The sequence below is a fragment of the Anabas testudineus genome, chromosome 17, assembly GCF_900324465.2.
Source record: "Anabas testudineus chromosome 17, fAnaTes1.2, whole genome shotgun sequence".
Taxonomy (NCBI): domain Eukaryota; kingdom Metazoa; phylum Chordata; class Actinopteri; order Anabantiformes; family Anabantidae; genus Anabas; species Anabas testudineus.
The window spans coordinates 18,265,337-18,409,515 of NC_046626.1; the positions used below are offsets into that span (position 1 = coordinate 18,265,337).

Sequence of the window (144,179 nt, forward strand, 5' to 3'; positions counted from 1 at the left end):
AACCTGCTGCTGTCTTCATCATCTGACTGGCAGCCCGCAGGCATTTCACACCATCTGTCAGGTAAGGATTAAACAAGGCACTATCCTCACACAGAAAAGAAAAAGACTACTGCTAAAAATGTCTTCATAAATAGTTCTGAATTTGTCCAAAGTTACGGCACTTTACTTCACAGGTGGACTTTGGGTAAGGGTACTAACTGTGTTAGTTGGCCTCTGGGTGTCTCCTGTATTGAAACAATAACTGTCATTTGGTGTGCAGGTTGAAGGGGCAGTGCTTCTGCACTGTAAAGTCCCTTTATGGGAGGTTTAAATGGGTTTTTAGTTGTCATTACAATCTGTGTAGATATGAATGACCATCAGGAGCGCCTTTAGCCAGACCCCAAACATTTGCCTGACAGTGCACCTCTGTCTAAGCCAGTATAAGCAGTACTGTACTGTACTTCTACTGCATATTATTGTAATATTTCTGTTATGTTACTTTTATTCCATGTACAATTCACGCTATTATTTTTTTGTTTTGAAGATGTACGTTCTTAACATCAGTCAATAAGTTATGGTGTATGTAACTGTCCGGCAGTAGTGATTCAAATCTTCACATTTACAAGCTGCTGCTTCTCCATCGTCACAGATATTTGTCAATCAATTAATATAAATTATCTTGGTTTTTCTTGTTGAGTGCTTGTCAAACTATTGCGTTGCACAGTACATTTTCACATTCATTTTATTAGCACCATCAACCTCAACACTGACCACAATACAGTGCATCTGCTTCTACTTGTAGTGAAGTTTTTTTTAATCAACCACTGCACTTTTACTTGAGAACTGAGCTTCTGTACCTCTACTACATCTGAGCAGAAGTTTGAACAGCCCTCGCTCTTGGAGTGAACAATGTTTACATTTCTTCTTGTATAAGTAATTGGAAACAGCAAAAGGAAGAAACGGGGTCCGTCCCACACTGACCCCGTCCACCAGGATGCAGAAGCACATGAGTTTCTACACAAGTTGTTTGTTAAAATAGTTTTTCTCACTCCAATCATGCGTAGTCTACTGCTCTTACCTAAAAAGCAGCAGAGTGTTTGTTCAATCATATCAAGACACTGAAGCTAATCATACGTTGTGAAGGGCTATGAAGTGCTTCAAATCACAGACTGTCCTCAAGCACTGAGCTGCGTTTTGAGTGTTAATCAAGCCTGGCATATGTTGCCTTTCACACTGGGTGGCTTTTAAATATACGACCAGCAAGAAATGTTCTCCTCATGCTCTCAGAACCTGCTTCATTAAACCGTGGTGGCACTTGTCCCATCTGTGAAAAAATGAGTTTGGAAGGTGAAGTTTAAAACTGTGAACATGCTAAATTTGATCTTTCTGGAGTACGACTGCAATCATGTCCAACAGGTACTTACTAGGCCTTCCATCTGAACCCGAACCTCTGCAAAGAAGTACTCTGAAGAATACTATCCTGAGCTTAGCTACACTAAATGACCTCATACACAAGATACATTTGGCAAAAAATGTGATTTTATGAAGTTTGTTGGCAGACAGCAATGCGACTTTGGGAAACTGAAGCCCAGTGGGGAAGTTCCTGTACTGTTCTGAGAAAATAAAAACTCTTTGAATAATGAATGAGATAATTAACTCTAATAAAACTGGAAGAAGAGGTTCTGAAGATTCACAAACACTCTATAAACAGCATAGTTTATACATGCACAATGTTTACATGTTTATAGACATTTATCTTAATTATATAATAAGAAAGATGTGTAACAGTCGCAAGAAAAAGTAAGGTAACTACAGTATTTTCAATTTACTGATCTTAAACATAATTGTGATTGTGTTTTAACAGCTTACAAGGATCAGGACAAATTATGACCAATCTATGCACCAAATTGAAAATGAATATTCGCAGTTGTTCCTATTTTGTGAAGTACAGGAATACTCTAAGTACTGCTCATTTCAGCAAAAGCAATTTTAAAGTCTGACAAAGATGCCAGAAAAACTAAAATATCCACATACAAGTAAAAATACACACAGTGTATAAAGACACAGCAAAATGGACAGCTATACTTGTGGACTTAAGGCTTAAGGTCATGGTAGTTGTTTTAAGGAAAAACAAGAGAGAGAGAAAACAAAGCAAAAATGCTTGTTTCTTGTTAATATATTCATCCAATGACTCCTACCAGCTTACACCATCCACAACAGTCTGAACCTAAAAGACTAATTAAAAACTTACCTCTAAAACTTATGTTACTTATAACTTTTAAATTATTAACAAATAAACGTTAGATTGCATAATGGTGACTATGGAACATAACATCCCATAACATTATGAAGACACTGTACAGTAGCAAACGACACACAGCACCACTGTACACCTCTACTGCATGTGTTATTGATGAAGCAGCAAGTCAGTATTTTGACCTTCAGTTCATTGAAATGCAAAAGTCTACTTGTATGACTTGTGTGTAGGATGCTCTTGAACTTGAACTTATCTGTCGTGGCTAAAATCACAGTTAAGTACCTGATAACCACCTGACACTTGCTTTGGCCTAAGAATTACATTTAAACATATGTCCTTATCTGGTTTTCTTTAACTGTTCCTTAAGAAACCAGTTATGAAGTGCACTCGTTTCAAACTCCCCTCACTCTGTTAATATTTTAGCATGGAACAGATACAGCTTGAGGGTATCAAGGTGTTTTCATCATCGCTGTGTGATACAACAAAGAAACTTCAAGTAATCTCGTCCAAAGGATTCGATACAAGCTCAGATCGACTTGCAACACAGTTAGTCTCATAATGCTTAAGAAAAAAAAGATCAAAGTTGATGTAACACAACCGGACACATAGTCTTTAACACCGTGCCTTCTTCTTTATAGTTAAAATCTGCTCCCAGGTTACAGTCCATGCAACTTTACAGCCAACAGGCGACTCGGATGTTTTGCCAGCAGCATCTAATGGAGCTTAAAACTGCTATGAGCCTAACATGAGGACCTTTCATAAATCCATTAGTACTTCTCAAGGCCTCACATCAGGGGTTGGTTTGACATTCTGTTCCCAGTAGCAGCTGCATTTGGCAAAACTTGTTCAAGTCAAAGTTTTTTTATTATCTGAATTTTGCATTTGGTCCAAGTTGAATTACAATGTTTTATATTGTGCTGATTCATGTGCGCAGGGAGTCAACAGGATCAGCATCAGCAACTCATTATGCTCAGTGACTGAGGATGGTGTGTTGCTAATACATCATTGTGTGCTACACTTCTAAAATCAAAATTTTCTTTGATACTAGTTAATTTCACTATTTCTAACATTAAAGACTGTTAGTAGTATGGCTTTTTCTGGTCCACTAGCGTCTTGTAGCTTCACAGTTATGAACTGCAGATGGATGAATCTCTGGCTTTTGGGACACCTCGGGATCTTATGGCCCATGTGTAGTGACCCAGTTTCCTGTTCTTGCTTCTAGTTCAGGCCAATCCCTGTACTTAACCTTTATTAAAAGCTGCACACCTATAAGCACAGTCAGGGCAGAAAGAGTTAAGGAGGCCAGTGGAACAGCGGGTGTCTTGAAAAGCATGTCAGCTCTCTGACGGTCTAGAAAGAGTCAGTGCCTGCCGGGCTTCACTAAAGGAACAAAACACCCTCAGTATAACAAGCAACCTTTCTTCAAACCTCACCATTTGGGCAAACGTCTGTACTGTACAATAGCCCTAGTTCCTTCACGTGGCCCAGTCTTATTCCACTTAACATACAGTGGAGATAGGGGCAACCCTCACGATCTAAAATGCACCAGTGTACTGTACACAGAAGACTTGACTCCTCTCTGAAACTCATTGATTTCTCTTGTCTTTTCTGGCTCCCAGCAGCTTGAACTCTGCTCTGCTCTCAAACAAACTCTGAGTGTCTTTTCTGTTTCAGCCAACTGACCAGCTGGTCGGGCAGCAGGCCTCCAACAGTCTGCAGCTGCTGCTGTGAATATAAATCAGAGTCAGAGTGCACTGGTCACCAGCTCTCTCCATCTGGCATTCAACATAAATAAGAGTGTGGACAAAAAGACGCAGCAGCAGCAGCAGCAGCAGCAGCAGCAGCAGCAGCAGCAGCAGCAGCAGCTCAAGAACAACTCTTATCATTCACTAGCAAACTGAGACTCTGTAAACTTGTGCTTCTGAGATCTAAATGTGGATGATACTTCTTTCAGGGAAAGAAAGTGCTCTTAGTGTTGCTTAATCTAAACTACATTGGAAAGTACTCTGTAAACTAGTTGTTTTACAGTTTAATAGTTCATACAACCACCATGATAACATCTAAGTCGGTGAGTTCAGAAAGGCAGAATGACTCAGACAGGTTTCTTTTCAATATACAACACAAACAATTCACATCAATCTGTCTCTGTACCTAATGCACTTATCATTCAAATCCTGTTGAAGTGTTTGTCATTAATTAACTAGAATATTGATTTAAGTTGTTTTCATCTAACAGAACTGCAGCGTTTTTAATAAAAGGGAGAAATAAACAGAAATAAAGAGAAGTGAATCTTTTATATTTTAGACATTAGCTCAATGTGAAATAGTCTCTACACTGAAACGTAGCATAGGAAAAGCTGTGTGTTAAATGTATGATCCTACAAAAGCCTGGACCACGTTCAGTGGGGACATTTTTACTCACAGTGGGGATGGAGACAGTCACGCTGACTGAAATACTTCACTGTTGGATTGATTTGCTACGAATGCCGGTGCAGATATTCACAGTCCTCTGAGGATGAATACTGTGATGAACTCCTGACCTTTCATCAAGTGCCATCATTTTAAAATCATCCAAAAAATGGGATTGAATTTGTAATAATTTATGTTAGTTATTCATTATTTCATCACTGCTAATTTCTGCCCAACAGTAAATACAGCCCAGTTTAGTCTGATCTATTGTTTGTTCTCCAAGTAAGTCTGGATGTTGTGCAGCACTGTTTGCTGTAATAGTTGCTATTTTGTCTGGACAATCGTTGATTAGTGACACACAAGAGCAGAAAGCTAGAAAAGAAAAGCAGGAACGTGGCCCACAAAGACCAGGATTTGATGCCCCTGCACTAAAATGAAAGAAATCGTTTCCAAAAATTTTAAATAAAGTTCAATTTAAAATTAATGTAACACAGTGTTTACATTGAGCTGAAAACACGTTTTCATTAAATTTCAGACATTGTCAACAATTAACCAATTATTAAATGTTCATGTTGTTAATGGAAGCTGTTTAAAATTCTCTACTTCCCAGAGTTTGACTGCTTGAAGCGTTTGGTGCTCCAAGACATTTCCTTTGGTAAGAAGTTAAAGACGTTTCCTTTGAAATGAAACAAATTGCTTTTCCCCCATGTTCCCATTGTGCTGCCGTTTTACTCGGGATTGCCGTAGTGATTTTTATCAAACCTCTGAGATGCAGCAACAATCAATCTTCCTGTAACAAAACAGCAACATTCTACTTTTTCACACAGGGAAAATCTGGAAATAGTGAAATAATTATTTCCCCAACAATGAAGGCACAAAAGGTGACTTTGTGTCCTCACACCACTTTCATTATGTGGAGGATTTTCTTACAGAAAGGTTTTACAGGACTTGCAGAGACCAGTGTGTTAAAATCAACCACCTGTTGGATTTTTACATTAATCAGCTCCTGAGTTTCTATGTGACCTTCTCCACAGGCCAACAAGTTGTGACACACTCATGTTGGGTGCATGTGTATGTGTCCGTGTATGGTTTGGTCCTTTGTTTCTCACAGACTGTGGCTTCAGTGTTATCTGATTCCCCTGCTCTATTTGCTTTCAACAGGTTTTTTTTATTATCAGACTCCCCTGCTCACCCTGCACTCCTTCTGTTTCAGGGCCTTTTCTCTTAACAGACAAACCAGGCTGAATGGTACCAAGCTCCTCTCCCATGTGGGTTCACAGTTACCCATCTTGTCCACTGAAAGGGGGGGGGGGGGGGGGGGGGGGGGGGGGGGTTGTATGTGAGCTATTTTATTCAATGTGTTCATGACTGGCTATGTGAACTGCATGAAAAATGAGGTATATTTTACATTCAGGTTTTCCTTCAGGTTAACTGCTGACTCTAAATTGTGCATAATTCTGAATGTGAGTGTGAATGTTTGCCTGTGTCTGTCTGTCAGCCTTGTGATAGACCGGCAACCTGTCGCCAGTGACAGCTGGGATTGGCTCCAGCACCCCTGCAACCCTTACAAGGAAAAGTGGTTAGGATAATGGATGGACGGATAATCATAATAACACGTTGGATGACTGTCTCAACATTGTGGCCATAATTTGTGCAGCCATTACAGATGTTGTAGGGTTTGTTAGTGCGGAAAGGGTTAATTGTTACCTGCCAGGGAACTGCAAATCAGACTTACAATGGTGCAGCACATAAAACTATAACATTTATGGCTGATAGTCTACACTGTCCCTTACAAATGAAATAAAGGAAATAAAAATTAAAGAAACAACCCATTCAGGATCAACACTCAGTTATGTTTTCAACCATTTAAGAAAACGTTTTAACACTTACAGTACCAAAAAAATCTGTGCAATGGTTTGGCAGAATTAGAAGAACAGGAAAAATGAATCATGTTGTTCCAAGTTGGTAGTTTGCACCATTTATTCCAAACTTATGTCATAAAAAGCAGCTTGAACGTGTGATCTGAAGGGTAACGTGGCGAATGCTGCTGCAACATTTGCAAATGATCAATGATAAGTTATTATTAGTAAAGATTGGTTTATTCTGGTCAAGTTTGGTGAAAACAGATCAGTAAAGTGGTTGTTAGTCTTCATCCTTAAAGTCTTTTTTCTAATATTTCTCCACTATTTTGGCACTTAACGTCTCTATACCTCAATTACACATCACCTAATTCCTAATCCTAATTCACAGCATTCACTGGTGCAGACTACACAGGTAATCAGTCACCTTCTTCACTACCTGCTTTAGGCTCCGCCCTTTTCTACCCACCTCAGTTAACAGAGAAAAGATGGCCTACAAATAAAACTCCTACATAGTCAGTGAGTTGGCAGGTTTAGAATCGTACAATTTACATCACAAGGTGTCTGTGTGTGAAGTGAACGTTGTATAATTTGTATAATAATATTATAATAATCAGGTTATGTTCTACATCATATCCTGAATATGGTTCAAACCTGATTATACATAACAGGTACTAGTGTGATATACTAACAATATGGCTGGAATGACAGGAAACAGGAGCTTAATGACACATTTGAAATGATAAAGTATTATAAAATTATTACAGGTGTCAATATCAGAAACGACCACACAGTCAGGACTTATATTAAATATCTAAATGTAAAAGTCTGCGTGCCTTTGATTACCTCACACTGACTTGAGCCACAGAGAGATGCTGAATGACCGATACCCGGCTGCACAGCAGACTTCAGTGACCCCCCCTCCTCCCTACACGTCCCTCTCTCTCCCTTTTCTCTTCCTTCAGTCGTTTTGGAGGAGATCTCCCTTGGAGCTGGAGAGGAGAGGTTAACCGTTTCCCTCCTCCAGCAACACCCGGGTTCCTCCACAGCCTCCCGTCGCTTTATCATGGATCTGGGGACTAACAGAGTCGCTTGGATTTTCGCTCAGGTCGCCCTGCTTCTCTCCAGCTCGAGTGGGATAACCGGAGAAGGTGAGCGAGCTGCGCGCTTTTTCACTTTCCCGGAGGAGACGGAGCGAATCCGGGCAGCGCAGAGTTGCAGAGGAAGCTTTGGAACGGGTTTAAAAACACATGGTTCCTGTTTAGTGGAGGCAGTAGTAAAGAGCCGTTTGTCTCTTTACTACTGCACTGTGCAGGGATTCTTTTCTTGTAAAGGATGCAGGATGCACTGTGGCGCGTATCTGCTGCGCATTGGTGCTCATTTGTGCAAACGACAAATAAATAGTTGTTTTAGTTTGTTTCATTTGTTTAAGCGAAAGTAAGTAGCCTATGTTAAAAAATTAAAAGTTTTAATTAGCTGGTTACTGACTCACTGGCTTAAAATGGACATTCCTCCGCGGTTGAAGGATGCTGTCCTTCGTGGAGACCCCTTCTTCTCAAGGGTGGTACTTAAAAGCGTTTGGGTACGTTTCCCAAACGTATCCAAACGTGTGCGTAAAACTAGGCTGCGGCTTTATTTTGTGTTCACTTTGTTTTGACTGTGATTGTGCAGGAATGTCTGTTCAGAAAGGAAAGTTATCCATCCCTCTGGTGTTGCTCCTTTCTTCCACAAATCGCCGAACCTCGTTATGTTTTTTTCTTTCCTCTACTGCCTTTAATATCTTTTGCGCTTTTATATGCGTCCCTGCCTTCATCAGCACCTCCCTTGCTGGCTTTCTCTGACTTTTTGGTCTGCTTCATGTCCACTCCTTTAGTCCCGTCTGGGACAGTCTGTGTCTCACACACGTTATTATAAAGGTGCCATGCTATTGAACATGTTCAGTAAATATTGGGGTCTGGTGGTTGTGCTGCAGTTTAATTGAGAGGCAGTCAGCTATAAGACAGTTGAAGGATGAGAGAGACCTTGAGTCTTCTAGAGCTGGAGAGATGTGCACAGATAGAATAGATGTGTAGTTTTCTGTCTTCCTTCCTTTGTTCTTATTTCCTGATAAAACATCTAAAGGTTCTATAGCACTTCATAATCCATGATTGTTTCTCCACTGAGGTGTTCCCTTTTATGTTTCTCTTTCTCCTGCTTCTCCTCTTTCCTGCTGTTTCTGTCTCAGACCTGCTGCTCACTCTTCATCCTCTCCTCCCCAACTTGTCTTCTTGCTCACTATCTCTTCCTCCTGGTCTTCTCTTTCTCTTTCTGTTTCCTTTCAGTTTCTGCCCTCTTTTTTTCTTCCACCAGGATGTCTGCCCTCCTGCTGTACTGTACCCGAATCAGGAAGCTGCTGCTGTGTCGTTGGCTCTTTCTTCACAATTCTCCCTCTTTAGCTTCCCCCTCCTGCATATTTTCCCTGCTTTTCCGTGACTGCAGTACCCAATTTCACTCTCCCTCTTGCTGCTCTTTCACATTATTTTCTGATGGTCCTGTTACCTGATATTTGGTTCCATTTCAATTGGGTTCTGCTATTACTGATGCTTAGTTTGCCCCAGCTGCATGTCTGTCAAGTTATAAACGATGCAGAAACAGGATTTAGACCATCATTAGATGTCTCCACTGAAACTGAAAATGATAAAATTCAGAAATTGCTACTGGCACCATGCACCATAATCAACAATAGATGAAAGTCTATGATAAAAAGCTTTTTGAACAATGTAGAAAAGGTGTAAAATAAGGAATGAAATTGACAGTTATCTGCAGGTTTTGCCTTGTGCTTAACCTTCCCACACACACCCCACTCACCATCGCTGTCCATTACAGAGATGGTGCTAAATGATAACAAAATAGAAATACATATTTTAACAGCCACAGATGGCATGTGAAGGGCTTGTTAGTCAGAAGAGTGAAGTGATTGAGTTTATATGATGAGATTCAAAGAATACACACTGTAAAGTCAGTGTGTGTTTGATCGATTTTTAATATTAACAAAATAATACAGTGTCTGTGTGTTTTGAAACAGATTTTTACACAGAGGTAGAGGAATAAGACAGATCCACCCAGCGACTGGAGACCATAATGTTAGCATGCTAGCAAACAGTTGCTTTTGAATCAAGATGTGGAGTCGTGTTTTTAGCCAGCTCATCTTCATGTTGACTTTGTGTGCATCATATCTCCACTGTGGTGACCGGCTAGTTGCTAACTTTGGTTACTGTTGGTTGGCAGGTAGAATACACTGGATGCAAACATGCAAACATCCTGCAGATACTTTCATTTGGAGTTATATTTCTGTCCAACTTGAAAACATGATGAAAAGTCTTTTTTTTTTTTTTTTACATCTGCTTTGTTCTTCCCTGATTTAAATATTTTCAACTGCAAAGTTGAAGATAATTTCTTTTAGGATTGTCACTATAAGTGGCTTCTTTCACATTTCACATAACCTTTTAAAGTATAAAAATGTCCATTAGTGCAGCTTTAAAGGTGTCTTGGGAATATATTATAATATAATATTATAATATATTGTATTTTTTGTAGTTTAGTAGTTTTTGCTGTTTTTGCTGTTGTTGTAGTTTTAAAGGTAAGTGACTAAAAGCAGCAGAGAGCAGGTCCAGAAACTTCAATGAGATCAGGAAAACCCTCAGGCACTTTAAAAGATCAAGGCTAACAACACTGTACATCAAGAGCTGCTGTCAATAGTAACAATTTTGCATTTAAGTTCAAAAATGATATGGTGAGAAATCCATTGTAAAGGCAAAAGATGCAATTTTTTCCAGTCAATGCTGCAGAAAACAGGCCACAGTCCACTGCAGCCTCAGGGCATGTTGTGCTCTGAATAAAGCATGTGGCTGTCATTACAGATACAGTGCACACACAAGTCAGCCAGCTTAAACTTCTCTGTATGCTCATCCATATATTTGAAAACAACATTATCACTCAGTGTCTGGCTGCTGTGTAAAGAAATTCTGAAAACTGTGGCAGTAAACGCAGCAGTGGTGGGAAGTGGGAACTGTAGCTGTATAAAGTGAATTACTACAACTTTTTAAACATCACAGACTGATGAGGCCTAACAGTGTCAGAGTATCTCATGATTGATTTTTTTCCTTTTCTGTTTGGCTCCTGTGAACTGAAGCTTTAACCTCCGTTTGCAGGGAGATGCAGGTTGTTTTGACTTATTTATTCAGCGCCAAATCACAACAACAGGCATCTCAAGGCACTTTATAATGTAAGCTTCATTAATACAACTATAAATTATAGAACAAACCCAGAAGTACCACTTAAGCAAGCATTAGGCGACACTGGATAAAAAAAAAACACCCCCAACACCCGACACTGCCTTGGGTCTTTTACTCAAATGTAGGGATGAACTCGCCTCACCCCATGGACCCAACATACAGCTCTGTCTGCCTCTTGAACGTGAACTGGGAGCTGGTTTCACTGGAGAGGGGCTTCATAGCTGAAAGCTGATTAAATTCTGAATCGACCATGTCTGGCTGTAAAGTAAATTTGTGGCATTGATGCAAGTTCTTGCTGAAAACAAGGTTTTTGCAGACTTTTGCTGAATAATATTAACATTAAAAACAATATAAACTCTGCTCTATTAGTCTTCACTCTACACAGAGACGCTGGTAAACAGTGTAAAGTTTCTTCTTTTACCGAAACATTTGTAGTCTGCAGCGTCTCTAATTGTGCCCTCAGAAGGGTTTGATCTCTTGTGATTTATTTAGTTCTGCTTTATGTTTTGGTTTCTTCAAACATAATATGAGTGCAACATTGCCAAGAATGTGTTTCTACATTAATGAGTGTTTTATTTAATTAGTTTTGCTATATTTTTGGTTTTGCTCTGGTGCATTTAAAAATCCTCCACACGTCTAGACGAGTTCTACTTCTGGATAATTTGGCTGCAATTCGAATGAGCGAAGACAGGTGAGAATCCAGCCTGATCTGGACTCTGTTATCCACGGCCATCTCCTAGCGACTTGCTTTCTCTTCAGAAATAAAATAGTTTCTAGTTATGTGGAGTCTAAAGCAAGTTTTTGTCAAGGATTTCTATGTATTTGGCTGCAATAGTCCTTTGTTCAACTCTGACCAGTCTCTCTGTCCCTGCTGCTGAGAAGCACACACACAATATCAGACATTAAGCTGCCACCACCATGCTTCACCATTGGTATGTGGTATGTTGGTACATCTTACTGCTCTTTACAGTCACAAATCTTATTATGACTAATATGTGCAAATATTGGAATTTAAAGGAAGTCAAATTAATTTAGTACAGATTAATTGAGCTATACAGAGATGGAAAGCTGGCAAAATCTACTAATGTGGAAGCATTAGGCCATTTTAGTACTAATTGATTCCTTAAACTGTGTGTTAATTATTTGTCTACAAAATATAATGCTTGTACGCCCCATTAATCATTCAGGAATGAAAAAGAATAGTAAAGCATGAATGATGAATACACGTCAGCTACCACAAGGCATGCTATATCATTTAGAAAGCAAATCACTGTTGAGGGATGAGAACAAAAAACAGCTTGGACAGAAAATATGATAGAGACCATCACTCTGCATCAGTATTAACACAACAAACAAATTGTTGTTGGAGACCCCAGAGCGATATCTGGCATTTAAAAAAGGTGGGAAAAAGAATCTGCAGCTCACTCACACCAGTAAGTTGTCCTTCAAGCATTTATTCCCCAGAGAGCTGACCTATTGTTCATCATTCACTTATTAATGGTCTGACGTCGCTCTACATGTCATTTGTTTCAGTGCTCTGCCAGAGCCAGGGGCAAGGTCTGGCTAAACTGTTTATCAGAGTGAACGAGAGAGGCAAAATAGGTCCTGACAGGTTTGATATCTGGGCTTTTTCACTAACTGTAACTCTGTGCAGCTCTTGCTTTAGTGCTTAATGACTAATACAATGAGCAAGGAGATTTATCCCACAATCGCTAAGAGAAGCATGTTCTTAAAACCAGTAACCTACTTAGTTTTTGAGTGAAAACTGCAAGTATAAACTGCCTTGCATCGGTTTTAGCCATTTCTACTCTAGAAACAACACAGTTTCTTTAATTTGACTGTCATGATGTGCAAGGTGAGGTTATGACAGGGTACTATACTGTAAGAATACCTACTCCTAATACTACTGCCTCCTCAAACCTTCAGGGTATTTCATATACTGAACTGATACTTTAATGTAAATGTGGAGATTCAAGTGAGAAATCAGAAAGTTGGAGGATTACAAACCACAAAAAAAGGATTAAGATTCTGTAAAATCTCATTGTTGTTAACTCATTAGTACAAAATCTAGTCCAGATGTTGTTATAAGTGAATTTCATCATACATTAGCTTTTTGTTCAAGTCAGTCAACTTGGAGCCAAAATATGTCTGTGCCTCAGGTTTCCAGCAGAATAGTAAGTAGCACTTTGGTGAACACTGCATCAAAACTAAGTGTCAGAGGCAAAGAGAGGTTTTCTCAGCGTCAAATCATGGTTAAACTGAAGCTTTTAAAGAGGAACAGGAAGGGCAGGACACTCTACAGGCTCGGGGTGTCACACGCTTCAAGCTATGTTGTTGTTGAGAGATAGAAAAGTAACTTTATCACCACAGATCACAACAAAGAATCTGACAAATAAAGAATGCAAGACTTCCATTAGCAAAAGAAAGAAAGAAAGTTTTAGCTTAAACGTCAGATTTTTCTATGAATGTTTATTCTCTCAGTAACTTAAATATCATGTCGTTCTAATTGAAAACACACTAGGGTGCAGCTTGCAGAGCATGGAGCGACAGAAGAGACTTTCCTGTTCATCTTGGAAATACGTTAATTACTCAATTTGGGTAATGTTGACAACAAGATGCGATCAACTTATGATCAGTGCATACTCTGTAGTGTCTGTTAATTCAGGAACCATCATGCACATATGGAGGATACGTGGCTGCAACTCAACTTCACTTCTGTCTGTCTCGTTCTTTCCCTTCTCTCTCTCTCTCCTAGCCTCATCAGTCTTCCTTGAGGTTTTTTTTTATTTCCTCTCTGAGCTGATTTAGAGCCACTGGAGTGTGTGCTATAATCATAGCCTAATGACAGATAATCTCAAGAACACTAAATGACTTTAATCCTAGCCTAATGACAGATAATACCACTGCACTCCTACTGTGTGTATGTGGTGTTGATTTGCATTTTCGTTCTCATTCCTGTGTTTAAATCGCCCTATTCTGAGTTGGGCCTTGAGAAGAGAAGTTTTAGACCTGAAGGTGTTATTGGCAGTCACTTTACTGCAGACAGAAAGTGCTCTCTGTCCTGCCTCAAAGTTATTGGATTTAAAAAGCTGTTTAAGAGTCAGATGTTTTGTCAGGTCAACAAATTAATAAATATTCAGGCAGGTTATACAGTTTTACTATCTGTCCTCCAGATAGTTGTTCTGTGATACATCACATAGAAGTAGACGTGCAGATGATGAATTCTTGTTCTTGGCATTGGTATTTCTGGCATTTACATCAAAATAAAAACTGCATTGTTTGGTTATTCACACAGTTGATGCTGAGAAAGAGTTATTGAGATGTAGGAGTATTGCTTAAATGTATTCATTTATATGAGTTATTTCAGCTGTGCAGGCTACAGTGGAATATTAGGAGTGCTCGAGTAAATGTCTGAGCTCCTGAAGGATCATCTCCACCAGGATTAATCTGGTGAAGAAAACGCCAAGGATGGTGTAAATTGAACAGCCTGTTTCAGTTGTGGCAAAAGCCCCGTCTCATTGGAATTTATTACTTTTCAGTGAGCTGGTTGTTTGCAGGGAGAACATAAACCTTTTGGGTGTGAATGTGTGGTGAAATTTCCTGCCAGCCCTCCAACCCTTTATGATTCATGAGAGGCCACCATCAGCGTTAGCTAGGATGAAGAGAGAAGAAAGTAGCTGAGGATAAATCCCCTTCATATTTCTCCTTTAGTGTCATTTATGGAAATGTGCGCAGGCAAAGCGGCGCCATGAATGGGATGTGATGAAGTCAAGGTTACAGAATGAATGTGAGCCACCAGTCATGAATCTGAATTTATTAACCTAAGAACAGGTAGTTAAATGAGGAGCCGAGAGACGACTGCAGTCCATCCTTTTGATATTAGGACCTACTGGACTGCTGTATTTGTTCAAGGCCATCACCAGAAGAGGTCTAACTCCCCCAAAATGGAGCTATTAATCATGTGGAGTTGTCATCATCTCAAATGAAGCCTGTCGCTTTGAATTCTGGATCGACTTTCATCTGCAGAGGTCATGATACTCTGTCACTCTGATTTTGAGAGATGATGCTGAGGGGAACACTTTACACAGCACTTTTCTCTGTGGTTACATTAACAGTTTCAGGTGTGGGTTTATACAGACTTGAGGTTTTTATTTACGGGTAAATCTGAATAGATTTTGTCTAGAGCTGAGTTGAGGCTGTACTCAGGTGCCTCCCATTTCTCTTGATGTTTCTGCACCTTGATTGGAATCCAGCTGTGTTAAATTTAATTGATTGGACAGGATTTGGAAAGCCACACACCTTTTCACATGTGACCACACATACTGTTTTAGAAACCAAAGGCACTGGTCTCCAGGCTCAGAGACAGGATTTTTGCAAGACATGAATCTGGGAAGGTTACAAAAATTCTGCTGCACTGAAGCTTCCCAAGAGCACAATGGCCTCCATAATTATGAATTGGAAGACGTTTGGCACAACTAGGACTCTTCCAAGAGTTGGTCTCATGGCCAAACTGAGAAATCGGTGGAGAAGAGTCTTAAGAAGGGAGTTGACCAAGAACCTGACTGAGCTCCAGAGATCCCGTGTGGAGATGGGGTTCAGAAGGACAACCGTCACTGCCGCCCCCCACAGATATGGGCTTTATGGCAGAGTGGCAGTATGGAAGCTTCTCCTCAGTGCAAAACAGACCACAACGCACTCGGAGTTTACAAAAAAGCACCTGAAGTACTCTCAGACGGTAAGGAAGGAGCTTGTCTGGTCTGATTTCTTCCCAGTGGACATTCAGTGGCTACATTTTTAATTTAAGTGACAATTAACAGTAAGGTGAAACAGTCCATGTCAACTGTGTAGGTCCCAAAAAAGTAGTACCAGAGGTAAAAGTAGAAGCTAAAGCCAATTTGGATTGGATTAAAATTACAGGGAGATGTGAGAAGAAGGTTTTTACTGTGGTCCTGAGAAAATTGGTCTGGATATTTTAACAACTGCAGCATTATAGGACACTGTCTATAATAGATACAGACTTTCAGCAGTCTGTCAAAAGGGGATACTTTACATCACACCTGATGAGCTCTTGTTCCTCTGATGATGTTGTCATATTGATTCCCGAACAAGCCTCCAGCATGTTGTTGGTGTTATCATTTTTCTGTCATCTCACTCCCACTGAGAGGAGCACGGCTTCCTCTCACCCCTGCTGACTAACTCCAATATCAAATAAAGATCTAATTTCACAGATAGATAGTTATTTAAAAAAAGTACAAGGACAAGCAGGTGATGGTAAAATTATCCCACTGACTCCAGAGAAACAAATTCAGTTCAAATGGGGCTTTAAGTTGTACATAAATATCAGTAGATGGAGCATCCTGGTAGCTGAATGGCTGCAACACATATTATAAGTAAAAGATTAAGGTAAATAAAGTAGAAAAGGACGTAATTCCCAGTTTCTCTCTGTATCCAATTCCACATTAGGTGATATTGCTGCTGGTCATGAGCTTTGTTTAACTTCCAAAACTTTCAAGCTTCTCTAACATTATGGAAAAACATTGTTGTTAGGACATTTTATATGTTATAAGCCTCTACCCTCATTTGAACCTACTAAAAATGATGAAATACCAACTCTACATCAGGCAGGAGAGAGACAGGTGGTGTGTGAGCTCTGGAGACCGACTGCTGTGGGAATTTTAATGTCACACTTTCCAACGTCCTCCCCACATTAGAATAAAACGTTTCACCTTGAAAATCTGGGAAGTGGCCTCTTAATGTCGTTGCTATGATCTGTGCATTATTATACATTCTTTCAAGGCTAATAGACTAATATTTGTCTTCAGCAAACGTCTTAGACGAGATCCTGATCACAGCTTAATTCTGCCACTGCTGTGTATTTTTTATGAAGTCAGTACTGTGTGACCACAGCTCTGCAGCCTGCTGCTCTGTAGCGACTGCTAATGAGAAGAAGCAGAGCCAGTCAGTTTGTATTAGAGTGGAGGACAGCGCCGAGTCAGTGGCCATTAAAGATGGAAGGGTAAGGCTAAATTTCAACGTGACAAGACAGAGCTAAACCACAGCTAAGCACTTTGGTGCAAAACAAAGGAGGAGGATGCACAAATGAGGGTGAGGAAGGGTGAGTGTGGATAAGAGAAGTAACAGGAGGAGAAAAAGCAGCATAAACTACACTATGACATTTCCTTTTGCCTTTTCCATTTTATCGTTCACTGACTCAACATCTGCTTTCTGAATGCATCACCTCACATCTTTTGAGATGACTTCTGCAAACGAAGCAGGAGTTAGAGGAGGAAGATGACAGGAAGGACAGCTGGCATGAAGGAGGAAAGAGACGAGGAAGCAGGACAGGAAAAAGAGACAGGAGTAGGAGAAAGCTGGAGGAGGATAAATGTAGGGTTAGGAGAGAAAGTAAAATGATCAATAATGGTAAAGAGAGGGACACTGGGTGTAAAAAAGAAGAAACTGGAGTTCCCTCAGAGGATTTAGCACTCTCCTCCTGTCTGTTTCCATGTAGTGACATTCTCGACCACCTCTACAGTTTCAACCCCCGCTGGCTGTTGGGTGGGTGTAATGTACTGTATGTGTGTGTTTCCATATTCGACTCCATTGTGAATAAACACACTGAGTCTGAAGTCAATGTGAACTTGTGAAAGCTGTGTCTCCTTGCTGTCACCAAATGAAACCCCATTCCTTCAGTATCCTTTAGTTGTTTCTGCATGTGTGGTTCCACTAGGACAGTTACACTGGTACTTCAGTTGCAGTGGAGAACAAAGCTGAGCTGACACCGACGGCTGAAACTGTTCAACAGCAACCACCTTCAAGTGTATTGAGAGGTTTATGCATACAAAACTGAATAGAAACGAGAGCTTTTATAAGTAACTTCAGTGTTATGAATTTAATAATCTAAATATGATTTTATCCAAAGCAGACGCTTTGGATAAAAGCGTCTGCTAAATGACTAAATTATCTACATGACCACTGAAATTCAAATGGATAATTCTGGAATAACATAATACAGCTAATTTTCTAAATGCATTCAGAAATGACCTGAAGTTTAACAGCAACTCAAAGTATTGTAATGATGATGATGATGTACAGTAGATGTGCACACTTTGACACTGTAAACACATTTGTGATCACACAGTGGTTCAACAGAAACCAGTGAAATATGCTTTTAAAGGTATGTAGGGTACATTACCAGGTACAGTATGCTATACAGTTAAAGATACTATCTGAGTTTCAAGGCTATACCAATTTGTATTGTCTACTGTAAGATTAAAGACTATTCGCGGTCATATATCTCCTTCATTATCCCTGTGGTTTAAGATAAATTACTTTCAGATAACACTATAGCGTTTATACACCAACTCTACTCTGAACCTAACCATAAAACCATCTTTATCAAAGGTAAGAGAAAAGATAGTGTTACTGCAGAGATTTATATTGTATCAGTTATCATCATAAACACACTGGAAAACATTTATTTGAGCTTATATGTTACTGGAGCCTCAGCAGCGTGTTGGAAGCAGAGAATAGCTGCTGAAGTTTTGAGGTCTTGACCGGTCATATCGCAACAGTGTGATAAGTTCTATCCCAGCATACCAAGCAACAGAAAATGTAATTTCTGTGAAGGGCGTTATCAAGACTGAGATAAAAGACTCTCCAGCCCCAGGAAGAGATTAAACGTAAGGCAAGTAGAGAACAAATGTGTGCGATATTGGTCCTGAGCAATGCTATACCACACATACTGTCCTCTGCTGCCAAACCAGCGTCATCAGAAGAGGAAGTGTGGAGTCACTTTGATCTGCACAGTGTCTGTTATTATATGTAAAAGTTGAGTGTGTTTTTTTTTTTAAATTTCTCTGAGCAGAAATTACCTCTTGTTTAGTCAAGTCAGGATTTTCAATTTAAAAAGGTTTTACTGTTTATGCAACAGGCAGTTTGGCGTATTATAGGCGTATGTTTGGATTCCCCCCCGTCACCTCAAATTACAGTTCCTTTGAAGGTTTAATAGTTTAGGCTGAGAGTTGTCTCTGCAACTTTTGGAAGTTCAGGAAATGTGACGTGTGAGTCTATGAGAGGCAGAGGAAGAAGAAAAACAATAAATTACCTACAGATGTTTTTTAAACAGAAGATCGTCGTTAATAAAAAGAGGTTCTATTAGAGAAAAGAGGCTGTACACACACACACACACACACACTTCACAGCTTCACTGTGAGGATGGAGAACTAGACTGCTGTGTCAGTAAACAGGTCTAACGGCACTAAGAAAGCTGTTGATGGTCTCTAAATGGTAGATTGGCTCCTCATTAAACTCTATTGTCTCGTTTTCTCTGTCTACATGTGATATTTCTGGGGCCTCAAATGACTTCACGGCTCCACTAGTTGTTGAAAAATGGTCACACTTCAGACTTTCTCAGTGTACTGACACTTAATCATTTATCTTTTGTTGATGAAACGATGTTCAATGTGATAGCAGCACCTTCAAATGTTAAGCCATCGAGGTCGAGGGGCGGAAAAACACCGTATGTGTCCTGCTTACCAGCAGCTGATGTTGGTATTACTCAGACACGGTTAAGATTTAAATATACTTTTTCTTCTACAGTACACAGTGTCTAAAAATATAGTGTGTTACCAGTGTGGCATAAACATCTGCTTAACTGATTTGATTAGTCTCTAGTGTCCCATTCATTTTACACGTGAAATAAATAATTTTTGCTAAGCTGCTTTGATGATGTTAATATCTATTTGCTTTTTGTCTGAATAACAGAAACAAATGACCTTTTGTTCTATGCAGACATGTTGATGTTTTCAATTAAGAGGCAAATGTATTCAAATCATTTACTTAGTGCAGCTGGTGGATTAGCAGATATGATACATATCTCCCCCTGGATCCATTAGTATGAGTTCTGCAGCCTGCAGCATTCCCTCTAAATCTGCATAAATCTGGCATTCAAACTTTAAATGACACAGAATACTTTCAATGACACTCCACGGACGGGAGCAGGCCTGTGGTGGCATCGGTGGTGCAAGTGCAACTAGAATTTCTTGCTTATGTCATTCAGACTCCCAGGGAGCAGCAGTGTTTGACGTGAACCCTGGTGAAAGTGGCTTTTTTTTTTTTTTTTTGTCTGCAGCTTGTTTGAGTTAAACCTTTCAGTTTAAAGATGAAAAGACTTGAAATGCTGCTGTAATGTGGTTCATCGCTGTTTTGATCACTTCATTTGGTTGATGTCTGTCTCCCACACAGCCACCCACATCGCTGCTCTGTGTGACGAGCCTCAGCGAGGATCGTGATTGTTCTCGGCTTTCAAAGGCAGCGCTGCATTAGTGTTATGCAGAGTGGTGTATACATTAGGATGCTGTTTGCGTGGACAGCTCGCAGTGCATTAAGCATTAATATGCGTTTTTCAACCATCTGACGCCGACAGATTTTGACACTAAAGGAGAAAAGCTATTATTAGACTTTGTGTGTCAAAAATAATTAATCTTAACAACTGGTTACATCCTCATTGGACGGTGTTTAGAAGTGGAGATACATGTTATGATTGTTACAGAGATGTATTACAGCTGAGTGATGTCTAGCAGCTGTAGTAAATATGACATGGTCTTCATAGGGTTTCATAGGGAGGACAATTGGGTCCAACCAAGCACAGGACTTTAATGCAGGACCTAGAGTGTTATAACATAAAACAAATAGTTATTTAAAGCTTTTATTAATAAACCTAATCATGTTTATTTTGTGCTAAATCAAACCAAACCACCGTGCAGCTGTATCACACTGACAGAAAATCTTATGTTTGGGTAAATTTCAATGTTCCTCTGGGTCAGTATGAGAGAGGAGCTACAAACAGCATATGTGGCTGTTTAGGTCGGATGATCTGTTGGTTTTTGAGCTTCACAGAATTTGGACCTTATGACTCCCTTTCAGTCTGGGTCAGCTGGAGTTGAGATGTTTCACTGTGTGGTGATTAAAGAGAACTTTTCTTGCAGGATTTGTTTGAGTGGGTCGTTCAGATTCAGCAAACGTCTTCACTATGACATTAGGCTCTTTAACACAGAAACACCGCCGTATTGGTGAGAAGGTGTCCCCCTCTTTAAGGTGTCCTTTACTTATGTAGAATGCACTTTTAAAGGTAGCTATAAACCAGCACCCCAGCTTAAGCAGTGTGACGTTTAATGTGACGCAAAACACGCATGTTGGAAATACATCACCTTCAAAACAGTCCTGGTGAATGAACTGTCATGTGCCTTTGATCGTTTCGCACACTTCAGACATGATTTAGACTTAAACACGGTTGATGTGCATTAAGTATAACATGATTCGAAACACAGATTTAGGTTAGGTTGTTTGGTAACCTATTAGAATAGGTTTTGTTACCATTGGACAGAGCAGGGTTTTATTGGAAGTTGTATTGAAAACATGTAGAGATAAAAATCTGCTCCACTGCATTAAACTTAAACAACAAAAATATGAGGAAGAGATTATGGAAGATATTTGACTACAACAATGAGCAAACTCACTTTATCCAGCAGGGTTTTGTCAGTGATTCTCGCCACAATAGAAAAAGCCCAAACTGTGGATACAGAAGGAGTCAGACAATTGAATGATACGTCTGAGATGATGTGAGCTGACCAAAAATATATTGTTGAATACTATACTGTACTATTTTTATATCGTTCCCTAAAGAGGTATTGTTTTTAGTAGGTATTGATTTTAAGTCCTAGTGTCTTCAGGTGTCAGCAGGTGTGAATGATTACTGAATGGTGCAGTTTTATATAATAATAAGATGCATAATATATTATTATAATATGAATAACAATCTATATGCAGCTACAGCGTGGCTGGACTCTACTGTTCTGGTAGATGCCATATGTTGGTCTGAAGCTTGATCAGATTGTCTCATTCTGTGCTATTAATTATATGTCAAAGCCATGCTAATTAAACCAGGAGAGGAGAGCTCCTGTCATGTCTTTACCTTCAGGGTATTAGTTAGTACAGTACACCACTCTGCATTTCAATTAATCAATTAACAAGTCGGGGCATAAGCGCCTTTAGATGCTGACTCCTGTTGAATAATTCAGCAGCTTTAATCTGTTTGTTCCATCTTCCTTATGAAGTCTATGTATGTCTAAGTATACTGTTTAAACATTAAACATTACTGGTTTGCTGCTTATCAGGTCATTATGGGAGAACATTTTCTCTTCTCGAGCGAGTCTACCAACAAAAGGGATGATTTAGTTACCTTAGTTGTCTGTTGTGGAACGTAGGAACAAAACAAAACACTTAAACTCAGTCACACCAGTAATTATTTCAGTGTGATCAGTGGATTTGCACTGTGTCGATATTTCTATGCAAAGTACTAAAGTTTGCAACTGAATTTAAAACATACAGTATGTACTCACTTGTTTCGTAAACCTTGTTTGTTGAACTTGTTTTTTTTCCCGAGACATCAGTCTTTGCTTTGAAAGTAGTGAGACAACTGAAGACATCACTGTGATTTTTGGAAAAAATTTGAAAAAGTCACTTTTTTTGAATACTTCATTGATGATTAAAATAAAAAAAATATATCGTTAGTTGTAGTCCTCCTTTGTTAAAAAAACATCAGTTCTTGTTTTTTGCTTAAATATTTTAAATATACAATCTCCTGTTCGACTGAAATTAGAGATTTCGTGTTCCCAGTGTTAAAAGCCAAAAACTTGGAAAACACTGGAACATCTTCATCCCACAAGGAGTGACACTGCACAGTTTGCATGTGGACAACAAGATAGAAGGAAAAAACAAACAAACAAAATATGTTTTCAAAAATACTTTTTTTTACTCCACATCCTATTTCTTGCATTTGTTACAGTTGAAACAGTTCAATCCTACAGTAGTGGGTCAAATAGACCAATGGTGGTGTTTCTAAAGTGACTATGATTTAATGCAGTTAAGACGATTTTACCTACATTAGGTATTTTGCCTTTTGCAGCTTGAACTTAACAATTCTAAACATATTGCAGCATTCAGCACTTTTTTCCCCTTTTCATCCAGACTGGATGTCTCTGGGTCAAACTGGAGGTAGAAATTGTGCAGATTAGTAAAATGAACATTGACGTTTTCTGCTTGAGGATGACTGTTAGTGCTGTGGAGCGAAAACAACCAACCCGGAGCCTCATTATCCTGCTTACTACTGTGTGCTCTGAATATCTAAACAAATCACCTCAGCTCACACTGAGAACCACTGAACTTGGAGTTTGTGCGGCGTATAGAGCTCTGAAGTGCAAGACCTTGTGTTCACTGCTGTTTGTGGAGGTGATGGATGGAGCTCATCAGTATTCAGGGTCTCCAGTGCGGCCACTTTTTTATTCAGATGAACAGTAAAGAAGTGGACAATGCAGGTGAATGAGCCATGGTCTCACTCCCTGTGCCTCCTGTGCCAAGTATTAGTCTGCCCATCATGTCAGTGGTGATTCATTGTGTTTGACAGTGCCAGGACATTGGCACTAGAGATTCTTTGTTAATCTTTTGAGACTTTTTTACTGCTGTCAGATTCACAGTTTATTCACCTCAAATGATAACATGACACAGTGGACGGCTGGGCTGCAGGAAAGAGGTCTGAGTGTTTTACTCCCTCTGTTCCTCCTCACGTGCTGGAAATGATTAAACGTTAATTTAATAGGAGGATGTTTTACTGAGATGAGGAGCCATATACCATCACTCAGATGTCATCATAATTGTTTTTTGCTAATGTCAGTGGGGTTTTGCATTTCGTTTGGCCTCTTCACCTAAAAGAGAAACAGCAGAGGTGTTTGGGGCCCGTATTAGATCAGTTAATACTGCTTTTCTCAACCACAGGAGATCCGAGACAACAGAACCTCGCCCCATATCCCATTATATCATCCTGCCCTGAATCACCTTTTCTCCCATATGGTGTCCTTGTCCTGAAGCCATAATTTCCCAAGCTTTGTTCTCTATAACACACTCTAATGTCAGGTGACTGTTTTCCTATCTGTGTTACTTGCTCCAGAATGTCTTTTCTTTTATTTATTTGTTAGTAAAGCTACTCCATTCAGAAATGTCTACTTTTTCTTTTGGTGACCTGGATGCACAAAATGTAAATGTCACGAGAAAACAGTTTCTCTCTGCCTTTTTTTTTGTTTACCCTCTATTAAACATTGAGGCTGACAAAAAGAGAAGGGAAGCACATTTGTTTTCCAGCGCCGGGGAGGAATGTGCAGTATTTTAATATTCAGGAGCCTCTCTGTCCAGCACAGTCACGGTCAATGTCGAGGTTCAATGGCTGCAGAGTCTAGCAGGTATTCAACACTTAGCTCCATTTTCCTCTTAGCTGTCTGTGTTTGTGCTCCTCTGGTCACACTGTCAGGGACAACCGCTCTTAAATGCCAAAGCTGTGATGAGAAATAACCAACCTGGTGTTTTAAAACTCCTCTCCTCTGCTGAGGGTTACTTCAGCGATGCTGTACTATCACCACACATTACCTCCTCCTCCTCGCCAGGGATTACAGCACTCAGCACTGGAGAGCCATCCTTCTCGTTTCACCTCTTCAGACGACTGTAATTCACCTGCTTTTCATACTGAGAGCTCCTCCACCACCCACAGTAACAAGTGTCTGTCAGGTCAAGGCCTGCAGGGATAAAGACTTATCAGGGGGAACGTCAGAGGACCAAAGAGCTGGAGGCCTTGTGATGATTGTCAAGTAGCTTGGCTGTGTTTAAAACAGTGGTATTAAATATGCATGAAGCTCAAACCCACTCTGTTACTAACAATATACTTATTAAAGGCGGACTATAAAGTGTAATATGACAGAGGCAAGAAAAAGTATGTGAACCTTTTGGAGTTTTGTAATTTTTCTGCATTAATTAGTCATAAAACGTGATGTGATCTTCATCTAAGTCAAGAATATTAACAAATATAATGTAAAATATAATAATGACACTAAATAAATTCTGATCTGTCATGCATTTATTGAGAACAACCATTAAAAACCTCTGACAAGTCTGAGACCAAGCTGGAGGCTTTCCAATCTGGACTAAGTATTGAATATTAAGTCATTACCCCCATTATTTGAGTAGGAATTTTAATTTTAATATAATGGATGTTAAATTACAGTTATGTAAAAGACTACAAAAAGATGTAATGAAGTGGAAAAACCTACGACAAACTGACCTTTTATCACTGGTGCTGACGTCAGTTTTGTCATTATCCGGAATAGCAGATGGCTTCAGGTGTTGTTGGGTTTTTTCTTTAAGATGCAGGCAGATCCTTAGTAATTTGGCAAAATGTCATGTTTGTGCAGTTGGTTGGGGACAACCAGCAGACAGAGGAGATTAAACAACAAGTTTAATAAAGTGTTATTGCACTTTTTGCTTCTGTGTGTTTTAAATGATTGTAATAAACTCTGTGGGATGAACTCTTAGTTTCCAGTAAACTCCACTTGTATGTCATCAAGTACAAATGTGTCACAGTTAATCACATTTTCACCTCATCCTTAAAGATATCATAAAATATAACAGGTGTCATTTAACAAGTGAAATCATCAGGTTGTGGTAGATCCTGAAGGGCAGGTGAAGTTGTTGAGATGAAGCACTCTAATGTTGACGGAGAAATCGAAACTAAACCCCTTGTTGTCAGAGTTGTGGGCTGGGATCGGGCTGCAGCGTGAATCATAGTAATTGGCTCTCGTCGCCGCGGTGGAGAACAACATCCATTAACAGAGAGGCTTTCAGATGGAGGCGGTGTTAGTTTGGCTTTAGCTTACAATGTGAAGCTTGAGAGGAAAACTATGAATATTTATGGAGCATGTTCATGGATCTTTCTGTGTGAGCATCTCATAAACCAGCATTTATTCCTACCATGTTCAAGGTTTTGTTTATTTTCAGGCAGCAAGAGAAAAAAAGTAATAAATGTCTTATGTGTTCATGAATTCCTGAGACAATGTACTAGAGAAGCGTCACTTACTGTTAATTATTGCAGTATTGGTAATTTATAATTCAGTCAGTCATACATAAATAAAGTGTGTGAAACGTGAAGGTTTCCTCTGACAATGTGGATGTGTCTATATCAGCATCCAGCCTGTAATAAGCCAATCAGAAGGCCATTCATTTCCAAAACACGACGTGATTACAACATTCATTTATCCTTCTGGACATTATTACACTGTTCATTCGTCTAATATGATGCCATTAGAGCTGAAAGACCTGTTTCCACCTGGGAAACATTAAACCTGCTTCTCAATGATTGGACTCCACTCTGCCAGTCGGGCTGTAACATTCAGAGACTCAGTAGGAATGATGATGAAGCTGATGATGAAGCTTGTCATAATGTGATTTTGGTGCTTTGATTACAATTTAAAGGATTTTAATTCTATATCTATGCGTAATATTTACCGCAGGTACTAAACAAAATCCCTTCAGAACTTGATAGAAACATGAAGTAGTAGTCAAGTTAAAGTAATGATGTGATTCATTTGTCCTGAAAAGCTTGGATAGTTTTATGTTGGAATGAAAATAAAACCCTAAACCCTTTTTTCTCTGAATATCTGCTGTCTGAAGCACCCAGCTGTGTTTTTCACTCTGCAGAGGGGTTTGGACATTTGCACACAAATGTTTATCCTGTCATTATGAATTGCTTAGCATTTTCCAAAAAGCTGGAGTTTAATGTTAAAGGCCTGTTTTTTCTTATCTGACATTAAACTTGCATTTACGTGCTACCCCTTTTTTCTTGCGATCCTCCTTTTTGATTATTTTGTGTGGAGTAATAAGTGAGTAGTCAGCTTAAAGCTCCTGTCACTCTTTTATAATTGGTGGGCGACTGCTATATTGCTGGTTTGCCGATTTCTTTGTCAGTCCCACAATTTTGTATCTCCAAATAATTCAGGTATTAAATATATATGTATAAAATTAACGCTGTTTATATGTTCTGCTTCATATCTATTCACAGAGGTGTGTGACAGCCCACTAGTGTCCAATCTGCCTCCATCATCTTTCAAGAGCTCCTCCCAGCTGTCGAGCAGTCATGCACCAGGCTTCGCTAAACTCAACAGGAGAGATGGTGAGTTTCTGCCTCTGGCACTGACATAAAGATGCTGTGTTTGACGAGTGGGACCCTAGAGTTGGATTTGATGAGCCTGTATGAGTCAACATATACCACATCGTGTGACTCAGATGTGTTGCTGAGTGTGACCTGTGCCTACAGTGGAAATATGACTATTTAATTTAAAAGTCTTGCTTTTTAGATTGTTTTAAGATATTTGAAAGATTCCTCCAAGACAACAATCCTGGGAATAAGTCAAGTTTAGTTGCAAGAACAGGATCAGAATAATTTCCAAGAGAAATGACAATATGACAATAGGCTTCATATTCTGTCTCTATTTTCTATTGGTGCTGTTTCTGTTGGAGATTTTGGCCCAGCAGAGAGTCTTATGCTGGAAGCTGATGTGAGGATTCGACAATATGAAGATCGTCTTTTGTTGCGGCGCTTTCCGCTTTATCCCGACATCAAAGTCGAGAATCAGCCTTCGGTTTGATCTGGATCTGAATGATTTTCACCACCTGGGAACTAAAGGAAGCGAAGCTTGCAGAATAGAGCTCAGTTAGCTAAGGCCTGACACCTGAAACAAATTTAAATAACTGTTCTATAAAAAGCTGCTCTTCATGTTTCATGATGACATAGCATCACACATTATTTTCCATTGCAGTTACTGTAATTATTCTAATGACATCGCTGACTTTTAAGTTTCAATTTCAGTTTTCGATTCATGTCATTAACACCATCACAGCTTTACCCTTAAATATACAGATATTGGCAAACAGAATGTACATTTCTTAGACAGCTTGAGCTCAGATTCACCAGATTCCTGTAAGAAAAATAATGTCAAGATGAGGAAGTGGGAGTGTAATACAAAGCCAGCCTCCTGCCGACGGCATCATAATTTGGGTTCACTTGTCATTTGACTACAGCATTTTTCAAATCTGGCTCCACTCATCGGTAGATTACGAGAGCTGTTTGTGTCACATTTCTTTTCCAGCTATGTTAATGCTGCAAAGCCCACACGATCCCAGCTGTTTGCAGAGGAAATTGTTGAATAAATGAACATCTCTATCTGATTTCCATCTCCTGCTGCTGCTAACACTCTGCCTCCTCCAGTTGTTCTCCGAGGAGCAGATTTGCTTTCAGTTCATTTACTCACTAAATGAACAGAGATGATGTGGAGCTCTTGAATACCACCTACAAGATAAATACCAGTATTTCAAATGTAGGCTTCCACTTTCTATCTATTTCTTAAATATAAACACATTTACAACAAGCTGAAACGTGGCCTCATCACAGCACGTTTCCACTTTCTTACAGTCCAATCTGCCATATCAGGCCCACAGAACTGATGTATTGTTTACCTCCTTGTGTAATAGAGTTTCAGGTTGGATTTCAGGATGCAGCAGCAGACTGTGATAATGGTTTTCCAAAGCACTGTTGAGCCCGTGTGGCTAAAGTCATCTCAGTTGCTCGTGCAATGCTGCCTGAAGGCTCAAAGGTCACACACATTCAAAAAGTGGTTTCTGCCCTTGGCATTTACATTTTCCCTGAAGGCCCTGAACCTTTTCACAATGTAATGGTTGTGGTGAGCTGAGTCTTGGTGGATGCTCCTTTCAAACCCCAAAATTGAAATCATCCAGATTCATCCAAAGGCACTTGTTTGATTGCTGGCCTGCCAATGACCTCTTGATACAGTAATTAAAATTCCAATACAACTAAAGGGTAGTAACGTATTGTATTTTCTATCCTCAAAGTTAAGGTGTGCTTAACAGATTCTGACTTGCCGAACAGATAAAAGCCGTCGCTGTATCCAGAAATTCTCTCTTCGAGGTTGTTTTGGCCACATTGTTTTATCACACGCTGCTCCGCTCAGCTCAGCAGTGATAAATGTGTTTATGTCTGGTGTAAAGCATGCATGGAGATACAGTACATATTGTTTTTTTTTTCATACACTTCAGTTTCTATTGAAATGTAGCATATACTATTTTGTGCATTCACATCATTTTTACATCTTGGGCCCAGATTTGGCTGAAAAGTGCTGGCAGGCATCTGATTGATGATGAATGTCTCTTTCACCAAGAACCTGCAGGATGAATGACTCACTGTTTTAGGCTCCCCGCCACTGTTTTGATCCTCAGTCTGTCTTATACTTCATTTTGATTTCCTATTCTCACTTTTTATCTTTCACTTCTTCCCGAGCCTGTTTTTACCCTCCTGAAATGTATTTTTCCTTTCCCTCGTCTCCCTCGGTTCAATAGCCTTCTGTTCCTCTGTACATACTGTTTTCTGTCTGTAATCATTAGTTTCACTCTGTCCACAGTCACATTTTAATCAGTAAGAACTAATTGAGTCAGCTCCGTCTTCTTGGCAAATGTTAATAGCAGCCCTCATATTTAAATGTTTTCTTTTCTAAGGCACCGCTGACAGTTATCTGTGATTCTGCTGCAATTATGGTTAAATAGACTTTCTAAAAATTATTGCACTAGGCTAATCACTTTCAAAATGAATTACATTTAAAAGTTCAAATTAGACGTTCACTGGCTGTCTACAGTATATGGACTTGCTATTTATGATTAACCGTTTAAATTAACTATGTCTTCATTCTGGGTGCTTTCTTTTTTTGCTTTTCATAATGTTCCAGTGTTGTTGAGGGGAACTATGTTATACGTTGCCTGCAGGAGGGAAGTGAGGCCTCCTAATCTGCTGCTGCATGGGGCACATTAGGCTCTCTGTCCATCTGACATGTTATCAGGCTGCTGAAATTACCATCTAGGCTTGCTATTCTTATGCAAATCATGAGTGCTCACTCTAGCCTTATACACTGTAGTAGTCTTACTATGGTCTTTTCCTTTCAGCTACCTGTCGGTCTATAACAATGCCTGTTCACTTTTCTACTTGTCTCTCTCTATAACAGCTCGCGTCTTTGCCTGCGCCGTCTGGCTTTTGTTGCTTTCTGCTGTACTCTTCATCCTCCTCATGTCTCTCTCTTTGTACGTTCCTTTCTGCCTTCTGTATCCGTCAGGTGGAATATCGGTGCATTATTAATGATCCTTTCTTTACTTATCCATCCATCCATCTGCGTCTTATAGTGAAGCTGCAGTCCAGAGCGGCCTTCATGCCAGGCTTGGTCTCCCTTCAGCAGTAAAGTAGAAGGAGAGCTAGCTGTAAAGCCTGACCGCTTCTCCTCTTCCGCTACCTGTGCCGCTCTAATAACAACAGAGAGACAAATTGAGCTGGTTTCAAGTGTCAGTCCTACAAGTGAGGTGGATTGGTGAGAAGTAAAACTCACCTCAAGTTTATAGATAAGACAAATTGAAACAATACTGCACCTCATACTTCAGTGGATTCAGCACAGAACATTTACACACTTTCACTTTTTGCAAGTAAATAAGACTTTGTGATTGAATGGATAGATTAGGGCAAGGGAGTAAAGCTATTTTTATATTACTAGGGGCACTATGATCTTAGTGACTGCCAATGTGAAGATGTTTACAACCAACATAACCACTGCCAGAGTTTGCCTTCTGTGATTAACAAACTGAGTAACCGATCAAGAAAGGCTTCATCAGAGAGCTTCAGACGTTTTCTGGCGAGAAGGGAGAGTCTGGAAAGATAGTGTACTTGTCTATTAATCAGGTCTTTATGGTTCAGTGTATAAATGAAAGCCACTTTGAGTAAAGGGCACATGACAAGCTGGTTGGAGTTTGGCAAACAGCAATCAATGGACTCTGAGAGCAGGATTCTCCTCTTTGATGAGATCTGAACCCCAAACACAGAGAGACTCAGAGTCCACGCCATCTGGGACGGTGGCAATGGTTCAACTTTCAGCACAACAGCGTGTATAGACAGCCAAAGCCCTTAGACTTAAACCTGAGATGGGACCTGAATATGACAGAGGCATCACATCCAGTCTGACAGAGCGAGTGGGTCTGAATACCTTATGAAGCCTCTGTATATATTATCATACTAATGTCATTTAATAATAACACTTTGAAGGAAAAACAGGCAAAATGAATGGATAATGCTTTTATTTGACTGGTCCATAATTTACCAATGATTTTGAAATACTCTACAGGAAGCTTATTGAAAAGAATATAGGGAGGGTAGTGTGCAATTAGTAGTCTACAGTTAAAGGGTTTTAATGGACAGTTTGTCAACTAAACAAGATAACGTGAAATACATCTACAGTATAAGAAACATTATGTTGAGACATCGAACTAATCAAAATCATCACAACACCTGCGCCCACTGATTTCTGTGTAAACCAGCAGACTGTGCCAGGCTTCTGCTTGTGTAGATACTCCACTGTCCTACTTCACAGTGTCACTATGTGCCAGCTTTACAGAACAGCAGTGTTTGGACTAATGACAGTTTTCATTGTTACCTCTATGTGTGTTGGATTCAAGGTGTTTTACTTTAAGATGCCTGCAGCATAGGAACTGATTTGTACATATATAAACCAGAGTTTTCCAGGGGAATCCCACCTGGGGAAACCAGGTTTTTCTAATCTCCTGTCCTGGATGGTTGTGGTGATGAGGTGACTGGCAATCGGGAGGTAGACAGGTAGAAAATGATGTTCAACATGGTTAAAAATATTTACTGTATAGGACATACCTGTTAGCCTCCCTTCTTCACTCTTTGTCTCCTTTGAGATTGGAACGTGATGGTTAACCTCGATCAGTTTCTGGGTCATGTAGTAGTGAGGATGGGAGGATCCATAAATTAGTAAGGGAGCCACTATGAATGGAGAAGAAAAGGAAAGGGAGCAGGTTTCATTGTAAAGTAGCTACAGTGACTACATTAATAGGCTGTACTTGCATACCTCCCATAATGCATTATGGGAGGTATGTATAACTTTAGTACAGATAACTAAGTGGTCAGAAAACACTGATATGCACAGTAGACCAATCAAACCAATAAATGAAAAATAAAATAAAAAATGTTTGTAATTTCCAATCAAGCTTTAGCTTTAATTGGTGAAATCAAATGGAAAATGTTTGTTTACATAACTGCAGCTACTGTAGCTAAAGTAACAAAAGAAAACCAATCAAAATGCTGGTTTGTTTCATTTCCAAGAAATGCTGGATAATGAGCTATACTTTGCCACTGGCAACCATCTCCCTGCGCCCTGATTGGTACAGCCAGAAGGAGAATTCGACCTCCTAATTGGCTGGCTCAGCAGTGATGTCAAAGTGCTGACTGTCGTTAACTTTAACAACGTCTTTCAGCGGGTGGTTAGAGTTGGTTCCTCGACAGAAACGCTGACAGAGAAACTAGTGAGATCAGTTTTATTTAAAGTGACAACCGTGACGGGCAGCCATCAGTTTACCTGCGTTTCAATTGTACCTGATGGGGTGGACATAGTAAGTCATTGTTCACTTGGTCTTTAAGATGTTTCCTGCTCATCTTTTCCCTCCTTTTCGCCACTCTCTAATCTTTCTAAGTAAAGGTCAGAGTGTTTACTTTTTTCCTATTCTGCTGTCACTGGACACATCTGTTTGTCAAACGTTTATGAGCTTTGGCCTTTTGCTTCTTTAAAAATGAGGCTGGAGCAGCCTCCAGATCGACAGATTCATTTTTACACCTGAGCTTTTCCCCTCAGACTGCCGTCGCACATTATACAGACTCCTTTATCGTGGTTTATGAAACAAAGGAAGAACTGAAACTTTACATTTTCTAGTTGCACTTCTGACAGTCAGTGTAGGAAGAACCTAATGTAATGTTGACTCATAAATCAAAAACAGTTTAAATTGATATCACCTCTATTAGATATCTTACAAATGTACTTGTGAAGGAAGCATTGGGAATAAGAAGTAACTGGCATGGGCTTGAGCTGGTGGCATTGCTGTTCTGTAATATTTTTCTCGTGGGAACTTCTTAAAGCAGTAGAGTCTGTGAAGCTCCTGTCATTGCATTACCACTGTTCAGCATGTACACTGCAAATTGTTACCAAATTACCCGATAATCATCAAAATAACCTGCTGATTTATGTATATTTAATGGGCTAGAGGCAAAATAAGACAGTTGTGGATTATTCTAAAATCATCAGTTTAATAAGTAACACGTAAGAGTATCTTGATTGGTGATATAAGAAGCATCCACCAAAGGCTTGTGGGTTGACTTTGTGCCAAACTTCATTTCAGCCGTTGAAAAAGATTTAAAATATTGTGAAATGGTTTCAGGGACCTAAAGAAAAAACTATTAGCAGTTGGGTGTTACTGCATGAGAAACCGCCCTACTACCATTATGAATATAACCACATGGGGTTGGGAGTACTGTACAGTACTTTGAAAAACCATCCACCACCATATGGTGACTATTAGGAGCTGGGTGGAACAAGGTAAATACCTGGTAGATTTAATGAGGCCACAGTGAAATAAAAAAAGAATTGGTGGTGATGTAAATAGTGATGAATTCTGCCTGTCCTTTTTTTTCATGGACAAAATCTCAAAGCAAAGGAGTGGAAAGTCACCTGTTACCTCAGAACTGCATTCCAGCTTGTTTTCACTGAATGTGAGTCAGCTGGGTTAAGTAGTAAGTCGGTGTACTGTGTCGGAAAACCTTGGGTTTAGAGTTAGAGTTGAGTGTAAGATTAACAGATTGATGTTACTAGTACGGAGCAAACAAATAACATAAAATATCTTAGAGCCTTGTTTCTAATCTTTGCTGACCTGTGGGACTTCAGCCTCATATAATTGAACTGAACTAAAGTCTGTTTGCAGCTTTATTTCAAAGTGTGAGCGAGGAAACAGGAGGACAAGTGATATTTACACTGTTTGTGTGTTTACTTGTCCTCTTAATGTTTTCCAAGAGCTTGTTGGTGCCTGTTTGTGTGTGTGTCTCTTTTTCTGTATGGCTGTTTGTGTGTGTTTGATGTTTGTACTATCTGTGAGAGTGTGTGTGCTCCGTGGGACATCGGTCAGGAGCATCCTTCTTCAGAATCCTCCATCTGGTGTTTGAGCTGCGAGGCGTTGCTTTCGTCCACGCTTTCCTACACACACATAAACACAAGCACACGCTCTCTCTTTCTCCTTGTTGTGTCTATCTGTACACGACTTTAACGACAATACACCTGTATATGGCATTTTGGGATAAGACACATTCATACCAGCACAACGTCAGGCGATAGGAAACACCACAAACCTACTGGAAAGTTACACTTTTATTTAAACTAATCAACATTATATATATTTTTTGTCTACTTACTGACCCAGAATGCAACCAGTCAATATGTTACAACACTGTGTATTGATGATATGTTATGAGAAAGGAACCTGCAGGGGTACTGTAAAATGAATCAATGTTTGGCACCACAACCTTCAATTGATGATATCATTTATAGCAAAGGGTGCAGACTTGCAGGCAAATTGTACAACAAATCAATAGATCACGCCACAGTCTCTTAGCAATGCTATATTTGGGAAAGGATGAAAATGGTCTGGCATTATATGCAACTAATCAATACATGGCACCACAACCCTTTTATTGAAGGTTTTCTGTTTTGGAAATATAATAAAGGGCTCCAGAATAAAATATGATGCATCTTTTTCTGACATGAACTAAATCCGGCAAAACATTTCATCACTGATGTCAGAAAAGAAGTTTAGGATCTTGCCATATCATCATCATCAAAAACTCCACTACTTCCTCCAGAGGAGCCATGGAAAGAAACAACCCATTGTGGGTGTTGAAGAGCAGTCTGGGAAGCATGGAAAGTTTTTATTTTTAGACATGGTTGTGTTGTAGCTCAGCAAAAGAGGCTGGCATATCACTTGGATACAGCTTAACAGCAACATCAACAACTATCTGATGGACTGCAACATTGTTTGATACAAGCAATTATTTGCTGAATCAGTCTTACTCGTTTTTCTTCTACTTCCACCAGCGTCACTTATCGAACTTGGTGGATTAGCACAAAATCTTCAGATATTCCTGGTTTTTCCTCTAACGCCACCATGAGGCTGATATTTGTGTTTTGGAGAGAAACTTGTCAACGACTATTGGAGAGATTGCAATGAAATTTGGTACAAAACATGTTAAATAACTTTAATTATGTTTGACGTTTGTATGTTTGACGTTTGGGCATAGGTACTGAAAGGAAGACATTTGCATAAACACACAAAACCTATGCTTTTACAATGTATACATGATATCTGACGGTTGGCACTGTCATTGTGAGTATCTTAGCTTGCTGCGGTTTGCATTAGGGCTGACATATAAAGACAGAAAACCACATCTACTGTATAGACAACCCATTAACTTACTCTAACTACATGTCTATGCGCTGTGGCAGGAAACCGGAGTCCCCTCCAGAGTGCTGCTGCAGTTGTGCAGCAATAGGTTAACACAGCACCATCCTCTTATTTAGTCTGTGGTTAGCAGAGCAGCAACAGCTCCAGTGCTTTGTTTGCAAAAGAAATATTCATAAAGTTGGATTATTTATCATAGCCTGTGACTATGATTGCATACATAAACAGGAATGCATGGAAATATAGAGACAGTGACTGAAATACCTCCTGCGTTAACCAGAGGCGCTAGTCGCTCTTCATGAACATTAAATGAAGGAATTGCTAGGTATTAGGTTGGGCTGTATTTCGTTTTGCAGGTTAGAAGTCACATATTGGTCACGTATGGTGCGTTTAAGTGCTGAGGTAGTGAGAGAGCATGCAAAATTCTGTCATCTAGAACTTCTAAGAAAAAACAGTCCAAAGATAAATGACAAACAAGTATGGAAAGCTGTGGAGGTTGCAGGTTTGTAAAACAGAAAATTGGTCTGAATTGGCATTCTGTTGAATGTCTTCTTTTGATTTATGAAGATAAATGGGCATCCACTCTGTGCTGTGCTGTGTACTTTGCATCCACTGTGGCTATTAGGAAATATTCTGTATTACGCACAACAGCAAAATGAGGGCCTCGAATTTTTTAAATTTAATTTTCCACATTAAAAACTCATGCAGTGTTTTGGAATGAAACCAATCATCTGTTCTAGCACGGGCAAACTACACAACACACTATTCAATTATTGAACTGAAATGGGGTTTGAACTGTTGTGTGCAATTCACAAAAATGTCCTTTATTCTGAATCTGTGTTACAACAAAAAGTGATTTCCGTGAGACTTAAATGTCAAGCAATTAATTCTCCCCACACAAACACACAGAACGGCGACTCAAACGTTTATTACATTTTATACCTTGTAGATTGAAATGTAATATATCAATCTTCTATTTTCTCTCTCTGTAGGAGCAGGAGGTTGGTCTCCTCTCACCTCAAACAAGTACCAATGGTTGGAAGTCGACCTGGGCGAGCGGACCAAGATCACTGCTGTGGCCACGCAGGGTCGCTACGGCAGCTCTGATTGGCTGGCATCCTACCTGCTGATGTTCAGTGACACAGGACACAACTGGAAACAGTACAGACAGGAAGACAGTATAGGGGTGAGTCCGTACTGGAGAACACTATTACATTTTACTGTAATGAGACATTACAGCAGTAACAACACAAAGAACAGTGATCAATCTGTGATGAAATTAATCCAAAGGTGTAATTATTACTTTGAAAAAGTTCAACATCTTCCCAAATAAATGTGCTTTTTAATAAAATGTAATGTAGGGATTCTTCAATCCTCGTACAACAGACAGTTACAAAACAGAACAATAATGTCAAATCAAGTTAGGTTTTTCTATAAAGGAAGAAATCAATGTAAATGTATTTAACGAGTTTAAAACAACATCAACTGAAGAGGAAACAAAACCTTCTCTGGGGAATACATTAATACCTACCTGAGCGACAGTCACTTACAGTTTTTATCTGAGACACAATTTATCTTATCCTCACTGAAAACTGTTTCTAGCAATCAGTATGAACTATTGCTAAATAAAATGTTAAAAACAACTGCATCAAATATAGTATAAAATACCATTTATATCAATATCCATTTACCTTAACATCAGCATTATAATGCACAATCCATCTACTATACTGATTTTAATATCTTGTAGTGGCAGATACAGCTATATGAACAGTACCACATTAAGTAGCCTACTGTTAAATATTAGTACTGTACAGTAGGTATCAGGTGATAAGTGTAAAAAAAGAGCACGTCTCTGGTTCATAACAGTTCATATTCCTGGACTACCACAGTCATGTTTACATGGGATATGGTGTTTAGCAGCGGTGGTCTGCAGGGATCAGACCATCCTAGAGAGATAATGAAAGCCATCAGGAGCCTTTGACTCTTCATTAATAATGGATGAACCAGTGTATAGAGCTCTGTCGACTGTGCAGACCTGTTGCCAGAACACTTAAGCTGTTGTTGATGGATACAGAGTGGGATGGAGAGGCAGCCAAGCGGCACTTTCCTGGCTGAGACCATGTGCTGCAGTCGGGAGTGCAGCCAGATGCTAAAATCAATTAGGAAAAAGGCCACATACACAGTATGTGTAAAAAAAAAAAAAAAAACACTGTGGTGCTTCTTTCTACATGTTCACCTCTAATTTCCTCTGTCTTTATTTATCATTAACCTTTATAACATTATGAAATACATATTCTCGAAGCACTCTTGTTTCTTCGATGCCTCCTCCTCGCCTGAGTAACAGCAGCCATATCTGTTCAAGAAGATGTGCAGTGACAGTCAGAAAGTCAAAGAGTTTATTATTATATATTTATTCAACAGTGTGCACTATTATGTTCATTTAAAAAGACACAGTCCTCATTGTGCAGCCGTAGTTGACCTGTTTTTGCCGACTTTTGCAGGTGATGTCAAGTTTACATATTTTTGTACATGCAAATCCTAGTAAATCAGGTCCGGTGTGTTTCCACTGCAGCACGTGTTAGGACCCAAGCACTGGAAGCTGAAAGCAGCATCACTACTTCCACTTTTACCACCAGTATTTTGCAACGTGTTTCATTTCTAAAACCTTCTCTGACCCTCAAACTGGATTCTGTACTACTGTCGGGATAGCACACAGCTGTGTAGTCGTTCTGAAAGACCAGGTCATTTTGACACAGTGTTAAGAATTCATATACAGTACACGGAAAAATGCATGGTTTATTGTATTAACACTCTTTAGGCAAGGACGTCTATCCAGGATAAAACCGCGTTAGTTGCAGAAGTTCAGAGATAAAAAATAGAACTGAAGCAATTTCCCTGTATGGAGAAAAGCCCGCTAATCTCACCACTGAGGGTCTTCTTTGGGAGAGCAGGGAACTGCTTCTCACAGCTTAAAACCATGTTGATCTGACATTCTACATAAACTGTGCAGAATCCCGCTCACATTTCAAAGTGTTTCTGAACTACTGTGTGTTAGTCAGCCGAGCTTTGAGAGGCTGGCAGAGGAGAAGGTTGCTGGCAGAGCTGGTGGATCAACCGCAACATATTTTCTGCTAAGCTTCTGCTTTCAGCTTAAAGGGCTGTGAAGACCAGCGAGGGGAAGTTTTTCTGTTTTTCTTCAGTTTTCTCACACTTTTAAAGAAGAGAAATGACGACTATGGAGATGAATAATATAACTACACTAACTTTTTGCCCTCTCTAAAGCTCACTCTTCAGTGGATTGTATAAAAATGCTGAAGATTTGCTGAAATTTGAAATAAAGGACCCGTTAAGTGGAGCCAGTAACTGCTTTCCTGTTCCTCCTCCTCCTCCTCCTCCTCCCTGCCTTTCAGACAGTTTGGAAGAGGCAGGTCGTGTTTCTAAAAGTAAATGAGACACTCTTCTCAAAGTCATTTGCTGAGCTAAAAGCACATCTGGTTCATCAGCTCTGGGAAACGTGTGTTCAGCTGCCAGGTCCTAAAAAAATGATTCATGATACTAATTGATTGCACCCAGCTGTGCCTTATATTCACATGCACAATACAGTATATACAGTACATAATGCACAGTACAATCACATTGTGTAAACATATAATGCTGCTGCGTGTGTGTGTGTGTTGTTTGTGCATCAGCAGAGAGTTGGATTTATATATTTTTGCTGAAAGATCAACAAGAGTTGGTTAGTATCCAGACTCAAACACACACACACACACACACACACATTTAAGTGAACAAACACACCATCGCTCTCATCATATGAGAGGATTCAGCTTCACTGTCTCATTAATACACAGAAATTAATAAGCTAATTACAAGTCTAAGCTTTTATTCAGTAGTGGGAGAGCCAGTTAACCTGCATGTCATCTTCAAGAGAAGGGGGTAATTAGGATGGATAACCAGATGGGAGAGGTAGAAAGAGCTGAAGCAAGTGATACATCAGGATTTGAGCCAATTCAGAAAGAAACCCATCAATCAGTTTCATGTTTAAATTCCAGATTTTCTAAACAGGCTGTTTACTGTAGAAAAGCACAATATGCTGCACTGTGGTGTTTCTTGCTGGTGTTTTTATAGCCACAAACCTTTTTATATTCATGTTTCCCAAAAGCTGACTCCAAACCATTAGACTGTCACTGAATTTGGCTCATGCTTATAGATTCCCATATGGTGTTTTATTTTTCATGTAAAACACTTGTCTTGCTTGTGCGTTTGCAGTTTTTTCCGGGGAACAGTAACGCAGACAGTGTGGTTCAGCACAAGCTGCAGCAGCCGGTAATTGCTCGGTTCCTCCGTCTCATTCCCCTGGACTGGAATCCCAGTGGGCGGATTGGACTCCGACTGGAGACCTACGGATGTCCTTACAGTAAGTCCTGACTCCTTCACTGCAGCCTGCCTGGACTCTCCATGGCGTCAATCTGTATCACTATGGAAACACAGGCTGCACACCGAAGCTGCACTGGAACCATTTATATTCAGGTGGTTATTAGATGAAATGCACTTCACAGTGAACTCAATATGAAAATGGATTCACAGATAGGAGAAACCATTAGAGGAAGAATTTAATTTACGAAAGTAGATGTGATCAGAAATATTGAACTCAAATTAATTAGTGATACCAGGAAGCGTACAGGTGGGAACAGTAAAAGTAATGTAATAAGGATGATTTTTTTAAGAGGCAACATTTATTAGAGTCTGTCAGGGGCACTTAAAACTCTCAACACTTCACTGACTGTGTTTGAAACTTCTCATTTATCTGTAACAGTCTGCTCAATGAAACTGAAAGCAGTCTTTATTCATCTTTCAAAATTCATACAAGTAGAATTACTCATTGCAGTTTCACTGTATGCCTCCGCTAACCAGTGAAGTTCAGCTCTAGATATATAGATATAGCATTAACAAGACTTTTAATTGTTTACACTAAAGCACTAAATATCATATCACATCAACAGATGTACACACTTTAAAGAATATTTGAAGTATGCACATCTGTTGTGATATCAGTCTGCATACATACATTCATATATGTTTTCATTAAAAGTCAATAGTTTCACATAGGGTGCCGTTTTTTATGTGTTTATTTATATTTCATACACTAAGGAATGCAAAGGCTTACAGCCAACTGTTGTCTGCAGCGCTGCAGTTTAATTCTCACCTTCTCTGTCACACTGACAACCATTATGCTTCACAAATTTCTCCCCTAAGCCAGGAAACATATTGTGTTAACAGTTTAATTGGTTCCGTTTCTATTTTGCATAATTCACAGCAGAACTGCAGAGTTAAATCTGGAATCAACACAGTGAAAATGAACTGATCAGACGGTGTTTGCAGCTACAAGAATATGTCTGTCTCATTCAGCTTCTTTTTTCACAACAAGTGTTTAATAGCGGCGCTTCTCCCACTGGAATAACTACAGTGTATTCACTGTATCCACCCACATTGTGCTTTTAAATTAAAAGCTAACCATCATCTTGTGTTTAAAATGCAACAGCAGAGACAAACTGATTTCATCTAATTGTTGCTTTTACAGTAAAATTAGAGTTTGAATTAAGCATTTATTTACATATCTGACTCTTTACAATGTTGGATGAAGTGTTCACTACAGATTTGATCTAGCATGAACACAGTAAAATTAACATTACACAAAGTTTTCAGGGAGGCACCTTTTACTTTTAAAGTGAAACTCAACACATATACTCACACATCACACCTCCTGTTACTGCGTCTTTCTTTAGACACATGATCTGAGGTTAAACTGCAGAGGGGAGATTAAAAGCAGCCTGTGTCTACAGTGCACCACAGATATATAAAAGCTCAGTAAGCTTCAGATCATGAGCTGTTCCTTCCCTTCTCCGCTTCCTCTCTTCATCATTATAGTGCAGACTGATCTTTGTGTCAATGGTCAATGAGACAACACAAGACCCTTAAGTCCTAATCTCTGTCTCCCTGTTTTGCTTTTCAGTGTCTGATGTGGTGAGTTTGGACGGCATCAGCAGCAGTCTTGTGTACAGGTTGAGTCCTGGGCTGAAGAGGACGTCACGAGAAGTCATCTCTCTGAAATTTAAAACCTTCAGGAATTCTGGGAGTCTCGTGCATGCAGAGGGACAGGAGGGAGTCAGCCTCAGTCTGGAGTTGGAGAGAGGAAAGCTACTCCTGCTGCTCAGAGGTACAGCACACCAGAAAGTGACATCTACTGACAGATCCTGACGTCTATCTATAGATACTGATATACACTAGACTGGAGTATAACACAGAAATCTGTATATACACCAGACTGGCCTGCAGAATGATAATGGATTTGTACACAAAGTCTAGTTAAAGGTAAAACGGCTGAAGAGATTGAATTTTTGAATAATATTTGCTGACTTAGGAGTTTGAGTTCTTCATTTTTGTCAGCAGATATTTCTCCCTTTGGTTAAAGACATTCAGCTGACACTGTTTGATCAGCACAGAAACCTTTAGTTTGTTGACATGTGCTGTACTCTGTAAGTCACTTTGTGGTCATGTTGGTACAGAACATCTGTATGAGGTTAAGAACAACATAAACCCAGTGAAGTGAACTGTCGATTGGTTCAGAGGGGTTGGAGCTGACACTCGTGCTGCCACCTGGTGTAAATCATGGTTCACTTTCTGTTGCTGCATCGCCATGATGGATGACTACCTTCACTGTAGCATGTGTTAGGGCTGGACTCTACACTACTTGATGCATGGCTTACAGCGTGTAAAGGGCGGTAGGTGGGTGCGAGTGTGTGTACGTGTCTTTTTGTAGTTGTGTGGACAAATTCCACTTGAGACAGTGAAATTGTCTTAAGTGGAAGACATTTTGTCTGGTTGTCTTACTTTAAAGGGCAGTTTGAGGGTCAAGAACCTGGTCTATAGGTTGATGTGAAGAGGTTGTTAGGTGCCGACTCCTCACATTATGGCTCAAGTCTCTTCAGAAATCCAATCTGGCTGCTGACATCCATCCATCCATCCTTCTCTCCCTCAAAATATTTCATCAACCACTTCCTCCTCCTTGTTCTTTTCATCATTCCTTCCATCCACCTAATCACCATCTGTTTCATCCACAAACTCTCTCAGTGCTACATCTTCTTTCATTCCTACTTTCATCAATCTTTTCTACCCTTTCTTTATCCGTCGCCAAGTTGTGTCTTACTCTTATGGAATTATACTGAAAACGTTTAAGAAAAGGAAATGGCATTTGAAGAGAGAAAGTCTCCTAGACACATTAAAGACATAGTGAAACATCCTGATGTCTTATATCTTCAACATGAGGGGAGTTGTATGTCATTTAATGTGTCATGGGACAACTATCTATCAACAAAATCAAAGAGTGTGGTGCTTTACTGTGGTACTGTACTACTGCTCTGTATTACACTGCTACTACATCACATCTGCTAAACCCCACACATCCACACACACACACACAAATGTGAGCAATCCAATCTAATTAAAATGAGTGGTTTCTTTTCAGTCCCTCTTGCAACTAAATCTCTGACACATGCAGTATCCTGTTAACTTTCAGAAGTACGTCACTGTTCTCCTGCACCACACCGCACCACCAACACGGCTGCACCGTGCAGTAACCGTGCCACTGTAACGAGACACTGCAGCACAGTGCAGGAAATTAAAGTCATCCATTGAAATTATGGAAGACAAAGCTTTTCTTCTTTCTCGGCCTTCTCTCTGTTTCTGTCCCGGCCCTTAACTCTTTTTGCTCTTCTGTTACAGTTACTGTTGTTTGTCTTTGTCTCTCCAGATCTCCTACTTCCTTTGTTTATTTTAAATCACGAGAGGCCATTTGCCTTTTTCATCTGCACAGTCACCATCTCTCATGATTTCTGTTTGTCTCTTGACACTGCAGTGTATTTTTGGCTCTTGGACATGCTTTTATGTTATCCACCCATTTCTTCGGTCTTTTACTACCCTTCATCTTTTTGTCTCATTATTTCTCTCAAGCTTCTTCTTCCATTTTCTCTTTTCCTCCCACCCTTTTACTGTTTCCCTACACAGGCTTTTTTAGTTACAGATAGTGTTATTTAGGTCATCTACTGTGTGCAAAGACCTTGAGCTTATGCATGGTCCACTGTGTTCTGCTAACACTAATGCATTTAGGTCTGACCCCAAGCGAGTGCAGTTTGCTTTATGAGGCAACTGTGAGTAACAGCCCTGCAGAGAAACAACAATTTTGTTCTTGATGACAGAGGAAACAAACCACTGATAGTTGGAAAACTGACAATAGACTAAATAGTTGTTAGTCAGTACTAAACTATTTAATTTGATCTAATCTGTACAGAAATCAGAAATCGAGTGTAAGTTGAGTTCAGTGTCTGGTCTACAAGACAAAATAGTCCTTAGCATATTGTTGGGTGCGTTTATTTAGTCATTTGTTCACCATATTATTCAAGTAGGATGTTTTTCAAGAGCCACAGAGTCTCACCAAAAATGTGTTTAATGAAAATGAAATCTCAACTGAATCGTTCTTTGTTATCTAAGGAAGCTCACAACAGCCACGATCATTTTCACACCATTTTCTCGTGGTAATGAAATATTTTCCCAAAATCAAAATGTGTCTGGGTTATTTGATCATACTGGACGTGTCATCCTGTGAATGTGTAAAGGAAAATGTGATTTTGCCATGATGCACTCATTCAGTGTATAGTTATGATTTTCTGCATGTTTATGTTTCAGCAGTGGTAAAGTTATTAGACTGAAATCAACAGCGTGTCCCTGCTGCCTCTGTCTCTGTCTCTTGCAGCCGTCCATGCCTCTGTGGAATGTGCTTCCAGTTTTTAGTTCACCTTATCCCCTTATTATCCCCTAATAGCATTTTAATACTTGAGTTGATTGAACTTTACCCGTGCAATATTTCCCATGGACGACACAAGTGTTTAACAAGATTTAGTTTGTAAGGTTTTTGTTGAGTTTTCAAAGTGGCTCCATTATCTCTCTGCTTTGCATTTATTAAAATGTCGGTCTGATATATTGAATAACGCTTGTTTTCTTATATCTCAGCACAGTAATTTCCTGTTACCAATTCCAAGAAAACAAACAATAGCGTTTCTGAGGGTGATGTCAGCTGTTAGCTAAGCAGCTGTTTTGATTAATCAAACATAAGCAACAATTTAAAGTCAAAGGAGTTGGGGAAAACATACCAGAGTTCGATTTGCAGTTGAATCATATTATAATAATAACTAATATACTTTTCTTAGTTACAAACCTCCAAACAGCAGAACAGCAGATGCTAGGACATCCAGAGATGATTCTTTTAGGTTATAATAAGCCAGAAAAATCATCTATCTACACCTCCCTTAAGAGACACACACCTATAAAAAGGAGACACAACTTACATTAAATCTTAATGGACTATCTGTGTGTTGACATTTTTACTTTCCCAAAATGTGTTTACCGTTTGAAAATCGTGTTTGGAGCTTATTCCAGCATCTCCCGATAAAGGCTGTCACTGTCTTTCTATACGTAATCAGATTGAGCTGTAATTACATCGCGGGCAGGATATGATGCAATGTTACTTTGGAGGACAAAAGCAGAAAGTGTTCAGCAGAGGCTGCAAGAATAAAGTAAACACCCACTCCGTCTGACCCTTTGCAGCATTAATATTAAAATTATTGTAGTAATTAGCAGGTTTTTATTTTACAGATCTGTTTAGCATGCTTCACTTCTTCAGCAGAGGTACATCCATGTTAATAACTACGGGAATCACCGGGATTTTGGAGAGCTCCAAATACTCTAACAAGTCGGAAATATGAACATATCTTGAAAGCAAAACCACATTAAAATTTGATGTGTACATGAAGCTTGGATGAAACATTTTTTGAGGCCTCACAGCCTTTCCATCACAGGGATCTTATGTGAGTGTAAGGCTGACTCGTTCATATTTTTGTGCACTGTCACCCTCCCATTAGCAAGTAACCTATTGATTTGCTCTGATCCCATCATCGTCTATATAATTATTGCCTAAGGACTCGTTTACAGTAAGCTTTACACATGGGACATTGTTGCTGTTTCATATTTCACACCACAGTCTTTTCCTAATTTGTTAAAAACATTAAATTACTCAGTGCCTGTGTGTGTGTGATGTACGAAGAAAGGATTGAGAGAGAGAGCTCTTTAGATTAATGTCAATTCATTTTCTATTTGTTTATCATCGTATTGATTCCTGTTTTCTCTTTCCAGTCATTCAGCCAGTAATCAAATCCAACAGGCTATAATAAGGTCGTCTCCCTAACATAAAAACTGTTCCATTAGTCAGTGCCAATAAATATCTTATTTGTTTTTAAGTCTTGCTAATCTTCGTCTTTAATTGATTGCACAGTCTCTTTTCACCCAACCCGATTCTAATCACGTTACTTGTCACAATAAATGTCTTGACAGGACCAGGTCCACATCCTACTTGTCCCTCTCTAGAGGAAGATGTCTGGACTGAACTATCAAAGGCTCATTTGTCCATTATCTCCCAAACTGTGTCCGATGTTTTTTCTGCAGTTTTAGCACACTGGTGTTCATCTCTCTCATCAGATTAAATAATGGAAAACTGTCTTCTTACTGAGATTTTTATGCTCTCTCTTGTCATCGCTTTAACTACTCTACTACTCTACCTCTTTCCTTCAAGGTGGAACGTCTTCCTCTGAACCACAGACTCTCGCTTCCCTTGGCAGCTTGTTGGATGATCAGCACTGGCACCATGTAGTGCTGGAGAGACGGAGCTCTCACCTCAACCTCACCGTGGACAAACACACCAAGAGGATTCAAATCCCTGCAGATTTTAACCACTGGGACATTGAAGAGGTTTGTTGAAACATACAGAAAGAAAAAAGCCAAATGTAATGTACTGTATAAAAAGGAAAATGCATTACACACAGGTTCATACACCTTATATTTTAAGGTCTAACTTACAATTAGAAACTACTGTAGCTACATTACACAGTGGCAAGAGAAAGTATAAGTAACTACCTGATTTGAAAATGTAATTTAATCTTGAAAGTATGGACAATGACCCATTGGACCATAAGGCAGATTCACTTAGTTTAAAGTCATTCAGAAGCAGGTTTAATTACATTTTGATTATGATTCCTGTTAGCTTATGGTGATGCAGTTTTAGGGTTTCCAGCCCACTTCGATGATTTAATTTCTAAGACTAATTCTATATATAAATACAGGTAATTACATTTGTTGCCTTTGTAAACATGAAGATTGGACCTTTTATTGTTTTTGTGTCAATACAGCTGAGTGTGGGAGCAGTCCAGAGCCTCAGTCCTCTGAAATCAGCCATGTCCAAGGGAAACTTTCATGGCTGTCTGGAAAATCTGCTGTACAACGGCCTCAACTTGATAGATCTAGCAAAACACAATGACCGCCAAGTTACTGCAATAGTAAGTACACTTATTGTTAGTTTGAGTTTTTTATTAATGATGTTAAAGGGCAGGGGCTAAGGGCTGCATTATGTCAATCTGTGTCCATACAAAAACTGATATTTGAGTGGCAGTGGTGAAACATTGGCTTTACCACTCAGGCAGCAGATACCGTCGGTTAATCGGGATACTGCTGTCGTTTAATGAGCTGCTCGCTGGTTAATGAACCCGTGGCAAAGAGTGTAGACATGTAGACTCTCACTCTGCCTTCTCACCCAGACAGTTAGGACACTCCGATGTTTCACATGCACGATGTGTGGATGAGTGGCTCGGTAGGGAAAATGGTGTTAAGCATTGTTATAGAGTAATAAATGCTTTCTCATTACAGTAAAGATCCAGACAGCAGCCACAATTAAAACCCAAATTCTCGATAAAGAAGTGCAGACACTCAAATGCATGGCTGAAGAACTAATAGAGCCCATTCAGTGCTGTGACTATTAGGGTACAAGCCACAAAGTTACGGTCCAGTTTAACAAATTAAATTTACTGCAAAGACAATAAAAGTGTGGCTGGAGCAGGATTTGTACATCCCTGCTGGAGTCCAAAGGCTGTTGAGAGTTTTTAAGGTAACTTTTTACTTTGAATTGTGCAGCAGCACAGCCCACTCCAACATGAGTTATTGTACATCACTTTAACTGCACCACAAAGGGCTTTTAGCTGTCATCTGTGTTTCCAGAGCATTATAAAGATAGCAGGCTGATATTCCCAGCAGAGAGCCAAGACTGTAATATATTACTGCTGCAGCTTTAGCAACGGGCCTGGTGTCATTACTACTACTCAAAACAATGGAGCGTAACAGAGATGTTAAGATATTGTGTCTCTTTCTTTTATTTCCGTTCTTATCTCTCTCACCACCAAGTTAGCTGACTTTAGTCATTTTAGTTTGCTTTTCCAATTATATCCTAAGTTAAACTGTTGTCATGCTGGAGTCTGGTTAATAAGATCAACATTAAATAAGACCACAACAGCTTCAACAAATGATTAATATTATTGTTTTATCTTGTCTAATCATCTATCTTGTCTAATCATTCCAGTAATCTTGTTTTCTGCATGATTCTCTGTCTCAGGGCAATCTGACCTTTTCATGTGCTGAGCCAGTTTCTGTCGCTGTGACGTTCCCTGGACCCCAGAGCTTCCTTCAGCTGCCAGGAATGATGGCATCTTCTTCCGGGGGCCTTGTCCGTAGCTTTTCAATTCAGGACGTGGAACAAGGCGGGGCTTCTGCTCACCTTTGATGTCCCTCAGCAAGGAGGTGTGGTCTGGCTGCACTTAAGTGACGCCAGACTTCGGCTACAGATTCATAAAGCTGGCAGGTTGCTGCTGGAGCTCAGTGCAGGTCAGGTTCCAGCCAAACCTTTAATCCAAACCCTTGCACCACTTAGAACCATGACTGTTTAAGTTAGTAGTTAATCTTACATGGATTCTGAGTTATTAGTGTGTCACCCTATGTTGTATGTGAGTAAAGATAAGTTAGCCCCTCATAGTTACTCACAAACTTTTAAAAAGAATAAAACTAGAAAGCATGAAATGACCATTTTTCCAAACACCAAGTGCACTCTAAGAAAACTCCACTGTCCTTAGTTGTTATTACTGTACTTTTTCAAGCTTACTGCTGTTATACATCACTTTTACGGTGTACCAATTAAAATTCGTAGTAATTTTAATTGATACATTGGGTTCTTTATTTTACAAAGAAGAGTAGAAAAGCTGAGTTCTCATTTCTATCCACTGACTGTAGATTTAACTGGTCACTAGATTTTTATCACCTTTCAGTAGATAGCAAATGAAGCTAAAGTTAATGAAGTAAGAGTAAAAAGATGTTAACTATTATAGCTTGCATTAACAGCAGAAAAATACTACGTTTTAAGTGTTGGAAAGGTGATGAAAAATGACACAACAAGCAGGCACAACATCAAAACCAGTGGATACCAAAGTCATTAACAACTTTATGTAATAGTCCAATATTTACCTCATTATGTCCTGTGTTATCATCACTGTCAGGGCTTTAGTCACACATCCCATCCACATCAATCCAGCAGAACACCGATGCATTGTGAGATGTCAGGGGTGCTGTCACTAAGGAGAGGAGAGGGGATAATGAGATATTGATCTAGTCCCTTAACTCCTAAAGTACACTTGTATGTGCTCTTGACTCACCTGCAATCGATTTGTATCAAGTTTACACCAAATCAGACCCCGTTTACTCATTTCCCTAATAATTGTTTAGTTGTGCCGAATAATATTCTTCTGAATAAGACATGATTTAAAGGCTGTTTCCAAATAGTCATTTGGTGCATGTGTGACATATTGTGGTGCGATAGGATATTTAATTTGTTCCAAACTTGCCCTCTGCCTTGGAGCAAAAACCTTGCAGCTTCCCCTGCAGGTCTTAATGGATCAATGTGCAGCCATGAACACTTTCAAAAACGAATCTATCAGTTTTTCAGCAATGTGCGTTAATGGGTATCTGGTTTCCAGGTTCTGCTCTGAATGATGGCCAGTGGCATGTGGCTGAGCTGCACTCCAGACGAGGTCGTCTAACCATGACTGTGGATAAAGAGGAAGGAGGCGCCGCTCACGCCAGCCCTTCATTTCCTGTGACCATAGAAAATCACCTCTTCTTTGGTGGTAAGAGTGGAACAGGTCAACCTCGACTTTCTTAGCAATTAAACCATGTCAAGTGTCAATTGCCATAGAGAAGTTGCTGAACTCTTCAGTCAGTATACAATCTAAAAACAAGTTCAGTGAAATTTAATTTGCACTAAAAAATCATAATAACATCTAAGTTAACCTGTCCTACATGTTTTTCTTTTGATATTTAGAACATCGTTATACTAATTATTCATTTTACTGAATGTGATATTTCTTTATCAATCTCTTTATTTGTAATTACACTTTATAAAGTTTTACTGAATCTGACTGATAACTCATTTATCCTTCGTTTAGGTTGTCCTGCTGGAGACGACAGCCACGAATGCAGAAACCCGTTTAACGAATTCCAGGGCTGCATGCGTCTCCTGACTCTGGACAATCAAAATGTGGACCTGGTCATGGTGCAGCAAAAACAGCTGGGAAACTACAGCAACCTGCACATTGACATGTGTGGAATCATTGACAGGTCAGTTTCCAAGAAAGCATACGTACAAGACACATTTAAACAGTGAAATGTTGGAGACCAGTTAATATAATAACACCAAAGACAGATCACTTCTAGTTTCGATCTAATAAGTCTACTATACTATACTGCAGTATGCTCCCTTTTTGTTTTTATTTAGTATAAATATGCTCCAAATGCATCTTATTACAGTGAGGTGCTGTCCATGCCTCAGCCTCTCACAACAGCCTGGCATTGGTGCAGAGGTTGGTGTAGCACACAGTAAAAGAGCAGAGCAGAGAGATAGGAGCCCACAAGGACTGTTGATTGCTTTTTGAGGGCAACCTATTTGCCACTCGGCCATCCTGCTGAGAGGAGTAAAGGCCAAAAAGCAGCACTGAGGAAATAAAAATCTGCAGCTTTGCAGAAAAAGACAAAATGTTTATGGTACTTGACAAAATCCAATGACTCTGTACATCATAGCAACATCTTTAGAAATGTTAAAGAAGCATTTTAGTGTATAACTATGTGATAGTATTTTCTGAATTTGCAGGAAATGTTTTTTGTCGACCATTTTTAAACCTCTTTTTTGTCCTTTACATATCTGAATATTGCATTTAGTCAGAAAACCTGTGATTTACTTTGTCCTGCAGCCTTCAAGCCGAATTTAATAAGCTGTGTTTTCCAGGCATGAAGCACATAAAAAGGTGATCTGACACAGAGCAACAGTGGCACTGTTTGGGTCCAACAGTAGTGGATTTTGTTGCATCTTAAGCAGAAATCTTTCTCCTCTCCACGATTGTTTGATTTACAGAATCTTTTGAGAAGCACCATTTGTGTTTTGGAGTATTTTTCTTTCATCTTCATTTTTTTGGCAGACTAATATATTGGTGGGATTCCAGGACACACACAAAAATAAAATACACAAACAATGATTATTGATTCAAGGGAGACTAGTGGTGTGCTAATTGTATTCTTGCTGATGTACAGCAGTCTGCTCTTTTTAAGTTAATTCTAGTGCACCAGATGTACAATATACAGCAGAGGCCACGACTTCTTATTTTTACATACAAGAGACTTGAAGACAGTAATTCATAATGTGTTCAACTAATGAATCTATGCTGAACAAGTACTGTACATAATAGTGGATTTGTAGAGAGTGTTCACTTAAAACTGATTCATACCTCAGCAGAAAACAAGACTGATGGGTGTGTGGAGGGTGATCCCAAACAGTGTAGTAAAGAAAAACCAGAATAGTGACGTAGGAGATGCTATAAAGCTCTGTGGAGCTGAGGAGAAATGCAGGGTTGGGTTTTTATTAGACTGTTTTCCTGTAAAATATGAGTCCAAATATTCTCTTGTTTTAAGGCCCTACATGACTTCTTGGTTTATTTCTGAACTTTGCTCCTATTAGACCTATTCGATAAATATCTGTTCCACAGTTATCATCTCTTTTATTTACTTGTGGATAAACATATTTTACTATTTTTTCTTTGCACCTGTTTTTATTTGACTTAATTCTTTTTGCACCTTTGTGCACTTTTCTAATTTGTAGAGAAGTTTTGTCATCTGTGTTTTTTTAAATGTGCTCTATAAATATAGTTGACTAACATGGTATTACTGCCAACAATAACATACTGTAGCTAGACACCTCTGGCAGCAGGATTAATTATGAAACAAGCAGAGGAGAGAGTTAGGTCAGCTCACGTCCTTGTTGGGAGGACGTTCGGCTTGAGTCAAAAACCCAGGACCTCCCCGTATTAATACTTTCTGTCACATTAAAGGAGCACTTATTTTAATCTAACCCTGTAGTCTTTGTGCCTTATTCTAACCGACTGCCTAACCTGAACCAAGCAGTTTTCGTGCCATGACTGTTTCCATCACAAGAAAAGAACCTGCTGCCATTATGGTGCTATTTCAAGAGACAACTGCTGCCATAGGATTATTTATTTGATGCTCCTATAGGTCTCATGGGTTTGATAATGAGTCTTTGTCAAAACCTTTGTTATAGACAGGAAAGAACATGCCACTTATATATTGTGGCTTATTTATTATTTATTCATTTATTGGCCACTTTGCGGTCCTCTCCTACTGAGCACTCATGTTCAGGTCTGATTCTAGTCTAATTTTAGACATTAGTAGAAGTGAATTTATTGTAGTTTATAGGGTAGAAAATTATAAATGTAAGTATGTGTATGTAATTAATCACAAGGGCACAATCAGAGCAATAACTTTAAACAGAGGAGCTGAGCGGCAGAGAAAGGAGAGAAAGAGCAGAACCAATCGTTTGCAGTTTTGGTGTCATGCCAAATAGCAGCACAATTAATGAGTTAATTACAGCGATTATACACCTAACCATGGGAATACAATAGAACACACACAGTTACAGTAGACAGGTATGGATGTGCACACAGCAGACACAAAGCTACATGCTTTTTCCAGGAAGGAAGAATCTGCTCCAGTAGTTTCAGTTAAAAGTCTCCGTGTTTCTGCATTTACCAGATTATTATTTAGCACAATACAGCAGTTCCTGTGCAGATCTGACTGCTCGCTGGAATAAACCAAAAAACATCCTGGTTTCCAGTAACGAGAGGAAAAAAAGTACCACATGCACTCATGCTGTAATCCTGCTGATTGAATTTTGGGCCCATGGGAGATATTATATCGTAGAGTCAGGTTGAAAATGGACTCACCGACACAGCTTCAATGTGATGGTCATACTTCAGAGCAGGTTATTATATCTGATGATTGTGTATATACAATGTGTGTGTCTTTTATTGCTGTTGCCGGTAGCAAAAAGTATTATTATCCAAAGCCAACACTCCATTAACAGCACAGATGGAACTCAGACCCTCAAAGAGCCTCTTTAGTACGACATTGAATCTACCTGCTTATTTTAAGTAACCTCACAAGTGGGTTTGGATGTGTTACTACAATGGGAATCTTTTAGATTTTCATATCAATAATGTCAATACATTGATTTATTTAATAGTACACTGATTCCATATCCTGTTTTAATGAATGTATGAATGTTTTCTTTGTCACCTTCTCCTTTTCGTCTCCTACATTTAGTCGTTACTCTGCTTTTTCTTCCTCTTCTCTTTGAGCCTTTTCTACTTTAAGGGGGCGAAAGAAATGTTCCTCTCTTCTCTTCAGCGGGGGGGAGGGGGTCTTCTTATACTTCTTATACAAAGTCCTGTGTATTTTGTAACACACCTAAATCTGTGCTCTGGGTTTTATTGATTGTTCAAAACAGCCTGGAGCACAGTCTGAGGGAAGATGAAAATGGGTTTTTTCTGCAGCAGTAGCCCTTCTCCTGCCGGTTTGAACAAACTGGGTCCAGTGTAGACGTAGTGGACTGAAGTTAAAAGTATTTTTGCTTTTGTCAGGCTAAATTCATCACACGGCTCACAAGACGCTGCAGGTTGGTGGGCTGATGTACTGTGTTAAAAAACTGCTGCCTAGGCTGCTTAAGAATATATGCATGAATTGTGTTTTTGCTTAAATGACTTTTCAATAGACCTGTGGTTTACATGAGGCTGTTTGCTGGGTGATAAAATGCTCTTGATCATTTCCACATAAAAAATCATCTTATTCTACATTTGCATCTGCCCTCGTCTGCACAATCACTATTATGCTACAGCAATTATGTTACATAGCTGAGCAGCACGCAGGATTTGGTAAACCTAATGAGAAGAGAGAGACATCTGGACATTTGTGTCATTTGCAAATAATTAGGATTTTTATAGCTCCATAAACAGCTGAGTGATATTCATTGCAAACCATGCAGGTGACCTGTGATGAAGAACATGGGAAACAACATTTTAGAAAAGGTACTATCACACAGTATGTAGAGAAAGACGCCTGTGCTTCTGCACCAAAACAAAATTCATATATTTATTTCTGCTGGCACTATTGTGCAGCAGTGGTTCTGTGTGATGTTTTTAGTTAAAGCATTGTTACCTTGTTGATATAAATCTTATACCAGTCACTCAAATCTGAACTCGGGGAGCATGTCTGGTGAAGCCACAGAAAGCGGCACACTTGATATGTAACGTCATAACACGGTTTCATCCACATTCATTCATTCTGCTTTAATCTCTGTTATCTAAAACATCTGCAGCATTCAGTCCCATTTGTCCTGCTGCTTTTCCAGACACGTTTGACTTAGTATGCAGTCTGACACTGACCTATGTGGTGATATGTTGGGAGCAGGAGAGCCTGGCTGTCAGAAGCTATCAGTGTTATGCTTTTATCATATACTTTGTGTGGGGTTGGTGTGTGTTTGTGTGTAATAAGTGTGTGTGTACTGGGCGGAGAGATGATAGACTAGGGTCATTATTTCTAGTTTTCTTTTATTGTGTTGTACACAATGTTGTGAGCAGTGCGTGGTGTTCAGTAGAGGAGCATAGAAGTCAAGTCCCCTTCTCCTTTATGCTTCTGCATCTTCATCATCATGACTAAACAAAGAAAGGAACATCAGTCAAAGAATCACAGCTGTCAGATGCTAAAACTTCCATCCAGCCATTATCCCAACTGCTTGTCCTCCTAAGGGTTACAGGAGAGCTGGAGCCAATCACAGCTGCATGTCTTTGGATGCAGACACGTGGAGAACATGCAAACACCACACAGAGAGGCCCCTGTCTGGCAGACTGGTAGATTAGAGCATCAGCAAGCAGCAATATTTAAGCTAATATTATGAAATTGATGCAAATAATAGTTGCAAATTCTCTTTTGTCTTAAATATTCTTGCCTAGGGTTTGGGGGTAATACACACTCACTGTCACATACTCACATTTTATAATATTACTGTATAAACAGAAACATGAAGACTCACAACCTCCTACGTAGAGTCGCAAAGGCAGATCTGAGAAATGATGGGATGGGAGTATTATGTTGATGTTATCTTATCTCTTATCTCTCTTATCCAAGCTGAATCCAACAAGGTCACAGTAGGATCAATATGAATACAGTCACAACACATTCGAAGTGCACACAGAGCCGTGTGAGAAAGTAACATGAAGACAGGCAACAGGGAGAGTAACACTCAGCAACAAGGTGCATCCGACTGCCTGGTAGTAGAATGAGGTCAATCGATGCCTTTATGACTACGGTAGCAAAACGCTTGTTACCAGACAGAAATCATGTCATCATTTAAGTGGTTTGTCTGAGACATGCTCTGATCATGTTTGGTTTAGATAATGGTAAAATTCAGCATCCTGGAATCAGTGGAACAGACTGTGCAATCTGTTTTTTAAACATGAAGCTTAAAAATCTATTTTAAAAAAGTGCAGAACAACAGTGAACTGGTTTCCAAACCACAGCCTCATACACGTATTCAGATGTGACAAGATTTGAGCTTGTTGTTGGAATTCTGGCGACTCAACATGAAGTGATTTGCTCTGTAAAATACACGCATGTTGTTTTCTTGTCAGGAACAAAGTAATTTTTTTTAACTTATTTCAATTCAACAGCATCCTACAACATGTTGCCTGAATGGAAAACACATCCTCCTCCACACTGAAATGAAATCCCGTCTTTTTCCTTAGATCATTTCCGACCCTCTTACACACAGTTGCCCATTTTAAATTTTACATTTGTAAAATGTTTCTCTAAATAAAAAATAAACCTTTGTAAAAAAGTTTACTTCTCGTGACAGGAACCAGTGTTTTTTGGCATCAGCTACTTTTTTTGCTCAGAAAGATTTTTGGCATTAAAACCTGCAGCAGTTTTTCCAGAATGTATTTTTCAATTCTGCTGTCTCAGTATATATAAAAACAAACGTGTATCACATAAAAAGAAAGTGTGTCACATTCTTTTTCCTTGACAGCAACCTTCAAGATTATCCCACACACGTCCATCACTATATTGTCTGGGACTGAAATAAAATCCTTGATCAATTTCGGGACAGACTTTGTAAACTTCTTGACGCGTCGTCTCCCCCTCAGGTGTTCTCCCAGTCGTTGTGAACATGGCGGCCGATGCAGTCAGTCCTGGACCGTCTTCCACTGTAACTGCTCTGACAGCGGCTACAGTGGAGCCACCTGCCACAGCTGTAAGTCACCTGCCGTGCACACACACAAACAGACAGCAACAATGACGAATAAAACTAAAACTGGAATCAATATGTAGTATAATCAAAATGTAGAGAAACAAAGTAATAAAGTCAGAAAATGGATTAACTTTTTTAAACTGCTTTAATTGGATTTTTATATAAAGCAAACTGAGAGGAAAACATGATGAGTATGAAATGACAGATTCACTGGATGCAGTGAAACTATAAAGGGTTGAAAAATGAATGGACCGAACAGCCGGGAGGCCGCTTTTAACGTGTTGTGTTGCTACTTTGGTGTTGGCAGCTCCACGGGATCAGTTTATAGTTTGGCCATCAGTGACGAGAAAGCCTGTAATTCACATATGCACTTACCAGCCGCATTGTCTATTAATTACAAAGGTCTCGGTTTCCCCTTTAGTGTGGCTGCTGCAAATTGTGAGCTCTGACATATAAAACTGAAAAAAAAAATTAAAGGTTTTATGTTTTGGCTGCAGCCTGGGGACATTTTTCAAATAAAGCAACCACTTAGTGAGCTTCATGTGATGCCTGCATAATATTCTTCCACCTCTCCAGAATATTTCTAAAAACTATTCATGTGAGAGTGATATGATGGAGGTTGATGAGTCCAGAGCTGTGACTAAACTGCCAAATACTGAGTGAATAAAAGAAACGGTGCAAGTAAGGTACAATATAGAACATGTTTGAGGAAATTAAAGTCATTTGAGATCAGTAAGACATTTGTTTGACATTTGATTTCTGCAGTCACATGTTGAGGTAACAGTATTACTGCAAGTGGCAAGAACAGGATCAACTAATTCTTGTTGTATAATTAGGTTCACTCTCGATTGATGAGAGGCTGTTTCTGTATGGACCACCCATCAGTTTGAAGCTCATCCCCTGTTGTTTCTAATAACCTAAAGTGTGATGAGCTCAGGACCTGTACCTCTCTCCCTCTGTCTCTTAGAGGGATGATAAAGGACAGCATATTATTAATTGAGCATTCCCATCAGTCGTTACTGTCCTCTCCACTTAGACTGATGTGGACTTTATTTCTTCATTCTGCTTATGATTCAGTGGTGACACATACGTATGAAGCAGCACACACAGTCGTCCACGATGTGAAACCTCACTGTCCTCACAGCTTTTGTGTGCCAGCCGATGTGTTTGTGCTCTGATTCACGTTGAAGCTGATCTCATCATTTCCCTCCCAGCTATGTACGAACAGTCCTGTGAAGCGTACAAACACAACGGAAACACGTCTGGACATTTTTATATCGACGTGGACGGCAGTGGACCAATCAAACCCCAGCTGGTCTACTGCAACATGACAGGTGACACATACGCTCAGTCAGTCCATGTTACGTACGATTGAGATTTACATAATTGGAGATGATGGATGCTCTTCTTCTTCATTCTCTAATCCACTTTCATTCTCCTTTTCCTTCTCATCCTGTTCCAACCTTTTCCTCAGTCTCTTGCTTTTCTCCATTGACTGTTCGCTTTTATTTCTTCTTTCGGACAATGCTTTGTGTCACTCTTGTTTGAATATGAACACTGATGATTCTCCTCTCATAATCACATAAATGTGGTCAAAAGATATGTGGACATCTAAACATTACACCCACATAAACTGTCGAACATCTTATAGAAAATAGAAAACCGTCCTTCTCTGATATGCAGCCTTTCAAGATGCCTTTGCTGATCTTTTCATTTGTCTGTGTGTCTGCAGAGGAGAACACGTGGATGGTGATCCAGCACAACAATACGGAGCTGACCAGAGTCCGTCCTTCTCCGGGTGTAAACCAGCATTTGGTTCACTTCGACTACTCCACTGAAGAGGAGCAGCTATTGGCTGCCATCAGCCAATCGGAGCACTGCGAACAGGAGCTGTCCTACCACTGCAGGAAGTCCCGTCTCCTCAACACCCCAGGTAAAAACCTGTGTGTTAATGCTGGTAGTTCAGTAGCTATAAAGCTCAAACTTAATCACCTCACGAAAATGTTTCTATTAACCAGTGAAACAGACAAGTGCATTTGTTTAAATGACAGAGAAACGAAGACAAATTTGGTTTTTATCTATTCAAACATTTTTTGTGGTCTTAAAAGGTGTTAATTAGCATTATACATGCATGATTTCAAAATGTACCTTTTATTTACCTTTGTTTTACCCTCATGCTTTCACTTCCCTCTCTGGGAAGTGAAAGCAACACTCAACTAAATGTTTGCATATCATCTCTGAACTGCTACCTTGTACGTCCTGTTTCAGTTCATATAATATCCAAACATGCAGCAATTTGATACAGTTAGTTAATGTCTGCAATACATACTGTACAGTTCACTTGGATTAGTTGCTGTGTGTGTGTTTCAGAGGGCTCTCCGTTCAGCTGGTGGCTCGGTGGTCCCGGTTCAGGCCGTGTTCAGACTTACTGGGGTGGAGCTCAGCCAGGCAGCCAGCAGTGTGCCTGTGGTCTGCAGGGCGACTGTGTGGATCCACAACACTACTGTAACTGTGACGCCGACCGATTGGAATGGTACAACAATTAATAAAATCTATACATTTACATATGATTCTCTCCATTAGTCATCAGAAAGTATTTTGTTGTCTTGGGCTTTTAAGATAACAGAGTATAAGCATGCATCAGCTAACTGGAAGGCATGGAAAGAAAAACTACAAGGATTAGAAAGACAGAATACAGAGTCCTTGCATAATAATGGCTTTGATTTTACAGAGCTGCAAAATTTTACATGGTTCCATAATACACACGACTTAAGTGCCTTAATTTATTATTATGAATTTTATATTTATTTATGATTTTATTAATTATAGAATTTACAAAAATACAGTGCCTTTTGCAGTAAAAATATTGAGTGGATATGGTGATGAGCAGGACCTTGACAGCTAAAAGCAGCACAGAAATAAAAAGCTGTCCGTGCTTGACTTTAACAGCAAACACCAAATCGACTGGGCTTAATTGAGCAGAGAAAGAAACAAAACAGTTTTAACCTTTCGTCGTATTGTAAGCAATCCATGCCATCCCTCACATGCCTCCTATCATTTCCTGGTCTAAACTGTTTGCACAGCGCTGCTTCTATTTTTACCCACTGGAGCTGCTCTTCAATATTTCAACAGAATCACAAAGTGCTGCAAACTCCACCACTTCCCGTCATGGAAGTATTTTTATACCCAACTCTCCTCAGAAACGAGGTTAACAGGCAGGTTATCTGAAATGCTTCAAACCGAGTGTGGGCGTGAACGGACATGAAGTGTTTTGGGAGTAGCTGTTCCAAAACCTGACATGGTTTAAGTGTTGGGTGTCAGGGTGGTTATTATTTGGTTTCGGAATAAATAGATCCCCACGAGGCTGCAGCTACACACTGAAGTGTTTAAATCAGCTAATCACAACATTAAAAACCTACCTTATTAGAAACTCCTTCATTTTCCTTCTCTACCAGGACCGAAGATTCAGGCCTGCTAGTCCATAAGGACAGCCTCCCACTCAGGTCTCTGCTCTTGGGTGACACCCAGAGACCGGGGTCAGATGGCGCCTACAGGGTGGGACCACTCCGTTGCCATGGAGACAGTAAGTTTTCCCAAATACGCCAGTTGCCTGGTTACACTTAATTTCAAGATGAAAGAAAATAACGTATTGATGGAAATGGGTCTAATTAAGTCATGGTACCATCACAAAGAGACAAGTCAAGAAAGTCCAGGACGTCACTGAAAACGACTGCTCGTCAATGATGGTGGAAAATGTTCTATTTATTGAGGTTAATAGTTTTAACATTATAGTAGCACAAAGAGGATATGAAAAAGTTTGGAAAAGGGAACTGATTGTGATTGATAATATACCGTTAAACCTTGGTAATTGAGGTTTTTGCATTACAGCACTGAAAGTATGTTTGCATGTACAAGGACTTTATAGTGGCTGTCAATAAGTACATATAGACATATATATATATTAATATATTATTAAATATGAACATGTCAAAAGTACAGTCAGTATGTCTGTATTTTACAGTATTAACTGTAGGTTGACTTTCTTCTGATGGGACAGTTTTGTGTTTCTCAGAGAACTTCTGGAACGCTGCGTTTTTCAACAAGGAGACGTCGTACCTCCACTTTCCCACTTTCCACGGAGAGCTGAGCGCCGATATTTCCTTCCTGTTTAAAACAGTGGCCTCCTCTGGGGTGTTCCTGGAAAACCTGGGCATCAAAGACTTCATTCGGATTGAACTGAGCTGTGAGTAGAAGAAGGAATTTGTGTGTGTGTTTGAATATACATATGGAATATAGTTAGTTTAGGATTATAGTGTACTTTCATGACCCCTAATTAGATTTTTGGAGACCTTGAACAAGAAGGGCTGTTCCCTAATACAAACTATCAGGAGCACACAGCCCTGTTTAAATGTCTTCATATGTAAAATCTTTTCAAACATTTGTTGGTTAATGTTCCAGTGTTTTCCAGACCTCTACAGTTTAGTGCTGCTCTTGTGTTTCCCACATGTTTTTTTCTGCTTTAGGCTGCTGTCTGTTGTTTTCTAATCAATTTTCTACCCCATACATTCACTAGAATGTGTTGCAGTCATACGCCCCCGTGTATACCATATTCTGGGCCAAATGGGACACCATTGAATTACCCACACAACCAATAAAATGTGAACAAGATTAAGCCCACAAAGGGAATTCATAATTACTGCAGGCGTTTTTTTGCAACCTTGTTTTTAATTTTACAGTTGTTTTATGAATTCTCAGGGCCCTGACCCTCCATTAATTCCTGTCTCTTGTGTAATTTGCACATTTACAGGTACTTCAGTGTGTCGTTTAGATTATGGCAGTAATAACCAACAGGGTGTTATTTACTTTATGGATGCTATGGAAATGTGGTGGGGGTGAGAGCTGTATATTCGCAGGCTACTGTAAATTGTGTCATTTGAAATATAGCCATATTACAATGTGGACAACAAGGTGTCCTTGTGCAATATAGTTGAGCAGCATAAAGTGAAGCACGCCTTTATGAGCAGCAGTGGTGTGCCTGCTCATAAAAGCATTAGAGTCGGTCGCTGTTGCCTTTTGAAGCTCTTCCACCTCACATCACCTGTTTAGTTTGGTTTAGTTTCCGTCAGTGTTCTTGCATTCGTGGTGCACTTTGGAGGAAGTTGTTTAAGAAACAGATTTAGAGGAGGGACACAGATATAATACAGGGACACTGCTGCACCAACAGCCTCTCTCCTCAGGGAAATCATTGTGAGTGTAGTTGTTCCAGCTCTGAATACTGCTGCTCTGCTTCTCTCAGCCTCAGATCGCTCTGTTACACTGTGTCTGGGCCCGAGAACTATTTCTAAATTATATTACCGCAAGATGCTGAGATATTGTTTCATCTTTTTCTGTACACAACGTGAGGGATGATGGTTTTCTTCCCCGGCACTCTCCTAAATCTTTTGCTGTTGGTGGCGAGAACAGAGAAAGTGGAACAGTGAGTGTGAGGGGAATGAGTACAGAACCAACAGAGCCCTGTGCTGGCTGTGGTCCTGAATCAGCTTGAAGAGGAACTTTACTGAGAGCTGTGGTAATCAGATCTATTATTTTAAGCTATAATCAATATTTTTCCAACAAAAAAATATTTAATTGCAATGTGGAAAGAGTTGCTGAATTTGAATCTAGAACACCTTAGGCTTTGTTTTCAGCTCTGTTTTATCTGATGCACAACTTCACTATTTTGGTTCACTCTTTCCACGCTCAATATTTTTCTCTGTTGTATTAAATGATAATACTTAAAATACTCTAAGTGCAGTTATTGAGTAAGTGTATTAGTCTCTCGCTGGGGGCCACAAATGTGCACCTGCAGGGAGGTAATCAGTACATAACTTCATGCCAGACTGTCTTTTGTTTGTTGTTGTCCTGTGAGACCCGTTCCCAGGTGGGTTAGTTAAAAACTGGCTTTATTGTTAGTTGTTCTGTGGGACAGTAATTACACTTCGTACACATTCTCCCAGTCTGCAGTAGTGTTTGGTTTCTCCACACAGAGTCCAGCCTACCTGCTTGTTAATGTTCTCGTCTCTATTCCCATTTGTGACATTGACAAGTCTTGGATGGACCTCGAGAGCTAGATGGAAATATGTGGCCATACTGTAAATGAAGATTAATGCAGCCGCGCTTGGCAAGATGCTTATGCTCGTCTCCTCAAACAGAATCACCCAGTGAGGTTTCAGCAGTGTTGCATTAATGGAGATGCAGTAAATGTGTTCTGTTTGAGAGTCTAAAACTAAACCTACACACTAGATCTTCAGGCGGTTTCAATGTCATTTTGTTTTTGTAAAGTTTAAATGAACTCTATGGGAATATGTTTTGTTTGGCACTCCTCCGTCCCATGTCCTTCTTCTTCGTCCCTCTACATCAATAACCCCTCCATTTCTCTAAATTCAGCTTCCACCCAGGTGGTTTTCTCCTTCGATGTGGGCAATGGGCCGCTGGAGGTTCGTGTGGAGTCGAGCGTCCCGCTGAACGACAATCGGTGGCATCGAGTTCGAGCTGAGCGGAACGTCAAGGAGGCATCACTTCGACTGGATGAACATGCTTTTGCCACCCAGGAGGCTCCTGCTGATGGACACTTCCACCTGCAGCTCAACAGCCAGTTGTTCATAGGTGAGGAGTTCGTAGTGATGATCTTAAAATTCTCAAAAACCTCAGCCATTGCAGTGTGGTGATTTGGTTTCATTAAAAAAGGCTTGTTTAATTTTACACAAGAGGTTTTCTGTGACTGTGTGAATATGACTTCCTAAATCTTTGTGGACTAGAACAAAATTACTTTGAAAAAGTTTGAAGCACTTGTTTCTTTTATCTATATTGCTCCAGAGAAAAGCAGTAGCTCGGTGTTTCTGAACCTTCCTGAAGGCAGCAGCTTGGTTACAGAACATTTAGTCAAATAGTTTTTGTCTCCTTTTGGCAGTAAAACTCCTGGTTTGTGTCTTTACCTCCCACCAGGCAGTATTTAATAATTCATACTCCAGTTTTATGCTGTGTCTTGTTATTAAAGGTTGTTGTACAGAAAAGGTAATTTGCACAGGAGTCATCTGCATTCGGTAATGTTCACCACGGAATATATTGTTTACAGATATTCACATTTTATTACTTTATATGGGGGCCGGTCTTAATTTAATGGACACATACAGTAAACAATTCAGAGTCTACTAATGTTTACTTACTGTCAGTCACTCTTCTATGTCCATGCATGTTACTATAATCAGTGGAAAAGCTAGAAGCTATAACTGGATCGCATTCTGACCGCTGTCGACCACAACATTAAAGCCACCAGATGGTGTTTTACTCCATAGTTCTTCAAAATACAGATTCTAAAATTATGACTCATCTCCTCTTAAAATTACTTTGGTGGTTTCACACATGCTAAACTGTAATTCACCAATTTCCATTAATTGCTGCCACATGGAGCCAGCCAAAGTGATGTTTAGTGATCAGTAGCAATCTTTCAGAGTGCTGTGTATGCTCTGTATTAAATTCTCAGAAAAGGGCTAAAAATATTCTCTTTTCACATTTATGCTAATCTGCTTCTGGTTAAATCCTGCTTTCTGCTAAGCACTATTGAATATGAAAGGTGTCTGTGTATATTCACAGCATTAAGTGTCCAAAGACTGTTTCAAGTCTGACCATCCTTCAGGCCTGTAACACACACTGTAAGAAACAGAGACATCAAAAAACTAAAGTACTATTGGCCAAATGCCACCTGCCGTGCGGCACTATTAGATCTGAAATTGCTGAGTCGACCATTTCTGACCACTGAACAATAACCACATTTAATAAATACTGTTAAGTATGCATCAGGGAGCACTCATCTCTGTACTGCATGGTGTGGTTTCCTGCAGAAAGGGGTGTAGTTTAAATAATGTGTAAATGAATCTGACTGTTTAAGATATTCATTAAGCAGTCATGTAATTAACCAGCAGCATCTTTAATACAAACCTAATCAGTTGTGTATTTGTGTTTATCTCAACCGTAATTTTCCTTTTAATCCGTGAGTCTGTTTATAGAGCTGCAGGAGAAGGAATAAGGACAATCAATCACTTATTATCAGATTTGATCAGTTTTTAAATATGTCACGTCACACGAGTAAACACACAGCGGAGGGAAAACAAACCAATAAACACTGGAAAGATTGAACGGAAGCAACAGGGAAATCGAGGCGAGTATTGATTTAGCGAAAGTGTTTAGGCGATAATCCTCTGAATAACCGGCAGGTCACTGCTGTCGGGCCTAAGCCTGTGTATGTTTAGCTCTAAATTATGAATGAGTAGAATACACTGGAACACAGAGAGACTATGTGTTTGACTTGAAACATGCTATTTATTTAAAAGGAGTCTCTGAAACAGATGTTTGTGTTAGAATATTTTACTTATTATTCGTTGTACACCGACTACACATTAACCTGTGAGAACATTGATTTTTAATTGATTGATTGATAGAAGTTGTATTTGGGATTGCTAATCTTTACATGCATTTTAATATATAAATTATAATATGAAGTGTGTTCATAAGACATTGATTTATCTCAGTCCTCTTAGTTGTACTAATTATCTCACCATGTTGTCCTATATGAATTCATTCAAGCTATATTTACATAAACTACTTAATTATTCCTTGTGCAAATTTACTAAGCGGTGAATTAAGTTGTCTCAATCAATAGTCCCATAGGATTGCTTTCCCCAGTTTCATTTTTTCCTCATATTTGTAGCTTTAAAATGTCCAAACGCAGCAGTTTCAAGTGAAAGATTTATACATTCATTGCAAGCTGCATTTCACATTACTTGTTGTATCGCCTGGTTTGGATAGATAAGCCTGGTGCTGCATTGGCATCACTGTTGGCTGGTGTGTTGAGGAATATATTTTCTGCATCCTGGGAGTGGTGCCATCAACACAACATTTTCATTTACAGTGGTTTAACCATTTACTGGACAAATTAAAATTTGACCTGATTGGAGGTTTTGGTCCAACCTGGCATCCCAGGAGCACTGGAAATTATGGCTCTAAAAATGTCAGGGTGATAAAAGATAACCGTTGCTGCCCTTCAGAACAATTTGATCATCCCTCTACATCACACATAGGTAACAGATGACCCTGTCCTGTGGGTCCCAGACAAAAGATGAAATTGGTGAATTGAGCCTGATCTAGTGTCCTAATGATCTGATAAGGAATATTCAATCACGTCATGAACACTTTCTTTTGTTTCTGGGGGCCAGAAAAGTTGTTCCTTGTTTTATTGTGCTGACAGTTATGTTACACACTGACTGACCTAACCCAGCTGCCATGTGAAGGGTCCACTGATGTTTAAATGGAGTTTGTAGTTGTCACTGCAAAATGTACCAATATGAACGACCAGCTGGGCCGCGGTTTGCTAAAGTTTTCTGGGCGAGACTCGAACACTCCCCTGGTCCTGCCTCTCCTGACAGTTCACCTCTGATAATATGTTATCAGAGATGAACTGTTCTGCCAGTCTCTACAAGGACAACACTGTCGGAGCTGTGACTGAAATTCTCTCTGCTCTGGATTTCTCTTGTGCCAGCTCCTCAGTTGTACGTTTATTCTGTCTCTCTGGGGCCTTTTTTTTTTTTTACGTTGCCTTTGGTGTTTGCTTTGATCTCAATTTCACTAATTGTTTTATCCATTTACTCTGCTGTGGACTCATGCTGTGAGCTTCAGTACAGAACGTCCTCTCACTATGATCTTGGGTTGATGGACTGTAATCGTCTTGTTAGCCCTGATCCTTTGGTCAGAGGTGGAGTAAATTTGCATTTGGATTCTTTGATCTTTGCTTTCATCTTCACGTTTATGCTTTTTATACATTTTACCAAAACCAAAAGTTATTTCTGTAACTTCATAAGGACATACTGTTTTATTTAAAGCTGTACTCATGGGACAGCACGGATATTTAAAACCGATGACTTAAAAGTCATCAATTAAACAATGATCTTTCTCTAAACCTAACCAAAAATCTCATAAGCTCCTCATAAGGCTTTATCACTATTGTACTTTTCCACTGTCTTCAAATATTACCAATTGTGAACCAACTGTGCATTATTTTCCAACCCTCGCTTTACTTTCAATGTCACAAAGTTTGAGGTTGTTATCAACTTTCTGTTATTGCTCTCTTTGTGTTTCATTCATTTCGATAATTTACAGTTTTGACAGAGGAAAGTCACACAGAGCTCAGTGATTTACTGGTATGAAAAGCTGCTCCTGCTGCTAAACAATAGGAAGTTGTCACCTTTGAATGCTCAGATTAAAGTGCTGGCAGGTCTGACCTCCGAGGACGGATTCAGCTCGTGCTGTGCTGTTATATATGAGCACACAGTATGTGTGTGTGCGTAGAGCTGAATGTGATTGTGATTTTGCAAGATGCTTGAGATGGTGCATGGAAAAAAGATGGTAATGGAAGGAAATCTACCTTTGTGCTCCACACAGTCAAACAGCTAGAGTGATGATTTGCAGACAAACTTAAAGGCAGCAGATGGAAGCTGTGTCCCTGAATCAGCAGGTTTCCTCATTGTGGTTTGATCCTTTGATTTGATGAGTGTTGACAGTTTGGAGTGGAGGCGACAGGTGGATCCTCTGTAGACTAGAGAGAGAGAAAACTACACAAAGGATAAGAAGACAAACTGGAATATGTGGTACAATAGATTTTATATCTTAATTTCTTATGGGTTTAGTGACTCTGCAGTTTCAGTCACACTGGAGATTTAAAGTGGAACATCTCACTCCTCTAAACATGCACTGTTTCTCATGCTGTCAGGGGGCACCGCGTCCAGACAGAAGGGCTTTCGGGGCTGTATCCGCTCTCTGCAGTTGAACGGCGTCACCCTGGACCTGGAGGAGAGGGCAAGGATCACACCCGGGGTTCATCCGGGCTGTCCGGGTCACTGCAGCAGCTACGGCTCACTCTGCCAGAACCAGGGCCGCTGCGTGGAGAGAACCAACGGCTTCAGCTGCGACTGTGGCCTGTCGTCATACACTGGCGTCTTCTGCCAGACAGGTAAACACATAGAGCAGGTGGTCTTTTGTTTCAGGGTTGGTGGAGTGTCAAGGTTCTCAGGCTCTTTACAAAGCTGAGGCCTTTAAAAGGGATTCCTCTTTTACATTAATGGTGCCGTGTGCCTTGACCTCTCTCTTGATAGCTGCCTAACCACTTCACTACAGCATGTTACTGTGTGTGTCTGCATAGTTTCATTAGGAGAATGAAAGAGTTGAGGAAGGTAATTGTCTTTGACTCTGCAGACCAACCCTGAACCATAAGAAAAAAAAAAATCAATTGATTTACAGCATATGGGCAGTTATTTCTATACGATCCCAATCGAATATCTTCTCATAATGAACTTCACATAACTCAAACGGATGGAAATGCAAATAAAACCCAACACTGCAGAAGGAGGAGACAGATTGTCCATGTTGGTGTTTTCCTGCTGTTGTTTAAAGGTTAAGAATCATGTCAGTGACTCTTTTAAAGCACTTAACTCTCATTGAGAAGTACTTACCCGCCGTGTGACATCGGAGGTTTAGTGCACATCCTGTCTGTTTGATGTATTGCAGTCCATTTAAATCACTTGTTTGATGTTAAAGTCTTTGCATTACCCATGCGTCATCGCACTGAACTTTTAATCCGAGTTCAACAACTTAAATGAGTTCAGCCATTGTAGGAGGAACTCGTTTTACCCTCTTCCCAACAACTTTTCCAGCATTAAACGCTGCTTCCTGTAATTAGCATAAAACTTTTTAAGGATGTTATTTTCTGTAACAGTCTAATTAGCAGTCTGATGTTTTAAAAATGTTGAAATGACCTGAGCTGAAGCAACCGAATGGAAAATTACTGAAAATCTGTAGGTAAAACAAACTAAATCAACAGTTTAATACGCTGTATTGTATTTCTTGTCCATTTGCTGATTTTAAACAAGTGTGACTGTGTCTTCTTCTGCAGAGGTGTCAGCCAGCTTCAGGTCGGGTACATCTGTCAGCTACACCTTCAAGGAGCCATATGAGTTAATCAGGAACAGCAGCGCTCTGCCATCCTCCATCTACAGTGACATGACCCTGAGAGGAGAGAACGTCTCCCTGAGCTTCAGGACGAACCAGAGTCCAGCTCTGCTGCTCTATGTCAGCTCCTACTACAGAGAGTATCTGGCTCTGCTCATTAATAAGTACGGTAAGGAGGATGCAGTGCAGGCTTTTATTTTGAAGGACTTGTCCTATTTGGTGGGTGTACTTTGAGTTGGAGCTTCTTCTCATCCACCCTGACTTTTTTTTTTTTTTTTTGTAGATTTCTTTATTTAAATGCTTTTTAATCCACATGATCCACACAAGATTCAATGTGTCTCCTCTTCTAAAAAGTCTCAACACTTCTCTCCCTGTCTCTCTCATTTTCCACAGTCTTTTTTCCTTCCTGTCCTCCAGGTCGATCAGACATGATGTTTCGTGTCCTTTATCATTTATGAAAAGCTTCTTATAGCCGTCTCTTCCTGTTTGCCTCCCTTTCCCTGCCAGTGTTCTCTCAACCTCTGAACCTGGCCTCACTTTCCATCTTTTCCTTCTCTCTCTTCTCTCTTACCGTACCCTTCTTTTATAATACTTTTGTTCACATCTTTAAATTCCTGCCAAGATTTTTTTTTTCCCTTTTCCTCCCTCAACTTTTTCCAATTACTTGCCTTTCCTCTCATCTTCTCCCAGCCTCTCATCACACCTCTCCTCCCCTTGGCCTCTCATCTTCTCTCCTTTTCCTGTCATCTTCTCCTGATATTGACCTCGCTTCCTCCATCCTCCTCCTCCTCCTCACCCCCACCATCTACTCTGCAGCTTTACCAGATCTATCAGCATCTGTCAGATCTTTCCTCTGCCTTGATTCACCTCGTCAACCTCTGCTGCCTTTTCATCTGTCCAGCTGGGCCGGCGATTACTGTATGTTTTGTACAGTAATCTGGTGTCCACTAGTCTTATCAGTCAGACTTGATGAGTAATGCTGAGGGAATAAAAGTTTGCTGAGCTGCTAATGGGTTGCAGGTCAGTGTGCTGCTGAATAACAACAGAAAACTTGCTGATGTGACTTTTAAGTCAAATCGTTATGCTTCGAGTTTGGCTTTTAAGAGCAGTAGGAGGCACTTTGTCTTTAAACTTACATTTTCAGCAGCCAGAAGTCAGTAAAACCGGCACTTTGCTGCTTGATTAGCTGTAAATAGATTTTTTCTGGTCTTAATGACTCAGAAAGCTGATGGACAGCAGAGCATTAGGGTTTCGTGCTGACCGTAGAGTGCAATTAAATCCCTGAGAGCTTTCTGTTGTTCAGCTCATTTTGGCCTCAGCTGCAGTTAAACCCTCCACAGCTCAAGAAGGAGTTTCTTGTCAGTCACATAGAGCCTGTTTTTAGAATACTTACATTTGTCAGAATCAACAGCTAACTAGATAAGCGCTTACACCAAATAATTATTCCTACTTGGCAAAAACCCCTTTGTAAAAATATAGTGAATCACATTAATTAAGAGTTCTGTGAATTAATTTCTATACTTTGAAATGAAAATGCTGTGACATTTATTATGCATGCATCCGAAGGACAGTGTGCAGTTTTCTGACATCAAAGAGCTTACATTAAATCTGCTCTTAATGCTCCGAATATTAGGAAAATTAATTAGATTTGGAGTGTTGTTATTGATAGGGAATTAACTCTTAATCCTTTTAATATGTAAAGCTTTATTAGCTCTGATACTCATCATTCAGATTCACCACTGAGGTGGAAAAAAGCTAATCTTTAGAAATACTTTTAAAATTTAAAGATGAGATAAAAAGTTCATCATGAGAAAAAAAATGTAAGTTTAAATTGAAAAGTGGTGTCTGTGTGTGTGTGCGTGTGTGTGTGTGTTAAGATAAGCTGGAGGTGAGATACAAGCTGGACAGCAGCAGAGAAGCTGAAGTGTTGAGGAGCAGAGTGAGGAGCCTGGCCAACGGGCAGCTGCACAGTGTTAGCATCAAGAGAATGACGGACTCTGTGTCTGTGCAGGTAACACACACACACACACACACACTTAAACCATGCTATTACTGTAATAAATATATTGTGGGAAACCTGAAAAGCATGAATAATGTAGATGAGTGAGCACAAAACATATTTCTGTCGTTTAAATTAACGTGTGAGTGTGCAGGAAAGCTTTATAAGGTTGGAATTAAGTTTGTGCACAGGTGAGAACAAAATCCTGAGCTCAGGCCACAATTTGAACCCGCAAAGGAGCCATATAGAGATTTACAGACATTCACATGCATGTCTTTCGACTGTGGGAGGAGGAAACCAACAGGGACTTAGGGACAACATGCAAATGGTCACTGGGGATAGTGTTTACTGAAGTGTTGTATACACAATACAGGAACTGGTGATGTGCCAGAGACACATGGCAGACCACGTGTGGCTGTTTGTTCCCTACTCGTTACGATTATTATACAGAATCCCGTCTGCGTCATTGCTCTCAGCGATAATAAAACCCTCGTTATGACAGCAGGGCATGGGGGACAAGCTCCACATTAGAAGAGCTATAGATGAAATATGAAGCATCTTAATCGTATGTGAATACTTTTACTGAATCTCTTATCTGGTTAACAGCCTCAGATGATATATGAGGTAAACTCCATCTAAGCACGAACCAACAGCCTGAGTGTTTGTATAATTATATAAATCAGTGGGATGAAGCACAAGGTGACCTCGACTTGTATTGATGCAGCCTCCTGATGCTCTGTTGTGAGGCCATAGTGAATTATGAGGTGCGTTTCATCTGGCCAGTTTCCATCACGTTGAATCATTATATTGTTAGCATTATACTTCTGGGACATCAGATGAACCTCAACAAGAGTTTCACTGAGCCGTTTCCTGATCGCTACCGGCATGCAATCTCCACACTGCTTTCACAAGTGGACAGTGTCACATCCCAATGAAAAATGACTCGATGAGGTCTGAATTACTCTGGGCTGCCCAGACACTGTGTTCTGTGTTTGTACTGTTACAGCGAGGTCGGAGTCCGCCGTTTTCCTCACAGCATGCTCCAGTTAGTCCAATCAGTTCAGACACCAGAGGAGAAATACTCTAGGTTATAATATCTAGAAAAATAAGACTAAAATAAAGTAGAAGGCAAATTAAAAACACTTTAGGAATCTGTTTTTAATGGGTAAAGGTTTCTGGTGAATGTACTAGACATTTCAATCCTATTTGGAAGCCTTAATAGAATTTAAATGTTCAGGGGTCATTCGAGCACACGGGTTGAGAGTTTAAGTATACAGCTGTCTGGGAATGTGAAGACGTTTTCAGTTTGCTGTGTGACTGAGCCAATGTTTGCCCTGGGCCACCTCGCCAATTATCTGCCTATACCAGCGTCACTCCTGGGTTTTGTCAGTCAGTATAAACTAAGAGACCAACGTGAGCCTTAAAGCTAAATGTAAATGGCAAAACTTTAGCAGTTTTACTTATAGCAGGCTATGAAACCCCCACTTGTGTAAATAGCTGCAAAAATTAAACTTTAATTAAAAAAAGGTTATTTTGATAACTTGAATAAGATGATTTTAAAAACTTATATTGAAGTTAACACCATAATGTTATGATTCTTATCTGAAGTTTAAAGTTAGTGTAAAGTCTTATAACTATACATAGTTATATATATATAGAGAGAGAGAGTGAATGTGGCAACAGTCAATACTGTACCCGTGTTTTAAGATGGCTGCACTTAAGAAATAAAGTAGAAATGGGTAGTTTTGCATTTTACTGTTATTACACTACTACCAGGTGTGTTTTGTTCATTGTTTTTGCCACCTAAATATATCCATAGCCTATATCCAGCTATTACTTGTTAATATGTTATTGTCCTAATACGATGGTTTAGTTTCCTTATTGACATAATAACCTTGTTACATTGCTTTTACCAAACTTCTGCCCTCTTTTTACTTTTTCTGTCAAACTTCTGTGTTAAATGCTGAAGTTGTGTTTAAAAGCTAAAACTTTTGTTTTAGCTTTGACTGGTTTCCCTCTCCACACCCACATAGTGCGAGTTTCTCTGTAGAGCAGTTCCTCATTAAAATAATCTCCAGTTGAGAATTTCACCTGACAATGTTTTCGTCCCACTTTGCTAGTGACAAACAAAAACTGAATACAGTTGCAAAAATTCAACCATAAACAAATAGAGTTCTGTATTCAGACATCCAAAGTTTTGGACTGTACACTGCCAAAATAAAAACAGACGTTACCAAGTCATTTAAAAGTTACTTTTATTTAATTGTTGGGAGGAGTTACTAAAAAGTTTTCCCCAGCGTTAATAAAAGAAACATGTCTGTTGTTTCAGATCGATCAAAATGCCAGAGAAGACTTCAATCTGACATCTGACGCAGATTTCAATTCAGTCAAGTCGCTGGTGATGGGCCAAGTGCACGGTAAGTGAGGAGGCAGTGGAAGCACAGCCGAGGCTTTTATTACCCAGAGCCGTTATTCAAATGAGTGTGAGTGTTCTCTGAGAAGTTTGGCTTCATCCAACACTCAGCATGTGTTTTCTTAAAGAAAGGAAGAAAGAAAGAAAATCTGCAGGAATAAAGTGGTTAGTGCTAAGATGAAAATTAAATGACTTCATCAAACTGACTTCTAAGTCTTACTGAGTTGAGGTGTAAACAGAAAACTGCTTCAGCGGTTGGTGAAGTTGGATACAGTCATAATTTCTAAGTTCTTGTGTCACACTGAGGCTCTAATTCACCTCTAGATGAAGAATCTGAAGGTCAAAATATTGCATCATTGGATTTTTGTGGTGTGAAAACTCAACTTCATCTCATTCACAAAAGCGATCAGGAGAAAGTCGATTTGATGGAGTGTTTCGTGCAAAGTGTTTCCAATCTTGGGTGTCTTAGTATGTCGCTTTATCCATTTACCTGTGTAGTCCTGGACAGGGACCTGTAACAGAGTTGGTGTGAGACAGTAATTGGCTCTGTCATGATTTATTCATGTCGCCTGAGCAGCTCCGTCAGAGGTGGAGTGAGTGATGAACCGGGCTGAGAGAAGTGTCCTTCAGTGGTATTAAGATAATCCAAGTAGAAGAAATATTAATTTTGCAAAGGTATATTCCATCCCACTGTCCTTGAAACAGTGTTACATGGTACTGTGAATCATAGTACCATGTGTTTTCAGATTCTAGTAGTTTGTCAGAACTGATTTAAAGACTTTAACCAACGTCAGTTTTCACTGGAATCCACACAAGAAGGAAAGAAGTTACTAATTCTTCTCTCTTCAGATTAAACTCCGTTGATGTTTTAGAGCCGTTTCTACTCCATTAGCGCTTGAAATTTGTAATTACTTGCATTTTTAAGCATGAAATTGATCAAAAATAAAAACACTGAATTGTTATCAGTAGCTTCATTTCAGCATGCATATTTATTAAAAGCTAATTTTATGAAATGTTTAAAGCAACATTGATCCAGCTCAGTGTAACGGTGTGTTTTAACCTCCCGTCTGTTAAACCTGGAGTTAGAGAATCAGAAGAAAATACATCAGGAGAGTGGATTCTCCCCTCCCACCCCGCTATCCATCAGTCTAACTAATGGACCCAGAAGGAAGATGGAGCGAGGGAGGTGATGGAGTAAAGAGTGGATCAACTGAGAGGAGCTTACAGCTTGTGTTGATGATTTCTGCTGCTGTCACCAACACACAGATGCGTCCTAGTAAACATCCACAGTCACCTCTCAGTCATCTGAACACGAACACACACACACACACACACACACACACACACACACACACACACACACACACACACACACACACACACACACACACACACACACACGAGAACACACACACACACACACACACACACGAAAACACACACACACACACACACACACGAAAACACACACACACACACACACACACACACACACACACACACACACACACACACAGTGATGCAGCAGGTTACAGCAGCAATGTCGCCTTTCGCAGCTGCTGTTTACGTTGCTGCAGAGGAGTGGAGGTGAATGATGAAGGGATTCAAGTCAATAAAAAGAACAGATAGAGGGCGAGAGTGAACATCTGTCATGTGGAGTGATAGATAGCACACTGGAAACTGAAACACTGAGAGTCCATAATGTGGGAGTGTGTGACTTTATTCTTTTGAATTGGTTGAGGGATGAATCTGGGTTCATGAAAATAACAAGTGTACTGAGCTTAATGAGTGAATGACTTCATTAGGACGTGTTCCCACTATGAGGTAAATCAGGAAACAAGAATTCTGCCTTTTTATTTTATTTAAATGTTGTTCAAACAGCTACGTGTGCAGCTCTCTCGTTATTCCTGTTCTCAGATTCTGATGAGCTGGATCCAGACCTGGCCAGGTTGGCGTCCCTTGGTTTTACTGGCTGCTTGTCGGTGGTGCACTTCAACTCCATCAGCCCTCTGAAAGCCGCTCTGCTGCACCCGGACACCAGCCCTGTCACTATCACCGGACCTCTAGTGCAGTCCAACTGCGGCTCCTCAGCTTCAGCCAATCCCTACGCAGCTGAAAACACACACCACCTGTCAGGTAAGAGGAGGAGTGATGACTGTAAATGTACATTTCTATCTCCTCTTGTTTAAAAATGCATCAATAAACCCCCAAACACTCGGCCATCCTCCTGCTGTAATAAACTAGAGCTCTAAATGTTTAATCTGCTGATTAAATTGAACCATTTCCTCCTGTTTATGTAATGTTTTTCTAAATTTAGTGCCCAAGAAATTATAGAAACTTGATTAAAAATGAATAAAGATGGGGAAGGAACGTACTGTAACACTGTACTGTTTCACTTTTGCTGACAGTAACCAACACGTCACTATATTTGATCAAAGAACGAGCTGTAGTCAGTGCAGCTGACAGACTATGGAGCCGTTTTCCACGCCAGTAGTGTTAAAGTATCTTTGGATTCACTTGTCAAGCCTGAAGCTTTTATTGTGTTGAATGACAACTGCACAGACATTCACACAATGATTTTGTTCTTGTTTCTGTCCAAATACAACAGCTTTGTTATGGGGAAATACTGCAATCACACAGTTCACATGAGTGTCTAGCTGGTCAGGAGTATTTGTCCAATACATACTAATGAGAATGTTTAAATAATCCTTAGTTTGGACATTTGTACATTTTTAAGAATATTAGCAGAAAATGAAGCATTTTTCTAAAAACACAACTTATATCCCAAATATGTTTCTGTCTATCTGCTTTAGAGTTTTCTATAGAAGTAGAGTCGTACGCCCCCTCTGTTGCTTTTCAATCTGCGTCTATGTAAATGGTATGAAATCTGCTTTTCTTCCTCATAAGAGGCTCATTAGTCACCTACAGTAGGGTCCTTGTTTTGGGGATAACGATGACAGTGTGATCAATGATTTAATTAATTTCGAGCACGGGGGGGGCTTCCTTTGGGATTCCTTTCTCCTGGGCTTGTTTCCATCCAGTTTGTGATGCTTTATTAGAGTCATTTAGACACTTGATGTATTCCCTGTCTGCTCTGAATGATGATGTTGATCTCGTCTCTGGATTTCTCTCCCGTCCCTCTCTGGGACCTGATCTCTTTATTTCTCCTCCATTAATTTCTCTCTCACATTTGTTGATTTCACTCAACATTTCCTCTTTACCGATGCCCTTTACTTTTCTTTTCCATCTCTCCTCTGGCACTGTACTCTCTTTCTCTGCTGTAGACCAGTCTGGTTCAGTGGGTTCAGGTCAGCCTTTAGTCAATGCCATCAGGACTGACTCGGCTCTGATTGGAGGTACTGAACTCTTTCGTCGTCTTTTTCTGTGCTGACAAACTGTTTCACCTTTTACATTTTGATCTTTGTCAAGTCAATCATACAGATTATTCATTTTGTAAACTAGTTTAAAAGCCAATGTGTTTGTTTTGGTTTGGAGCATTTTTAAGAAAATCAGCAGCTACGTCTAAAGGTCATGCATCACCTTCACTTAGGTGAACAAAGTTATGGACAGATGTTGGACTCTAGGAAAGAGTAAAGCGATGTGCCAGGCAAGAGTCCATTTAAAACTCATTTAAAACTTTCTTGCTCTGCCAGCACAGATTGATTCAAAGTGAAGACTGAAAAGGTTCAATCTATAATCGTGTAGATAGAAAAAGGTGAGACCCAGAGAAAAGTCATTTAAAACTGTCCATTAAACGGGCCTGTCTCAGTGCACAACGGGCAGCTCTACTAATTAAACCTATGCAGGAGTGACCTGCTAATGGGAAAAGTTTTCTGCCGTTATCGTAAAAAGCATAGCGTTAACCTGATTTCACATGTATTTTGGAATTCCTATTAATTGGAACCTGCTCTCATATTCCCAAACGTGCTCAACAGACCTGACAGATTCAAAAGATTTAATGTGGTTTAACGTTAGGGTTAGCAAGAGATTGAAAACACTGAAAGTTAAATAGCACTAGGTCAAATTTCAACATGCATGAATGCTTCAAACACTTGAAAGAAATGATCTGACATCACACACAGTCTCTAAAGCTTCTGATGTGTCTCCACCTCAGGTGTCATTGCAGTGGTCATCTTTGTGATCGTGACTGGTCTGGCAGTAACAGCCAGATTCCTCTACCGTAGAAAAGAAACGTATCGGAACCGAGATGTGAGGGGAGTGAAACAGGAAGAAAGCCCCGACTTCCCTTTTAACAACCAGACTGACTCCCAGAACGTCTCCAGCGAAAACCCAAAGGAGTATTTCATTTAACTGGAGGCTTGATGACCTGATGAACTGGTGGTTTTTGGAGCTGAAGGTGCAGACAAGGGTTTCCCTTCCATGCCTCAGGAAGCTGCACTCAGAGCCACTGACAGAAACACTTCAGTTGAGACTGTGGCTCTACAGCACGTGGAAGGCAAAAAAAAGACAATTCAGTCTCTGTTGCTTTATTGTAAGTTGTGAGTTCACCGATACAAACAGGCAGCAGCGTTGGACTTTAAGGTGTTGATTTCGCTGTAAATATTCAAAAGTGTAAATGTCGAATTAATGTCTTTGTAACAATCTCTGGCTAATATCACTTTGTCATATTGAACCATTGTAATGGAGGTATCAGACTTTTTATGGTGGATGAGCAGCGAAAATGTGAAGCTACGCCCTCTTATCGTTAAGTTTCTCCAGGAGAAACAGAATCAAACTCCGAGCAGCAGGATGTTTTATTTCCCCTATCATGTCTTTGGTTGTAATTAGTTTGCTTCACTCACCTTTTATTTTCTCTTTTCATCTTACTTTAGTCAGCAGTTATTAACCTATTTCTTTCTTTGAAAGTTTCACATTGTGAGATGCTGTTTTACAATATAAACAAATGACTTCATTGAACTATTTTTCTTGTAAAAAACATCCTGATTTTTATATATTATTCTATCCCTTTACGATTGTGGACTTACAGTTGAAAAAAGAGAAGAGGTACTTGTCCCACACGCCCATCGTCATGTCACATGCCTTCTTTTTTTATTTTTCCAACTTCAGCCTCAACCTACACTGATTCAAGTTAATGTAGTTTCACACTGCCCCTCCGGAGCTACACAAACCTTTTTTTCCCCAAATCAATGCATGCTATGCTATTACACTACTTATCCTACGAGAAGTCTCAGCATCCACTGGATAAATCTGCATTAATATTTGCTTCAGACATTCACTGTGAGGATGAATTTATACAACACAATCCTCTGGTCATTCAAGTGAAAACTGACAGTACTGCCATCAGCATCAGCTACTTTATGTTTAGTGCTAATTACCACACGTTGGCACCCTAACATGCTAAACATCAGCATTAATAGTGAGAGCATATTAAAGTTGAGTTTGCTTTTGATTTTAATATAATTTATATATAATTATAATTAAAGTCCCCATGGGTGTGTTGTTGTGGAGAGGCAGCTACATTTAAAGAGTTCAGTGTCTCGTACAGAGGACACGTTAACACGTGGCCACTGACCCTTCGGCCCACAAACGACTGCTTAATTTCTGTAGTTGTAACTACGATAATGTGATGGTACGTTGTATTGGTGGTGGTGAATAACAGTTATGTCAGTGAGTTTGAGTGACATGCCATAAAAAACAACATCCAGAAGATTTTAACCATGTTCTGGTCGTTTGGTTACAGATGAAATCTTGTTTGATTAAAATAAAAAAAGATTTTTCAGAGACAGGATTTTGATTTCTTTGTGTTTTACCACTACGAGTATGGATGAACAATGTAGAAGTGAAACAATGAGTTTGAATAATTAAAAAACTAAAGATTATATATCTAGTTTATTGTGTAGTTTAGTTTGTCTGATACATTCAACTAAATCTTACGTTTCTCTGTATTTGTTAAATTAGACATTGAGTCCCATGTAGTTTCCCTGTTGGATAAAGCTGACACACGCAGACGCTTGTTACTTCCTGGGGGAACATAACATTTCTAACATACCTCTCGCTGCAGACTAGAGGTGAGAGAAATACTGTACGCAAAGCTGCGAGGCGTTCAGGTGCAGAGGGTGTCACAGCGATGCTGAGAGCAGCTTAACCTCTCTGCCTGTTTAAACGCCGAGAAGCCTGAGGATACAAACGGATTTAACTGCCTTGGATCGCTGATCCCTGCTCGATTCATTTATGATTTGTCTTATTCGTTGTGATCAAGGAGGAGATGTGGAGTTGATAACTGACATGATCTGCATCAGTGATATCAAAGAAAGAAACTCAATCGCAAAGATCAAACCTCCTGCAAACGATGATGTAATGGGATCAGTAAGCTTTCCCATCTTAAGACACTGCAGCAGACTATACAGTGAATGTGTTGGATCCCACTCCCTCTGCTGACAACCAGTCACCTGTAAGGATATTGTATTGTATAGATTAAGTCGATGATGGCAGATCAGTGTCTTGTCCAATGTTTGTCTATGAAGTGCCTTGGCGTTAGTGAACAACCTGCTCCACCTCCTGAGGCACAGCCACATCACATCTGTGCTTGAGAACATTTCCCTTCTGTTGATCTGGTTTCCACAATAGGAAGTTGAATTGATTTTTTGCTCAATTAGTTTTGTTTAAAGAAGAAAACATTTTCCCAGGTAATATTTTAGCAACTTGTCTCTTTTCTTTAATCACACTTCAACAACATTTAAACTCCAATCTGCCAACGATGCAAGAAACTGGGGTGTCGATGCTTATTGGTAATGAGTCAGAGTGAAGGAAATGTGAATCCTGGTTCGATCAATCATTAATTCTTCATGCAGCAGACAGAAATTTAGAGGACTGACACGGCATGTACAAAATGGTTGGGACACTCTTTTCGTGACATGCACTGATAAGATGAATCTAGGTCATTTCCTCACATTGATTTCCTTTATCAAACCCAAAAGTATGACAAAGTATTAAAATAAAAAGTGAAGCAGTCGAGCTGGAGAAGGATTTTTAGGCTTTGAGATGATTGATAAGGTGAATTAGGCAGCATGGTCTGCAAGTTCTGGAAAGTTCACCTTTTTATTTTGTTAAGTCAATATAGATGAGTGATGTGATAAAGCTGAGAGACGTCTTCAGTTGTGACCTTCGGGGGTTTGTCTTATCAGTCAGGTTGATTGGGAACGCAGCCTAAAGTGGGGAGTAAACTAAATATCAGCACAAGACCTACAGACAAGTAGCTTGAGAGAAAGTTGACAAAATCTAGTGAATTTCTCTGAGGAGCGTTTTCACAGGAACCTGAGAAGCACAAAGATTTGATTTCCTGTTTTATTGTGGTCATCAGGAGAAATGGGGACACTGGTGGGTGAAGGAGGATTTTGTCTCATTAAAACTGCAGTTTTCAATAGTGGAGTTTTCTTCTGCTTCAGCTTGAAGCTCTAAATGTTTTGTCAGGATGCTTTGCTGGATGGATCTCTGCTCCCTTAGCGGGCAGCTGTAATTATTCAGTCAGCCTACAGTTTATAATCTGAGCGGCTGTGGAAATGTTCCTAATGGGGGAGTTTGCATCAGACGAGTAAATAGATGCTGGTTTCTGTCCTAATTATCACACCACCTACAGCACACAAGAGTCCAGTATTACTCATTTTCATCACCTTAATCTTACGAATGACGTAACGAGACCCTTCGTTTCATTCACGTGTGCACTTGTTCATTTGGAGCCTTTAACATGTCAGAAGATATCACCTTGAGAGTGGACATTAATTGCGACCTCCACACAGGAAGTCAAAGATTATTATTGCTTGAAGTTAGGCATTAAAATGATGGGGTTAATTTCAGGTTTGAGAGAACTTCTTGAAGACAAATGCAAGATCCTTGTGGTAATGTTTGCTAAGCTTGTACTGAGGTTGGTTTGGGACCAGTGGAGGACACAGCTGATATTTGATTCAGAACCTAGAATTTTGGTTCTCAGCACGCAATAGATGCAAGACTAAAGATCCAAACGACAACACTGTGTCATCTCATAAGTTTCTTTATTATCTACAAGATGACTAACAGCTGCACTAATGGGTTAAAAACCACACAAAGAAACTCTGCTCTTCAAATTGAGGTTTAGTGAAAACATCCTCAGCCAGTTAATGGTGGTGTAACATTAACTCAAATCAAGTTTGAGAAAATTGTTTTCTGATGCAACACTTTGCAATCAGTCAGTCAGTGTAGGAGCAGCAGCAAAGTTCAGCAAACGTTGCCTTCTGCACACATTTGAGAAACCTGTTGCTGTATAGGTGTGGCAGGGTGACGTTAGCTGCTCATTAGGGCTGATACCACCTTAAACACTTTACAAAAAGTTTGGGCACAAACTGACACTTGCAGCACCTGCTATTCATCACAATTTGGTAACTCCCAGAGAAATAGTTAGTGCTAAAGTAGGGTTGATTCTGGTGCTGCAAGAATCATTAGTGCCATCCGGTGCATGTAGTGTGAGTGGACACCGCCTCTGAGACATATTACACAATTTATTCATCCAGTTTAGAGGCAAGAGAAATGTCTCCAGGTAATGAATTAAACATAGTGGCAGGTAAAAATGTATTAGTGCTTACCGGAACATGAATAATGCATTTGCAAATGGATCTATTTAAACTGAGATAGGTTTTCTCAGCTTGTTTGTGTGTTCACACGGGGAGCAGCACAGCTGAGGTGGCGCTGACAGCTATAGTTTAATTTCCCCACCGGGCAGATTTGGCTCTGGTGAAATGAGAGTTTTAGAAGGCATTCTGATCTCCGAGGGACATATGTGTATCTATATATATCTATATCTCATGTGTAAAGAAAATGTTGAGCTCTGTGAACGTGCCCAGGTGTTTTGTTTAGTGGCCAAATGTTTGTCAGATGATTTAATAAAATGAAGTTACTGACCGATGTCAATATTTGCCAATTGACAAATTGTATTTTTTAATGCAGTTAGTTCCAAAAATGGTAGAAATTACATTTGGCCTTTTTTTTTTTTAAGATTTATGGTTGGGGATCCTGTACGGTTGGTTGTAAACCCCATTTGTTAAACACAATTCTCCAACCCCCTCCGGATGAGTTTATGTTAAGTAACTGCACTGGATGCAGATTGATTCTGTTCATCTTTGCTGACCGTACTCAGGGGGTTGATTAGTTCATCTTTTGGAAACATCTTTTCCATGTTATTGTCCTCTTCCTGATTGGTCATTGATGTTAGTCTATTTATGGCTCTAGAAGTGCGCGGTCTGTAAACTGTGTTGAGTTGTGCTCAGTGTCGTATTGAAAGGAAACTAATGTGCAACAGGCCCTTCAAAAGCACATCAAACCTTTAATTTGAAAATACGAGATACATGACAGGCAGGAACTACAATTAGTGTTTAATCATTAGCTAAACTCAGTATATAATTAATCACAGTTGTGTTATGCAGCTTGACATCTAGAAGACCTCTGTTTTTGATGACGTTTTAAAAGAGTCCCAAGAATTTTAAGGTCAACTGGAAAACAATAAAAATTGATCTTTATTACTGTGTAAGGTTTTTCAACATGAAAATGACTGCTGTTAATGTGTTAACACATGGACAACATCAACCTGCAGTTTGAGTTTTTGGGTCAAATTGTCTTGTTTGGACCCAGCATTAAGGTACACTGTCAACATTTGGTCAAACTGAAGTAACGGCAGAAACCAACTTATATCCACACCTGGAAAACACATACAAAGCACCTCATTGGATAATAGCACTTGACAGTAATCAGGACTTCATCTGTGTCACCTGTGGCTCCACCTGCCTCCACTGTTTTCCACCTAATTGTCAAACAAATGTTTCCCATGTCATATTTCATCCAAAATCCAAAAGTCAGAGTAAGATAAACCATAAATCAGCCCAATGTTTCACCACAAAAGTAAATAAATACTGTTCATATACATCTACTAAGGAAAATACATGTAGTGCAGCATTTCACTGAATGCATGTGGCACTAATGTTTTACTTAGGTAACCAATTTATATTGATATTGAATTATATGAAATATTTGAACTAAGATTGTTAACTGTTTGCTTCCCCTCCTCAGTGAAATATCAATACTAAGATTTAGATCTTTTAATTTACTAAACATTCTCGACATCTTAGGTTCAAGTTTTGGGTGTTTTTAACATAACTGAGATATTAACTAATATCATTTAGCGTTTATGTCTGAAAACTGAACTGAAATGTTAAATAATTAGAGTTTTTAATGACATTAGATATTTTAAAGAGGAGGCAGGAGACAGGAAGTGTATCACCTGCTGATTGCTGATTGGGAACCACACCTGTGGCAGGTGACTTGGTCTATAAAGTGAAGTGTGTCACTTCTGTTCTGTTTGTCCTGGGAAAGCTTGAAAACAACAACGTTCTCTCCAAACTTTTATATGAGACAACAGACAGTCAACCAACGCATAAAATAATATGATTTTGATGGAGAAAATGTCGTTAGAAATAGAGGATAGAGAATTTACTGTTGTTGATAAAAGATTAATGCCTGGTAGTAAAAAAGGATTTCAATAAGCAGGCCAAAGACAACGAATAGTAAATTGAATTTATTTGGTGTCCCTCTGCAATTTGTCTTGTTCTGGGTCCTCAAACACTTACAACTGATTCACCCGTGTTTCACCTAAACCCCCTCCATTAAAATTAAATGTATTCAACACTGCAGGTTCTGTTTGTGCCGCTCTTTGCTCTCGAATCACCTGCCCAATTGTTTCGTTGAAAACACGGGAGAGGAAATCTCTCGGGATTCACCTGAGGAAAGAGAACAACAACCTGATTTCGCTGTGGACTTTTAATGTTCAGTCATGGTTCAGCTCAATGCACACCGGCACGATAAAGCAACTTCACATCAGCCTCCACCAGCGTGTCTCGTTGTTCGGGGGGCTCTGCTGTGATTTGACTGTTGTTTGCAGCTCCAGTCTTGGGGGTTTTGATAAGCGTTGGCACAGCTCAACGATCCTCAGGGAATTCACAGCTTCAAAATCAGTTTGACAGGAACAGAAAAAGGTCTGCAAAATCAGAAATATTAGAAAATACTGTGTTTGGAGATCATGAGGGATTTTAACTCATCTCTGGAGACCATCCAGTGTGAACATTTTCACTTTTCTGTTTTTACTTTCTCTCATGCACACACGCTGTAGGAACACAGCTTTCTTTGCCTCAATCACCGATATCTAAAGTTCTGAAAAGAGCACTGCTGCAGGAAGTGAACAAACTGAGCTCTATATTAACGTCAGTAGTGGATATAAAACAGTCTTCAGAGCATCTGGTTTTACGCTTTCATTAAATTGCAGTGAAATTCACTTACTTACTTGGAGAAGATGAGTTAACTGGCAGCTAAGAGGGGAATTATTTTCTTAACCTCTAGTGACAAATAGGCAAACACAAGCACTCACTGTATTTGTTTCCTCTGATCCATGCAGAACGACTCCACCACCACAGCAGATGGCACAGATCTGGATATACATAATTTCCTAATCACGTTCCAGCAGGAATCCCTGACACCAAACCACTTCCTGTGCCCAGATGAAAAGTGTCATGTTGAAAGAAAGCATGAAATCTGATCTATATGCATTTCAGCATAATTTGTTTTGTTTATTCCCGTTTGGCACAGTTGGAGGTGGTGGCCCTCTTCTTCATGTGCGATGAGTCATTCCATTACCTGTGTGTTAAATTTCAGACAGCGAGCTCGGGCACAAACTCGGGCTGCCGACTAGCAAATGCAGCCACATGAGAGTGAAGTCTATGTTTTAACATATGTTATTCACCTGATTGGGAGCTAACGGCGTCAGCTGATATCACGCTAGCTATAAACCTCCAGTATTATCTCTGCTGACAAAGTGTGTTCACGTGTCTCAGGAAATCTTTGCTGCTGTGTACTCAGCTCCTAAAACCACACATCAATTATATTCCAATACCCCTCACAGACCCTCACAGGCCACTTAAATCCTGCTCTCTCAGAGGCCCTGTTTGTTCACACTGTTGTTTGGTCATTTTTCCATCTGATCCAGACCGGACGACGCAGCCCAGGTGGTCTGTTTTCAGACGACAAGGTTTTATTATGTTGATTTCCCAGGAGACTCACATCTCCTCGGTGCAGCCCTTTGTCGGGTCGTATCCGCTCCGTTTCTCAGACCTTCTCAATACTCTGCAGCCAAAAACTGAAGCATATGGATCAACAAATGATTCTGTAGCTTAATTTATCTTTTTACAACTCTAAGACCTGTTGTTTCTTTGCTCTAACAACAGCTGATTTCTCATTTCTCACATGGTATAAATGACTTTTATATTCTTGACTGATCTAAAACCACCAGCAGCCACTTATCACTGAACCTCTTGGGAGCTTTATTTCAGAAGAGTTCCGGATCACGGCTTGTTACTGCGTCAATTTACTGCAATACACCAATGTATCTGTCTGAATACCTCGACCTCGTCTGTGAATTAACTGTCATTCATTTCATATTTCAGTCTGACCATGGCCAAGACCCCGAAGTCGGCTCCAAATGAGTCTTAATTAGCTTTTCACAAAGTTACTGCTGATATGATTATCTCTCTTTTTGCTCAATATTCTTTTAAAAAAAGCTCTTTTCAGGCCAGAAGCTAGAAAGTGAGTTAAGTTTGTCAAAGAAGATACTGATACTGATTTAAATATGTAGGGTTTATGCTGCATCTGATGGTTTTACTGGTCCTTTTGTCAAGCCACCATGCAGTCTTTGGCAATCCTAAACACAGAGAATTGGATTTTTTTTTTTTTTAGTTATCCTGTCTGAATTTAGACTGACTCAGTTGCACTAAAGCAGGTTAAATTATGTCTGTTTATCCGTTTTTACTTTTTATATATATTTGTTTTTCCTTAAAAAGCTTTTCCTTAAAGTTGCTCAGCTGGTGAGAGGTATGCTGCACGGGTTTGATCCATTCATCTCTTGTGCTTGAACATACATTTAGAACGCCCATGACCACGCATAGGAACAAACATTTGTTATAATGTAGATCGTATGAAGTATATATCTGATTCTCAGCCTTGTCAGAACAAATGCTTGTAAAACTATTGCTAACTATGCTTCTGTTTCACCTCATCTGTTTCTACTGCATCACTGCTCCACTTCCCTATCACAACCCTTACAATTTCATAAATTAGCTTCTGAAAATGTTGTTGTCTGAAATGTTTGTCTTCATCTTTTTCAATTGCTATATTAGCACAAGTGATCTCACTGTCATACACCATTGTGTTGACATCTGATTCATGTTGAAGAGAACCTATCTGCTGGCTCACATCTTGACTTTTAAACCCCACATTACATTTTAGAGGAGAATCTAATCAACACTTTCCAATCTTCCGGGCTTCATGTTTATGCAGGATGCAGAAAATGGCAATATTGGGTCTTTGCACTGTTGCGAGTCCAAATGAATGTGAGCAGCTTGAAATGCCTCTAATCAATTCGCCAAGAGTTTTCTGCAAACACTTTGTCCCTGCAGAATGTGAATCATCTAAACAGATGAATAACATGAATAAACATGATGTAGAGAGATGCAGAAGGTACTTCCATCACAGAGACAGATTAGAGTTTGACCTGCACACTGATTAGTTTATTTACAGGGGAAAAAGGTAAATGAAGGAATAAACAGAATCAGACACAACTGTAAAAAGTGTAACTGCAATTTTTCAGAGCAATTGATTTGACTGTACTCCCCAGAATCTATGCATGAATTTACTTGATGTTTGTTTTACCCTTTTTAACATCAGTGATAGACAAACTTAATATTTCAGTTCCTCCTTTTCAGAACAATGAGCTGAATGTGCCTGTTAGATGCTATTAATAAAGCATTAGAGAGATCAAACGATCACCCCATCGCTGGGTAACAGTAAGGTGAAAACGTGCTAACTAACCCTCGTTTCCCCTCTGTAAAATCTGCTGTGAAAGCAACTTTCAAATTTATGAAAATTTACAAAATTTAGCATTTTCAGAAATTCAACAGCTTTTTTGAACTCACAGCAGTAATAAGTGTTTAAGACAACTTAGTAAGCTTTTCAACAACTACCTGCATCCCTTCCCTTAATTGCATCCACGTTCCCTCACTTGCATCTTTTCCTTGCGACTTGGTCCTTCCCACTAAAGTGGGATACAAAAAAGAGATGCTTTTCCCAAAAACACTACTAACTAGGACTCTAGTCTGCCCCCTCATGGTTAATATTTGAAATCCTCCAAACATACAAACTACACTAGGAAGTATGAGGCTTGATGCTGATGGCGCTACCGTTATCTACGCCTACGCATTGGTAAAGAGCAGCTATATCCCCAGCCTAAAGCTGTATGAGTGCTTACGTCTATTGCATAAGGTTTACCGTGACAGTGATTCATAGATTTATTCATCTAAAACCCGGGACCAGCAGCTCCCCCAGAGGGACAAATTATGTTAATTAGAAGATGAATTAGATGGATACTATGTTGGAATGGGTTTACACTGAGCCCAATAGCTATGCAAATAAAAATAGATTTCACAGAGTGATGTTAGAAGCTGAAGAAATGACAATTATCAGCCTCAGGGACGTTGATAGTTATAGAGGAAGCAAACTTACAGCACTGAGAATCGGTAACGCAGTTGCTAGGAATAACCTAGCAACCACATCATGCCGTGTTGTATAAGGTTCTAGGTTATATACAGTGTGTATTTCATGGTACCTTTCATTCTGGCTGCAAACTTTGCCTTTTGCTTACCATAAAAAGCAAAATACCTCCATAGAGTGGGGACAACAGAAATAGATTTTCAGTCAAAGCCTTCATTTTCTTGTTTGGTAGCTGAGCCTAGCAGCTACACTCAAACACGGTTTGGAAATTTGTGTGGTGAATTAGGTGCCAGATTTGTTCTTCATATCAACATTGACTAGAAAGCCTGGGAGGCGCTGGGGGGGAGAAAAAACGAACTTGTGCACACAGATTGCTAAATGGAGAACACAAGTTAAGTAATCTGTGCACGCAGATCTGCACGCTTCTAGCATCTATAGGCAAGATGAATGAGGAGGTGTCATCACTGGCTTGATGGACTAGTGAGTGTAAGTGCAGCTGTGTGTATGCAGCAGAAAAGGTAGAGGGTGAAGACTGAACATTAAAAGCTGTGAATCATATCAACATATACTGTACCCATAGTTTTTCTTGGACTGTTGAGAATAAAAAAACAATTTCAAAACCATAAAGTTACTAAAATGTTCAGTAGGAAAAAAAAAAATGTTCATTTAAATGTTTGAATTGAAATCAGGTCAATCACAACCATTACATTAAAGAATATTGAGCATATACTGGATAACAATTATTGCTCGTGTCAACATACCAGTAAATAATCAGTTTCCCCCATTTTAGCATGCAGGCTAATTTCCAGTCAACTCAATGACAAAATGCTGAGTGTTTCTCTCTGGCTGAGTGATGAAAAGATGCTGGTTAAAAGTGTTAAAATAAGACTAGAGGCATGACAATAACTAGTGACAAAACTAAAACGGACCAAATTAAACAACTTCATTTGTGCATCCATCTCTCCTTAGAGGGTTGTTGATGCATTGAGTGAAAGTGAAACAATGGACGCTGTCAAACTTCTGTCTCAACATTGACTTGTTCCAATGTGACGTTACTTTTCCAGTGAAACAATCACATCGGCTGCTTTTAGCCAAATGGAATCAGAAGAGCTGAATGTCTCATTAGAGGACAATAAAACAGCTTCTGAGTACAAATAAAACAGTCACACGCTGCTAAAGGAAATTAACAGTTGCACCACGGTCATTTGACGAGGTTCACACTAGCACAAAAAAAAGTGATTGTTACATCCTCTCTGGGATTCCTTTTGAGTGAAAATTAAGTCAATAGATGCAGAAAATGCTCTCAGGGTGTTGATGAGCCTCATCAGAGAGGTTATAACAGTCCTTCTGCAAACACAAACAAGGACAAACCGAATCTGATTTGGACAGCCTGGGGACAAATGAATAAGAACAACACAGAGATCCTGCAGCATCTCCTCTCTGCCTGACCTGCACTGACATGGGTCAATGGACAAGACTGTTTTGTGGTCACAGGGAGAAGAAAATAAAAACAGAGTTTGGAAACTTGACGAGCAGCTCTGCAGCCGACTGTCAGACACTAATTGGTTTTGCTGCCTGAGGTGGAAAACAGAGCAACCGGTGTGCTGGATCCACAGCTCCAGCTGCAGGTGACTGACAGTTTAAGGGTAGAAGAGAGAGTTCAGAGTGAAACAGGAGGTCAGGAAGAAGACGGGGTGTGTTTAGTGGTTATGAAGGGATCTGTGGACATAGAGGAATGTTGAGGTTGGGCCGGGATCAGCACTGGAGGTGAGTCAGAGTTACTAGAAACGGGAAAGAATCGTGATTTCTGGCTTATGACTTTATTTTCTCAGGTTTTAACTTGTCTGGAGAACTAACTAACTTCCCCCCAGTGATGTTTTTATGTCATTTTGACAGTACATAATTCTCACCTGCACATGGTCACGGTGCTGTTTGCTTTTTTTGCAAAGAGATATAAGTCTCATGTCTGTCATGGATGGATTATGACACCGGTAAAGGCCACTGTCTCTCCTCCACAGGAGCAAGACACCCACGCCGCAAGGAGGACTGATTTCTCTTATTGTGTCTCTGTAGTCTTGTGGATCTCTTTGTAGGTTGTTGGTTGTTGGACAGGCTCTCACCTAGGGGCCAGTTGATTCTGACAATAAATACAAAATGGGAATTGTAAAAGCAACATTTCTACTGCTTTAACTTTAACTATCTCATAACCAGCTGCTCAGCTTTGATATTTTATCTTGTCAAGAAATATCCCCTGTTGCTGATAGTCCAACTTCTCCTCTTTAAGTGTTTTCACGCTGCACATTTGTGTTCTAATCAAACTCTGTTCAGTTTTCCACCCAGATTGCAAAAACAGTGTAATCTCACTAAATCGCCTGTAACAGCCCACAGAGTGCAAAGGAGCATTCATACAAAAAATGAGAGTGAAGTGTGAAATGCCAAATCATGTACTCTTAATTACTGCAGGCATTTTGTGCACAATTTAATCTCTTGCAGGCTTGTAAGAGTTCCAAGGTCATTCAGCATCACAAGCTGTTAATTTGTGTCCCTCAATAGAAAGCACGCCATGAGGCATCATAGTAGAAAAGATGACTTTGCAGACTGCATTTACTGACACTGACGATTGTGGAGGGACTGGACGGAGGATTTGTCCTGGAGCTTGATGGAAAGGTTAAAAGACAAATACAACTCCAGGATGAGAGTGGTTTGATGGAGTCTCAAGAAAAGAATATGAAATCTGGTGCACTTTAAAAGGACAAGTATTTGAATGACCGTGAGCTGCTCTGAGGACTTTCACTTTTCCTGCAGAAGAGCTTTCTGTCATCTTCCTGTTTAAGGTGCGGTGGCTTCTGAACTGGTGAAGTGCTGTCAGCTCTGCCCATTCATCTTCAAGCTTCAGCAGCTCCACTTATTTCGTCTTCCACTGGAAGGGTTGATCCCAGAACGGCAGCTCTATGAACTGTAACATGCTGACAGTATAATATACAGAGTCTCACAGGGTGAAGAACAAGGGTCACACATTGGGAGAAACAAAGCAATTCTAGGCCCACTATGGTGCTTTGCATCCATCCTCTGACTTATTCTGGCACCAGCAGCAGGTCAGCATTTCAATTTGTTTGATATTTGGTTCATGACTAAACAATTTCAAAATTAGATCAGCTGTAGGTTGTTTTGTGCCGTTTTTATTTATAAAATCTGCAGAACTGTGGTGACTGAACAGATACTGTAGGTATTATATTGAAGTTTCATTAACAAGATAAAATGCAAACATTCACATATTTACCTTTCATGCACATGAAAAGAAACAGACTGAGGAGCTGAAAACTATATTCCTTCTGATGTTCACTCCTTTAACAAGACAGACAGCTCTTAATTTCCCTCTTTACAAAAAAAAAGAAAAACATCTTCAAGACTCCAATGAGGGTCAGATGAAGAAAGGTGGAGGGTTTGATGATGAAAGGGGTTTGAAGGGGAGAAGGTGAAGGAGGAGAAGAGTGGAGGCTAACAAGCTGAGGCGACACAGCAGGAAAAGAGGACATGGTTTACAGAATGACAGCCAGCTTAGAGTGTGCCACATATAATCTGAAGGACTCTGAGAACATGAGGAACAAGACATTCGAGGCATGTCGCTGCAGTAGCATGCTATGGGGGTGCTTCTCAGTGGCAGGGACAGGGAGACTGGTCTGAACTGAGCCATCAAAGAAAAGCAGATCCAGAAAGCAGAGGGAGGCGTTGCTATGGCCTGAAGCATACAGCCAGGAGAATAGTGTGACTGTCCTATAGTGGCTCAGCTGAAGGACGGAGTGAAACCCCACAGAACATATGTAGTTTTTGATTATTACTAAAGTGTTGTGAGGGGTAAATGCCAGTTTTATCAAATTAAAACTAATCCTGAACCCTGTACCTGGGCTCTGCTTGGGTTGTTAGTCTGTTGTAGCCTTCCACTTTCTATTTCTTTTTATTTCTACTTCAGGTGCAGCGCCTGATTCTTCATTGGTCTATGAACTTGTCTCCGTCTGACGAGTGAAGTCATCGAGTGTAACAGGATCAATAACACTATTCTGGTCTCTGATAGTCTGGACAGGTGTCGTTATCAGATACTGATTTATCACTTCAAAACACACACTAACATCCAGAGAGTCAGTAAACCCCAGTAAGCATGCAAAATAAATCAATACCTCCATCTCTCAACATTAGACCTGGGTGTCTCAGAGTCACTGAAAGTTAACCTAACTAAAAACACTCCTGCCACAGGGTTAAAGGCTGTTGATGAAGTCTCCTACTCTGACTAGCGAGGAGTCGGACTGCTGGTAGGAAAAGGTGTGGTCACTGTTTTACAACACTCAGAGCTGAGTCTTCTTGTTCTGCTTTCTGTAAAGTCTTTATATTAAAGCACGACTCAGTCCAGCATGTTATTGGTTTAAGGCACAAAAAAACAAATGTGGTTCAAGAGACATTTTTTTGGAAATGTTGCTGTTTTGTTCTCTTCACTGTGTCCCTCTCAAGGACAGAATGAAGACACTGCAGCACAGTAAAGGCAGGATGATCACACCAACTCAGTTGAACTCATTATTATAAAGGTATGGATCAATTGAATTATAAGAGACCTCGTGTCATTTGTCATATCATTAATAAGGATCATTACGTTTAAACATATGGAGCCTCGCAGAGAGAGGAGAGTGAGGCTGCAGCTTGATATTATTCAGCGAGATGGAAGGAAATACACAAGTTTAATATAGACTGAGCTGTCAGACAATGATCCATATATACAGCAAATGAAATGTCTGGAGAGCCTGGAGGTTCAGATAACGACTCACGGCACACACTCTCAGATAACACACTGACACTCACACATATTTACATTCACACCATGCTCGTTCCAGCCTGAGCCTGCATTAATACAGCTATTTACAATCGTCCTATTTGAATAATGGCTCTGTTGATACAATGTTAGATACGATGTGAGTAGAGCAATGTTAGATACGGTGTGGTATTTGTGGACCGCTCTCCTGATTTAGTTTACATGCGTACACATACCAATGGGCCCAATACGCCTATCCTGCCACTGAAGGAGCTCCAGAACACTTTGAGGTGTATATTCATATATTTGTATATTTGTATATTTGTATACTCTTCCTAGCCACTTTCTTTTTTGCAGGAAAAGATTCCCTTTCTCAGATATCTACACTGAAACGTTTGTGCCTCAGCTGTTCTCCTCAGCCTGGACGATCTCTGTTAACAAGAATATTTTTGTCAAGGCTATGAAAAGATGTGCTGCATCCAAAGCAGGAAAAAAATATGCTTTGCACACTGAAATCAATTGAAATCAAACACGTTCCCTTGGATTTTGTTCAAACTGTTTATACTGTATATCTTCAGTGTGCACCTGTGCATTTTCCTCCCTGTGCTGATGTGTGACAGTTTCATGTATGTACATTTATTTACACTCATTACCTTGCAGGTAAAGTGTTTGTCTGTAGTAGTAATAAGACATCACAGCGACAAAGCCTGCCTCTGAGCTTGTGAGGCGTAAAAAAGGATAACAAATTTAGTTTTTTGTTGTCCCTGCACTGTTCACTGCCGTCTTGCTTGTTTCATGGAGATTTATTTAAGATCTTTGTTTTACTGTTCCACTTCAGCGAGTTGTTTTGCATAAGAACATCAATTAGACACCTAGAGCTAAATGCAGAACTGGTGTCTGCAGAGGAGCGCGATTCAGTTAGCGGCAGACCCGAGGGGGAAACTGAACTCAGCGCAGCCACAGAGGGACTCGTGACAGACAGTTTCTCCCTGCTCGGCTGCTTTAATGACAGGCAGCAAACTCATTCAGCAGGACAAACAAATCACTGAGACAAACCTCAGCAGGCATCTGCCATCACACACACACACACACACACACACACACACACACACACACACACACACACACACACACACACACACACACACACACACACTACTCCCTGCTGGAAAATCGAAAACTCTGCTGGGTTTGTTGAATAGAAACAAAACTGCACACACATAAAAACTGATGGGTTCATCGATGATAGAAAAACTGCTTTGTCTCAGAGGTGGGAATGATCATAATAAAAGCACATGAAGAACACGTATAGGTCCGTCTCTTTGTTTCCATTCTACCGCCTATACAGTCAAACCACCTCACTAGGGGATGAATTTCAGCCTTTATAGTGTGTTGGGCTGAATTTGACACAGCAGGAGTGATGAAGACAGTTGGTCCTACTGTTACAGCTCATAACATGTGCTCTTAATTTTTCCAATGTTCTTCCCTCCATTATCCGATCAGTTTAATATATTCTGCCTTTCATAATACTGGTGGACGTTCCAGAGTTGGTAAAGAACTACACCTACCCCAAAGCAGGGTCCTGTTGTGGACAGAATCCACCATTCGGAACAACAACCCATCTAGTGGCAGAAGCAGAACAACTACGAGTTAAAGTCTCTGCAGCCCCTCATCAGTGCTCAGACAACAGGAGTCCTCACTCAGCAGGGATGAAACTAAGGAAGATGCACTGTCATCCTTAACACTGCAGATTACCATGTAAAGGTACATATGAAAGAAAGACCCCACCAGCAACTACAAAACGAAGGTGATGGATGGCCTGAAACACTTGGAAAACACTTCACTGCCACTGAGAGGGGAACCCGTCCTGGACCTGAACACCACCTACAGAGGTGACGTCTACAAACAGAAACATGGCTGTGCCGTGGGTTTCCCAATGTCACCCGTCATAGCCAACTATTCTATGGAAGAAGTAGAGAAGAAAGCTCTCAACTCCTTCCCGGGGACGACACGACACCACCCCACTTGTTCAGATATGCGTCCATCCAGGAGGTACAGGCCTTCATAGACCACATTAACTCATTGGACACTAACATCAAATTCACCAGGGGGACACTAAAGACAACCAGTTAGCTTTCCTGGACTCATCATTAGGAGACGGCGGACTGGAAACAGAGATTTACATTTTAGGGGATAAGAGGTGTTGGCAGAGATGTGACTATTACACATCCTCCACTTACACTGTTTCACCAAACGAGTCTATTCAGGCCAAGGGATGCAGTGAAACACCCCAACCGGTTGAGGCAGATGGCCGCCCAATATGAGCCTGGTTCTGCTGGAGGTTTCTTCCCCTAAAGGGACTTTTTCCTCTCCACTGTTGCCTAAAGCTTGTTCAAATGGGATTGTTGGGTTTTCTCTATATATATTTTTTGTATAAATATTCTCTGTAAGGTCTTAAACCTTGCACTGTAAAGTGCCTTGAGATAACTTCTGTTGTGAATTGGCGCTATACAAATAAAACTGAATTGAATTGAATTGAAACCAAACCTGGAGCTTAAATCTGTGGGATCTAACCAACCATCTTCAGACTGAAGAAGCTACTTGATGAGTAGTGAAACGTTTCGACCTAACAAGAAGAAAGTCCAGTTGCCTGGACTCAACTTCCAGATAACTTCACCTGGACGACTGAGAATCTTCAATGTAAATAACTACATTTACTCAAGTACTGTACTTTACTGAAGTATTTGCTATTACGTTACTTTTACTTTTACTCCACTACATTTATTTTGCAGTTTTATTTACTAAGAACTTTTAGCAGATTTTAATTCTTATTGCACCGAGCTGACAGTGACAGGCGGCGCCTGCTGTGCATTAACTGCTTTGCTTTGTGCTTCATGTGTCATATGGTGAGAAGGCAGGAAGGTGGATCATCTGTGTGCTCCTGTCTGACTGATGGGGACACATCCGTCTGACTGTCTGTCTGTCTGCACGCTGACAGTTTTCCCTGGCTTCACCTTCAGAGACTGCTCATCTGCATCTCTCACTATGAATAATAAGAGTTTAAAGACCTTCGTTCCATCATTTGAATGCCACACAGGCTGCTCAGTCACATTAGACGTGGTTCTGTGAAGGAGTGGAGAGTTCCTGGTAATAGAAAACTGAAGTGCCTTTTTTCACCTGGGATAAAATCTCTTTAGATTTCAGGGAAACAACTTAATGAAACTGAATCTTAATTTTAATTTGTTGTATTTCATAACAGTTCAGTGGACACATCACTTCCGGGCCAGGTCCTGGTATGAGCTCTGGCTTTGGAAGGAGGTCAGTGCTTCTTTGAAGGACACTTTGACAGTGATGGAGACATTAACTGCCTGGTGATGGATCCAGTGACCTTCCAGTGATGGAAGCTCTCTTTTCCCTGCTGTCCTAACAACAAACACAACACATACAAGTGTAAAAACATCCCAGGAAAACAAAACCATCCTTCGAACTCTATGGTTTCATGCAACATCAAGCCTAAAGTCTAAAAGTGATGCTGTTACTTTTAGACTGAATTCCCTACTATGTCCCAGGACCTCATTGAAAAGTCTCCAGACTGGAATTACAAGAGATATTAAAACACTTCTCCTCACATATAAACTACTTCATAATCAACTCCATCCTATCTTAAAGACCTCACAGCAGACATTCACTCTCAGAGTGCAGGTCTACTCGTGGAAGAAACTGAGGAGCAAACCTGAAGATGAAATACGCTTCCTCACATCCTACGCCAAAGATGAATGAGTTGTGTCTTTCCTGTCCATTACCCTCAGCCGCGCAGCCTGCGTCAGCATCAGGGTAGCTGATCAGCGTGGCCAGAAAGGTCGCGCGTTGACTGACAGGTGTGATGCGCTTCTCAGCATCCCAACTAATTTTGACAAATAGCTCTGTGTGTGCAGCATCGCGAGCTGCAGCAGCGTGAAATGAGCTTTAATTACTGCCAGTTATTACAGCTCTGACGTTTTTTGTACTTTGTTTTGCTCGAGCAGACAGCGACTCTCTCGGTTTATAGATGGGCTGAATATGTTGCTGTTGAAGGTGAACATCTCCAAACATCTGTGCAGCAATAGACGTCTGGATTATTCTATAAAAAAGGAGCTAAGGCATGTTTGATCATCTGAGTTTGTCATATTGATTTTCAGTATTCACTGGTTTAAGTAGACAAGTGGTAAGAAAGGTTTTTCTGCTCCATTCCAGTGTCTTCAGTCACTGCAAGTGCAGGTGAGGGATGTGGATGTCAGTCTGTGCTCGCCTACACAGTCCTGAGAGCAAGTACAATCAGGCAACTCAATGGGAAACAGCAGTGTGGGTGGACGACGGGTGTTTAGAGGCTTTAACGGTAGACAGAAGAATTGATTAAAGGATCTGCTTTTTGGACAAGGATCACACCACAACTCTCTGTTTCTTTGTCTGGGTTTCTGATAAAACCCCCGCTTGTGATTTGTCCCTGATCTTTGATCCCTTATCAGGAGGAAGTTTTCAGTCAGAAATGAGATCAAAACAGTTTGTCCATAAAAATCTATTTCATTCTGGGTTTTTCACCTTGAATCTAATGTTGACACCTCGATGATTACCACTTAACAAAAATATGGAGCATGATTAAAAACATGTAAAGGTCCCTACGGATGCACGTTTATACTTTTGATGTGTTTCAAAGCTAATACTTTACCTGTAGAATCGTTTTTTTTTTTTGAGGATCATTCACAATTCCTGCTGTAATATTTCAGGAATGTCACGAAAATGACTTCTTCAACCTCAGGCAGCACAAACACGTGGTGAACGCAATCACTTTGTTTAGACCTCCACTGCCACCTACTGGTTATGTTAGAACAGGCTGCAGAAATCAAACAGCATAATTCAGGTGGATTATTTTTTCTTCTTTACACAAACCACACATGCATCACTTTTAGATATACATTTCTGTACTATGTTGACCCCCCATCTTGCACTAATACTCCTCTGTTTAATAATGTTCTTGTCTACATGTCCGTTTTGCCACTTACATCCTTTTGTTTTGCAGATACATAACTGACACACATGCAGCAGTTGGCCTACAGCAAACAAAACATCATCAGATGCATTATGAAGATTCATTGCAACTATGTTAGGTCCATTTACACTAAAACCACTTACACACAAAAGTAGTTTTGTGTATATTTTTATTTCCTAACATTAGAATTTTCTCCCGTAAAGAAGCAGCTTTTTCTTTTTTTTCATTGCCGAGACAAAAGGAAAAGGTTTTATTCCATTGGACCTTTTTTTTTTTTAAATGCCACTGGATGTCAGTTTCCTCTGTTAGTCTCTGCCAGCTCACAAACAGCTCTGCTGGTTTCTTTACCTCCTCACAGCCCCCCCCCAACCTCACTATCCTATCATTGATTTTGTCTTCTAATTGCACATAATAACTCTGCAAGCTGAAATCAGCCGTGCAGATAATCTGTCATTTGCCCAGTGAAGAAAATAAACGGTTGGATTTAATGGATTTGAATAGAGCTCCAAATTCTCCTGAGCTCTCAGAGGCCTTAAATTAATAATCACGATGACTCACAATGTAATTATTTATGAATGATTAGTGTGGATTTCTGCTGAGGACACAGTGGCTGGAGGGTTTATTCCTTCTTGAATTTCTCGGTGGGTGGGATTCTGGTGCCACCTGCTGACACAACCTTTTTTATTTTTTTGAACATGCTGCAGCACAATGTTCCCGTCTGCTCTGAATTACTAACCTGTCAGATTCTGAGACAACCATGACAGGTCCAAGTTAAATCTCAACTCGTTTTTCTGCCTGAACTCCTTCAGGAAATAGTTCAGTCATACGGAGCGTTTATCGTTTCAGGATTTGATCAGGTCAACGTCGAGTCAGATCTTCAGTAAGTCAGGTTCACATCTGTCCTGTAGGTTTAAAACACTAATCATCATCATTATTACATTTACTAATTATTATATACACGTTACTAACGTTTGCATCTTTTCTTTCACTTGTTCAAAACATTGATCTCACTTATTGTTTGGTGCCAACTGAATGTGCCGTGTGTGTGTGTGTGTGTGTGTGTGTGTGTGTGTGTGTGTGTGTGTGTACAAAAGAAGTCTTAGAAAGTGTCCTCTGAAATAATCTGTAGAGTAAGTTCTCACATTTATTATTGTGGTTGACAAAGCAGAAAGATGAAGTAAAACAAGCAACTCAGTCCTGCTGTCTTATATTTTATTGTGATGGGGAGTCATAAAAATGGAGCAAAACTAAAATAAAAACAATACAAAAAGACAGTGGATTTACAAAGGGTGTGTAAAGGACAAACATTATGCAGCCTTTGACAGTACGATGGAACGAGTTGGCACAGAACAGAAAATGGGACATGGGACAATCTAAATTTGGCTTCGAAATAAAAAGGGAGGAGTAACGTCTTCATAAGGATCCTTCATTAAAACGGCGACGCTTCATGCTTTTAAAATCACAGAGTTTAGAATTCAGTAGCTTCATTACGACGTAAAGAGCGGATGCACATGTAACAGTTTCTATTTTTCAATTCATTCCTGTCTTTTTTTTTATTTTATTTTTTAGCTTAAAACAGAATTCATGTTTACAGAATACATGTTTTATCTTTTATCATCTTATCTCCCAGAACCACATTATGGGATTTTTTTTTTTTTTTTTGGTTGTTTGTCTTGAGATTATTTTTCATACTAAAATATATTATTGTATCAATTCAAACTACAGTAATGTACACTACAATGTGTAATAAATAACCATAAAAGAAAATATAAAAATAAGACACATAAATATAAAAAAGTCTTCTAAAAACTAAACAGGTACACTTATTTTTCATCTGTGAAAAGGGTTCTAATACTGCCATTGTTGAAAATAAAAGGACACACGTACAGAACAAAAACAATAAAATTAAAAATGAAAACAGACTAATACTTATAAACACTGTTCAGTAAACCAACTGAAAACACTTTGACCACATTCGTTAATGTTTGTTACCTGAAGTGAAGTGCGCGGCAGCTGTCACATGTCTAGTCTTACTCTGAAAACAAGTGCACAAGTCGGACTACATTTCCTGTTGTATTAAAATCCTGGTTTTTATTTCCCCTCTGAGTCAACCTGCACGTTGGTGGATGTTTCAGGCTCAAATGTTTCGATGTGCATTCACTTTCTTATCATCAGGAAACTAATCTGAAGGTTACAAAGCATTTATCATCCACAGGTGAGCTCAGTCTGGTCTGTATTTCAGTGCTTTTCAAACACAGTGCTCACACATTTATTCAATTTTCAAAGAATTCATTTCTGCGACGTTTTCACCCATAAAGCCCGCTCATACTGTTGCTTAAGTGTTAATAGAGATAAGATAATTATTTTCTTATAAATTTTTAATTTGTTAGTAAGTAGAATAACAGGAGTTTGAGTTGCACCTCTAATACTGTTGCCCAGTTTTCATGTGTGGTTCAAACACTCAAAGTTAAAAGTCTCAAATATTTTTCAGGGGGTTTCCCAGGAGCTCTCTTCAAATAACTGTGACAATGTGCTGCTGTTCTGTGCAGGTAAACAAACATTAGTCGATATGGGTCTTGTGTTAGTAACAGAGGGACATAATACTGGCTACATGTGTGAAGAAGAAATGATAATACTGTTCAATGGCACTTTTAACAGCACACAGGTCTTGCATAAGGCTGGAGGCATTGGGGTGGAGCAGGAAGCAGCCCCGTTCCTTCACATACAGTATGACTTCATACGTAAGCTAATAACACTGAAACACTGACTGAGAACTAAAGTCGATCCAAAGAAGGAGAAGCTTGGTAGGAATTGGTGCGTGTGTTTCGGAACCACAGCGGAGGCGGGTGGGTGGAGCCTGCTTTTGAACCTTCACCTGCAGGCTACACCTGTTCAGACCTGGCTGGGTAGCAGAACACAGGCGCCTGATGCTGGCTTTGAGGTTGTGACTCTACGTTCCCTGATAGGACAAATTTGGTTATGGCGAACAGAAGCCACGTTGTCATCCCGGACTCCCCATCCCACCCAGATCCCTTCCCAAGAATACTTTGTTTTCCTTAAGGCTAACAGTCAAACTGAAAACAAAAGTAATGCCAGCTAGCAAAGACAAACACTAACACAACAACATCTTGCTAGCTAGTGTACGTACATAACACTGAAGGGCATACAATGCATGAGGCATGTATCCATAGGTAAACCAGGAATACTGTAGTGCAGAGGTTTTTGTTCGTATAACTCAACAAAATACTGATTTAGGAAACTTCATTGGCAATAAAAAGGTATAGAAATCTTTCTCATCTTTACAGGTTAAAATGTTTCAAGCAAGAACAAGATTAGTAACACTGACAAAATAAAAACAAACAAAACAACCTGGGATGTCTCAGTAACGAGTCTAACAAGTTGATTGGTGAGTTTTGCTTTAAAATCTGTACTTCTATAAACAATTTCAACACTGATATTTAATTTCCACAAGAAAAAAAAGTCACTGGTTTGTTTTTCTTTTCTTTTTTCAAGTTCAGGCACACCTGGATTTTGTACACAGTAGTGGACCGTTAAAATCAGGCAACCGCCATGACTTTCTTCTGATGGCGAGATGCGGTCTCGGCTTCAATGACCAACACGTTGAGCTGTCCTGAAGAGCTTTTCCTTCTGGTTTATTTGGTGTTTGTCACCAGTTCCTCTGTCGGTTCGTTGCTGTCTGTCCCCTCGCTGATGCTTTTGTCCGTATTTGCATCACAATCTGCCGTCTCTTCTGTTTCTCCACCTGCTTCTTCCTCAGTTTCTTCGGTTCTTTCTTCCACCTCTTCGTCCTCCATGTGATCATCCCCAACCTCGACCTCCATGACATCACACACAACCTCGTCATCCGCGTTATCTGTTCCCACCTCTTCTTCTCTTGTCGTCTCTGCCTCCGCCATCTCCTCTTCGTCCTCGTCGTCATCATCAAAATTGCCCTCGTAGATCTCACACTCGCCATCGTCCACCTGTACAACACGGATGTCGTCCATGCAAATGGCCTCGTCATCATCCTCCTCTTCCTCACTGTCCCTCTCATCAGAGTCCAGTTGGGAGGGTGGAGTAGTGGTTCGGCTGTCTGACGGCGGTCCAGTATCGGAGCTGCCAAGCTCCGACTGAACCCTGCGAGGACCAGAGCCCGGACTCGAGCCCGAGTTTGAACCGTCCTTCTTGCAGTAGGAGTAGCGGTGATTCATGTGCTGGGAGTACGAGCCGGAGTGAGAGAAGCGCTTCCCACACTTGTCGCACTGGTAGGGTTTCTCACCAGAGTGCAGCCTCGAGTGTTCAATCAGGTGGTGTTTGTGTTTGAAGGCCTTCTTGCAGACGTTGCACTCGTGGGGCCGCTTTCCTGCAGATTAAACAAGAGTTAGAAGTTGGTTAATACATAACAAAAAAAAAACAACTGAAACTTCAAGGAGCAGTAAAAACTACATCCAACAACTAGAACATATGAAGCGGGAGGGGATCTGTATTAGATTGACAAGATGTAAAATCATATTGGTCAGTACAGATTTGGAAATGTACCTGTGTGCTCATATTTGTGCCTGAGCAGGGAGCTGCCTTTCTGGAAGACTTTGGAGCAGAGATCACAGGGGTAGACGCCGTTTTCCATCCGTCTTTTCTTCATCAGCGTGGCTGAATCTGAGTCGTTCTGCTCCTCCACCGCCGACACGCCATCAGAGCTGCTGTCCTGACGCTTCTCCTGCTGTATAATAACAAAAACAAAATGTCATTCACTGCATTTACACGCACTTATGTTGCATAAAACAAATCTTTTATACAACTTGACAGTGTATAAAACACTGTCAAGTAATATAATAACCAGGGTTTAGGCGTTTTTTTATCATAACTTTCACAGGACATCCGGCTACCTGGCAGTGATGCTAAAGTTGATATGAACTTAGTAGTGAAACATGTTGAATACAAACCTTATGGCCGTTAAGTACGACAGTCTTTGCTCCCGTGGCGTTTCCGGTTGTAGTGGCGTAGGTGTAGGTGAGCTGGGGAATCAGGATGGTTCGCTTTGTTGTGGTGTTGATGGTGCTGAGACAGCCCACTGTGCCCTGACCAGCGATAGCCACTAATGTGGGCAGCTGTGCGGCAGTGACAATGTTGACAGGTCTTCCGGTCTGAGGCGTGGTGACGTAGATCGTCCTCCCCTCCAGCTGCTCCTTCCTCAGGCAGGTCAGGTTCAGAGGATGCTCCTGCTGTTTGGCAGGAGGCAAAGTTTTTTCAGTTTCTAATGCCGCTGCGATATGTTTAGGAAGGGAGAGGTCGAGCGGCTCTGCCTGAGAGTCTGGAGCCTCTGGGTCTTCTGGCTCACTTTTCACAATGACAAGGTCCCCGCTGTTGATCTCTGCTGATGTGGAGTCTGATGGTGAAGCGCTTCTAGATTCAGAGGCTTTGTTGGATCTTTCCTGGGTGCTGTCATCTTCCTCCTCTACTTCCTGATTCGAGGCGTCCTCTGAAATAGAAATCGTGTTTTCAGTTTTTCTTGAAACCCCTGTAGCATCACTGCAGTGTTTGCCTACATTTTTACCAGAGTTCATCTTGGCAAACCACTTTTTGACCACTTCCACAGGAATACTGATGGACTCTGAGATCTTCGATAGCTCTTCCTCACTGGGGTTGGCATTAGATGCAAAGTAGGTCTTAAGAAGTGAGAGGAGGTCGTCCACAGGCGGCTCCTCCAGCGTCACCCCTGCCTCACTTAGCAATGCAGCAAATGAAGGGTCCAGGGCGGCGGAGTCGACGGCTTCCCCATTGGCTGCTTTGCGATGCTGGAGGAGGTGCAATGCCTCCAGGTTGTCGGGACAGTCGTCACAAAGTAAACATGTACTGGTGCTGATGGCTTTTGGCATCTGAGCTGTTTCAGCATTTGGAGTCTTAACAGTTTCCATTTCTGTCTGCGTAGCTTCTGTAGTCTCTTTGCCTGTAACGGGCACTGATTCTGGCTCTGTCTTGACAATGGTAAGATCAGTCACCTCTGGGGTTGGGGGTTTATCTGTTTTAGTGGGCGTGGGGGCTGCAGCAGCAGTGGTAACAGTGCAAAGAGGAGCATTGTTTTTGACAACAAACGATGCAGGCTGGGTAGTGGCAGTGGTGGCTGCTGCAGGGCCGATGCTGTAGTTGATAATGATTTTCGTGGTGCCGTCGTGATCCACAAAGGCTGGCAGACTAATAATCTGCTGCTGTGGCTGCTGGACCACAATTCCCTGCTTCCCCTGCGTCACCACCCCGTTTGCTGTGCCCAGCACCTGCCTGAGCACATTTCCATCCATGGCCACCTTGAGCACATTCTGCAAATCATTCAGATTGATGCTGATAGGCGACATCAGGCCCACTGTGGGGACGACCATAGCCACACCCTGAGGCAGCGCTGCGGCGGGCGCAGCTGGCTGAGCAGTTCCTCCATTCACCACTCCGTTAGATCCAGTTGAAGCTGCTGGCGTCGCCATCACAGGCTTGCACTCATGTTCCACAGGTTCAGATTTGATCTGCGTGATGGGTAGCTGCTCCTGGAGGGGTTTACTTTCAGTCTTTTCTTTAAGAACCGTGCGAGCTGGAGCGATTACAACAGGCGTGGTCTGTGAAGTAGGTGGGGGGGACTTGATTGGAGCCCTAGTGACTCCATTGGGGGGTGCTGCACCCACACACTTTTTACTACTGATGTGGGAGCTGTAGGAGCCTGAATGGGAAAATCGCTTCTTGCAGTTTGAGCATTCATATGGTTTCTCACCTATATGGGGCAAACAGACAAACACAACATGTTAAAGTCAAGATAAGTCACTTTGCATTTAACACTGGGACGATCTAAAAGTTATTGTGCACTTGATGGGCCAATGATGTACAAATAGGATGAGCTTGTAGATTTGAAACCAACTATAAGGATTACAGCTCACAGCGGTTACTAAAATGAGATGTGAATGGCATCTAAAGTTTTGAACAGAGGTTTGGTCTGTGCCAGGCTCTGGTTGTGTGTGTGTGTGTGTGTGTGTGTGTGTGTGTGTGTGTGTGTTTGTGTGTGTGTGTGCACGCTGGTTGCCGGGGCAGCAGCTCACCACTGTGAATGCGTAGGTGCTCCTTCAGGTGGTGCTTGTATTTGAAGGCCTTGGAACATTCGGTGCACTTGAATTTGCGAGGTCCACCTGTTCCTCCTGATCCTGTTGTCGACTGGGAAACGTGACGCTGGGACAGAAAAAAATAAAAACTAAAATGAGATGATGGGGAAACTGGAGCCACATCAGTATGTATGTAAGACTTCCCGTATATTAAGATATTTTGAGCCTCAAATCTACAGTAGTTAACCCCAAAACAGGTCCACTTGGGCTCTGGAATTACCTGCTCCCTGGAACCCCTGTGGTGGCTCATGTGCCTCTCCAGCTGTGAGCGGTAGGTGAAGGTGTAGCTGCAGTGCGAGCAGCTGTAGTTGTCCTCGCTGGTCTCGTGGCGATACTTGATGTGCTCCTTCAGCGAGGCGTTGCGTTTGTAGCCCCGGGAGCAATAGGGGCAAGTGTGCAACTGGGAGAAGGAATCTGGGGTGCCTGTCGGAGAGACAAGGTTTGTGTGTGTGTGTGAGGCGCTCAAGTCTTTACAACAATTATTGCCACTTAAATCTTTTCTGGAGCAAATTGATCACAGCTGCTTCTATAATTTAACTTACAAATGCATTTGTTTCTTTCCTATGCTTGAGAATCTACTGCTTTGGAAATGAGAAGAATACAAGTGAGTATGTTCACTACTTGGTGAAACAACAATATGAGGAGTGGCCATTCAGAAATAAACATTTCTGCTACAGCTGTGAATGTAATCAGCACATGAATGCATAAATGCACAAGGTGTGTATTTGTGCGCCTGTGGTACCATTTTCATCAGCGCCTCCTGTCTCTGCTGGACTCTGCTCGTCGTCAGGGGCTTCAGGATAGATGATGGCTGTGTCTCCCTGCTGGAGAATCTCCTCCACTAGAGCATCCTTTACTGCCTCCTCTTCTTCTGATACACACTCCTCCTTCACTAAAAACACACATGCACCAATTTGATCATTTCTCAGCTGAAGTGTGAAGTTACATGAAGCAACAGGATAACAGGTGAAGTCTCTCTTTAAAAAGAAGTCTACGTCGTGGTGATGAGGATCTGGGTGTGTGGGTGAAATACAGAAAAAGAAGAATTAAAATAAACTGACTTCCTGGATGATTAGATTTTCCATACATGCTGCTTTTCCACACCCTCCCATTTCCAGATGATGATGCTGTGTTTTCAAGAATCTCTCTACTAAACTTAAATTACTGAATCAGCAGTTGCATGTTATTTTGTTTTGCAGCACTAGGGAGTGCTAAAGGGCTTCTTAATAATTACATGCGAGGATCAAGCTCCACTTGAATAAAGACAAATGTTTATCTCAAGTTTCTGCCCAATCTGCATTTTATACAAAAATAAAAGCCTGGAGAATAGAGTGACGACCTCTGTTCAACAAATACAAATAAACGGATAAATTTATGATGATAAATTGTGTTCTCAAATATACACACTACTCCACTGTTGATAGTCTGAAAGATCAGTTTAATAAACTAAAAACTGAGCTGTGAGAAAGTCTGGGTGCTTTAATGTATCTGCCTGATTTCAAAAGTCAATAGGAGAGTAAACAATGCAATTTTGAATTTAAGAAGACATTCTGTAAATATTTAACAAAAGGACACAAATATCCAAATCACCACTAAAACAACTTGTTGAACTGACTTTTGCAAGTGTTAAATTACTCAGTATGCTGAAGTTAAAAGGGGAACAGTAAACAGCTGTTTATGTAATACCTGAAACAGCACAAAGTTCAGACCATCAATCCATTTATTCCTCCCTCCTAAGAGCTTTTACTTAAAGAACACAGGAGCTAATCCCAGCTGTCATTGGGATAGACAGGATACACCCTGGACTAGTCTATCACATGACTGACTTGAGGACCATTCACACTCACGTTCATACTTATTAGAGTCACCAGTGAGCCTGACTGCACATCTTTAGATGCAGGAGGAACACACGTTTGATGCCTTCTGTGGTGTATGTTTGTTTAACTGGATCGAGATTTGCGATGATGGGTATTAAATCCCTGATAGAAATAAGCCCTGATATATAATATATACTGAAAAATGTCAGCTTAGGATCACAGGTATTATTTTCGCTGCATGTTGATGTGAGGTAACTGAACACTGAGGCAATATCTTTAACGTCATACTTCCATTTGTGATCGATTACATGATGACAGACTCATCCACAGACAGAGCCACAGATGTTTTCACAAACATTTCTAAAAGAATCCACTAAACCTGTAAAACAGGTCGAGTTCCAATTTACAGATATTTTCAGGTTTAGAGTTGAGGCGAAATTAATTCACTGGTATCATTAGTTATATGGATTATTATTTTGTTTGTGTTGCATCAGAAGGTTTGAATGCATCGGTTTACATGGTTACTGAGTGAAACCAGGTTACGTGAGTAATCAGAGTTTTCTGGTTACTGTAAAGCTCCATTCATACAGCATTTCATTAACAATATTTCTCCCCTGGTTCTCTGACCCTATTTTGGAAAAATGGTTTGCAGTGATTATTATTTTGTTAGTGTTGCAGCTTTTTTGCTTGGTTTGCTTAATTTACCTGTGGTAGTACAAGAAGACAATTTGTGTCTCTGCCTGCATTTTCTTGTCATACACAGTACATGCATATAAAAAGCTGATTAGAAATTTGCATACCCCTAGAATGTAATTTAAAAAGTAAGCTTCCTGGAAGAAACTGACTTTTAATGTTATTTAACTGCATGGAAACACTGCATGTGTCGTCTTTGTCTTTGAAATGATTTGCTCTTGATCGGCCTGTGCTACGTTCTTTGCAACTGTGTTTTCAAAGGAGTAAACTTCCTCCCTGTTCTTATCATTAGTGAGTATCTGTTACTCACGCTTTGAACATATCAGGTGCTATAAACTAACAACGGCAAAGAAACTGGGGCAGAGAAGTTACTTCACTGTCTGTGCGTAAAACATTGATAAGAACAAGCAGAGAGGTGAAACTGTGACCAGCGTTGCTCTAGAGCTCAACATTATAAAATGTAGGCAGGATGGGTGCCAAACACCACGCCTCTTCCTGCTGGCCTTGTCAGGGACAGGTGCAGCTGCATGTGTGTTTTATTGTGTGTGTGTCTTCATGAAAACAGAGGCGGGCCCAAGAAGAGCACTGTGAAACCTCATTTTAAACACATAGATCTTTGCTTCCCATGATCTCATCCAAAAGCTTTCTAAATCTTTTTCCCCCTCAGACAGACTCATCTACATTTCATGCTGTTTTTCCTTATCCACCTCCTACAGTAGTCCTTCCTTGCTCCCTATTATCTACCCCCTCTTCTCTACCTTTCTTTCTTTTGTCTCATCTTTGTCCTACTTTTCTTTTTAAACAGGTTTCTATCTAAATGTTTTAATGCGTAACTTTACACAGAAAATCAACTAATAAAAATGTGAATGAATGCATACTTAATCATTTTTCCAGTCGCTTTCATCAAATCATTGCAGAATTAAAGAGAGAAGTAACAAAGAGAGCAAGTCCAACATCAGAAGGTGAAGCAACATGCAAACTTGATTTTGAAATCTGGTCTACCGTCCACATTTAGCTGGTATTGACACCTGAAACACCTTATTATTGCAGTACACCCACAGTGATGCCAGTTATGTTGTTGAGGCACATCCTTCCATGAATGGAGATCCTTATGAAAACAACTTGAAAGAAGTAACACGGAGTCGGAGATGTTCTCACGATTAGACGTTTTATAGCGTGTGCACCTTTATGTTCGTTAACTTCTCTACACCGCTCTCCTGCTTAATTTACTTCCCTTTATCAGTCATGCACTGTTTTAGCTGCTTCCTCCAGTTCCTCACACACATTCATTTAACTCAATACAATTTTTCTTTCTCTCCATTTTCTCCTCAAATCTCTACCTTTATCTGTTGCTGCATCACTTTTCTCCAATTCCCTCCCCTGCCTCTTTGCCTCTACCCCATCTCACTCCCTCCTTCACTTGACTGTTTTATTCTCTCCATCACTTCTGACCCTTCTTCCTCTTGCTCCTATATACCTCTGCATATTTTCCCACCACACTCTACAATTACACTTGATGCCTCATATATATATGAAAAACATGCAGTTACGGCGACAAGGACCCTGCAACACACATGTGGAATATCATGATGGAATGAAAACAGGAAATCATGTGGCGCACACACATTTGCCAAGATTTTCACGAGAATACACACACACACACACTGCACTCCTCTACCTTGCCAGAACCTGTCACTGTGAGTCCGTGGTGAATTTATAAGGCAGGATGGATTGGAGCTGCAGTGCGGCCCAGACTGCAGGGGGAGTAACAGACTCTAATCTCTCACCAGAGGGCCAATTCAACACCAGCTGCTCTCCCTGCTTTCTCCTCTCGCCTCAGACGGGGGAGAAAATAAAGGAGTGAAAGTCAGACAATCCAAAAATATCACGTCAACTCTTTGATGGGCTTCCTCCGTGGCTCCACACTGCTGCAACGTTTCATGACTTTTCCATGACTTCCCTTTAGCACGGTCAGAGCTCTTCCACACACACACTAAAAACATTTCTCCTTCCTGGTTTGTTAATGTTTTTCTAAAGGACTGAACATGTCCATATCTACGGCAGGTGGGGATGAAAAACAGATAACGGCACAGAAGCATGTCTCAAGTCAAGCACACTGTTACACTCTTGTACCGAGACTCGACAACTTAAATACCCCCAAAAGATCAGACTTCCCCCGTCCAGACTACACCTTCTGCACACTTCTGTTTTCCGAACATGTGGCAGAATAACACACACACTGTTTACCATGCTACATCATCCTCTCATGAAAATCAACTGGTAGTAAAGTTTAAGGACTGAAAACTACTCCGATAATGAATTATTTTGCTCTGCTCAGCACTGCATATTTTACTACTGCATCACAACTTTACAATTTAAAGTGCTACAACCATCAGTAAACAATAAAAATCCTTGTGGCACCAACAAAGAACAGCTTTCTTATCAAAAGCACAGATGTCTAGTAAAGGCAAACTTAAAAACAGGGTTTAACTGGTCAGCAGGTTTGTTGACCCGCTGACACAGCTACAACCTGCAGTCCCAGCACTGATAGTGGAGTTCAGAAGCTGATTCATATGGAGGCCAAAATCTCTACATAAATTCAGTATCCAATAAAAAGTAATCTAGAAATATTGTGGGTTCAAGCAATTGATGGATGTGTAAGCCTGGTGGTTAGAGCAGGGCTCAACAAAAAGACCAAACCTGCAGGGTCTGTCCCTCATTCACTGTCATCTTAAAAGAGACCAGTCCTGTCAGGATGATGTTTCATCACAGTATAGACATGATCATGTACAAATTTGCTGCAACTCTTCTTACACAACTGGATGATGCTCATTTTGCAGTGTCAGTTATCAGATGGTAGATCAGAAATATTTTAATTGTGTAGTCATCATCTGTGTTTACAAATGCAGTAGAACAAAGTGACAATGCCACTTTCAGCATAAAGTTGCATTTGTATGAATTGGGGCCAAGACTGAGTTGAACATTTGCAGTTGGAAAAATATATGTAGTGGTGACAGCGTTTCTTACATTACCTCAAATACAAAGTATGTTCAGCAGTTCTGTAGTGTGAGCAGTTTCCTGTCTGCCAATAATATACAGAGGATATGACTACGTCAGGCTCTAATAGCTGCAGCTGACCTGCAAGAGCATGGGGGAGGATGAGGCCTAGAAAAGTTAGAGACGTTTGTTTGTCCAAATAAATAAAGTGATTTACTGAACAACAACAAACTAGGCAAATCTTCTTTGGATAGTTGAGGCTGCTAACATCCAAAGCGAGCAGAGCACAACCTTTTAAACACTAAGGAGAGGCTTTCAAATGATATCTGTAGCTGGAAAAGACGAACTAAAAAGAGTCATAACAAATGGCGAGAAGCAAGAGAGGTAGAAGAATACAAAGAGATGAAAAGGGATTAGTGGCTATAGAGAAATAGCAGGTACACAGGAGAAAAAGGAGAGAGCTCAGAGACGGAGAAAAACAAGTGAAAGAGAGCGACTACTCATGAGCACTGCTCACACCATGTAAGGCTTTATTCAGCAACAATGAAACAAGCCTTGAGAGCAATATCTCTAAGTGTCACATTCTCAGCGTCTCCATGGTTGTAGTATTTCCTGCTTGGCTGTAACTAACTGCTGTTCAGATGAAGGCAGATGCTTACGTGGGCTGAGCTGTCTGAGGGGAATCGGGATTAAAAGGGCATTGACAAGCGCTGTAAACACAAACCAATCAACCTCTGCTGTTGAATGCAAACTTGGTTCTGCCTATGCTTATTAAATTTTGTGGTACTTTTGCTGTTTAACTTGGATCCTGGCCTGTTTTTGAAAGTGTGGTTGTATAGGGAAGAAGGTAATCCTGCAAACATACTTACTTGTGGGTATTTTGGGGGTTTAAAGAGTTTTAAAGAGCTTTTCATTTTTGGAGCTTTGTAGAAGTGCAAAGAAAACCAATTTCTAAAACAAAACAAAAGATAAAACTTCCAGAACGTCTACTTCTGTACTTCCTGCAGCTGGTGAAACTTATGAAACTATAAATGTAAAAATAGAGGAAGGACATCAGGAAACTGGCTGACGGAGTGACATAAGACGCAACTGTGCTTAATAAAGCAGACGTGACACATCCTGCCTGAGAAAACATGCTCTGTGTTAACCTACAGGTGGACATGCTGTGCAAATAAAAACTGTCTGCAGTGACAAAAAAAGAAGCAGCTGACTCAGGCTAATGTTGGTGATGGCTGACTGTCATTGTAACTACAATCAGCAACACTAATAAAACTCTATGATATGTTAGCAAAAATACTAATAATCTGTTGTTCCTGCTTTTTAAAAGTGCTGCTTTTCTTCTGTATGTGACAGTAAATTGAGGGTTTACTGTGTTATAGATTGGTGGTCATACAAAACAAGAGATCTAAACACACATCACATTGGGCTTTAGGACTTTTTTACTGTCTCTGTTTTAGTTTTGGGATGCTGATGGATGGGGAGATGGTTGGGGAGTTCTACAAGAGCAACACAGAGGGGAAATTTTAAATGATAGGTAAGGTTATAGATAAGCTGTGAGCGTTGTAGTTAGATTAGCCTTTAGGATGCTGTGATGTGCAAGCTGTCAGAGAAGAGAGGACAGCTGAACATCTGGCTCTACAGGCGAGTGGGCGTTCCCCTAAGGCTGAGAGGAGGGTGGAACTAATCTGATCAAAGAGAGACAGGGTAGACAGACAAACAATCTAATACATACTACTCTCTAAATCACCAACAGTAAAGTCAGAACTCTTACACGCTGTGTGGAAACAGTGTTGTTGAAGCTCCACATAGTAACATCTTGGTTGTTATCTGTATCAATTTCAATTTTTACGCATGTTAGAAAAAATGATGCAAACAGGAGGAAAATATGCCCACTGACTTGTTCCGCACAGATTCACGGTCTATTCCAGTTGCTGTCTTCAGTCACCAAACTGATGAATGAACACAGTGATCTAGGGCTGATTGTTTTTTGTTTCATTAGTGGTAACTTTAATTTAGAAAAGCACAAAACTTCATGTGGCCTTCAGTTTGATGTTCATAAGAGCATAAAATAAAAACCAAAATAAGTTGACTGACGGCTGAAATACGTCGTATAAATCGTTGCCTGTTATATCTCTCTCATACCAAACAATAAAGAGGCAGAGAGCTGTAATATTGAAAGGACTGTTAACCTGGTGAGGAATGTAGGTCTGCAGGACGTGGACGACAAGATTATATATTATTGAAGGTTGACGCTTGTCTGCACGACACACATGCAGTCTTTCTTTCTGTTTCTATATCTATAGCTCATATTTTCTCTCTTTCACATGCACTCAGTGTTTGCTCTCTGGTTTTTGATCATTCTAGTCTTGATCTGAAAATGTCAGCACACTCAGCTGTGACTGTTCAGTTGACTTAAGTTTTCAGCTTTTATAAAACAACAACACTTCAGCACAATGTTTGTGTATTTTCTTTTTCTTGCCGTCACATTATTTAATGTAGACGCAAGGATTAAAAACAAACAAACAAACACAGCATAGTATGTCCTTTGTCTTTATCATCTGTTACATAATCGTCAGTGAATATAAGTCGGCCTCTGGGCTGATTTGGTTCCACTTCAAAACAGTTATGTAAATAATCTCACCACCTGCCACCATCTAAAGATGAATTTACTACCATACACTGAGCCCGAGTCCATTATCAATGTACCCTGTAGGGTTTATTTATAGCTATTGTAGAGATAGATGCTGCTGCGCAACATGTGAGCACTGGGCAGCTCCCACTTTGAATTATGTGTGTACTACTGTGGGAATCTGAAAGAGGGCACTGATGAGACAGAGCAAACATGCTCAGCAATCCTTCCTGGGATTAAAAGATGATAATAAGATCAATCTTAAAGTCCAGTCTAAAGCCAGGCAATGGCTGACAATGTGAAATTTACTTTCACAAAAATACTATTGAAGGTGAACCTCCATATGTTTCTATGATGGTATCTCACCTCCGTTCCAGGATCCATTGTGGGGTAATACTGTTGTTGTGGTGTCATGGCTGTCCTGCAGCGCGGCCCCGTCAGCATTGGTGACCTCGGGTTCCTGCAGGCTGTCCTCCTCCACAATGTGTAGCTTATCCTCGTCATCTGAGTCTGAACTGGCCTCCAAGCCATTGTTGAAGTTTGTCACTGCAGTGAAGAGACAAAAATGGTTAAAAGACTGTAGCACGTAGACATTAGAGCTGGCCGTGCTGTGATTTTTATTATATTAATTATTGAAAGTGAGATAAGCATGTATGCTCCAAGTGTGACCAACATTGCAGACCAATAAGAAAATGAACACGTGCACAGCATGGCCTGGACCATGGACAACTACAGGTCACTGCAGATCAGAAAATTGACCTGCTAACATCTGGTCCTGTGAATTTTCATACTTAAGATAAACTAAAGTAAGAAATGGAAATGAAAGTGCAAACCAGTCCTCCCAAAGGTAAAACCAACAGAAAATATGAGTCATGTGCAGATATCATTTATCTACATATTTTTCATATACATACAAAAAAAAACACAGACTGCATTACACCTCCACTTTTGGAAGTATTGCAGAGACGGATTTTCTTAAAATCGCTGTTGGAAGTTAACCCCAGGTAACATTTTGATGTCAAACAGCATCTTCTCTGAAATACTTTTACTAAACTACTAAAGACAATACACCTGTGTCAACATGGCTCCCAAGCCAGATCCACTGCTGTCATTTGTTCCAAAGTGTGCCGAGAATAATGTCCACCACATCGTTCAATTTCTGAGTTACACACAACCTCTTTGTGTACAACATAAAAAACAGATGACCTGCGGCGATGGCAGAAAATAATCACTTGTTTATCAGCTTCAGAAGACGATTTCTATGTTACACTCTGCTGCATTCAGTGAGTTTGTCTGTGGGCTACTGCTACTTGATGGAAGCAGTAGCCCACATGGTGAAAAATTGACAAATTGGGTGGTATATGGGGATGAAAGTGGAGATGAGCCCCTTCTGCAACTGGTTTTTCACTGCATGCATGTATACACATATGACTGTGTGTGAACATTAAGCAGTACAGATGTATATGACAGAACAGCGTGTGTGCACATTTTGGCAAAGGTACTGAAGACGCCTAATGAGGAGGAAAGCTGTTTGTTTCAGGTGACAGGTGCACACACACAGAACCACACACACCCACACGCCCCAAACCACATAAGAAGCTCTCTATGTGTAGTTCTGCATCTCTGCTTGAAGTGAGAAGCTATTTCAGGTAGCGTCGCTAACCTTGTGACACACACTGCAGACCAGATGACACACACCTAATGTAACGCACACCTAATCTATGAAACACACGTACTTTCTCAAAACACACACATGTTCCCACGTGTCACCCCTCCAGGAGAGATGTGTTGCTTTCTGGAAACGACTGTGCCACTTCTCCAGACAGATGAGTGGAGCTGGGAATGTAAATGTGTGTGTGTGTGTGTGTGTGTGTGTGTGTGTGTGTGTGTGTTAATGGGGGTGAGATCGATGCACGACTGGATCGATGCAAGAGGCTGGGTGAGTCATGAATTGGAACAAAAAAAAAAAGGCTTATATATGCAGGAGCTCTAGTTTGTGATTTGTATAAAGATGTTTTCATGAAAATAAAAACGGTCTCCGCCGTCAATGCACTTTGATTTACTCACTACTGAAAATAAAAGTATGTGTATGTGTGCTTTGTCTGTAAAAAAGTTGTATGTATAATCTTCAGCATGTTTAGTTACCAATGTAACTTGAGATGAACCCCTGTGGTTCAGCCAGATGCTGCTCAGTGGTGAAGTTAATATCTACATGCCAGACAGTCGGCCCAAACACGCCCCTACTGCACACAGCGAGTTCCTAAAAATCAACAAACTGTGTCTCTCTTCATTCAGACAAAAACATACATTATTAACCAGACAGGCTTGTGGCAGTTCCTATACTAGTTCTAGTTCTTTCACATAAACAGTTTGTGTCTGTTTTACACACCAGAGGCTGCCTTTTGCAAACTGGTGAGTTATTCTTAATGGTGCTGGCTGTAGAGAGCTCCACATAATACAGAAGACGGGAGAAGGCACCCAGGAATCATAATCAGAATGTGAGCAAAGATAGTTTGCTTAAATTAGTCTAAGTAAAGTTAAACCTTCTGTGAATAAATCTACCATCCTCAATCCTATAATAATCTCATTAACAAGAGAGGAGGTGTGATGTTTGCTTTAATGGAACCTAAAACATCTGTTTGAACATAAAATGTTCAAACAGATGGGGAAATCGTATCCACATCAAACAGCAGTGCTGTAATAGCAGTGCTAATAGTAATAATAATATAATAATAAAGAATAAGCACACACACACATATAATGTAAAACAGCAAACCAGCGTTGTGTCCTAAGAAAGCTGAAAGCAGCAACATTAGATCTTTTTCCTCTCTTGTTCCTTCCTATTCAATTATACCCTGATCAGGTTAGATATGAGCATGCTGTGTGTGGTGTAATGATATTAGGTTTCAGGATTTCTGGGTAATGTAGACAGAGAGTTACCTCTCAGTGAAAGGTTTGAGGGGCAAACCTATCCAGCTGTCTTTCACATATGGCAATTTTTCAGAATAATTTCAATTTTAAACATCTAGTCATGAGAATACTTTAGTGATAAATAATACACGAACAAGGTGGGAGCTTCACATTGCAGCTACCAATCGTCTGTGTTTTCTCTGTTGTCTTGGTCTCAGTAGTTATCACAACATGAGGCAGGGGGCAGCACTGAGCACAGTAAACCAGACAGAAGAGACAAAACCGCTTCTCAACATGTGACCCAAACATAACACCCACACACACACACACACACACACACACACACACACACACACACACAGACACAGACACAGACAGTGTGTGTTGGAGAGAGTTATTGTGCTGGAGAGGGAGGGAGCGAGACCTGTCCACATCATCATGACAAAGTGTCAAGTGAACTGTTAATTCTCCATCTGGAAGTCTGTAAAGAGGAGAGGCCAAGAGAAGCAGGGGGAAGTCTACGCCGCAGCACTGCTCCCTCCCTGACACCCATCGCTCTGATTAAGACTTTCATAACAAACCCTTCTTTATTGCTGAGCTTATGTTTATTCAGATTTATCTAATTACTGACAGATTTGAGCCACTTAGAGTCTGAAATCTGTCATAAAATATCACTTGCTGCTAAACAGTTGGCTGGCTTGGCTCTGCATTTCATATCTTTGATAAAACAAAGTAACTTTATGTAAAGTATATTGCACTTCTCAAAACTGAAACCATTTAGAAAAGAGGCAATAAAACAAGCAGAGGACTAATGAAAACTGGCTTGTATTCACCTAATGGCATTAGTACAGCAATAATATATATATATATATATATATATATATATATATATATATATATATATATATATATATATATATATATGTAAAGTTCCTTTATTACCAAACACTTTTTATATTAAATCAGTGATATAGTAGCATGAAAACCAAAGTACAGTATTTTAATTGCAAAGAGCTTTGCCAATAGTGCTCTGCCACTAGGGTGAAATTCCTATTATATTAAAACAAGTGTTACAGAGAGGGTGAGAGTAATAAGTCAGGGGATGGAATTCATAATATCCTGTTTACCTCATCCCATATTCTTTTGATTGAATCTTCATTTAATCAGATAGTCTGGCTGAAGTAAAAAAATGTACAGTAAATTTGCAATAAGACTTTATTATAAGAGCAGAACCCAAGATAAACAATGTGGTTTAAAATAATCAAATTTAAGAAACAAATGAACTTCTTTCATGTGTGTGTGTGCACTCTCCCATTCATGCATCACTTGCAAATACCCTACACTGTATGAAGTTGTACCCACTAAAGTGTCATGTCAGTAAAAATAAAGATGAAAAAGGAGAACGTAAATAAGTTTCTCTTAAAAAAACAGGCTCAATACAGCAGCACCAGTTCACTGGAGGAGCAGCAAAACATTTGACTTCCTAAGTGTTGGTTGGCATCAGTCAGACAGACCCACATTAACCTTTCAGAGGAATCACGTGTGTCTGGCCCACCACAACCTAACCCTCAGTCTGTGCAGTCTATCAGGACTTCAGTATATTAACACGACCTGAGTGTACATGTTAGGACCATGTTTTTATGGCAAAAACTCCCTAAACTTATATTATTACTATATATTATTAGACTGGATATCAAAATGTACTAATACATAGCTCAGTAAAAAACTCATCACTGTCAAACATCAGCTAAAGACTTGATTATCACCTCCTACAGCTGAGTAAATACGCATTGTACTATACATGAATGGAAATGAGTCATCTCATTTAACCAAAGGAAGATGAGAGCAAAACCTGAGACTGTATGTCAAGACTACAGCTAGTTCGCTAGTGGTGTCTGTGTGTGTGTCTGTTGACCCAGTGCAGCTGCATAGCATGGGATCACTGCCAAGCCCCTAACAGACAATTACCCCACTGTGTGTGTTTGTATGGCTATCATTGTGGGGACCAGCATGAATTTTTAACCACTGGACTGTTAGTTAGTTGTTGTAGTAGTTGTGATGGTTAGGAAAAGACAGTACACATGATAAATTAAAACAGAGTAGATTAGCGTGGCCTACGTAACAATAGGTGGCTAGGGAATGAATTATATCAATGAGTGTCCTCACACTGACTGCCATACAGAAATGTGTGTGTGTGGATGGGTGGGTGGGTGTGTGGGTGGATGTGTGTGTGTGTGGCGCACCAAACAGAACAGTTGTACATCACTAAAGCTGTCTGTCTGCGACTCGATGTGACCAGACTTAACATGGTGAGCAGCTGCAGAGAGAGTCGGCCCCCTTAAAGGGATAGTCACACATTTTTTTGTTCTTCATAGTAAAAAAACAAAAAAACAAAAGGCAGATGCTCGTTGACAATGAACTGAACATTTTGGACAAATGATAAATAAAATAGGCTATTCATCCAGGCAGATTACTAAAAGGCATTTTATAGATAAAACATGCAGCTGACAAACAGCAGGTACACTGCACTACACACTAGATGCCTTTAAGTGCTGTCAGGTAAAAGTAGTTACAACAGCCTTTGCTGCATGACTGGAAGTTAACTATAGCATGTCCCTCTGAGTCATATTCTGAGGTGTCTGTTAAAAGTCAGCATCATGAGGTAATTGGTCTTGCGTCATCCACACAGCCAGGAGAGGAGCCGTATGCTGACTTCCTTCCCTGGCACACTACACAGGTTTTCCATACCCACCTTGCTTTAATGCAACCACCAATAATCTGTGGACTAACACACACACACACACTGCAGAGCTATAAAAGTGCCAGCTGCACTTACATACATGCGTACACACACGCAGGAAAGCCCCTCTAGTTACAGCCAGCAGTATAAGCCACATGTCAGGGACTCTCCCCTACTCCTCCTCACATAGAAGCAGAGGTGCATCCACCACGGCTACATTCACATACAGTGGCTTCAGTAAATATTCATTCATTTGTCACAGATGTAATTTTGGCATTTTTGACCATCAAACCGTAATTAATAATTCTTAATAACTGGTTTTTAAAAGATCCTCTCCAGCATCTGAACCTTCATCTTCAGGTCTCTCCTCAGATGGCCTATGGAGTTTATATGTGGGCTTTCCCTGCACCACCTAAGGTCAATCACAGACTAGTCTTGGCTGTGTGCCTCATGTTACTGTCCTGCTGAGAGTTTAACCATTGCCCCCAATCTCTGGTTATGGGTTCTCTGAAGTCCTAGTAGTTCCAAACTTCTTCTGTTTCACATATTACCACTGTGCTGCTCGTATTTAATAGCAGATTTCTACAGAAAGTTCATGGACTTTATAGTTTGTTTTTTGCCCCAACACCTGAACTGTGGGACCATATAAAAATTATGTCCATTCAGTTCAGTTTGCCACTGGTGAACTCTAATCAGACATGTCTGAAGCATAATTATAACAAACAGGATGCACCTGACCAGGATTTGTAATGCTATGGCACAGGGTCAAAACTAAAATAATGGATTTAATTTTCAGATTTTTATTCAATGTGCAAAGTAATTTCTAAAAAAAAACCTTGTCACTTTGTGCTACTGAGAGCAGTTTGATGGAGAAAAAGGCACCTTTATACAATCAAAATGAACACAGTACAGCAAAAGGTGGAAACTGAGTGATTTCTGAAGCCAGCGTGTCTGTGTATAGAAGTGAGAGACAGAGAGAATCTCAGTGTGCATGTGTATGACTAATAACTGTACAGATAATCTTCATAATTCACCCTGGTAAGTCACTGGAGCCTAACACGACTCAGGAATTACATATGTGTGTATGTGTGTGTCCACAAAGTAATCAGGACTCTCCAGCTGCTTCCTGCTTGGCCCAGGTGCTCAATCAGACCTTTCCCTGTCTCCCTCGCTCTCTCTCTTAGCGGGGTTAGCCTCTCTGCAGACAATAGTACAAATAAAAGAAAAGCTGAAGGGCCTCCCTATTCTGCACCAAACCAGCAATCTTTTAAACCCGACATAGACTGAGCTGGTACTTAGAAAGTCTGAGCAGCTAGATTTTTTTTTTATTACTTTCTAATAAACTAATCACCTAACATATCAGCTTTTTCAGATTCTCATCAAAGTAAAGACATGGTCTTTGGTTATGAGTAACTAAACTACCATTTTCATCATATGAAATAGAGGAACAGTAATATGGAAAACAATACAATATGACAGCATATGTAAATCTGTATTGCTATATCAATGTGTATTTTTACAAAGAAAACTAGACCGTTGCATTAAATCTATTATTTAGCCATGGCAGGGTACCAAAAGTATTCATTTGAGAGATTTACTACCTGCCTATCCATCTTTAAGCAACTCATCATGAATCTAGGTTAGTCCCTCTGAGATCAGGGAGCCTCTTTTACAAGGTAGACCTTTTACCACACTTCCACAAAAGTCAGGTGTGAGTGATTGATTTTTAAAATGTTCATCTAGCTCTAGGAGAAAAAGGGAAATGTCACATTTTAGTGTTACAGCCAAGGTTCACTTCCTGATACTTAAATATAATGTTGAGATTAAACAGTTATCAACTGCACATTTCTACTGGATGGGGGTACTTCATTGTAAATCAGTGAACTGCTTATTAGACTTACTTGGAGCATCAGTTACTCTGTGCTAATTAATTATGGTGCAAATTATAAATATTTATCTGCGTTTGCCAAACAACAACTCATAACATAATGGCTCATAACAAAAGAAAATCATAAGATCCATCCACACATGTAAATGGGCACAGAGTTCCTGGTCAGTAATTTAAAGGAAAACACGAGGTCTAATATATCATGTCCCAAAGCAAGAGATTCTGTTATTGCTCTAGTGAACTGGCACTAGGGTGAAATCGGCCCACTACACCAGCCTCTGCCATCAAAATAGAGAACTCAAGTTTAAAATGCATGTAACATTTGAAAAAGCAACAACTTTTATCTCAAGCCCTCCAATGAAAAATATTCTTTATGTCTGCATTGAACTTCCAATTTGAGCAGTATTTCTAACACGCTGATCTTAAAAGCAGGATACAGGCCTCAAGTGACTCATACGCCACTTCTAAACTTGCCAGACAGTATCAGGTGACTTACTAGTGATAGGTGGTACAACACTGTGGCTGACATCACCTCCCCAAAGCTCCAATTTTGAAGTGTAGCCGGCTGGGCTGTGACAACACTACACCTAGAAACTAAATACACCGCTGCTATAGACTGTGAAAACAAACATGGTAAAATAATGAAGAATTAAATTAAGTGAAATTTAAGTTGAGTGAAATCATCTGACTGAATTTACTGTATTATATCTAAACTAAACTAATGTCAAAGGACACCATATAAGTTTTATGGGATGTTATCTGCTTCCATGTTTACCTGCAGCGGTGCAATGCATATGCATATGGTGTTTATATAATTTTGTGTGCATTTCACTAGAGATTTTGAAGTTTGCTCAACAGTAACTAATGTAGTAACTGCAATGATGTCTGTTCCTAATAAAGTTCAATGTGTGTGTCACAAAAAATGTACATGTAAGTGAAAAAATGAATGTGACTGACCATACGCTATCTTGACATTGTCCATTCTGAGTGATCAGGTTAATGCTTTATGTGTGTGTGTGTGTGTGTGTGTGTGTGTGTGTGTGTGTGTGTGTGTGTGTGTGTGTGTGTGTAATGAGTCATACTCTACAGAGGGTGGCAGTACACCGGAGTATTACATAACATTCTCAGCTCTGATCTCAGTCCTGTTATAGCTGCCTGGAAAAACCACTGACTCGACTGCACCTCTGCATTCAAATCATCTGTCTAATAAACAGCAGAGTTCATCAGTGAGTCATGTAAACACTAACAGGTTTAGACTGAAGCTGCTTGGGGGGAAAAGGTTTTATATAAAAACCCTTCTCATTAGACTCAGTCCCCTAAAAGTGAGGTTTCAAGTTGAATAGGTAACTAAGTGAGATGTTCTCAGGTAGTTTCTCAGTGAAAATAAGAGAATCAAATGACAAGAATAAGAAAATGAGAGCATCGTTGACATTCACCTGTCAAACTGATGTATGTGTGTGTGTGTGTGTGTGTGTGTGAAAGAGACATCTGCAGAATCAAATCTAAGTATTCAGATTCCCATACTTCGTGTTGCAGATCAAGTTGGGTGCATTTCCTGTTTGCTTTAAATCATGCCTGTGTCTAGAACTTTGCTTGAGTGCACCTGAGGCAAATTGAATTCAGTGGACATGGTGAAGAAAGGCACACATTTCACACTGTTTGTCAGGAAATGAACTAGGTGTATGTAAGTGATATTTAAAGCTTTGAGTGTTCACAGGAGTAAAGTGGCCTCAACACGTATGAAACGAGAATAACTTTAAACCGAGAGAAACCGAGTAACAAGTCATGAAGGGCTGTGATCACAGAGGTGACCACAAACCCAACAGGCAGGCAGCATCAGGAGTCCTCTGGAGAGATGGGATAACATACCAGGAGGACAACCATGTCAGCAGTGCTCCATCAATCAAGCCTGAAGGTGGATGTTCACAGACCCTTTGTGTTCAATCTGACAGTACTTGAGAGGATCTGAAAAGCATGTAGAGACTTAGACAGAAACACCTGAAGCTAAAGATGTGTTTTGTTTCTTCTTTGAGAGACTGGGTGCAGGCTGCTAAAGGCAAATGTGATTAAATCTTCAACTGCATGTGCAAAAAAGTATGAACACAGCATTGATTTACATGTTAACACGTTACACTTGTCAAATTTAACCTTAACACTTACAGTAACCAGATGTCCAGTTACAGGAAATGACATGAGGGAAGTGAGAGGGTAAAATTGTGAGTGGTCACTTCCTGTTTATCTTAGTACCTTTCCTCCTCTTGTATTTACCTCTCAAACCTGTCCTCCACCTTCAGCTCTACTCTGGCTTACAGATTGATCATCATTCACTCACAAAATCAGTGATTAATGAGGATAACGTGTACATTTTTAACATATTTTACACAGTTACACAAAGACCTCTGCTTAAATCCACATTACGTCTAAACTAAACAGTTCTGACAAAGTTATGGCTTTGGTACAGATACTTAGACTATATTAGTATCTACAGTTTAATATCCAGCTCTAAAAAGCAGAGTCGAAATCAAGACCGGAAAGACCTAGATAGTTTATTAGCTCTTCCTCACGCAAAACCACCTGAAATGAAACATACGAGAAAGAGAAGCACAGACATAGTCACGGAGCTGCAGCTTTGTGTCTCTAGGTGTTTTCTAACGTAATGGTCTGATTCCTCTCTTGTTTCAACTCACTTCTGATTCACATGTAGGAAATGAAAAGAACATCAGTAATGGCAGCGCGTTTCTGGTGGAAACTCCCTGCTGCCTGTCCAGTTCTTTTAAATGCACAGGAGGAAAAACACAAATACTCACTTCAAAACAAGTACCTCACAGCCTGCCACCTGTTGTTCAAAGCCACCATCTTTGTGAAGACATTTTGGCTGATCCTTAAAACTTTAAAGGGTTTTGTTTGAGTGTTAAGACTTAAGGTTAGAATTAGGTCAGTGTCTGCACAATTACAGAGAGATACCAACATGTGTGTGTCAGCGAGAGAGAGATGCGTGATAGGTGTGTGAGGGATGAGGCAGGCAGTCAATCATACAACCTGCACTGTCATACTCACTCATGAACTCCCTCCCACTCACATGCACACGCTCCCTCTCTTCCTCCACACACCCACACTCTCTCCACAACACACACTTGTCTTCACTCATGCAACCACTCTGGCAGGGCGTTTCCCATCTTCCTTCGCCACATCTACTGCAGAGGAGAGCTCATGCTCTAGCTTAAATTTAATTTAATACTACAGTACATGCATTAATCTGCCACAACAGGAGGCACACACATACACACACACTAACCTTCTCTACCAAAAGCCGCCCATACCAGCTCTACACCTGGATTAAAGGGTTTTATTCAGTAATCTATCATGGATGATTTGTTGTGTACAGCTATTGTTTGTACACTGAACTCACTGGGTATCGCCTCCTGTGTGTCAGTGATCATAGCAGGGGTGCAGACAAAGGCTGACATGGTTACACAATTATTTAGTTTTAATTTGTACATTAAAAAACTTTTGTGGAAAAGCAGAAATTTTGAGAAGTCAAATGCAAAACTGTCAAATGAATCATGATGGACACAAATCAGGCCACATTCAAAATATTATTTAGACAAACATCATGGCTCTCTGCTGGTGTAACACAAGTCACCCATTAGTAAGAGGCCTTCTGAGTATGAAGGCTTAGATGGGAGACAGGTTAGAGGGCAGAACCAGAAGTCAGGCAGAAAATAGCTCAAGGAGAGTTACATGTGAATGCGTGTGTATGTATTAAGAGGAGCCAGACTGACCCCGTTTTGTAATAGTCTCTCGAGCAGAGCTGTGAGGATAAAAGGCCAGGGAGGTTATATAAACTCTGCTCCCAGAAGACACTCACACAGACAGTGAAACAGCCAGTGTCACAATCACAGACACTCGCTGACTGTACTGGATTACTATGTGTGTGACTTGTGACACACTTCATGCATAAGCCAGGTGAGCTGGTGATGGGCTTTGCCTGCTTCCCAGGATTTAAACTCTGTTGGATTCAGTCAAGTAGTCAGACTAGCTCTGAAACACCAGGCAGAGTAAAGGGGGAGGTCGACTGAGAAGCAGAGAGAAAATCAATCTGATAGCTTGAGTTTCCATGCCAGGGGCCACACAAGAACCGGGCCGACCAGGGAGCGACTGATTCAATTTACCTAAGAAGCCCAGCTGTTACTCAGAGAGATGGAGAAAGGGAAGACGAGGTGTGTGTGAGCGTGTGTTAGCGTGTGTGTGTGTGTGAGTGTACAAGGAAAGGAAAACTGCTATACCAGCACTTTCCTTTCCTCTCTTTCTTTTTGTAATTCCATTTTTATGTGGGTCTCCTCCTTGGCAGACACATGATGCAAGAGTAAGACATTAAATCTCGTTGGCTTGCTAAATGAATGAGTGTGTGTTAGTGTGCATGCTCTTTGACAGGCTATATATTATCCACACATCACCTGCACGTGACTTTTTGATTTCATTATGGGCACAAATAGACTGCAATGCATCCGCAGCATGACCTGCAGTACACAGGTGCCTTTTAGAAAGCAGCTCGACACACATTTTCCCATTCCTCCCTTCTTCTAGCTCTAACAGCAGCATTACATATGGGCTATGGTTTGGCCCTCTTACTGTACTTAAGGTACAAAAGGGGTTTTGGAAAAGAAAGTACCTAACAGGTGATGGCAAAGAAAGTAAACACTGACAAGCAATAATGTGGCAATATTTCTACACTTCACCTCTCACACCACTTGCTTTCTCACTTTCTGTTGCCTGCAGAGTTGTGAGTCTCTGACCTCTCTACTACTGTCAATCTTGCTTAAGCCTCCTCACCACGACGAGTACATCTCTGAAAAATACATTGTCGACACACTGACAGATAAAAGGATGTACGCACATGTACAATCACACAAGACTGTACAATATTTGCAGCAATTAGCTGCAGCTGCTCCACAGTGAAACATGTCTTCATCTGGAGAAGCTGCCCATGCATTCACTGAAAACACTGCTTCAGAGCACAGGTTAATTATGCTCCAGAAACAGGTGGCAGCTAAAGCAAGACAGCATGTTGTATGTTTGCTACTTACACAATGTACAGTAGATGGTGTAAAGAAAACAACAGTACTGGTAAGAGGTTTTAAAGGGCTTTTCTGTAGTGAATCAGCAATTTGAATCCAATTGATTTGATTCATCACTGGCTTACTGTATGTTCTGCTATATTCAAGTATCATCATAGTAAGACATCAGTTCAGTGAAGTCAGATCTGTTGCTTTTTATTCTGCTTGATGCACTCACAAGGTCAGTTCTTTTGAGGACTCTGCATATTCTCTAAAGGGTTTGTTTACAACCGAATACAGAGAAATAGAAAGAAACAATGAAATTATTACAAAACCACAATGTTCCTGGTTCGATTGTAGTTGGGGATCTTTATTGCATGCCATACCCTATTTTTCGTCACATTTCCTTTTGGTGTCTTTGCTCTGAAATATAAACTAAATAAATATTTAATTAACAGATAAATAATAATACTTTATGCATTCTTTCAATAGTTAGTTACTAGGACTAGTTGAATTGTGGCCAATGTTTGAGAAGCAGTAGCAATGCTACAGTCTGTACAATCACACTCTGGGTGTACAGGATGTTCCAGTGATGTTTGTTTTGGTAGTAAACAAACCATGGGGTCACCCTAAAATGTGACATCAAGTGCTACCAACGCATAAAATGTTAAATCTGTTCTGACCATGTCTAAGTATAAACATGTGCAGCTGATGTCCAAAATGCTGATAGCTGCCAACATCCTCTGTCACCCCCCAGTGAGCAGTCATGTTTCAGTGTAAGACCAGAGGCCAGAAAGCAAAGAGTGCAGCCAAGCCAAGAGCCACGCTGCACCAATCACCACTAAAGAGGTCAGAAAGGTCACTGCACGGCCGCTTATGCCCATTGACTGGGAACAAGCGGCAACAAAGCATGGAGAGGCTACCTCACGGGAGGAGAAGAGGGCAGGACAAGTCTGTGTGTTCGGGGGGAGGAGAAACTTCTGAGCACATGCTCTTTAGTCACATGGAGGTGAAAAGAAAGCAGGGCAGTTAGCTTGTGGTTGAAATGCAACAGTGCATAGAGCTGTGGCTGCTCTCGATCATTTAAACATAAATCAATTTACACAGTAGCATTACATGAGGTTTTGTATTCCAGCCTGAGTCATCTGCCAAAATGTTTTGGGAAATTCCCACGTACTGTGAGTACTTGTAGGAAATGTACTTACAATTTCAAGTATTAAACACGGATGACTACCAAGACAAACATCACTGGCACATACTATATACCCAGACTACAGTGTTAACATGCAGACTGCAGCATTTGTGATACTATCCGTTACAGAGATTGACGAAAGCAAATGCAGTAAAACCTTTGGTCCGCAATGTCCTAACCATCAGGCAGTTTATAAAATATCAACTAATTCTATACAACAGTTCACTATTACTGTTCTCAGATGCAAGTACACTTTAAAAAAGTAATACTGTAGCTTACATGTTAGAAAAATACAATGCAGCTAGGTACTACTTGTGTTGTCTCCTGGAAATAAAAGTTCTTAGGAGGACACAGACCTCATTTCAACAGTGATTTGCTTTGCTTTGCTTGTCACACCTCCCCATTTTCTATTTCTGTTCTTTCATGAATAGCAATTTATTCTACACTCAATTAGAAAGTCAATTAGAATATCAATGTTAGCTAGCTAGTTAAAATGTCACAGTAAAACCCCACTAACAATCTTTCTACTCTCTGCTGGCTGTCAGATCTTGAGCGCATCTGGAATGGGAAGTCCTCTAACCAGCTTATTATCCAGCCCTACACTGCTGTGAAATGTGCCTACGCAACACTTTCCCTGCCACTGCCATACGCAGACGCTGTGTGGTGTGCCTTATGATCAACAAACCAAAAAACAAGCTGGCAGACATGCAGCGGATGACACTTTTATAAAACATCTGAGCTACAGGGGATTTGTTATTTGATTTCGCAGCCAGTTAGGATCCTCTGTTGTTCTGCTGGAGTGACAGGTACTGATGAGAGCAAATCTAGGTCATCACTGCATTTTGGATCCTCAGCATTAGCATTTGACCCAATAACATCACAGCACAGTGTTTTTTTGTATTTTGTGGAGTGGAGGAAACCTCCATTCCTGCTGCAAGCTTAACATTAATAACTCAGCTCAGGGCATAGGTCAGAGAGAACTTTTCAATCACTGGCTGTCAACAGGTAATCACATTTCACTGTGTTCCTGTTTCCCAGTCATTTCAAATTAAACATCTAGAAGATGGATGTCAGGTTTTCAGACTTTGGTGATAATAAATCATCAAAACATGTGACTGCATAAGAGGCAAAGCATTACAAAATGCAGACCATATGCAGATGATACAATATAGGTTACTGTACATTTTCGTGCTTTTTCAATACAAATCTAAACTTAATGTCTGCTCAAGTTCTCCAGTGAGTGGAAAAATAGCAGACTGTGATTATACTGGGTGGTTTTCAGGTCTGAATGTGTCCATCTGTGTGAATGTAAACCGGGCTGTAGTTGCTGAGCTTGTGTGCTGAGTAAACTTTCCTTGGATTAAAAAAAAAACAAAGTACAGCAACGTGACACAATACCTGAACCAGAACAACCGTGTAATTACACTGGGTGGTGAATATTACCTACAACAACAGAGTCTCAGCAAGGTTTATAATTAATAAATGTTATACCTGTTTGTTGAGTTTCAGTAGAATCTCAGTGAAGGGGCAGAACATATCCACAGCAAAGACTAAAAAATATCTGAATATTTATTCTAAATAAACACAGAATCAGACGAAAAACAAGACAAAAGTGCACTGCTGCTCACTAAAGTGTGAGGATTGGATGCTTTTCTGAGTCATCTATGAAATTATAATAACTTTAGGCTTCTGGGCGGATCAGCTCAGTTCAGTCAGTCAAATGATAATTTGCTGGAGCAACTGTGTGCTGCAACACTCTCAGATCTGGTGCTGACTGTGAAGACAGTGAAACATTCAGGCACAGTTACAACCTCCTCTCCTGTTTGGCTGCTAGCGTGCACTATGATTTCATACTGTAACTAAGCTAGTTACAGCTTTAGCTGCTCATACTGTGTAGAAAGACCTTGCTTCTTATAGGATGGTATGGACGTTTACTGTGGAGCAGCTGCTATGGAGGTGACACTAGCTGAATAACACATCTCAAGTTATCATCCAGCTGCTGATTATTTCAATCAACCAATTAAGCTAACTGTTAGATCTTATATCGACGTTTTTCTGGTGGTTAGTGGAAGGACACTGTCGGCTGAGGAAACAGCTGGGTCCAGCCAACTGGCAACCAACAAAACTACTGAAGTGTCCTTGATAGTAAATCCCTACTTGTTCCAGAGCGGCTGTTATGCAGCTGATCCTGACCTGTGACCTCTGTGAGCAAGAGGAGGAATTCTCTATCAGGCATTAATCAAGTATTAGATTGGACAATATCACACAACAAACTGACAGAAAAGATCTGCCAAGGCTGTTCCACGTGCTCTCCATGCAGTGGGTTCAGGACACCCGTGAGACCTTTAACACCACCACCAACCCCCTTTCCCTGTCTTCCGTCTTTCCTGTCACTCTACACTGCAAGTGGGGGTGGGGTTGATCTCTGCTAGGTGTAGCAAGGTTAATATCCTGTCAGTCTCAGTAGGTACTACGAGTCAAACTAGGAAAAGAAAACACTTCTGAGAAATAAATATCTGGTACTTGACTTGTGCTGTTTTTCTACTTTGCATTTTAATACTGTCTCCATAGACCATCCTTCCAAGACTGTTGGGTGTTCACACTAGAAATGTCGTTCAGGTCAATTTATTAGCTCTTTAATCACACATAATACTCTGATTACTCCCTGAGCTTCACCCTGTCCGGGTGCTCAAGTGACAGCTAGAGTGCAGAGTAGAGGACTCTACTATGCCCCCATCTTTGTTTCACACCCTGATTTTCCAGACATGCTTATAATGCATGCAATATGGATCAATAAACTACAGCTCACACAAATGGTGGTTGCTTCATTTTAAGCCATGATTATTTTTTCTTTGATTTGTTTCAGGCAGCATGTGTGGGAAAAAATGTGGGATTCTCAATTTGGAAAGAAACTTCCAGCTGAATTATTCTCTCCTCTCCCCTTACATTAGTCACTGTGAGTTCTAACAGGGAAAAACACTTCCATCTTATCAATAATAATCGCTGTGAGCCTGATTTATGCCCCAGCAGGTAGCACTCATGATCTCATACTCACTACCAGCAGAGCTACATTTTCCTCCTATTCTCACTGTTGAACTCTGCTTAGTATTCATATCACACACACTCTCTCTCTGGCAAAAAACTCATTGGGAAATAGGTCACAAAAGTGTAGACTAGTGTTGGTTACAACAAACTGCTCAACATCAGTTAAAGCTAAGCATGCTGCAAAACATGACGTGCATTTAGCAGCATCTCTATGAGAGATTACTGTGTCTGTTTGGAAGCTAGCCTGTGGGAGAAAGCGTGTATCGCCGTGAGCAGTTCTGTATCTGTGCTATGGTTCACTTGGTTAGGTTGTGCTAAAAAAAGGAACTCGACCAGGCAAAGCTCATGTGGGTCTGATCTGAGATTTAGGGTAAACGTGCCACTGAACACATTCTGAGCTATAATTGCCGTCACGTTAAAAACAGAGGTGAACTTCAAGTTTACATCACTGATTAACTTTGTGATACAGAGACACTTTTCTCAATAAGAACTAAACTTAGAAGTTACTTTCAAAGTTGCACACACTTTAGAGCAATCGAGTCAAATCTCCTAATGATAAGTCACAATCCATCCTAAATGACTGTTTCTTTCAGAAATACACATTACAGTCAAAGCGTCTTTGTGTATTAGAATTTACTCAGGTTTTTTGATTAGAGTAATCCACAACAAAAACAACAGCTCACTTAACTACAAAACATACACATAGAAAACCAAAAACAAGCTTAGGTAATTACCAGAAAATTAATTAGTTTGTCAAGAATCATTTACAACATTACTCTAATTCAGAATTTTAGTAACACAATCCACTGTGTTATTATTACCATACTGTAGTCACTGAACTAAACCACCCGTGTAACTGCAAAGTCACAACTTCCTTTCAGATTAAGTCTTTATGAATGGGTCTGTGTATCCAGTCAGCAGCTTGATTTCATAATCAGGACGCAGATGGAAAACAGACAGGCTTGCAGTTGTTCCCCTCCCTTTCCCCACTACCGATATCTCCATCTTCCAAATCCACCACACAACTTCTCACCATCCCACCATCTTACATCGCATTATTTAATCAGTCCACTGCATTTTTGGCACTGTCAGGACAAAACTGCCCATCTACTGTATGTCAGGCATTGGCAGCAGCTGTGGCAAGCACTGCAGGCAGCTCTTTGGCACATAGCCTCAGCTGGCACGGTAGTTTTGTCCTCACTAAATGAAGACCATGCCGCTGCCGTCTGGATGCCGGGCGGCTATCTAGCTTGCATTGAACGGCTGTCAGCGAGGGGAGCGTCAAGCTGAGAGATGGGACTGTGCCCGGGTACCAGTGAGTTGGCAGTGCCATTCATGTCTGAATGGCAGAGGAACAGAGCAGGGGGTGATCTCCATATGCTATCAGACACTGGATTAACAGTTCATCTGAACCTCTAAGATGATTGAAGGGGGCACAGCCACAGGCATAATATTCTCAAAGAACTTAACCCTAGTACATAACAGCAGCATGTTTAGTATAAATGACAAAGGTTATGGTCCTCACACCATCTACGCAATTCCTCATGTCTAGACACAGAAAAGATTAAGCATTACAGATGCTCCATGTACAAACTGTGAAAATGCTGGCATGTTTTGAGGGTATAATGAGATGCTAGCCTACTTTCCTTTTACAGGTGTGTTTAGGGAAAACATCAAATATAAACAACTCAAGGCTGCTCTGTGCCGGGTAGGCAATAAAAAACAAAGCATAATCCTAAGCCTGCAGGCATACAAAGCAAACTCCCAAGATGTACAGTATAGTCAGTCTGTAAGGATATAAGTATGTGTGTGTGCGCCTGTTTACCCAGCCACACAATGCAGGGAGGAGGGGGAAGGAAAACAGGGACAGGCAGGACCTTCCGAACACAGTTTAGCAAAATGTCAAGTATGCTCACACCACAAGTCTACTGAAATGTCATTGAGGCGAGGAAGCAAAGAGGCGAATGCCACACAGGTGAACGTCAGACAAATATTTATAATTACATGAACTTCTGGACACAAACAAGACCAGTAAGCAAAAATAATGAATGATACAGAGGATATAACTCCAGGCACATAGGCCTGCAAATATACATTTCATACACACTTAAAGCTTCTAAAGGTTTGCTTATTAAAATAGCTGTGTGTGTGTTTTGGACATTATAACCTTTGCAAATGATCTATCTAAGAGTTCTAAAAAGAAGCCAACTAAAGTCAAACCAAATTAATTGCAGAAGCACATTGAAGAGAACAGGCCGGGCACAAAGTGCTTTACATACAGAACTCCGAACAGATCAAATTTAAGTCATAAGACGCAGCTTCACAGAAAGTATGTGTGTTCAGACCAGCTTGGTCTGTTAAGAGGTCCTGGGTTTGGGTGTAGCTTTCCTCCCCTGAAGTGCGGTATAATATAATTGTGCTGAAGGGCTACAGGCTCACACCATGGGAGGAGGTTTTATATCGAAGCCTGTCTGCTGTAACGGTGTCAGGTGGTATTTGAGACCTGTAATGGGGCAGCCACACCTGCTACATTGGGAAGGCTACACACACACACACACACACCAGAGTTTGCTTTTATATCTGATGAGGGCACTGTGTACATAAACAGACAGGACTTGTCTTGACATGGACAGAAGATTGCAAGGGTTCATCTCAAGGAAATTATTGTTTAAGGAAAACAAAATAATACATCGAAAACAGACTTATTTAAATCTGTTTTTATAGCAATCAGATTCAACACACATTATCATATTATTACTGACCAATCAACAATCAGAGGTACCAATCAAAGATTTAAGTTCTAACTTATGGCTGTAAGCCTGCCGTTCTTTTCAGTTGGGGCTGAACACAGGTTCACTACAGGTTGGTGAGATTAACTCCAAACATCTCAAAGCTCACATTAAGATGCCTGTTGCATGAGAACTACAGGGAAAAACAAACTATGTTGATGAAACCCAGTCAAAATGTTAAAGCTGCAGCCTTGGAGCTGCACCTGTGCCAATTCTTTTACAGTGATAACCCAAAAAGGAAAACTGCAGCTCAGTCAGACCTGGATGAGGGCAGAAAATTAAACTTTTTCACCCACTGACTACACTGGTTTCCAAAGGTCAACAGATAAATTGACGTAATGCTGCTAATACAATATTTTAGGACCAAAGTCAAAATTGTTAATTATCAGTTTATTACAACATTTATTAGAAAGCCGGACCTTCAACAGATCCTTATCTGTACTAAGAACACCATTCAACTTTGAATGCCGTCACTTCCTTATCGTGTCTTAAAACAGTTCAGATAAACTGAAACTTGTCCGGACCGCTAATGTGATTTGACATCTGATGTTTATACTTCACTGTGCAAAGTGAAAAAGACAGCTTACCTAGGCAGGTGTGAAGACACCAAAAATGTTTCTTCATCCAGCATTGGTGGACTAAGAAAACAACACACAAGCATAGTGTAACAGGAATGACACCTTTAACTATAGTAAATTAATATTCCATTCAAAAATAGGCCAGTGCACACAACCACCACTGAAGCCATGCAGCAGACCCCTGACTCACATCCTGTCATAACAAACATACCTCCTTAAAATATAGAAGGAAACAATCACACACAAAACATGAAACTTAAAAGTGATTGTATAAAAGTATGTTGATGCAAATAGTCTGACAGCAGCTGTGATATACATACGTACTGTATGTACACAAATACACATGAAGGTGTTGCACACTCGTTTGCCAGATTGACGACAGAGAGCCAAAATCACACTGAAACACAAAAAAACAAAAATAGATGAGGATGTCTGCAGTGCTGTTGCCCCAAATCTCTTGTAGACCGAACAGCTGACACACGCTGCAGCAGCAACGCTGTGCCAAAACTGCTTTGATCAACAGCACAGTGGCATTCTCAGTGGCAGCAGAGATCATGAACACTCAGCAGAAAAAAAATAATCTAATGCAAAGGGAACATCAGTTGGAAGTTCGAGCGATAACGAAACACAGAAATTGGAGGAATATGTTAAACTGTCCTTGCGATCAAAGCTTACAATAATGTAATGATCATTCACAGATGGAAGCCACATGCAGTAATCTATGCCGTTCTAATTAGCACAGGTCAGAGTTAATTAGTAGGATAGTCACTTGACTTTACAGTGTGCAGCGTTTAGGATTTAGCTCCTGTGTCATTAGATTTTTCAGATCCCTTTAATAGCAAAAGCAAGAAAACTATGTATAGACCATTTGCTTATTATGTCTCAATCGCAAAACTGCAGCAGCCACAATATTGCAATATGACTTTCATGTCATGGCTACTTTAGCTGCAGTAAGTTGTATTATTGAGTTAATACAAATGTATGAATGTTACTACTACTGACAATTATTGCAAATCTGACATAGAGCATCATATTTTTACTGTTTCATGGAGTGACTTGAGTCATATGAATCACTGATAGTAAAATAATATATATTCAGATAAAGGGTTTGTGCAGTGTGACTTTCAGACCCTATCAACACCTGCCTAGAACTACTGAGAGGTGGTGATGCCGTTATTATCACAGCTCTGGTACAAACGTGTTGCTTCAAGCCTACAGCTCATCAAAAACTGTGCACTATTTTTTTTTTTTTTCTTGCTCAGCAGCCGCCTCAATTACAGCAGCATCACCCTGGCTGTGTTTTCTCTCTATCCATCCACTCTGGGTGGAATTCATCAGAGCTGGGTGGCCTCCATTAGCTCTCCTCCGTAGGGACAAGACAACCTCTAAAGCATGGCACTCAAGGAGCGCTTTGGGGCCCCACACTTTACTCTAACAGCTTTATCAACTCTGCATCCCTAGAGCAGGACACACACACTCACACTGAATACACACACACTGTACAAACAGACACACAGCCTCTGAAGGGCCCAATTAGCAGCCATCACCTGTAATTCAATAACAACACTCGCTTTCTTTCAGCCTCTCCAGCTCTCTCTTTCACTCGACCATGAATTTGGTTGCATGATTTAAAAGGCATGACTCCTAATGTTCTCCTACATCAAACAAATCTAAATCTACACTGACAGTATATTAACGGATTTGATTAGGCCTACATACTCTGTTTGCACGCAAGAGTTGTCTTCCACCTCCCATCCTTTTTTCTTCACAGCATTCACCTTTACAAGCATCATGCATCATCCCTCCGGCTCACTGCACTGCAAATCAAGCCCACAAGACTCAGGACGGAGGAGCAACACAAAAAGACAATCTTCATTCCACGTCTCTAGTCAATCTCTAATCAAATCCTCTGCTCCATTTCAACGTGTTCAGCCACCATCCACCCTGCTCTGTAGGAGAGACAAGCAGAGACACAACAGTGTTGTCTCCATCCAACTATAAAATTATTTTAACATCACAATAAATAAAGAGTAACATATCCAGAAAGCTTAATAGAGCAACAGTGCGGCAGTACATTATTGACAGTTGTATCATTATTAGCTGACTGACTGAAACAGTTGTTTCTAGATCATCAAATCTCATGGAATTCATGGTACACTTGCAAATGACTACTCATTTTATTAGTTATCAGGCTACCGACCTAACTGTTTGGTGCCTTAAATATGAAAATACCTCCGGTGACTGTGGCTCAGTGAGTAGAGCAGTCCAAACACTCCAACGCTGCTGAGCATTTATGCACAAAATAGCCTAATAAGAGTACGTAGATGCCCAAGTCAATGCTACACAGCTTTAGACTCATGAGAAGTGACAGAGGGTTTTTCATTTTGAGTATGTGTGAACAGGAGATTTGTAAGAACATGCTTTTTTCCCCCCAAGTTACTTTCCAAAAAACCCTAGAGAGATACTGTGAGCATGGCTGAATTCATTTAAAAGTGTGCAAATTGAAGATACTTAACCAATGCTTGCGAACCATTTAGTTTTTAAACAGTGAGGGTTATGTCTTATTTTATAGACACAACAAACAAAAAGGCCTGAAAAAACAGCCACAGCGTAAAAGAGGAAAAATAAATCACTTGACTGTGCTTCTAATCCAATTCTCCACTCCACTCCCACCTATCCTGCTGCTGCTGTGCCCTCTGAGGTCTCTGGGGTGTCTTTACTGATCCAGTCCCCTCCTAACCCACCTGTCCACCGCTCATGATTTATGTCTCCTGAGACCAGTGGGGCTGCTGGGAGGTTGCCTTGGCAGGTCCTACAGTAGGTTTTACTTGTAACTTCAAGCTTGATTCAACCAGAAATACATTTGAATCTTAAAACAATTATTTGATTTGGTAAGTGTTTTCATATAGCTTTGATTTGTTAAAATAAAAAGTAGTTTGGCTTGTTACAGTAACAAAACATTCCTATAAACATAATCTTATAGTGTAAAAAGGCACTAGTGCATGCATGGACGGGAATATACCATGCCACTTGTGCAAAGCAACATTTTTAACTTGGTACAGTGCTATTTAAAGGTAAAACAAAAAATACAGAATCATTTTTTTTCGATGAGTTACAACATAAACGTTTTGCACCTATTTCCAACAATGTGACTGACCTTAACTTTTCTTAAATCAAGGTTACTCTTTATGTTTTCTTAGGGATGCTGAAATAAATATGCATCAAAAAAGCCTGAGTAGTCTGTCAAAATGAAGTGTTATTCTACTTATTCTACTTAATTACTAACGCTACATCTTGACTCGGCCTCTGCTGTGGCTCAGCATTACACCTGAAGACAGACGGCAGCTTCGGCCTCCGTTTTTCACTGATTTCCTTTGAGTTCGAGGAGCCTACAGCCTCTGTTCTGCTTCTCATGGCGGCAGGAGAGAAAGAAACAATGGAGGATAGCAGGATATGCAAATTGTAACACCACCAAAGGAGAGGGACAGGAGTTTCCCACCAGCTGAGTGTGAAAGAGAGCTCCCCCTCTCCCACACACACAAAGTTTGAATGGGACTCTTTCTTTTGATGCACAGTGGTCTGCATGCACACACATCCAACACACTCACACAAACATTTACCCATACCTGGCTATAAACTCATTTAACATTCATGCTAATGCACAGGTTTAGTAATAGGGGAAATTTTTTATCACACAAACTACTTCATATGCATTATCTGAGGTGGATGCTGGTCATCAGCAGCAGCAAAATAAACTGGGCTCTCTCTCCACAGGCTGTCTTTCACAGCTCTGGCTTGGCTAGCAGATTAAGGTTTTAGCTGTTCGCTGCTATGGGAGCCTCTTGAGCACATGAATATTCAGGTGGTTGAATGAGAACGATGAAAGGAAACAGCAAAGCAGGTTACTTGTGGAAATGGGTTAGGACACCTTTAAGAAAAGAGAGCACACATACTAGTTTGGCAGTTCCTCTGAGATTTTATGCACTGGTGGTGCTGGAGGTAAATTTCAGTTCTAGTTCCACATTTGGTTTTGTTTTCAGCGTAGGTGGCAGTGAGCAAACATGTCTTCATAACATCAATTTTAAACAGCATTGTAGGTTTAGAGCAGGATTTAGGTTTACTATAGTCTGTTTTAAATGTGACATGACAGACTATGTACAAAACTTTGTTTTCTAGCAATTGAGTGTTTTGTTCTTAGCTCCAGATTTACATTGTGTTTCTATAAGTCACAGCCATTATAGTCTTTTGAGAAGGGGGCTATCATCTGACGTTTGGGTTGTCCACAGTGAAGATATGGACAGATTAGGGTTTTGTATTTCAAGCACATTTCAGATAAATGTGACACAACTGGGGGCCCTCGGTTTCATATTAAATCAGAGTACAGTGCACATTTCCTTTAAAACCACTAAAAATAGATCTCGTGTTGAGTGTTCATGATTTGCTGGGGGAAATCACACCTGCATGAAAACTATAATGTCTGTAATGGTTCTTTCTATAAAAACAAAAAACTACCATATTTGGCTTATGAAACCTTAAAGCTGTAAGACAACACTTAGACCAGTGCTACCATGAGACTGGGTATCAGTCCACTCTGCTCTGTCCAGCCGCCCCTCTCCATGTTTAGACACAGAGAGTTTGATACTGTAGCTTTAAAAAAAACAAGATAAATTTAAAGTTTTCACTGGAATGAAATGACGTGTGAATGACACATAGACACAACTATTTCTATCCACTGCACTGTTCTCTTCTTTTCTATCTCATTCTAATGAAGTAGACTTCTATATTTGCTCTACACCATTATCATATAGAAGTTCAGCCTACTTTATTTGACTGCAGAGACACTGTACAGATCAGATGTGGGGGCGTATATTATTTAAACCTGTTTAACCTTTGTGTATTTTGCTGTTTGACTATATTGAGTCATCTGCCTTTACTTTCCATGCCTGATCTGCCAAGGTGCCTTTATCAGCCGGTGTCATCTAATTGAAACACCACAGCATCAGCAGGAACTGCTGATTTTCCTTCACAGGCACCAGTTTAATGCATGTAAATCCAAACAAGCAGACCTGTGATGTTATGTAAAGCCTGGAGGAAAGTCGCAGTTTCCCACCTCGATGCTAATACACACACACACACACCAGGGTTCTACTGTGCAAACGTGTCACTCGCATATGCAACTAAATATTGTTGTGTATGTGTGTGCAAATGTCTCTAACTTCCCAATGATGCTGCTTCTAAACTGGTTTTCAATTTGTGAGGACTAAGAGCATTTTATCAGTACTAGAAGATCAACAGATCTAGTACTAATGGTGTCACTGTTTATCGTGCATCTCTGTCTTTCTCTGTTCTCTGTCGATGTTATACTAAAGGCAGGGCTCAGCTCTTTTTCACACACAGAGCAGTGCAGATGGGCCGTGGAGTTAAAATTAAACTCATTACTCGAGTTGACAATAACTATGATTGTTACTGCACATGCATAAAAAGAGCTGATATACTGCAATTATCAACAATGAGCCACACAGAGCATTGATATGAGTAGTTTAAATTGTACTAACTAACTTTAATTCCATGACTAATTGGACACTGGATTCAGGTTGGTTGAACTATCATCAAACCCCAACTATACTCACAAGCTGAATGCTGTTGCATTCATGCACAATGTGTCCAGGTCGTTTGATTAAGATTCTTAATTAAAGAAAGAAATGCCTTATTATTATTTCTTTTCAAAATGCAACTGTGCCTCAATATTTTCATTTAAGTGCACTAGGGACTCAAAAATAAAGATAAGAACAGAGCACAATCTTTCCTCTGTCTGACACACACACACACACACACACACACACACACACACACACACACACACTACTCAATTAGTCAAAGCAGCAGCATCAGTAGCCCTGACGCACCTCCCCCTTTGGACCAAAGAAGGTGATGGGAGGGGTTAATGCTGACTTGCTAAAGACATCCTGTAGTGCTTTGTCATTCCACAGGCCCATTTGTGTAGGGGAAACAGCACACACACTCTCACACACACACTCACACACAAACGTGTAGCCCCCAGCTCTTTAGCACAAGGAGAAAGTAACATGAATAACCGTTGGTCATGGATCAATTAACGGCTACTGTTGACCACAACCACTTCTAACAGCACTCACGACCAGTTCCCATTCCCACTGCTAACAGACAACAACGGTGGTCGTGTGCGTAAATGTTCACATTACAGAAGAAGAAATTGTAAGTTTATGTTTGTGTAACTGCAACTACTGATTATTTATAATGTGTATATTATAATCCAATATTTAAAATCACACTAATATAGTGAGTGTACCAGAATGAACCCAGCCTATAGCATGGCATGTTAGCTGCAAATAAATGAACGGCACTTACTGGTGAACCTTATGATGATATCAAGAAAATTATTAATTTGTACTTTAATACAGGATAAAACATGCTGAAGCTTTTACATTTAACCACCATCTCCTTGAAATGACTGTGTCTGTGTGAACCCTAGTGAGTTTTTTAACCTTGTCACTGTGTGTTATGGTTCAGAAAAACGGTTCTAGTCCACTATGATGATACAAAAATGATTTAAAGAAACAAGCTCAATAAAAAGACTGCAGTCCTCATACTAATGATGCAAAGCTCGCTTGTATTGCACTATACTTCAGCATCTACAGAGAAGCACAGAAAGGATGCCACTCATCTATGTATCAAACAACAGCAAGCTGATCAAAGAGCCTATTACCAGAGAGACATAGTATTCCTTTACTCAAAGCACTTTTATGTCATCAAATGTCTCTTTTATATCACACTGACCTGAAATAAAACAGCCGTCACAGAATAAAGTCATTCAAATCAGTTGTAAACACTACACTTGTCAGTTAAAACACTCCATCTACAGTCATTTTATCAAACATACATGTGCAATTTAGGTAAAAGCAGGACTGAGGATTGTCATGAAATGTGAAAATGCATCCACTTTACAACTATAATTGGGATCAAAAAAGTGAACCCAAACAAAGTCAACTATCCTAACACCCACTCCAAGTACCATTTCTCAAATAGCTTCCAGAGGACAGGCGCACAGATCAGTGAACGCCGAGCCCTGGCTAGACTGCTCGTATGAGCGCTCCAAGCCTAGGAGTAGTCTGCTCTGTTTATCCTGACAAGGTATGTTACCACCAAGCCACATTCCTGTAGTCCCTAAATTGCAGTGTTAGATTACAGCCTAGCTGAGCGTGCACACACAAACATGAAGCACATTAAAGCCAGAGGAAAAGCACTGGATGACGAAACGGTGACCAAAGCAGCAACAGCAGAAAGAGGCAGCGTGCGTGGAGGAACGACACCTGCCATTTACAGTGCAAGTGCAGACACCCAGCGTAAGGTGAACGTGAGCTCAGTGAGCTGCAGTTTCATTTAGTCAAAAACAAAAACAACTTCTCAGCTTATCCTCTGCTCTTTTATGTAGATATATATAGTGAATGTCTGATTTCTATAAAACTGTTTTATGTAATATGCATGCTACTACTTCCCAAAATGTATAGTGTAACACTTTTAATTATAAAAAAGCAGGTGCAGTAAAGGTAAAGTGGATTGTGCTGAGAGTCTCTACAGGCCTACAGCAAGCTTTTATACTTGTGTGTTTACAGTTAAAGTGGGAAATACTTTAAGTAAAGAAACAGTAAGGCCACCTGACTATCTCCTATCATGACCACTTGGAAGGTGAAAATAATACTATTTCAAATCAGCAGCGAATATAACAGTGCAGACGCACCTGAAGATGGGTATCAGATCACGTTTGTGACATGAATGTACACCTGAGCATTAAACTAAATATTAATGGAGTTGTTGCTTACATTCATTTCCTTTCATGTGTTTCCAAATATTTTAACTAGAAGAGGAACTACAGCAAAGAGCAAAGACGAGGTTTGTCTTCCATAACTTTGACTTTGGAGTGGATTTGTTTTTAACCCCACAACTCTCCCTCTAACCAGAAGGGATGACAGATTACCTAATGTGGCTGATAAAAATCTACTAATGACTTTGTTAACCGTTCATTTAGAACATGATTGTGCAACTGAGACCACAAAATCATGCCATGTCAACTTCAACACTATGGTTTGGATGGTAGAAGTCAGATGGTGACTGTCTGTAGAACATACCATTAAAGATTCTAAATTGTTAATTACCATGTTCACTACAGCTGATAATCTGCCAGTAAGTGATGTGCTGACATTTAGGGACAACTAACAAAGTGTGTAATATTTTGTTTTGTAATGTTCTCAGACCACCATCTATAATAATGATAATAGGAAATTAATCTGCAATCACGTTTCAGTCACCTATCAACAAAAATTCTTTGATTTTGTGAACTCCCATATGAAGATTTTCTTATTTTGTCCTATTCTTTAATCACTGTAATTGGAAAGTCTTATGATTATAGACAGATTATGCTCAGATTATTCAATAAATAACTGTTAAATGCAACCCTAACCTAACCCATTATAAACCAGATTCAGCAAACAATTCCTCAGCTAATCACTGTAGGAAATGATAGCTGATTAATTGTTTTAGGCATTTCTTAACAAAAATGCAAAGCTTTCTCTGGCTCCAGCTTTTTAAATGTGAGGCTTAGCTGCTTTTCTATGCTATAAAAATTAATACATTGGATAGAATTAATCAAGTTATTGACAAAATAATGTTTGATAAAAATCAATTATTATCATATTTGGTTCCATAATGATGAATGTAAATTGAAATGAATCTCAGTCACTTGAGAAAAACAAGGTGAAGTTAAAGTTACGCCCATCTATATTGTGTTTACTCACTTTTTAATACATGGCAGCAGTATTAGGTAGTGACCATATGAATAGTTAAAACATTACAAACACAAATCACTATTGTGACAGGAGAGCAGCTGTTTGCCTCATCATGGTGAGGCTGGAGGTCACGGTGCATTAGCACAGACTCCTGTTTGGTATAAATGAATAATAACAAGTGAACGAGCAGCATGTGTCATTGGAGAAGTGGAGTCTAGTAAAATGGACTGAGGCATGTTGAAACCATAACTGGCTTTCACTCTTAGCAGATGAAAGGGTGCGCACCTAATCACAACACGATTTGCCATCTTGATTGTGTGCCCCGTTACACGGACCACGGTGCGCTCCTTTCACCGTATAATCTCATTTAACGTGTCACAGTTTGGACATTAAACGAAATAATACGCACAGGAGCACCATCCTCAAATAGGATATCACGGGGGAAATCGGTTAAAATACACCTTTATAGGTGTTGCATCACCTTGCGTACCTGTCTCCGGTCCAGAAAAAAAGCACTAAGCACAACCCCGCCTTCACTGCAGTAATGGTACTGACCGCCATTCCCTTCCGCACACCGCTCAGGAAATTGTATAACGAATTACCGCAACACAATAGATGGAAACGAGAGGTTTGACGGTGTGAGCCCCTGTCTGTGCTGTTAATGCACATGCACGGTAAGAAATAGAGGTATAACCACCTTGTGCACCGCTCGTATTCTTGGGTACAGACACACGCACATAGAACTGCAGGGTGCACTCGACCAAACGAGGCATCCAGTCCACAAAAACGCACAAAAAGGGGAAATAAAACCCAAACAAGTGGGTCAGCAATGCGTGTGGATGAGATAAATCCCGCGAGAATGAAGGGAGGCGAGCATCCAGACGAAGCTGGTACGGCACACGGTGAAAACTACAAAAAATAAAATATATAAGAATAATCTCTACCTGCACAAGTTGACATTTGGAGAGGTTTTTCCTGGCTCCTCACGATGCACAGAGCCGGAGAGCGGATCCTGTTCCGTCAGCGATCGAGAGCCGCAGGTGTTATTTGTGTTTATTTCTAGGCCATTTGTCAGCCCCGTTATCCGCGTTCAGGTAAACATGATGATGATGATGGTGGTGATGATGGCTCCTGTGCGGACGCACAGAGTCACCGTCGTGTCGTCAGCAGGAGGAGGAAAAAAAAAAAGGTGCTTTCCAGCCTCTCGACTCGCACACCTCATCACACCGTCCAATATATATATTTATATATATGGGTTTACTTTTTTATTGGTTCATACGACGTGAGAGGGGGGAGTACAGGTAAGGAACCGTCCAATGAGGGACTTTAAAGTTATTACACCAACCTACCTTTAAATATTATTTCCATGACTTCATCACAGGTGGGCTAAAGATACTCTTATTGTGTAGGACCAAGTCCCACCCACCTAACACCTATTTTGACCTATTTTATGATGAGATCATCGGGATAAACCCCCTGTAGAGGATTACTACAACCGTGTCTGGCATGTGCAAATACTAATAAAGTAAATATAATACCAAAAGTATACTGTGAGTCCATGCATTCACTTAGAAACTGAAAGAAACATTGCACTGCGATGTCTCCAATGCAGCCAAAACAACTTTTATTTTCAGTATTGCTAACGTTTCACAACCCCGATTGTACAAGTGCAAAAAGAAATAGTCTAAAAACTGCAATATGATAAATTTGCAGGTTACACAACAAGAAAACCATGTTGAATAACAACATTTGCAGGATTAGTGAAGCTAAACTGGTGTGGATGATGGTGAAATGCATGCATGAGCATAGCATAAATGTCCCTTTATGATAATAAGCAACTTAATTTGCAGTCTTACCTTAAATTTAAAAAAAAAAGCATACGGTGTTGCAGTTGGAGCAGGGTGGAGTGAAGTGGGGATAAAACAAACATCCCATCTCTTTTGCCATCACCGGATCCGACCAAAACCCATGCAAAACATCCCATGCATTCACCGCAACTGCACCATTTCCAACCTGGCCATCAAAACAAAACAGCTAAAGTGGCATTCACTTGAATTACACCGACAGACTGAACCGTGCGGGGCCGTGCGAGCAGCGAGTTAGCACCGAACTAACCCCGCAACAACCTCGCCCTAAAAAAAAAAAAAAAATCATCCGCTAAACTCCAAACTGCGTTTCACACGGGCCACGTTGTTATGTGAAAGCCCCGCAACCTGCCGCCAAGTGCGGCTGCGGGTGGAAAAAGTGGCCGAAAAAGTCCAGAGACAACGAGGGGAAAAGTAAAACTACCGCACTCGAGGGTGAAGCGCTCCTCGGGTTATTATCGCACGGATAACGGTTCACTCCGCCCGGGCGGCCCCTGGCACCGCCAGGCGGACAGAGAGCAGCCAGCCAGGTATAACGGTACACCACCACACGGGGCATGGACGCAGCCGTGCGCCCCCCGAAACTCTGCGAAACGAGCTCCAACTCCCTCCCAACAAGTCTCCACAAGGAGTTCACCGAGTGGGAGACTCGCAGGCAGCCCGGCCGGGGTCGCGCCGGCGGCGGCTCCGGAGGAGTGTGGACTTACCGCTGCTCCGCTTCGGGTTCGCCTGTTTTCTGCGCTTACACCTGGGGCCATCCGCCATGATCCTCTCGCTGAATCTGAAACGCAGCCGCTCGCGAGTCACCTCCACCCTCCTCCTCCCGTGTCTCCCTCCTCCTCACCCTTCCTCACCCCTCCCTCCCCCCGTCCGCTTTACGACATCACCTTCCCACCGCAAAAAAAAAAAACAAAAAAAACAACACCTGGTTTACGACACACTGGCCGCCTTTACGGCATCACCTTCCTTGAACACCTCAGCACGTGGCCCCTCCTACTGGCCGCACATGGGGGTGTGTGAGCGGACTGCTGTTTCCAAACGGTGGTCCTGCAGCCCTGTCGGGGTCGGCCCCAGACCCGCAGAGTCCCAGCTCGTCCTCAAAAACACAAGTGCAAAGTGATTTTGTGCAGCCTGAAATGGAGAAGTGTGACCACAAAGTAGAGCTAAAGGGAAACGTGTCACTTAGAAGAAGTGGTGGAGGAACTAAGCTAATTATAAATCTTTTACTTAGCCTACTTTAAGTAAAGGTACACCTGAGGAAACAATACAAGGAGCAGATGGAACTAAATAACTAAAGTAGCCTCGAGTCTAATGTCAGAGATTATTATATACAGCCCAGGTATTAATTATTATCATTATTATTAATTATTATTAATTATTTATGCAAAATAACAACTGTTTTGTTGTTTAACCACATGAGAAGCTGTACAGTACCAAAATCGAATCAGCACCTGAAGGGGTCACAGGCAGAAATGGGTGTGAATCTC

General features: G+C 40.4%; 2 protein-coding genes across 4 annotated transcripts; one reads left to right on the plus strand and one right to left on the minus strand.

Moving 5' to 3' along the window:
* Positions 1 to 7,569: 7,569 nt before the first annotated feature.
* LOC113172332 (contactin-associated protein-like 4) lies at positions 7,570 to 77,886 on the plus strand. The gene is given in 25 exon segments (XM_026375263.2): positions 7,570 to 7,654; positions 26,718 to 26,828; positions 36,052 to 36,245; positions 39,332 to 39,479; positions 41,076 to 41,279; positions 45,744 to 45,919; positions 46,357 to 46,503; positions 47,610 to 47,717; positions 47,719 to 47,878; positions 49,021 to 49,170; positions 49,489 to 49,660; positions 55,585 to 55,691; positions 56,903 to 57,022; positions 57,421 to 57,621; positions 58,059 to 58,221; positions 59,144 to 59,271; positions 59,761 to 59,931; positions 62,115 to 62,333; positions 66,490 to 66,729; positions 67,669 to 67,893; positions 69,602 to 69,735; positions 72,053 to 72,140; positions 74,054 to 74,272; positions 75,421 to 75,492; positions 76,251 to 77,886. Coding segments are annotated over 25 exon segments (3,939 nt in total). The 3' UTR covers positions 76,448 to 77,886.
* Positions 77,887 to 98,095: 20,209 nt separating this feature from the next.
* zeb1a (zinc finger E-box binding homeobox 1a) lies at positions 98,096 to 143,501 on the minus strand. Of its 3 annotated transcripts, none has more exons than XM_026374552.1 (8): positions 143,400 to 143,501; positions 112,173 to 112,352; positions 104,413 to 104,562; positions 103,891 to 104,093; positions 103,611 to 103,737; positions 101,478 to 103,288; positions 101,074 to 101,254; positions 98,096 to 100,897 (listed from the first exon to the last, which is right to left on the minus strand). In XM_026374552.1, the coding sequence occupies exons 1-8, from the start codon at positions 143,455 to 143,457 to the stop codon at positions 100,188 to 100,190; spliced, it is 3,420 nt and encodes a 1,139-aa protein (XP_026230337.1). In that variant the 5' UTR covers positions 143,458 to 143,501; the 3' UTR covers positions 98,096 to 100,187. The 3 variants fall into 3 exon arrangements, with proteins under 3 accessions (XP_026230337.1, XP_026230339.1, XP_026230338.1); XM_026374554.1 differs by lacking the exon at positions 143,400 to 143,501 and adding an exon at positions 141,772 to 141,972; XM_026374553.1 differs by having other exon boundaries at positions 100,188 to 100,897; positions 101,074 to 101,251; positions 143,400 to 143,457.
* Between the last annotated feature and the right edge of the window lie 678 nt (positions 143,502 to 144,179).

What these genes read in the sequence shown, in the direction of transcription:
- zeb1a (XM_026374552.1), bottom strand. Translation starts at nt 143,457, where the DNA reads ATGGCGGATGGCCCCAGGTGTAAGCGCAGAAAACAGGCGAACCCGAAG. An exon ending in CAATGGATCCTGGAACGGAG is followed by an intron (nt 104,563 to 112,172) that starts GTGAGATACCAT and finishes GTGTGTTTTTAG; the next exon opens with TGAAGGAGGAGTGTGTATCA. An exon ending in ACAGGGGTTCCAGGGAGCAG is followed by an intron (nt 103,738 to 103,890) that starts GTAATTCCAGAG and finishes TTTCTGTCCCAG; the next exon opens with CGTCACGTTTCCCAGTCGAC.